The sequence below is a fragment of the Giraffa tippelskirchi genome, chromosome 13 (genome assembly GCF_054371585.1).
Source record: "Giraffa tippelskirchi isolate mGirTip1 chromosome 13, T2T-mGirTip1v1.2.pri, whole genome shotgun sequence".
NCBI lineage: Eukaryota > Metazoa > Chordata > Mammalia > Artiodactyla > Giraffidae > Giraffa > Giraffa tippelskirchi.
The window spans coordinates 106,412,309-106,515,440 of record NC_137287.1 but is presented as its reverse complement, the minus strand read 5'-3'; the positions used below and the strand labels follow the sequence as shown (position 1 = coordinate 106,515,440).

Sequence of the window (103,132 nt, the reverse complement as noted above, 5' to 3'; positions counted from 1 at the left end):
CTTTACATGAAGTCTCTTATCTTACAATGCTCATGCCCTCAAGTTCCAGACATGAATGAAAGAGAAAATAAAGATCCCAAAGGATGCTAGAATGGTAAGATAATATACTGAATCAAAGGAAATGAAATAAGATGGGGGAAAAGTCAAGTTATGCATCAGAATGCATGAAACCAACTATACATGTACAAGAATTGAAATGTGATTTCACAGTATCTGATGGGAAAGAGAACAGTGCGGTAGGTAGCCATGAATTCAGTAGAATCAGTTGAATATAATGCGGGTGCCTAAGTGCAAATACAAGTGTGGGCTTCATTAATAGACATGCACTGTACAAAACCCAAGGGAACTGTGGTTCTTCTCTGTTAGCAGGACTTGGGGAGTGTTGGGATGGTTAGTGTGAGGGAGAAGCAGAGTCAAGGATGAATCCTGTGGTTTTTAGCTTGGGAAACTGAGGGGACGGGTGCCACTCAACAACAATGAAAAGAAAGAACACGCAAGGAGGAACAGATTTAAAGAGTAAGATGATGGGGTCAATTTTGAACATGTCAAGTTTGAAGAAATTTTACGAGGTTGGCTTTAAAATAGCCATTGGAAGAAGAGCAATTCTTCCATGAAATGATATGTAGAAGAAAGGACACATGCATGTGACACACGCAGGTTTGTGAGCTGGGTGGTAGGGAGCTGAGTTTCTTTCTGCTGGCTTCTAATTTTTATTTTCTCTGTGCAGCAGGAGGTGAGGCCAACTGTTTATAGACAGTAGGAAGGGGTCAGAGTCAAGGAGTGTGAAACAAGTTCCTGGTATGGGTTAAATGGTGTCCCTCAAAAAAATATGTTAAATGGGACTTCCCAGTGGTCCAGTGGTTAAGACTGCACACTTCCAACACAGGGAGCTCGAGTCTGATCCCTGGCTGTGGAACTAACATCTCACATGTCATGAGTCAAGACTGAAAAAATTTTAAAATATATGTTAAAGTCCAACCTCCCTGCTCCTAATATGTGAATATAACCTTATCTGGAAAAAGGATCTTCACAGATGTAATCAAGTTAAGACCATCAGGGTGGGCTCTAATCCAATACGACTAGAGTACATATAAGATATGGAGCTTCCCTGGTGGCTCAGTGATAAAAGAATCCTCCTGTGATGCAGGATGTGGATTCTATCCCTGGGTCGGGAAGATCCCCCCGAGGAGGAAATGGCAACCCGCTCCATTATTCTTGCCTGGAAAATCCCGTGGACAGTGGAGCCTGGAGGGCTACAGCCCATATGGGTCACAAGAATTGGACACAACTGAGCAGCTGAGCAGGCACACACGCATTTACAAGATGAGAAGAGTCACAGACAGGAACAGAAGAAGAAAGCCATGTGATGACAGAGGCAGAGATTGGAGTTTTGCAAGCTGTAAACAAAGAAACACCAAGTATCAAGAGTTCCCTGATGGCCTGGTGGTTAGGATTTGGTGCTTTCTCTGCAGAGGCTTAGGTTCATTGGATCCCTAGTTGGAGACCGTCAGGCATGCAGTGCAGTGCAGCCGAAATATAAAAACAAACAACCCCCCCCCAAAAAAAAACCACCAAGGATTTATAGCAATGACCAGCAGCTAGGAAGAGGCAAGGCAAGAAGCCCTAGAGCTTTCAGATAGAATGTGGTCCTGCCAACACCTTGATTTTGGACTTCTACGCTTCAGAACTGGGAGACAATACATTTCCGTTGTTTTAAGCCACCTGGTGTGTGTGTTTGTTTGCTATGGCAGCCTTCGGAATCTAATACGGTGATATTAATAAACAGCAGTTTTGGAGAAGAGAGCAGAATTAAACATAATAAAGGTTGGTATCCATATTTGGTAGTATCAATAGGCTCTTTGCATGGTTTTCTCCAGTAGAACTTTATAATCTAGATGCAGGCATGGAACAAATGGACAATTAGAGGCAGGACGTCTCTCTAGCTGAGGTGGGGAGAAAGACTTTTGAGCAAGGAGTTTACCCTGGCAAGAGACAATTTGGCAATTAAAGTGACAGACTGTATGATGTAAACTAGATGAGAAGAGAGAGGGGAGAAAGTTGACAGACTACTGTGTAAAGAGAAGAGATAAAAAGCCTGGAGGTCTCAGTGGGGTAGAATGACAAATGTACTAGGAATAAATAGTTGCTTAAAGAATAGGATGATGAGAGAAATCCTTGGTGGTACAATGGTTAGAACTCTGTACTTATACTGCAGGGGGCATAGGTTCAATCTCTGGTCAGGGAACTAAGATCCCACAAGCCACATGGCATGGCCAAAAAAATAGTGGTGAGAGAGAAAAATAAAAAATTTCATAATTAATTCTGGTGGTGAAGTTCAGGAATTCGCCATGGCAGTGGGCAGCTGGACACTTCACAGAAATGGATCGTACTCATACAATATCCTTTAGTGACTGACTTCTTTCACTTAGCATAATGTTTTCAAGGGTCATCCATATTGAAGTGTATCAGTAGTTCATTCCTTGTCGTTGCTGAGTAATAATCCATTTTCTGGATACACCACATTTTATTTATCCATTTCATCAATTGAAGGATATTAGGTTGTTTTTGGCTACTTTGAATAATTTTGTGACGAACGAACATAAATATGCAAGTTATCATGTGGACATGTTTTCCACCCCGTCTGTCCTAAGTTGCTTCAGTCGTGTCTGACTCTTTGCAATCCCACGGACTGTAGCACGCCAGGTTCCTCTGTCCATGGGCTTCTCCAATCAAGAATACTGGAGTGGGTTGCCATTTCCCTCTCCAGGGGATCTTCCTGACCCAGGGATTGAACCCAAGTCTCTTATGTCTCCTGCACTGACAGATGGGTTCTTGACCACTAGTGCCACCCATATGTTTTAATTTCTCTTAAATATATGCCCAAGAATGAAAACACTGGGCCAGATGGTAAGTCTATGTTTCTCATTTACAGGAACTGCCAGACTGTTTTCCAAAGCAGCTGTATAGTTTTACAATCCCATGCATGAGTTATCCAGGTTTTCACATCCTTGCCAGTACCTTGTATTACATATCTGCTTGATTATAGCCACTTAGTGCGATGTGAAGTGGTATCTCATTATGTTGTGTGTGTTTCCCTAATGACTAATGATGTTGATCATCTTTTCATTAGCTTATTGACCATTTGTGTATCTTACTTGCAGAAATGTCTGTTCAAATCTTTTACTCATTTTTGACTGGGTGTTTATTTTTTTTATTACTGAGTTGTAGAGCTCTTTGTATAGTCTGGATACAAATCCTTTATCAGATAGGTGATTTACAAACATTTTCTCCTAATTTGTATCTTTTCATTTTCTTGATGGCATCTTTTGCAATGAAAAGTTTAAATTTTCATGTAGTCCAGTTTACCTAGTTTTTCGTTATTTGTGCTTTTGATGTTGTATTTAAGAAGGTTTTACCTAAAACAAAGTCACAAAGACTTACTCTTATGCTTTATTGTTTAGTTTTTACATTTAGATCTATGATTCATTTTGAGTTAATTTTCCATATGGTGTGAGATAGGAATAAAACTTCATCCTTTGGCGCTGTCTTTAAAATTGTTGTGAGTATGTATTATATTTTCACAATTATAATATGCTAAGGACCAAGTTTCACTTCTTTGTATTTCCCATAAAACCAACAAGTAAATTTTTTCTTTGGCAGAAGATTTTAAGAGTGGTTTGGATTTTTTTCTTTCAATTTTAAAGGTAATTATATAGATACAGTACAAAGTCCAAACAAGACAAAAGGATACAGGTGGGAAAAATATGCCTCTCTTCCAGATCTAACATCCTAGTCCCCTAACCCTCTTCCTCAGAATCAGGAACTATAACCACCACTACTAGTTTCTTGTGTATCCTTCCAGTGATTTTCCTGTAGCTATAATAACACACAGAATAGAATCTAAAGTCTTTACCAAAGCCAACAAGGTCCCCCATGATCTGGCTCCTAGGACCATCTTGTCAACCTCATCTCTTACCATACTCTTACTTATACATGTGGCTCCAGCCAATGATAAGCTCCTTTTTTCTTCCTTGGAAACATCAAGCATTCTCTCATGTTGGGACCTTTATACTTGCTGTTCTCTCTGACCAGGATGTTCTTTTACATGGGTCACTCTATCATTTCATTCATATTTTTGATCAAATTCAGTATGGCCTTACTGGATCATTCTATCTAAAATAGCACCCTATTATATTTTGTTCTTACTCTTCTTACCAGTTACCATACCTGACATTATATTTATTTGCTTATTGCTTGTCTTTCTCCACTGAAATATAATCTCCATGAGGGCAGGAACTTTGTTTTATTCTCTTTTGTATCTTCAGAATCTAGATTTGAGCCTGGATCATGGTAAATGCTCAGCACATATATATTTGTAATGTATGATTTAAAAAATATATATATATATTTATTTATTTGGCTGCCCTGGGTGTCCATTGTGGAACAAGAGATCTTTAGTTGTGGCATGTGAGATCAAGTTCCCTGACTAGGGACTGAACCTGGGCCCCCTGCATTGGGATTTCCTTATTTGAGTTCAAAATCTGTGATAAAGCAGCAGACACAATTCTCAACATCAACTACACATTGGCCCGGGAACTGCTAATGAATGTACACTGCAGTGGTGCTTCAAGAAGTTTCGCAAAGGAGATGAGAGACTTGAAGATGAGGAGTGTAGTGGCCAGTCATCGGAAGTTGACAACAACCAGCTAAGAGCATCATTGAAGCTGATCCTCTTAGAACTACATGAGAAATTACCGAAGAACTCAATGTCAACCATTCTATCATTGTTCAGCATTTGAAGCAAATTGGAAAGGTGAAAAAGCACCCTTGGTAAGTGAGTGCTTCATGAGCTGACTGCAAATCAGAAAAATCTTTGTTTTGAAGTGTTGTCTTCTCTCACTCTACGCAACAACAAAGAATCATTTTTTGATCGGATTGTGATGATCAACGAAAAGTGGATTTTATATGACAACTGGTGATGACCAGCTCAGTGGCTGGGCCAAGAAGAAGCTCCAAAGCATTTTCCAAAGCCAAACTTGCACTCCCCCAAAAAAAGTCACGGTCACTGTTTGGTGGTCTGCTGCTGGTCTGATCCACTACAGCTTGCTGAATCCCAGTGAAACCATTACATTTGAGAAGCATGCTCAGCAAATCGATGTGATGTACCAAAAACTGCAATGCCTGCAGCCAGCATTGGTCAACAGAATCGGCCAAATTCTTTTCCATGACAACATCAACTGAACGTCATACAACCAACACTTCAAAAGTTGAACCAATTGTGCTATGAAGTTTTGCCTCATCCACCGTATTCACCTGACCTCTCACGAACTGACTACCACTTCTTCAACTATCTTGACAACTTTTTGCAGGGAAAATGCTTCCATAACCAGCAGGAGGCAGAAAATGCTTTCTAAGAGTTCACTGAATCCCAAGGCACAGATTTTTACGCTACAGGAATAAATAAACTTATTTCTCATTGGGAAAAATTGATTGTAATGGTTCCCACTTTGATTAATAAAGCTGTGTTTGAGTCTAGTTATAATGATTTAAAAATCACGGTCAGAAACCACAATTACGTTTGCCCCAACCTAATATTTTCTAAGGAAACATGTATAAGTATGTGAAAGCAAGCATTAAAAAAAATCTGGAAGGGAATTCAATTTTAGAGAGGGTGGAAAGTTGGGATTCAAGGTGGTGGTAAAAAGGGACTTTAGCTTTATCTGTAATATGCTAATTTTAAGAAAAGAGAGTATAGGTATAAATCTGACTTTTAATTTAAAATTAATAAATTAAAATTTATAAAGCAGAGAGTTACAAACTTCAACTAGATCCTCCATATTCACTGGCCCCTTTTTCTTTCAGTCTCTGTTAAACTTTAAACTTTCTTCTTCTTCTGAACTACAATCTCATACCATCTGCCATCCTTTGAGCAGAAAATTCTCCTGCCAAGAGAAAATAGAAGCCATCAGAAAGGAAGTTAAATATCAGTCTTCTCTATTGTCTTCTACATCTTAGTTCATTAACTCTTGTGTGAATTATTTACTTGATCTTAAACCTGGTGGCTCAGACAGTAAAGAATCTGCCTGCTATGTTGGAGATCCAGGTTCAATCCCTGGGTGGCAAAGATCCCTTGGAGAAGGGAACAATTACCCACTCCAGTATTCTTGCCTGGAGAATTCCATAGTCAAAGGAGCCTGGAGAGCTACAGTCTATGTGGTTACAAAGAGTCAGACACAACTGAGTGACTAACACTTTCACTTTTCAAACCTGTATAGTTTTTGTATCACATTTGCATCTTTAAACTGATTAACAAGAATATTGCTCTTATCGTTTATAATATGTGATGCCACTTGTCCTAACTTCCCTGTAGGAGCACTTTGTTGTTGTTTAGTCACTAAGTCATGTCTGATTCTTTGCGATCCCATGGACTGTAGCATGACAGGCTTCTCTGTCCATGGGATTTCCCAAGCAAGAATACTGGAGTGGGCTGTAATTTCCTTTTCTAGGGATGTTTCTGACCCAGGGATTGAACTGGAGGCTCCTGCACTGGCAGGTGGATTCTTTACCACTGAGCTACCAGTGAAGCCCACAGGAGCACTATACCACTGTTTTCAATTCCAAACACATAAACTGCTCACTTGAGTGGAGAAAGCATATAAAGGGTAATTTCCCACGTTATTCTCTAGTTTAGCTCTTCGTTGTTTCCTTCATAGCACTTACCGCAATTTTAAACTATTTTATTTTTCTCATTGGCTTACTCTTGTGTGCCCGGCCCTCCCACTAAGTCTATGAGCTCCAGGAAGCCAGTATCCACACCTGTTTTAGGTCCAGCACACAGTGAACCGGTCATAGGTCTATAGTCAATGGGTCTATATGTTGACTGAATGAAAAGTAAGGAAGTCCTTCAACATTCTGCCCCTCTGCCCCCCCCCCCATAATCCCAGGAACACCCACACCTTCTCTCCTCTAATGTTCTTGGGGTACAATGAATGCAAGAGGTCTTCTGGCTAAAGCCATTCTCTCTCACTTTCGGAGGAAACGTCTTGCATCCTTGCATCTTCTATATCTTCTTCAACTTTATAATAATTTCCTATCAATACTCAAAGATGCTCCCAACTGCAATCAACCTACCAGAAACCCCTAACGTTCCTTTCTCAGGTTTCAAGTCAGCATGTGATCACCCTCTTCCCCTGAATTTCAGGACTCAGCCGTGTCCTATGACCCTCCTTCTCCTCCGGCTCGTTTCAGGGAGTCTTAAAATGCTGGGATTTCCCCCAAGATCCTGTAATTTTCAACCGCTGGGGATAAGGCGGTAATCCTAATGGGGACAGAGTCTGGGAAAGAGGAACTCCGACAAGGAAGTGCTGAGGAGTGAGGCGGGTTAAGAAGAGAGCTACGAAAATCCCGAGGCAGATGTCACAGAGGACTGGTGTTGTGAAGACGACATGGGTCTCTGTGACGCTCCTGATCGAGACTAGACAGAGTGGGAGGCGCGCGTTCGCGTTCCGACTGTCCGGCCGCGCGCCCGGGCCCTGCCTTTCCGTGCACAGCGGGGAAAGCGCGCGCTCGTGCGCCCAGCGGCCTCTGTGCGCCTGCGCTGCGGTTGCCGGGCACCAGCCCGCGAAAAGACAACCTAGTGGAGGGGTGGCGGCAGCGGGGATTCCGGAAGCCCATCCTTCACCCGGAAATGGTTGTCGAGAAACATGGCGTTGCTGGTGCGAGTCCTTGTGAGTGAAGGAGTAATTATGTGCGGTCGCCCGCCGGATTCCCGGGTTGGAGTTGGAGAGGGCGGGACGGGGACAAGTGGACGGAAGTGCAGGAGCGGAGCTTGTGCGGTAGCGGGGCCGCCTTTCTGTGGGGAAACTGAGGCAGCTTCCCAGTCCCCCGGACCCTCGATTTTTCCGTGCCTTTCTCCTCTTTGGAGAAGGGAGGGGAGTGACTTCAGACCTAAATTTGACGAAACTTGCTTTTCCTTGGTCACCACCTGTGACTCCTTACAGGGAGAGAGGGAGATCCGCATTCTAATTCCTGTTCTGTCACTAATGCACATGGTGACCTTGGGCAAGTCACTTTAGGGCTTCAGAGTCCCTAGGCGCAAAGCGAGGACGTAAATCTGCAGGTTCTTCAAATTCTGAGGTTCTCTGGCTTTATCGGAGGGATCAGTAGATTAATTCTTAACCGTACAGCTAAGTGGAATACTATTATAGGTTGTTGGAGTGAAAGCTACAGGAGAACTTGGGTCGTATCAGTTGTTTTTACTCTGCCTAGCGCAGTTTGTGGCACATCATAGGTGTTAAATAAATATTTGTTGAAGGAATGAATGAAATAAGTTAGGAAGAACTATTATACACTTGACTAATTCACACCCATATGGGAAGCTGCTGCACCTCTTGTGACTCAGTCCTGTCCTTCTAGCGGATTCTTACTTCTAGGAATTAAATAGAACAAAAATTAGGATACAGAGCTTGGTTCCTAGTTATGGAAGGATGGGAGAGTTTATACTTTCAGCAGGTCTTTAAAAAACTGGGTCAAGGGCATTATTTTTTGTAGCAGATCTCTAGTCTTTCCCATTCTGTTGTTTTCCTCTATTTCTTTGCATTCCTGCCTCTAGCTTTCCTTTGAGTTACAATATTAGGGACACTTGTTTCTAATCTTTTTATATGTGGCTTGTATGGACCGCATTTTACTTCTTGTATTTCTTGTCAGCCTAGCAAAGTACAGTGCCCTCTATTGTTGTGTAGTAAATGTTTGAAGAGTAGCTCCTTCAAACAGTGGCTCAGTTGGTAAAGAATCTGCCTGCAATGCAGGAGACCTGTGTTCGATCCCTGGGTCGGGAAGATCCCCTGGAGAAGGAAATGGCACCAACTCCAGTACTCTTGCCTGGAGACTTCCATGGACAGAGGAACCAGGCAGGTTATAGTTTACGGGGTCGCAAAGAGTCAGACAAGACTGTGTGACTTTCACTTTCATAGATAACTTTCCTTCAAACAGAAAGTCACCCACTGAAGTAATTGCTGATGCCAGGGCAGAAATTGATTTGGATCTGAGGACTGCTGAGGAAATGGCAACTAGGATGTCAAAAGTGTTTTTCAGATGGATATTTGTGGGGAGAAAATGAGGATTTTGTTGGGCTGTAAATGTGAAATGAATACCTTGACTCCTTTTGGAAGTTAGTGGCTGCCCCAGCTGAGCATGCCGCTGAGCTTGTGGATGGTTGCAGGTTCATTTCTTTTTGGTAGCATCCATTGAAACCACCTCTCTAACTGCTTCTATTAGTTGAATCTCCCCCTCTCCCCATTTATCTCTTTCTAGTCATCTTTTTAAGTGAAAAACCAAGAGTAGATAAGGAACGTCTCTTTCACGTTATACTGTATACTGTAATTCTTTGAAGTCTTATCATGTGTTAAAATGTAGTATGTAACAAAGCGACTTGGGACTAGAGAGTGACAGTAAACATGAAAGTAGCAGATATTTATTGATCCCTTATGCTGAAGAGGCATTTGGGTTAGGCACGGTGAGGAATTCACAAAAGGAAAATGCACCTGTCTAGGAGTCAGAAGGGCCTTGTTTGAAAGCTTGGCCCCATTACCGACTATGGATATGGCCCTGAGCAAGTCAACTAATTTCTCTGAGCTTCAGGTTTTCTTAAGGGTAAATTTGATAGGGTTGATCAGAGAATCAGTTGTTACAAGTGATACTTCAAATGCTTTTCTTCCCTTTTATTCAGCAACTATTTTGAGTGTTTACTACATCCTGGGAACTCTCCAACGGGCCAAAAATGAAAAACATAGACCTTATTCTCATGCTTATAATCTAATAGAGACAAAAAAGAAAACTACTAGTACAGTTCTTGAAATGCTGTGATAGAAGTCTGAACTAGGTGCTCTGGTAGCAGAGTAGAAAGGCAGCTAACCCACACTGAGGATGAGCATTTTAGATACTTAATTAAATGGGGAATAGAGGAAAGGGCATAGAGCAGAAGCATTAGCTTGTGTTACTGTGCTAGACAGTCAAGGAGCTGTAAGTAAATCTTTGGCTGGACTTAAGGGCCCTTGTGGGGAAATGGCAGGAGAGGAGGCATTACCTTGCATGTCAGTGTTAGGAGTTGGACATTTACCTTAAGGCAGAGGGCAGCCATTGAAATATTTTAAACAAAGGGAGGATTTATTTTTAAAGGTTTTTTTTACGCATTTACTATTTTTTCTTATTTAAAATTTTGAAATTGAGGAATAATTGACGTACAGTAAATCACATTTATTTAATTGTATAATTTGATAAGTTTTGACACAAGTATACACCTGAAAAGTCATAAGCATAATAAAATTAATGAACATATCTGTCACTCCCCCAAATTTCTTTGTGCCTTTTTTCAGTCCTTTTCTTGTATTTGTCTGCCTGTTTCCAACCACCCTTGATCAGGGGGAACACTTTGTTTCTCCTCTCGTTTTTAAATTGAAATTAAAATTTTATTTTGAAAGTACAAAAAAGTAAAGAAAAAAATTCGACATAGTAAACACTCATATATTTACTACTAGATTTTTGTTTTAATAGATCCTTGTAACAGGGATGAATTTAACAGATGGATGAGTCAGAGAGGGCTGAGATTAGAGTCCCCATGGTCAGTGAGAAACTACTTAAGTAATCCTGGAAGAAGTGATAAAGGCCTGTACTAAGGGGGCAGGGACAATGTGGTGAAAGAAAGGATGGTTTCAAGAAATACTGAAGAGAGCGAGTCTGCAGGGCTTGGTGAGAGTTAGAGGTAAAGGATGAAGAAGAGGAAAGAGTCTAACAGTGAGTTCCAGGTCAGCCTAGGATGAGTGAGTTCATAGCAGTGTTCTTCACTGAGAAAATCTAGCTGGAGATTTTTTTTTTCTTTTTTGCAGCTGGAGATTTGGTGTTCAGGAGAGAGAACTGAAATATAGGTTGTAGTTGAAACAAGAAGTTGTGATTTCTCGAGCAATAGTATTGATAACTGATATTTTAATATTTATAGGGTGTTTACTATGTGGTAATTACCTTTAAATACTTTATATATGTGAACTTAACTAAATCCTTACGACAGCCCTTTGAAAAGGTAGGCACTGTTATCTCCTCATTTTGCAGATAAAAGAAATTGAACCACTGAAAGGTAGTATTCCTGGAACATTCTCATTAGTATCACCTTACTTTTTCCTCTTTCTGTCTTTTTGACCAGTTTTTACCCTTCTTCACCAGTGGGTTTGGGAAGGAGGAGTAAACTGAAACACTGCTATTGCTGAGTAGCTCTAGCAGAGGAACTGAACATTTAAGTAGTGCACTGGGACTTTCTTATAGTTCTGTGAGCTGTTCTGGGCATTGGTAATAATTTTTACTTTTCTTTGACAATAGTAGAAATTGCAGAAACCACACTATTTTACATTTATATCTGCAAAGCACCAGGGTTTAAACTTCTCCACATCTTCACTGACATTGTTATTTTCTGTTGTTTTTTTTTTTTTTATCGTTAGTTCAGTTGAGTCACTCAGTCGTGTCCAACTCTTTGCAACCCCATGGACTGCAGGATGCCAGGCTTCCCTGTCCATCACCAACTCCCGGAGCTTGCTTAAACTCATGTCCATCAAGTCTGTGATGCCATCCAACCATCTTATCCTCTGTCGTCCCCTTCTCCTTCTGCCTTCAATCTTTCCCAGCATCAGGGTCTTTTCCAGTGAATCAGTTCTTCAAATCAGGTGGCTAAAATATTGGAGCTTCAGCTTCAGCATCAGTCCTTCCAATGAATATTCAGGATTGATTGCTTTAGGGTGGACTGGTTTGATCTCCTTGCAGTCCAAGGGACTCTCAAGAGTCTTCAACACCACAGTCAAAAGCATCAATTCTTTGATGCTCAGCCTTCTTTATGGTCCACCTCTCACATCCATACATGACTATTGGAAAAACCGTAACTTTGACTATATGGACATTTGTTGGCAATGTAATGTGTCTGATTTTTAATACACTGTCTAGGTTTGTCATAGCTTTTCTTCCAAGGAGCAAGCATCTTTTAATTTCACGGCTGCAGTCACCATCTGCTGTGATTTTGGAGCCAGAGAGAATAAAGTCTCTCGCTGTTTCCATTGTTTCTCCATCTATTTGCCATGGAGTGATGGGACGGGATGTCATGATTTTAGTTTTTGATTGCTGAGTTTTAAGCCAGCTTTTTCACTCTCCTTTTTTTTTTAAATCATAGTGGCCATCATAATGGGTTTGAGATGATACCTCCTTATAGTTTTGATTTGTATTTCTCTAGTTGTTCAAGTTCTGTGCCCATTTTACAAAATAATTAATTAGTTATTTTTGGCTCTTCAGGGTTTTCATTGCTGCACGCGGGTTTTGTCTAGTTGTGGCAGGTGGGGGCTACTCTGTTGCAGAGCATGGGCTTCTTATTGCAGTGGTTTCTCTTGGGGAGCGTGGGCTCTAGGTGCACAGGCTTCAGTAGTTGCGGCACATGGGCTCAGTAGTTGTGGTTCCCAGGTTCTAGAGCACAGGCTTAATAGTTGTGGCACATGGACTTAGATGCTTCAAGGCATGTGGGGTCTTCCTGGATCAGAGATCAAACCCGTGTTCCTGCATTGGCAGGTGGATTCTTTACCACTGAACCACCAGGGAAGCCCTGTGCCCATTTTTTAAATTAGGTTATTTTTTTGTTTTTGAATTGTCTGAATTCTTTATGTTTTTAGTCAGTCCATTATCAGGTATATGATTTGAAAATATTTTCTCCCAGTCCATTGGTTGCCTTTTCACTTTACTGATAGTATTCTTTGATGCACAGAAGCTTTTAATTTTAACGAAGTCCAACTTAACTATTTTTTATTGCCTCTGCTTTTGGTAATATATCTATGAAGTCATTGCCCAATCTAAGGTCATGAAATGTTTCCCTTATGTTTTGCTTTAAGAGTTTCATAGTTTTAGGCCTTATGTTTAGGTCTTAGATCCATTTTGAGTTAATTTTTATATATGATATAAGGTTTTACTGTATTTTTTGTTATTTTCTTAGTGTTTGCTCTGGGAATTACAACTAATATCTTAATTTCTAATAATTAATTTAAATTAAATACCAATGTGATTTCAATAATGTATAAAAATTATGATTCAGTATTGCTTCATTACTTCCCTCCTTCTTTGTGCCATTATTGTCATTCAAATTACATCTTTATACATTGTGTGCCCTTCAGTACAGATTTATAATTATTTTTTTATGCAGTGTCTTTTAAATTAAAAATGAAAGTAAGAAAATTATAGGCAAAATATTTATACTATTTTTAGTATTTATCCAAATATTTATCCAAATATTTACCTTTATTAGTGCAATTTATTTTTTCATGTGGGTTTGAGTTTCTATACTGTCAAAGGTATCATTTCAGCCTGAAGTTCTCCCTTTAGTATTTGTTGCAGGCCAGGTCTGTTGTTGACAGATTCTCTCAGTTTTTGTTTATATAAAAATTCTTAATTTTTCCTTCACATTTGAATGAAAGTTTTGTTGGGTATAGATTTCTTGTTTGACATTCTCCCCTCTACTACTTCCAACATTTTGAGTGTTTCATCCCACTGCCTTTTGGCCCCCATGGTTTTTGAGAAATACAGCTATTAATATTGAGGATCTCATACACCATGAGTCCCTTCTCTTACTGCTTCCAAGATTTATATCTTTCCACAACTTGATTGTGATATTTTAATTTGTGAATCTCTCTGCATTTATCCTATTTGGAGTTAGTTGAGCTTCTTGAATTTATAGATCGTTTTCCATCAAATTTTACATATTTCTGCCAGTATTCACATATTTTTTTCCTGTTCTTTAAATTTCTCTCCTCTCCAGCTGACACGCCCATTATACTTATGTTGGTATGTTTGATGGTATAGGTACATTTGATGGTAAGTCTCTGAGGCTCTGTTAAATTTTCTTAATTTTTTTTCTTTCTGTTTCTCGGGTGGATAATCTCAATCTATTTTTAAGGTCACTGATTCTTTTGCTCAAATCTGCTGTTAAACTTCTCTAGTGACATGTTCATTTTATTTATTGTTTTTTTCAACTCAGGAATTTTTATTTAGCTTTTTGTAAAAATTTCTCTTTATTGATATTCTTTATTTGGTGAGATACTGTTCTTATATTTCATTTTAGTTCTTTAGACATGATTTCCTTTAGATGTTAAATTTTTTAAATAGCTGATTCAAAGTCTCCGTTGAGTTTGTCTAATGTCTAGGCTTCTTCAGGGGAAGGTTCTGTTGATTTTTTTTCCCCTTTGTATGAATCATACTTTTTTGTTTTATTGTATTTCATAAGTTTTTGTTGAAAACTGAACATTTTAAATAATACTATGCGGCAGCTCTGGAGATCAGGACTTTCCCCAGAGTTTGCTGTTAATTTTCTGTTTAGTGACTTCTCTGAATTAATTGTGTCAAGTCTGTATTCTTTGTTGTGTGCTCTCTGCTCTGTTAGCTTAGTGGTCAAGTAATGACTGGATGGAGATTTCCTTAAATTCCTGGAACCAGTGAGTCTTTCAGTATTTGTTGAGGGGCTCTGTGTGCATTTTGGAGCATGCTTTCAATATTTTGCTGGTCATTTGACAGTTCTGCCTTAACCTTCACTTCCTGCTTGTGCAGCGCCTCAGGGTCAACCAGAGATGAGAGCTTTAGGGCAGTCTCAGGTCTTTCCTTTTCTGGGTGTGTGCACAGACCTGAGCATCCACATGGCCTTCAGAGTCCCAGGAGCGTGTCAGAGCTTTTCAAGGCCCTTACGAATATCTCATTCCCTTGATTCTCCTTTAAACTTTTTGGCTAGCCTATTATTTTCCCAAGTATTATGTACTACCTCAGGCAGTCACAAAGTTAAACAGTTGCCTCTATTTTGATGGTTGGATGGCATCATTGACTCAATGAACAGAAGTTTGAGCAAACTCCAGGAGATAGTGAAGGACAGGAAAGCCTGGCATGCTGCAGTCCACGAGGTTGCAAAGAGTAGGACATGACTGAGCGACTAAACAACAACAACAAACAAATCGCTCCTGGGGAAAATGGTTTTCATACTGGGAGAGTTCCTCTTGGATGGATGGAATCTTCCAGGGAACTGCTAGACAGATCAAATAGTTCCAGACATTTGTGAATAAGGTTTGAGGAACTTCAACCCCATTCAGGATTCAACTTTTCTCCACAGAAGACTGGCTCCTTTTAATAAATATTTCTGTTTAGAAGCCAAGTTTGGATGCTGTATGTAGTCATTGCAACTGGGGTTTCATTGCTTCCAGGCTTTATCAGCACTGCTGCTGCTGCTGCTGCTAAGTCGCTTCAGTCGTGTCCTACCCTGTGCGACCCCATAGACGGCAGCCCACCAGGCTCCCCAGTCCCTGGGATTCTCCAGGCAAGAGTACTGGAGTGGGTTGCCATTTCCTTCTCCATTTATCAGTACAGGGGTAGGAAATATATATATGTGTATACATATACATGGGCTTCCCTGGTGGCTCAGTGGTAAAGAACCCACTGACCAATGCATGAGACACAGGTGTGATCCCTGGGTTGGGACGATCCCTTGGAGAAGCAAACGGCAACCCACTCTAGTATTCTTGCCTAGGAAATCCCATGGACAGAACAGCCTGGTGGGATGTGGTCCATGGGATCACAAAAGAGTCAGACTCGGCTTAGCAACTAAACAACAACAACATACATACACATAATACACATACATATTGATTTCTTTATTTATCGCTATATATTAAAAACTCATACCAGTTATTCTAAATACAGCCCAATAGCACAGGGTTTATTCTATCCTTTTGCCTTTTCATATTGGTTAACTCCTTTGTCTGATAGAAACCCGACCCCTCATCCTTAATATATTTACTGATTTGCTCAAATCTTGCATTTGTGAATTCATATACTTGCTAAAATTTATTTGTAACCCAAGTCAATACTTGTGGTGCTTTTGCAATCATTTGTGAACATGTACAGAGGGGTGAAAAACTTGACTGTAACTTGCGTGTTACTAGCTGAGGTGATACTTTGACTTTCTGTTTCACCTCTTATACTGTAAACAGATATCCTTCTCGTAGTCTATTTAGTGACTTTTTTTTTTTTTTTTGCATTTTTGTGCTCTTGTTCCTTATTTGCTTGTGTAAAATGCATCCCATATGTAGTGCTAAAGTGCTGTGTAGTGTTGCTAAGTGCAGGAAGGCTGTGATGTTTCTTATGGAGAAAATTCATATGTTAGAGAAGTTTTATTCAGGAGTGAGTTATAATTCTGTTCACTGTGAGTTCAGTGTTAGTGAACCAACATATTTGACATAATGAATTAACATTTATTAAGTAAGGTGTCTTTAAACCAAAACACACAAAACAAGATCATATGTTGATTGGCTGATGAAAATGTTGTGACCAGAGGCTTGCAGGAACCTAACCCTCTGTTTCTCCTAGGAGCAGTGGTTCAGTGTTTGCTAACTCTGTTTGTGGTCACTTTGTAGAACGTAACTATGGGGAATAGAAGAATCGACTATCTGTCAAGTCTTTTCCATCTCATCAGTGAGCAAAGTAAAATACTGTGTGTCTTTAAAACCACATGAAGAAACAGTCTGTGGGTTGATTATAGTCAGAAAAAGAGCTAATGTGTCAGAATATTTTGAAATACAATGTAAGATCACCTGCAAATTGCTAATGCACAGGAAATGCAAACATAAAACCTACCTTTAAAATTTTGGTTTTGAAATGTTGATGACACAAAAGGATGATAAAACCAGTTCCCACTTATAATGGTGTTATAGTATCCTAAATTAAGGTAATGACTTTAAACCACTGGAAATTTTTTCTGAACTTAGGAGAATTGAAGTTTGCTAATTGTTGTAGACCTAATATATTGGTACCTATAAGAGGATGATCAGTACTTCCACAGATTTGTATATTTATAAATGAAGTGTCAGGAGAGATGGGAAGGGAAAAGGACTTAGTAGAGTCAGTAGAACCAGAATTTGGCATCTAGGTTGAAGCAAATGAGCTCATGGTTTGGGTAGAAGTGAAGAAGAGAGTCTCAGAGGAACTGACTGCACAGGGATTAGCTTGTGTGGAGAGGAGCAGTAATTCTCAAAGCAGGGAATATGAGTCAAGTTTTGGAACTGCTGAGTGGAGAATGCAGGGCAGGATATGTAAATATATTTATTGATGGATCTAGAGGAATCCAGTTGGTAAAGATCAGGTGTTTGACTACAGAGGTACTTGGAGGCACTGCAAGCTTTTGAGAAAGGGAATTCCAGGTTCAAAACAATATTTTAAGAAAATGGTTCTTGCTGCTGTGACAGTTTGCTGGGGAAAGAGGAGTTTCTTACATAATTCAGTAACAATTGTTAATAGCAGTAATGAAGCATTTGTGTGTGTGTTTTACTGTTACTTAAGAGCTTTTACAAGTGGTCCTTGGGATACTTCTGTGAGGTAGCTTTTATTATTACCACTTTAAAAGAAAAATTATTTATTTGGCTGTGTCGGATCTTAGTTATAGCATGCAAGATCTTTCATTCCGCATGTAGGCAGGCTTCTATCTAGTTGCAGCTTGCAGGCTTGCATGGGCTCAGTATTTGTGGCACATGGGCTTAGTTGCCCCGTGGTATTTGGATTCTTAGTTCCCTGACCAGGGATCGAACCAAGTCCCCTGCAGTGCAAGTCAGATTCTTAACCACTGGACCACCAGGGAAGTCCCTATTCTCACTTTTACATAGGGGAAACAGAGGTCCAGAGTGTTGAGTCACAGATTCATGGTCACATAGCTATTTAATGGTAGGCTTGCAATTCAAACACCTCAGTTTCAATTAAGGGTTTGGACAAATTATTGTTATAGGATTAGAGAAGGAAAGGACAGAGCTGATTGTTCCTTTCTTCTAATAAGAAGAAGGATTGGCATGAGACCAAATAGAATCAAATATTAGAGAAAATTTTATTGATGTTGGAAAACATATGATGAAATTCTTCAGAAAATCCAAAAGTTTGCGTTGTTCCTACTTGTAATTTCCTCTTACCCTTTTTTCCCCCTGTGTTTGGGCCTGAATCTGCTGAAGTTTCATCTTACCACATATTTACATTTTTAGGAAAGGAACTGACACTGAATGATCTGGTAAATGTGTCAGCTGTTAGTAAACAAGAAGCCAATAATTGTATCTCATTTGAAAACAGTCCCAACAGGTGAAACCTCTGCTGAAGTAAAATCCTGTTTTTAAGCTTTAATTTTCATTTGAAACATAAGTTGCTGTGATTAGCCTGTTAGAAACAGTTACACAGTTTTAGAAATGAGATACTTTGGAAAGCATCTCTAGATTTAAAATTCTTTTTTTTTTTTTTTTAATAAATCATTTACACAGTTTAGAGACCCATGGAGAGGTCAAGGCTGACTGGTTAAAATTCTTAACCTCTCTCTCCCCGTTACCTACCCCTGGCCCTTCCTGTCTACTCATGAGGAAATGGAGATTCAGCTTCAAGGTAATATTTTATTGAGTTGGACATACTGCAAATTACATTTTTCCTCTTAAAATCCTGAGAGGTGTAGGGATTTTTATTTATTTTATAGAAGAGGCAACAAAGATTCACAGTTCACTGACAGTGGAACTGTGAGTCAAATCAGTGCTTTCTAAGTACAGGACTCTTCCCATAGTATTATGCTGTATTTTAATTGGTTCAAGCCTAGGTCACAGAGTGTTAGAGCTAGGACTTTGGAGATATTTCCTTTACCTTTTCATTCCATAAACGAGCTTGGGTCCAGGAATTGGGCTGCTTGGATTCAAATCTTAATCCTATCATTTATTAACCATATGATCTTAGGAAGTTACTTATCCTATCCTTACTTCCATTTCTTTATCCATATACGTGGGATAGTAACAGTAGTAACATGGATTTGATCCCTGATCCGGGAAGATCCCTGGAGAAGGAAATGGCAACCCACTCCAGTATTCTTGCCTGGGAAATCCCATAGTCAGATGAGCCTGGCACTACAGTTCATGGGGTTGCAAAAGAGTCGGACACAACTCAGAGGCTAAATAGCAACAATAAATATTACTAATGATTGTTAAGAGGAAAATGAGCATCATAGAGGTTTAATTACTTCTAAAGATTATATTAAAGTAGCTGAGTTTAAACTGGAATCTGGATCTTTTACTCCTAGTATTGTAGTTGATGGGGCTTCCCAGGTGGCACAGTGGTGAAGAATCTGCCTGCCAATGCAGGGAACGCAGGTTTGATCCCTGGGTCGAGAAGATCCCCTGGAGTAGGAAATGGCAACTCGTTCCAGTTTTCTTGCCTGGAAAATTCCATAGACAGAGGAGCCTGGCTGGCTACAGTCCATGGGGTTGCAAAGAGCTGAATATGACTGAACAACTGAGCTCTCACACACATGCACACACATTGTAACTGATGCTTGGCAAAGTGTTTTCAGACAGTTTTTATATCCAGTCTTCATTATGGCCCTATCAGGTCTACAAGTTATGTGAGAGAAACCCTTGGATTCCCCAGAGTTGGTTTCTAGAATAGAGATTTCCAGTGCTGTGTACAGCGATGCCATTTATACAATGGATTGCATTTCAGATTCGTAAAATAAAGCATTCTTCTCATTGAGCAAGCTAGAGCTCCTCCTTTCTCCAGTCTAACCTTTCACTTTAGTCCAGAGACCTTTTTGAGGTGAGTTAATGCCAGAGGGGAAAATTGGACCTCACTCATAGCTCTAACAGCCATTTAGTATCCCTTTGTCTTGGAAGTCAAGTTGCCCAAGTGTATTTTCCCACCCTAAAAATTTCAGCCCTAGTTTCTTCATCCTTTTGGGGATAATGGTAATGCCAGCACTGTTTCGTGTAAAGGGATTTTATGAAGAGCAGATAAATCAGTATTTATGAAAAGGAATCACAAACTAAATGATAAGCTAACTGCAAAATGCCTGAAGTAGGTTTCTTTTGTTACTGTTCTGAGAGGAAGCTCATGTCCTACAGTTTGAGTCAGCTCTTAACTAGAATCCTTTTAGTCTGTGGTAGGCAGGGGTGCATTTTATCTTTGGAGAGATGAGCATGGGCAGCCTTGGTCCTGGTCCTGTTTTGGAAGTTCTCCTTTCATTTGCCGTGTTCTAGAAGGATTTCTAGACTTAGATACACTCTTTGCCTTCTACACATGGAGTCTGATATAGATTCCTGACTATGTTTTTCTTTCTCTAGAGGAACCAGATTAGCATCTTCCAGTGGGTTCCAGGATGCAGCCGACTGCTACTTGCGTCTCGTACACAGGGACAGCGGGGCAGGGCTCTGTCTGGTACTTTCCAGGTAAGATTTGTTGTTCCTTTGCTTGCTATGAAAAAACCTTAGTGTTAATGTGCAAATGTCATGTATTTATAGATTAACCAACCAAATTGTGTGATGGAAAAACCTCATGAGACCACTTCTGGGTCTCTGTGGTGCCAGCTCAGGACTGATCCTTACTGTATGGTGTCTAGGGCGTGGCTTCTAAATACCCCAGTGGTGGAACTTAGCCTAGGATACCATGGTACAGTCTGATGATTTTTACTGTTGGGAGTGTTTCCAGATATTCATCTGAGAGTTAACCTTTCTTCAGTTTTCTTCTTGTAGCCACTTTTACCTGGAGTAAGAAAATGTTTCTTTTTTTCCTTTTTATGAACATAAAATTAGAGGAACAATTATTTGAGGCCTTAGTTTACCACTGATCACCTGATCCATTATAATGTAGTTTACTTTGGACCCTCCTTGAGGATTTCTTTTCCTGATTTTTGCTAATTATACAAATAATTCAATAATAAAGGTAATAAAAATCAGCCATGACTTCAAACCTGTAAACATCTGCTGGTCCTTTCCTAGTCTTTGAGTATGTGTGTGTGTACTAATTTTTTCCTTAGGTACCTGAACAAATATCTACAGAATTTTATGTTCTGGTGCTTTTTCACATATTAGAGCAGACATTATTCATGTTTTAGACACATTCCATAATTAATTTTTGAAATGGCTACGTGTTATTCTACTTATTTAGCTTTTATTTATGTTAAAATTATTTCTAATTTTTTTGTCATAGTAGACTTTAATGTGGTTACCATTTTCTTGCTGTATAATTTTTCTTATTTTAAATTATTTATTAAGGATAAACTAGGAGAGTACACCCTAGGTCAAAGGATGTGAGCAATTTTCCTCTCCAAAAAGTTGTTTTAATTTATACTGCCACCAGCAATGTTTATATAACTAGTTTTTCATCATTACTTCCCCTAAATTGTATTTTTTTTTTTTTAATTTATTTATCTTCTGTCTCGGGTCTTAGTTGCATCATGCAGGATCTTCGTTGCTGTGCATAGACCCTCCGGTTGTGGCTTGTGGGCTTAGTTGAGGCATGTGGGATCTTAGTTTCCTGACCAGGGTTCGAACCCACGTCCCCTACATTGAAAGGCAGAACCACTGGACCACCAGGGAAGTCCCTAAATTGGATGTTTTTTAAAAATTTAAACTAATTGGGTAGAAAATGTTGCCTGTTTTGCTTAGCATTTCTTTATCAGGGTTAAACATTTTTCTGTGTTTATCAGTTGTATTCTGGTTTGTAAAAACTGTATGCTTTTATCATTTCTTCATTTATCTACTGGGAATTTATTTTTATTACCAATTTATGTAAATTCCTTTTGTAGCCATTAATCTTTTTCATATTTAATGCAATGAAAATTTATTTTTGATGTATAAATTATATACTATGTAATTTATTTATATAAGCATTACTAACAAAATATGTTAAAATGCAGAGTAATTCCCTTCAATTAGTATATAAGGCTTGCCCTTCTGAGAATGTCTTGTTTGTCCCTGTATTTCCTGGGCTTCTCACTGAGGCTGGCACAGAGGAGGCAATAAATGAGTGAATGAAGAACATGTTTGTGCGGAAGAGGGATCTACTTTAGTCAGGTAGCTATTTCTTTCCAGAAGTTTTTGGGCTGTGTTCTGTTTTTCTCTGTGTATGCATTGAAAAATTATTTATTTATTTTTGGCTGTGCTGGGTCTTCATTGCTGCCTGGGCTTCTATCTAGTTGCAGAGACCAGGGGCTACTCTCCGGTTGTGGCACCTCGGCTTCTCTTAGTTGCGGAGTGCAGGTTCTAGGGCGGGCAACTTCCTTAGTAATGGTGCTGGGGCTCAGTAGTTTTGGCGCATGGGCTTAGTTGCCCTGAGGCATGTGGAATCTTCCTGGACCAGGGACTGAACCTGTGTTCCCTGCATTGGCAGGCAGATTTTTAACCACTGGACCACCAGGGAAGTCCTAGAAAATTTTAATAGAATTTATCCTGTAGCTCTAAGTCATTTGTAAATAATGTGTGCATAGAAGGTGGAAGGGGGAGCTCATCCTATCAGTCTCTGACTTGGGCCTCATTCTTTGAATCAATAAACATTTCTTGGGTATCTAATATGTACCAGGTACTGTATTAGGTTCTCGGACAGCATTATAGCAAGGCATCCATGTAGATAACTTGGAGTTGTTTATCTCATGCTGACAAGATGTCGTTTCAGCCATTGTAAATAAACTGGACATTTTGCCATGTTGACCGTACCTCGCTGGTACATCTTCCCAGTTTTGAGTTCTGGTTGGAAAACTCTGCCTCAGAATGACATCCTCAGGCGCATGTCCGAGAGGGAGGCAGATTTGGCTCAGGATGAGGAAGAACCTTGTGTTAACTAAAATTGTGGTGTAATGGAATGTGTTGGCTATATTTGGCAAAGTAAATTTACTCTTACTGGAAATATTCAAGCAATGATTGGAAGACTGTGTTAGGGGCATGACATAAAAGTATCTTTCATTGGGTGAATGGTAGTATCAGAAGATCTCTAAGGTAATGTCCATTGCTATAATCCTGTTACTATTTTCAAAAGGCTAGGGACTTTGGATTCTCAATTATCTTCTCTAAATAACCTCTCGAAGTTCTATCATACTTTGATGAGTCTACTTTAAAACTTTTTTAAATTTTGAAATAATTTAAAGTTATAAAATGGAGAAGGAAATGGCAACCCACTCCAGTGTTCTTGCCTGGAGAATCCCAGGGACGGGGGAGCCTGGTGGGCTGTCGTCCATGGGGTTGCACAGAGTCGGACATAACTGAAGCGACATAGCAGCAGCAGCAGCAAACTTGTAAAAAAGTGATAAAAATAGTGTTCCCATATATCCTTCATCTAGCTTCCTTTAATGTTAACATCTTATATGACCATAGTGCAGTTATTGGAACCAGGAAGTCAACATTGATGTAATGCTATTAAATAATCTGTATACCTTATTCCAGTTTTTTCCCCCCATCAATTCCTTTTTTGGTTCTCGGTTTGGGTTTGTCTGATATTTTCTTAAAATTAGATTGAGGCTATGCATTTTTGGAAAAAGTGACATTGTTTCCTTCTCATTGTGTCATATCAGGGGATACGTGATGCCAATATGTCTTATTACTGCTGATGTTAACCTTGGTCACTTGGTTATTAATTAAAGTTACTGTTTTCCCCTTTGTAATTAGTATCTTGTGAGAAGATACTTTGAGATGGTACAGATTTCTCATCATACTTTTGCTTATTACTTTTAGCATCCATTGATGGTTCTTTTTTTTAATGGTATGTATGGTAAAATACACATAACAAAGTTACCACCATTTTTAAGTATGCAATTCAGTAGTGTAAAATATAGTCACATTGTTAAACAGTATGTATCTATAGATTTTTCATCTTCCAAAACTGAAAATGTATACCCCGCCTGCCCTTGGCAACCACCTTTCCAGCTTTCTGTTTCTATGATTTTGACGACTTTAATGCTACCTACGGGACTTCCCAGGTGTCACTAGTGGTAAAGAACCCGCCTGCCAATACAAGAGACGTGGGTTCGATCCCTGAGTTGGCCCTAGAGTAGGAAATGACAACCCACTCCAGTATTCTTGCCTGGAAAATTCCATGGACAGAAGAGCCTGGCAGGCTACAGTCCATGGGGTCACGAAAGAGTCAGACATGACTGAGCAACTGAGTACAATGCTACATATGAGTGGAATCATACAGTAATTGTCTTTTTGTTACTTATTTTGCTTGGCATGATGTCTTCAAAGTTCATTTATGTTATAGCATGTGACAAGATTTTTTTCTTTTTTTTTAAAGCTGTATAATATTCCATTGTATTTATTATATATTACAATTTCTTTATCCATTGTTCTGTCAGTGGGCATTTGGGTTGCTTCCACTTCTTGACTATTGTGAAAAATACTTCAGTGAAGATAAGTGTGCAAATATCTCTTCAAACTCCTGCTTTAAATTTTTTTTTTTTTTATATTTAGCTAGAAGTGGTATTGCTGTATCATGTGATAATTCTATTTGTGGTTCTTGACTGCAGTAGTCATTACTGTGGTGTTTGCTTGATGGTCATTTTCTAATTCCATCAATACCTACTCCATTTGTTGACTGGAATTCTACTGTAAGGATGGGCTGTCACTTCCTCTCCATTTATTTGTTTATTCAATTATTTTGTTTGTATCAGTATGAGCTAATGGATATTTATTCTGTGAGTTATAATCTATTCTCATTATTTATTTTGTTGATCAAATTGTCCCATGTTTGGCTGTTGAGAGCTCCTTCAAGTTCTTTTTTACATGCCTTCAGTTTTTGAACACTTCTTTATTTCTTGGGCACCACAAGATGTTCCAGGTTCATGCTGTATTTAATTTGCCCTAGTCCTAGAGTCAACAGTTTCCCTGAGGAGCCCTGGTTCCTCTTATTGGAGAAGAATATTAGGAATATTTAGAAATTAAGATCGGAGTGCTAAGTGTACATTAGCCAATGTTGAACTCTGTTTAGGTTTTTGAAATCAGCTAGGGGAGAGAAGAGAGCTCTGAATATATGTTTTACCCCTTAATGAACTTTACTTCTTTGAGCCTTAGAGTCCTTATTTTTAAAATGGGAAAAAATAGTATCAACTTTGCAAGATTGCTGTGAGATAACAAAAGTAAAACAGCAAGCATACAGGTGCTGGACATATGGGAGATCTTTAGTAAATTGTAACTATGATTTTTGTTGCTATTTATGTTCATGCTCCTTGGGTAAATTTTCTCATCTTGTAAATGGAAACTTGAAAAAAATTTTTTTGTCCTAAAACTACGTTAAGTTGCAGCCTCTCCCTGGGTCTTAGTTTCCTCATCTGTGAAAGGAAAAGGTTGGGCTTAGAAGATCTCTGAGATTCCTTCCAGCTCAAGTGTTGTTATTCTAAGTTACTCCTTAGTTCTTTAATTGCTTTTTCTCCAAGCTAAACAGCCTCAATTCATTTTAACCTTTCCACTAGGAGCTTTTATTCATCTCTTTGATCATTCCTGTGGTTCTTTTCTGGACCTTCTCCAGATTGTCCTTCTATTAAAAAAAAAAAAAAAAACCCACCTAGTTTTTATTGAGTGCTGACTCCATGCCCAGAATGGTGTTGAGCAGTGGGACAGAAAATAAAAGAAGTATAAGATATACTGTGCCCTGGTGGAGCTTATAGTTTTGCTAAAAGGACCAGATATTCAAGAATTGCTGAGTCTTTCTCTCCTTTTCCCTTTTTCCCTCCCTCCCTCCGTTCATTCCTTCCTTCTTTCCCTCCTCTCTTTCTCTACTTCTTTCAGATCAGGAAGGTCTTTTCATTTTTAGAACCTTTTTGGAAGCAAGAAAGAAGAGTGAAATTTTAGCATTTCACTTAATGAGGGGCTGCTTGCATAAGAGTTTGCCATTGGATTTGTCTGGAACAGGTCTTCATATTTGTTTTGTGCATTGAAGTTTACCCATCTCTTTTACATAGATTATTTTATTTGGTTCTAAAACTTACATATGAGATAGGCAGAGCTGGAGCTTCTAACCCTGTTTTTCATCTTCCACTACCCCATGCTTCTCACTGTTGTCTTTTCACTCACCTTCTCTATGCTGCTGTCATCTTAAGGCTTATCCATGATCTCTTTTCTGATGACTCCAGATCTTTTTGATCTCTAAATTTCTTTTTTTTATTGAAGTATAATAAAAATACAAAAAGGCATAAGTCATAAGTATGTGACTCAATGAATTATCCCAAAGTGAACATAACCAGTTCCCGCATCAAGAAATAGAACCCCAGAAGCTCCTTGATCCCCTTCCAGTCTCTATCCCTAACCAAAGTTAAGCAGTCTTCTCTTTGAACACCAGAGTAGTTTTGCCTTTCAGACATATGGTATGTGCTCTCTTATGTTTGTCTGCTTTCATTCAACTTTGTTTTAGAAATTCATCTGTGTTATTCTGTGTCATAGTAGTTTATTCATTCTCATTATTGTATAGTATTTTGTTGTCTGGCTATACCACAATTAATTTTTCCACTTATTTATTGATGGATATTTAGATTGTTTCTGGTTGTGCTTTTATAAATAGGGCTCTTATGAGCATTCTTGTATACATTTTTGTGAGGATATAGATACACATTTCTATTGGGGTATATACTTAGAAATGGAATTGTTGAATCTTACAGAATGTGTATACATTCAGCTTCCTAGGTAGTGCCAAATAATTTTTCAAAGTGATTGTATCATTTTATACTCCCATCAACAGAGGATGAGAGTTCTAGTTGCTCTATATCCTTTCTGATGCTTTGTGTGTGTGTGTGTGTGTGTGTGTGTTTGGTGGGTGGTCTTTAAACATTTTTAAATGTTTAAAAAAAAAGTAAAGTGAGTTTTCTTTCTCTTCACAAGGTTATGAGCTCCTTAGGATAAAGATTGTTTTATCTTAAAACCTGGCACAAAGGCTGGCATATTGTGGGTGTTTAATAAAAGTTGGAGGAAACATGTATGCATGGTATGTGTGTAGATTAAGAAGGATATATAATAAGGGCTTCCCTGGTGGTCCAGTGGATAAAAATCTGCCTGCCAATGCAGAGGATGCAGGTTCAATCCCTTCGATCCCTGGTTGGGGGAGATCCCACAATGCTGAGGGGCAGCTCAGCCCAAGTGCCCCAGCTACTGAACCCAGAGGCCCTAAAGCCTGTGCTTCGCAACAAGAGAAGCCATAGCTATGAGAAGCCTGCGTACTGCAACAAAGAGTAGACCCCCCGTGCAGCAAGGAAGACCCAGTGCAGCCAAAACATAAATAAATAAGTACATCTATGAAGAAGCATATAATAAGTAACTTTACAACAAGTGGCTGGGTTTGTTCATTCAACAAATATTTAAGTGTTTCCTGTGTATAATGCACTGTACTTGATTCTGGTAATACAGGCAGTTCCTACCCTCATGGATATTTTTGATGGTGGTGATAGAAAATAAATATGTGTATAATAAAAATATAATTGTACATTGTAATGAGTACTGTGAATGAAATGAACAGGCTGCTGCTATGATAGAGAATCATGGGATGACAAGAAACTGTTTTAGATACATACAACAGGCAGAGAAGGCCTCTTTGAAAAAGTGACAGTGAGTATTTTGGGGTATTTCCTCTCTCTCTCTCTCTCTTTTTTTTAACAAAAAGTTATTTGATATCTTTTTGGTTTAAACAGGAAAAATTAATGTTTTTAAAGGTCAAGGGAATCTTTTTTAGGGAGCAAGGGCAAGAATGGGTAGTATGTTTAGGTATGGGGAAACTAGATGTTTTCTGGGGAAGAAAAAGATCATGTCATTTAATATAACTTGCCCCAAAGCACAGCTTGTTGAGACTGTTGTTTGTGTTCCTTAAACCTGTTTAAGTGTTTCACATTCTAGTAGGCCATTGCATTGATATATGCAATAAAATATAAGTTGTTCTGTGTTTAGTGTTACACAGCCTTCTTGATACCTATGAATTTAAGTGTAAGTCCTTGGCACTGACCAGAAGAATCCTGACTAATCTTTTTAATATTCTTGTTTGGAAAGAAAAGTAAATAGTAACTCTCCACATTTAGAAATTATATTTTTTCCTTCGTTAGTATTAAAGGAAAAATCATTTTCATTTCAGTGTGTCCCTTCTCTTGGAATAAAACAGAACGGAATCCTCCTACTACTCCTTCCCCACCACTTTATATTGTAAAGAAAATATAACAGTACTGAGAGTTTGGAAACTAGGTTCCTCAACTCGTGCATATTCTACCAGCCTAATGAAATAACTCATTTCTGTGCATTCCATTTTAGACTTGCACATATACATTTGTGTGTCTACCTATAATTTTATACATAAATGTGTTTTCATGTTGCTAAAAATAATAATCTCTCTTGTAAACTGTGGATTTTAGGTGATAATGTTGTGTCAGTGTAGGTTCATCCATTGTAACAAATGTACCACTCTGTTGACAGATGTTGATAGTGGCAGATATTGTAAATGTGTGGGAAGGGGTATGTGGGAGCTGTCTGCACTTTGTATTCATTTTTGGTGTGAGCCTAAAACTGCCTTTAGAAATAAAGCCTATTAAAAATCTGATCATTTGATTTTCCATTGAGGGACTGAACCTTAATTTAGTTAACCACCTCATTTCTCATTGGACTTATTCCCCAGTTTTCACTCTTGTGAATAATGGTATAATGAGGATCACTTGCATGTTATTTTTTTCCATAGGAATTTATTTTCAAAACTATACTTATTGGCCTTGATTATAACATTACCAATGTTGGTAGGATTATGGTGAGGATTCCATAAGGCACTTATGCACAAGGCACATTCATTGTAAGGCACTTACATAGTGCCTGGCACATAATAGTTTTAACTAATGGCTTCCCTGATAGCTCAGTTGGTAAAGAATCTGCCTGCAGTGCAGGAGACCCTGGTTCAATTCCTGGGTCGGAAGTATCTGCTGGAGAAGGGATAGGCTACCCACTCCTATATTCTTGGGCTTCCCTTGTGGCTTAGCTGGTAAAGAATCCGCCTGCAATGTGGGAGACCTGGGTTCAGTCCCTGGGATTGGGAAGATCCCCTGGAGAAGGGAAAGGCCTATCCAGTATTCTGGCCTGGAGAATTCCATGGCCTGTATAGGTCGCGAAGAGTCAGACACGGCTGAGCGACTTCCACTTTCAGTGGCTGTTATATTGCCAAAGTGCTTTCAAATGCAGTGTGAACATAGAAGGAAGACAGTTCTGATCTGGACAATAGTGATGTTGACAATGATGATGAAAACTTCTACTACTTATTGTGTACTTATTTTGTGAAAAATATTTTATATTCTTTTATGTATTCAGATATTCACCAGATGTTTGTTGAGTATGTACCAGATACCATTAGGAACTGGGTTAAGCAAGGTTGGAAAGATTCTATATTTTTTACTTTGAAGTAACTCTGCTTACATTAACCTTCTAAGTGTGTGCTCAGTATTGCTTACATCTATTTTTTTTCTTTTTTTCCTTAAATCTCCCTGGGGCTCCAGATGAGCCAGGCCCTGGCATGTGGTGGATCAGTACAGATTCCTGGAGTAGACACTGAGCTGAGGAGGAAGTATCATACCACAAGTAAGGTGAGACTTAATGAGTTCTTTCTGTGTCTGTAGCATGCTTTCACACAAGTGTTCTTATTTGAAACTCAGCAAAATTGTTACCTGGTTGAGACAAGAAATTGTATTGAATGCAGAAGATGAAGTTAGGGAAGTAAAGTAACTTGCCCAGGGTCACAAGGATGGGAGGAGACAGACCAACTGAATATTGGAACCTAAGGCTTCTGATCTCATGTCTTGTATTTCTTCCATTGTACTCTCTAGCTTGAAAAGCACTTTAGAGAAAAAGTCATAGGTTTGTTTTTTTTTTAATTTTAAAGTAATATTTAACTTCTGGAGAATTTCTTATTAGTTAGATAGCCTGGCTTCATTTAGAGAGGCTTAGCATTAGAAAGGTTTTCCATGGAGTTTATTTGTGAACTATAAAACTTATCTATAGTCATTAATAAAATTTGTTATACTAAGAATACAGGAGTTTAAAAACATGTTTTCAGTGCTTGCTTTGGTTGATTATGTCTATGATTTTGTCTGCTTTCAGATAATATTTTTCTTTCCTTTTCTTATAATGTCAATAAACATAGAACATTCCTCTTCTCAGAATTGTTCTTTGGGAGGTGGGGCGTCAAGATTTCTTTTTTAAAACACTCTTTTCTATAGAACTTTAATGGGGTGGGTATGTCTGCTCTGGAATTTGGAGGACATCGATTAGGGTTCTAGATATGTTTGTACTGAGTGAAGAAGTACCCAGAAAAATGAGAATTAAAAATTCTGGGTGGAAAAAAATCTAAGCAATAAAAAATCCCCTTAGACCTAATGAGAAATAAAAGCATTCTTTTAAGAAATTTTTTTTTGCAACTGATTTTTTATTCCTTCTTTTTTATTAAATAGCTTTCTTCTACCAAGGATTCACCACAGCCTGTTGAGGAGAAGGTTGGTGCTTTCACAAAGATAATAGAAGCCATGGGATTCACAGGACCTCTGAAATACAGTAAATGGGTAAAGTCTAAGTTTTTCTCATTTTTCTTTTTGAGCTTTGTGCTTTATGCCCTTGCAGAAGATTTTTTTTTTTAAAGCTTCTGCTTTGCTTTTTGTGAAATGCATGTATTATTTTGAGAGCTTTAAAACATGTTGTATCCCCTTGTCTCCCATTCTAAGTCAGGTCTATATAGCACGTGCCTCTACTCCCTTAACTTGATTCCTTAGAAGTATCTCAGTAGCAGGCAATCGAATAAGACTGGTCTTTCCAGGTCTTTGCCATATGAATGCTATGTAGATAAGTTCTAAGGAGTTAGATGGGCTAAATGTCCTGATGGGCAGTGTTCTTAAGGAAACATTACTTTCTATGATTCATAAGTGATTTTCTCTAGATCATGGTAGTGATTTTCTTTAAAATTTTGTTAATGAGCATTTTTAAAATTAATCAATTCTGTGATTTATTATTATTCATATTATGGAGGACTGTCATTCCTCATGAGATCTTGGCCTTGTACATTATCTGTTATATAGTACTTGCTACAAATGAATGAATGTCCTCTTTGCATCAGGTGCTACTGCCTCTGGACTTTGATAGAAATGCCTCTAACCAATTAAAGTAATAAAACACAAGTCACTGGATTTTTCTCAGCCCAGTTATCTTCTAGTACTACCGTTTCTTTCTACAATTATGGCAGAAGTACCTTTTAATACTTTTCAAGGTTGCTAGAATGTTGGATAAGCCTAATCAGTTGTAAGTTATAGTCATAAGTCATAATCAAAGCAAAACAATACAAAGCAGTAGAGAAGACTTTTCTAGAAAACACCATATCTTTGCCCAAAATGACTAAATTGTTTCACTTACACCATGTTAACAAGTTGTAGTCAAATTATTATAGAACTTCAATTTTATTGTGGACTCTACTTTTAGTTTTCTCTTAAAATGTCTGGCTGTCTTCCTAACAGTTCTAACTGCAACACATATAGGCTTTTTTCTATACCCTCCCTTTTACATAAATTAAACAGTGATTCCACCAGAATTTTGTCTGTAAGGGGCTTTGAAAAGTATAGAAGATAAGACACATATACTCAGTTATAATAATGTTCTTGAGACCCTAAGGTTATGAAGCGCCTTCTTAATCATTAATGAAATACTATTTATGCTCCTTAAAGTCATCTCTTTTTACATCATAATTCCTTGACAAATGATAATCATTGGTATATTTGGTGATATTAAGCAGGATCTTTTCCTCTATTAAAAAAAAGATTTGCAAAAAAAAATATTTGCAATCATAGCATTTGTATTTAAAAACTTAAGTGTTTTGTTTGAAAGTAAGAAATTAAAAGGGAAATAAGAGCAGAAAGAAAGAAAAGAGAAAAAAATTGACTGTTTTATTAATTTCTTGATGGTTGAGTTCCACTTGGTTACTTCCATATGCTTTGTCTCGTCTGTATTTTTATGATTCCAGAGGGAAAGTTGGCTACCATTTGGAGGATTACTAAATCATCAGGAAAATTTCTTCACTGTTTTAGTTTAAGTTAGTCTCTAATTTTTCTTGGTTCCCTTGTGACCTCAAGTAAGTCTCTAATTGCATTTAAAAAATCTTTTGTGATGTGGCAGTGTCTGTTTCCTGTAACCTTCATTTTTAATTTGTGACATCAAAACATCAAAGTATGACATTCTAGTATAATTTGGGTGGGAAAATGCAGGTACAACTTTCCATTTTGAAAGAGCTTTTTTCAGCAAATGTTGACTCAGAAGTCGATGGCAGACACTTGTATTGGGGTTGCACTGGCAAGAATCTTTGAATTTTGTCTTTTCACATGTCTTTCATTAGGGAGTAAAATGTCTGCTTGTCTCTCCACATCAACAGTGTCAGCCATCTTTCCTCCATCTTTTTATGTAATGTTTTCGTGTGTGGTTCCATTTTTCTTCTAGATGCATATTCAGGAATTTAAATGTGGCTTTTCCTTACCTACTTGACTATCACGAAATAACCATTTTTTTTTCATTATCTTTATGGAACAATATCAGGTAAGATAAGGATAACATTTAACAGAGTTAGCCACATGTCATTGAATAGGCAGTTTGCAGATTAGCATTAAGCCAAAAAGTTATTCCTGTTCTGAAGGACACTGACAAACTGGAATGCATTCAGAAATGGGCAATGAGCCTTGTCAAGCCTTCAGAAACTTGAATGAAGAGTGGTAGAAGGAAATAGGGATGCTTTGCCTGGAAAGAGAAGACTAATGGTTCTTCTCAGGTGTTTGAGGAAGAAATGTAAAAAAAAGGAGAGGGACTTCCCTCATGGTCCAGTGGCTGGGACTCTTTGCTCCAGTGCAGGGGGCCTGGGTTCAATCCCTGGTCAGGGAGCTGGATCCCACATGGCATGACTAGGAATTCAGGTGTCACAACTGAAGATCCCATGTGCCGCAACTAGGATCCAGTGCAGCCAAATACATAAATAAATATACTAAAAAAAAGGAGAGACTTAATCTGAGGTATTCCAGTGTGCAGATCATGTTTAATGAATGTTACACAAAGCAGATTTATGTTCAGTATAACAAAAATCTAACAAGAATTGTCCTCTAGTGGACTAGGTAGCCTCACAAGGTCATTGGGCTTGTTTGAACAGGGGCCCAGATAGTTGACCGTGAATCAAGAATGCTGGAGAGGGAATTCCAGTACAGAAGAGAAAGTTCAAATGACTTCAAAGCCCCTTCCAACTCTCACACAGCTGTGAGTGCAAGCCTTTTACTAGATTCGTTTTTCATCTTGTAGGATGGTACAAACTGCATCAGTTATTGGGAAAGCTGATTTTCATTTCCCAAAGCTGTCTTAGGTGCTTGTGTTTTAGTCAGTTAGACTGATGGAGTTTTCCAAAGTTAGAATGAAATAAACATGAAGTCATCCGAGGACCAGAACAATTTGTATTGACTGGATGGAAATTTAGTCCACCTACTTCCTTAACTTATATTAACACATGAATCTTGAAGAGGTTCTTTTCCCGAGTTGTTATTTCCAGTCCCTGTGTGATGGTCTTAAGGGACTTGCTTTAGAGATTTGTCCAGGAAAATGGCTCACCCAAGTATAAAGGCTTGGCTTTGCTGCAGGAAAAGTGAGGAACTATAAAATGCTCCTCATTGCCACAGTATGAGCACTGTATAAATACACTGGCCAATCTGATGAGGTCTTCATTATTTGTAATGAATGCTTGCTTCATGAACGTGTTGTGGGGAAAAACCTCTTTCTCAAGGAATGATGTGGGGCCCTGCAGGCAAGTGTGCCTTTCCTTAGGCAAAGTGATTAATTTTGAACCAGAAGACTGTATATAAGAATTGGAAGGAAACTGCACATTTAAAAAAAATTTTGACTTAGGCTGTTAGGAATTTTACTTGAAATTTTAACTGTGTTGGGACTTCCCTGGGCATCCATCCACTGGTTAAGACTCTATGCCCCCAATGCAGGGAGCACATGCCACAAGGTGAGGCCTAAAATAAAACAGAAAAATTTTTGAAGTGTCATAATAGTTAAACTAGGCCTTAAGTTCCATGAAAGGAGTTTTTAACTGCTTTGTTTATTGCTGTATTTCCTAGTGTCCAAATCAGTGTTAGGCACTGAGTTAGGTGCTCAATAAATTATTTATTGACTGAAATGAAGAGCTTACAGATGTCCTAAACTCTCTGTTTCAAGGATAATAATAGGCCTGTCAAGGCCAAGTCATTTGGATAATGGTATCATTAGGATATCATTAGTTTGGCAATGGTACAGACCAGTGCTTCTCTAAATGTGTTCTATATAAAGTACTCCCCCAAACTATAGGTGTTAAAAAGTGAAACATGCTGCTTTTTTAGGTTGCTGATATGGTGAATTACACTGATTTGTGAATGTCAAATCAACTTGAAATTCCTGGGATAAATTCCAATTGATCATGATATGTTCTCTTTTTAAAATACTGATGGATTTGATTTGTTAGTATTTTGTTAAGGGGTTTTGGATCTGTGTTCATGAAGACTATGGTTTTACTGTTTTGTTTTCTTCTGATGTCTTTGGTTTTGATACCAGGGTAATGTTGGCTCATAGAATGAGCTAGGATGTGTTCTTTGCTTTTTTTCTGCAAGAGTTTATGTAGATTTGATATCATTTCTTTAAATATTTGATAGAATTCTCTAGTGATGCCCTCAAGCCTGGAGCTTTCTTTGGGGAAGATTTTTGACAACAGATCCAGCTTTTAAAATAGAGGTAGGAAGACTTCCCTGGTGGTCCAGTGGTTAAGACTCCATGCTTCCACTGCAAGGAGCTCAGGGTTCCCTGGTTGGGGAACTAAGATCCCGCATGCTACACGTAGTGGCCAAAAAAAGGAAAAGAGATAGGACTATTCATGTTATTTATTTATTCTCGTGAGCTTTGGTAGCTTGTATCTTTCAGTGAGTTTGTCCACTTCATCTAAAATAATGACATTTATTTACTTAAAGTTGTTCATAATATTATCCTATTATCTTTAGGATATATAGTGATGTTCCCTCTATTCTCTGATTTCCAATATTGGTAACTCATGTCTTCTCTGTTTTTTCTTTCTTTTATTTTTTAAAAAATATGTGTTTATCTATTTATTGGGTCTTAGTTGCAGCACAAAGGATCTCTGATCTTAGTTGCGGCAAGCAGGATCTTCTAGTTGCAGCAGTCAAACTCTTAGTTGCGGATGTGGGATCTAGTGCCCTGGTCAGGGATTGAACCCAGGCCCCCTGCATTGGGAGCTCAGAGTCTTAACTACTAGACCATCAGGGAAGTCCCTGTTTTTTCTTTTTATTCCCCCTAGATTGGTTCTACTAAAGTTTGTCAATTTTATTGATGTTTTCAAAGAACCAGCTTTGGCCTCTATGATTTTCTGTATTATTTTTGTTTTCAGTTCCATTAATTTCTGCTCTTTATGTATCATTCTGCTTGCTTTTAAGTTTAATTTGCTCTTCCCTTTTAGTGTCTCACCAAGAGTTTTGTTTAAATGTGGGCTTCTAACACTGATTTATTGCCCATAAAAATATACCTAATTTCCATTGGTTATATGTTGTTTTGTTTTTCCCCATATGAACTTTAGGCTAAAAACATTGAAAATAAAACATCTCAAATTAGCAAATAAAAAAATCTTAATTGCAATCAAAGACATAATACTTTATTTTATAACAGGTATTTCTGCCCATGAGAAACTGAAACATGAATATTATGTAGTAGTGGATATAGTATATCCTTGGTGACTTTGAACCTTAATAACAAAACTACTCTGCTAAAATTCTAGGTTGGTTTTTCCTCAGTTGCTACATCATTTGCATATATATGTATTTTTAGTCTATGTATATTTGAGTACTTTTCTGTCATTTTAAAGAAAAATAAGCTTCTACAAGCCTTTTATTGATACACTAATTGTATCCTTAAGGAAATATTTTGAAAGTCCTTAGAAATTCTTGTTCCTTTAGCACTGAGTTGGTCTTTAGACCTACAGTTCATAAAAATTTACTTTTCATTTTTAGACTTATTTTTATGAAGGTATAATGTACATACAGTAAAATATACAAATCTTCAGTATACAGCTCATGAATAAATTAAAATCACTCAGATTAAGATTCTATGAGAATTCTTAGTGTTTTGGGGAATAGTAAACAGTTGATCCTTTTACTATATTTTATATTCATTAGAAACTCTTATTTAAAAAGAGTTACTGTGTTTATTGTTGTTGTTCAGTTGCTAAGTTATGTCCAACTCTTTATGACCCCATGGACTGTAGCACATAAGACTCCTCTGTCCTCCACTATCTCCTGGAGTTTGCTCAAATTCATGTCCATTGAGTCAGTAATACTATCTAACTGTCTCATTCTCTGTCGCCCCCTTCTCCTTTTGCCTTCAGTCTTTCCCAGCATCAGGGTCTTTTCCAATGAGTCAGCTCTTTGCATCAAGTGACCAAAGTATTGGAGCTTCAGCAACAGTCCTTCCAATGAATATTCAGTGTTGATTTTCTTTAGGATTGACTGGTTTGATCTTCTTGCTGTCTGAGGAACTCAAGAGTCTTCTCCAGCACCACATTTCTTCAGCGCTCAGCCTTCTTTATGGTCCAACTCTCACACCCATTCTCATATCTTTGACTCTACGGACTTTTGTCAGCAAAGTGATGACTCTGCTTTTTAATATGCTATCTAGGTTTGTTGTAGCTTTCCTTCCAAGGAGCAAGCATCTTTTAATTTCGTGACTGCAGTCACCATCCACAGTGATTTTGGAGCCCAAGAAAATAAAATCTGTCACTGATTCCACTTTTTCCCCGTCTATTTGTCATGAAGTGATAGAACCAGATGCCATGATCTTAGTTATTTTTTGAAAGTTGAGTTTCAAGCTGGCTTTTTCAATCTCATCTTTCACCCTCATCAAGAGGCTGTTTACTTGCTCTTCACTTTCTACCATTACGGTGGTATCATCTGCATATATGAGGTTGTTGATATTTCTTCCAGCAGTCTTGATTCCAGCTGGTGATTCATCCAGCCCAGCATTTCGCATGATATACTCTGCATAGAAGTTAAATAAACAAGGTGACAATATACAGCCTTGATGTACTCCTTTCCCATTGTTGAACCAGTCCATTGTTCCATGTTTGGTTATAACTATTGCTTCTTGCCCTGCATACAGATTTCTCAGGAGACAGGTAAGATAGTCTGGTACTCCCATCTCTTTAAGAATTTTCCACAATTTGTTGTGATCCACACAGTCAGAGGCTTTAGTGTAGTCAGTGAAGCAGAAATAAATGTTTTTCTGGAATTCCCTTGCTTTCTCCATGATCCAACAAATTTATAAACATAGTATTCTGTTCAGTTCAGTTCAGTTCAGTCGCTCAGTCGTGTCCAACTCTTTGCGACCCCATGAATTGCAGCACGCCAGACCTCTCTGTCCATCACCAACTCCCGGAGTCTACCCAAACCCATGTCCATCGAGTCAGTGATGCCATCCAACCATCTCATCCTCTGTCGTCCCCTTCTCCTCCTGCCCCAATCCTACCCAGCATTAGGGTCTTTTCCAATGAGTCAACTCTTCGCATGAGGTGGCCGAAGTATTGGAGTTTCAGCCTCAACATCAGTCCTTCCAATGAACACCCAGGATTGATCTCTTTTAGGATGGATTGATTGTATCTCCTTGCAATCCAAGGGACTCTCAAGAGTCTCCAACACCACAGTTCAAGAGCATCAATTCTGTGGCGCTCAGCTTTCTTCACCGTCCAACTCTCACATCCATACATGACCACTGGAAAAACCATAGCCTTGACTAGACGGACTTTCGTTGGCAAAGTAATGTCTCTGCTTTTCAATATGCTATCTAGGTTGGCCATAACCTTCCTTCCAAAGAGTAAGCGTCTTTTAATTTCATGGCTGCAATCACCATCAACAGTGATTTTGGAGCCCCCCAAAATAAAGTCTGACACGGTTTCCACTGTTTCCCCATCTATTTGCCATGAAGTGATGGGACCAGATGCCATGATCTTAGTTTTCTGAACGTTGAGCTTTAAGCCAACTTTTTCACTCTGTTAGGATCAGCAAACTATAAAACTAGGGAAAATACAGAAAAAAATGACCCCATCTCTTCAGGGAAAAAAATGGCTTATGGAATAGATAATAGTGCTTCTGAGGAAAGATCAAATGATTGAGGGTTTTGTTTGATTTTGGTCAGGAGAATGGGTAATTTTTTTTTTAATATAAAGGGTTTCAGATTATAAAGAATTAATGTGGATGGTTCTGAACTGTGGTTTAGAGGCTCAAATGTGATAAAATGGGTTTGAATTAAAGGGTAGATTTCTTCTAAATATTAGAAAAATGTTTTTGACATTTTGATGCTAAAATCATAAAATCTAGAATTTTGTGAAGTCCGAATGTCTTGTTTTAATAAAAGAAAGCTATCTATATTGTTTAGCTATTTAAATTTGCCTAGAGACAGGTTTGGACCCATCCCTCTAGTTGAAAAAATATAAAATTCTGTGACCTACATCTAACGGTACCAGAACATTCACTTGATCATGTCTTGAGTTTGTTTTATTCTCTTTGTCTAGAAAATTAAGATTGCGGCCCTGCGCATGTATACTAGCTGTGTGGAGAAAACTGACTTTGAGGAATTCTTTCTAAGTAAGTTACTGTTTTTGAGAATTCTGAAAAGGAAAATGAATCTACTGTTCATTTTTATGTTTGTGTCTTGGTCAGATAGTTTTCAAGTTACTAGTGAAATAGTTTTTCTTGCATAGAATATATAATAAAAGCTTCCTATTTTTTTCCTAATAGAATAAACAGAGGCCAAAAGAACCTTATAAATGAGATGTTTTATTTGGGAAAAATAAAGCATTTGGGGAAAAAAAGTAAAAATTTGTCCAGTACTTCAATATTATCATCCCCTTTGTCTACATATGTATGTTTTACATAAGAGTACTCAGCATAAACATACCTTTTTACATTCTGGATGTTTTACTTAGCATTTTTGACATGAACTTTTAGCCAGTGATTCCTCTTTTATTTCTAGTTTATAATTGTTTTAGTTAATCCTGGAATATGCCTCATGATTTTCCTTCTTTCTGTAAAAGGACTGTTGGGTCAAAAGGTACGTATAATTTTATTATTTTTATCCCATTGATAAATTGCTTTCTGACAGTGTTTTACTGGTCTAGATGATCATCACTAGCAGTTGATTATATCAATACAATACTCATTTTGATGCTGTAAACTGTTGTAGTTATAAACAAGTCATGTAAAGCAGATACTTAAAAAGTCATTGGGAAAGTTTAAACTGTTTCCAGTTTCACAGATTTTGAAAGGAAATGTGTGCTGTGCACCTCTTGTGGTAATAGCCATTATCCTCAAAGCCACAAACACTTAACTATATGTTCTTGATATTTTTCATGGACAGCAAATAATTAATATATAATTATGTTAACAACAATGAAGAAAGAGATGCAACTTTGTTTACTATTTTTTAAAATTAGATGCAAGTTGTTTTGTTGATTTTACTTTCAGCAGATTGATATTATATTAGAAACTTAAAATACTATGCTGAGTTTTAATCCTAATTTAGTATCTGCCTTCCATTTCCTGTTTACTCATAGTGAAAAAAGAAAACCTTCCTGCTGCTTTTTCACCTCTAGCAATTTTTTATTTTTGGAGAAATTAGTCTGAAAGGAGAAAATATTCTTTGTCTACCTGATGAAGAAACTATTAATTTTAGAAGTTGGATTTTTCTTAAGTAGTTTTAAGTCTGTATGCTTAAGTATTTTTCTTTAGCTCTTTTTAAAAATTACTCCTAGACATCTATTTAATATTAAATATCTCATAAACTTAAAATTATTTTGAAAGGATGTTTTTACTAGCTATCTTTGTTTAGCTAATCCTTATTAAATATTCTTGAGTTAATATTATAGTATTAAATAATGAGAGTATTATTACATACTTAATGTATCATGTTTCAGTTTATAATCTGTTATAGACTACTTATAAAAATAAAAGTTTATTGAAATGATTATCCATTACCTTTTAATAATTCACACTTACATGCTTTTACGTTTGTTTCCTTTTGGAGTTATAAAACCTTGCAAGACTGGAGGGCTTATATTCTTATTTTAACTTTTGTTTTGTTTTCAGAAACAATTGAAACTTAAAGAGGCTAAGTGATTTACCCAAAGTTGCTTACTAGTCAAGCCTTGATCTATGTCATCTGGCTTAAAATCCAGGAATTTTTCTGCTATAACCTATTGCCTGTGAATGAATATAATTGCAAGATAGAATTATAGTCCATTTTAATATTTTGTGTTTTGTAATTCTTTGTATTTTACAATTTTTAATTGAGAGCTACGTCTGTGATGTGTTCTATTAATTTCATGAACTGCTGTTTATATATTATTAAAATGTGTACACCTCAGTGAGCTTTGTTCTAGCCTTACCCTTTGAATTAGTTATCTAGGGAGACAGTACATTTTTCAGTGATACCACTGTTACTTCAGGTTTTCTGAGACTCTCTGTGAGAATTACCTTTTAGACTTTTATCATGTTCATTTGTATTATGCTCCACTGTGGTCCATCTTTGTCATTTGTGGTTAGATTAAATTTCAGAATCAAACCAAAGTGGTTCCAAATTGTGGCCAGTGAATACAAAGGGAGCAAATCTGAAAAGTACCACTTAGAGGCAGACAAAGAGTATCTATAAAGTAATGAGACTGACTTGCTTGTATCTTGGATTCTAAAGAGTAGGCCAGACAAATTTGGGGTAAAAGAAGAGAATGTGTGTGTGTGTGTGTGTGTGTGTGTGTGTATTGCTTCCCAAGATTACATCTGTAAAGTGGCTATTGCTCCCTTGGATTTTTGGTATTTTAGGGCTTTACTTTTTAGAGTCCTGAGAATTCAGTAGCTTTCTAAAAGGATCGAGAGCCTCAGGTAGTGGTAGGTGTCATTCTCACTCTTCCAACAAAAGTGAGGCCAATTGTATGTCATGAAGGTTGAATTCTTTACTCAGTAAATGTATGCCTATCAGCCTCTCGGACAAGTCCCCATAAAATGCCAAAGCTACAGATACTCTGTCATGTCAGAGCCAAAGTGTTCAGAGGTCTCGATCCAGAGACCTAGATGCTGAGGATTCTGACTGGTGAATACCTTAATAGTCCACCGTTGTTTCCAAGATGTTCTGATGATGTCATTGTGGCATAAATGAGTGTACCCTCTGTGAGCACGCAGTGTTTGCTAACTGGTCTTTTGGAGATCAGTTCCATTATAAAGAGCACTTTTGGGGCAGAGGTGGTCAGCCAGTCAGTAAAGTTTGTGTTTAAAACCACATTGTTGTCTGCAAACTGCTTTGTTTTTAGCCCTAAGAGCCCTCATACCTTGGAGAGGAGACTCTTTAATGAATCAATTTTGAGTTATAAAAGTGAGGTTCTACCTTTATCTCTTTCTGCTACTAATACTCAGCTATCAAATATATCAATTTTGTATAAGTTTATGATGTATTTTTTTAATTTGAAGAAAAAATTGAGATTCGTCATCAATAGATGAAATCTTAATGAGTTTTTTCAAAGATAGTTTAAACACTACTGTTTAAACAATTCACTAAAAAACAATAGTGAATGTGTGCTGTGCTTCGTCGCTCAGTTGTGTCTGACTCCTCGCAACCCCATGGACTGTAGCCCAGCAGGCTCCTCTGTCCACGGGGATTCTCCAGGCAGGAATCCTGGAGTGGGTTGCCATGCCCTCCTCCAGGGGATCTTCCCGACCCAGGGATTGAACCCAGGTTTCCCTCAGTGCAGGCGGATTCCTTAGCAACTGAGCCACCAGGGAAGCCCTGTGAATTCACAAAATTCAAAAAACGATCACAAGTACCTATTAAACGTGAACCACTTTGTTAAATGTTCTACAGGCCTTATCTCATTTATTCCTCACAAAAACCCTCTAAGGTAGGTTCTCTTATTCTCCCATTTTTATAGAGAAGAAAACAGGTACTGACAGGTAACTTTGCCCAGAGTCACATAGCAAGAAAGAAGTGGAGTTAAGGTTTTGAATCAGGATGTCTGACCCCAGTGTACTCATTAAACATGCAACTATGTTAGTACTGCCGCCTCATAACAGTAATGAATTAATTTAATTTTACTCAACTGATGTTGAGGAAGAAAATACCTAGCCTCATGTAACAGTGCACTGAATGTATACTGGAGCTAAGTGTGGTTATGGGAATACCTGTGATCATGGAAAGACCTATAGCAGGTTTTAACTTTGAAGTGTCTAAAGACATTTCATAAAGCTAAAAAATCTGCTGTTCGTTGAGTTGCTTACAAACTTTCAGTGGTCTTTTTTTCAGGACTTTAGCCTGTGCTTTTCTGTTCTGACCCCAGTGGGTACAGGGAGTCAGTCATATGCCAGCTCTTTTCCCATCCTCAGCTCTGAGCTGTCCCCCAGAGGGAAAATTGTGACCCAAGTCCAGTTGCTGGCCTGTCTGTCTGTCTGCGCTTTCCAGCTCAAGAACTGATTCCCTCTTTGAGAAAATTGGAAAGACTCCTCGAGGCTGCTAGAAGCTTTGATGTAGAGGTAGCAATTGAACAGATTGTCCTTTAGAAGCAGCCAAATTTCATTTTCCAGATTGAAAGACAGACTTCCAAGAAAACTTTTCTTTTTAATGTTTTGTTCTAGCATCCAAAAAAGACCCAACTTCAGATCCGGGCTCGAGAGTTTCTCATGGCTATTCTTGTTCTAGGTGGAGGGTGGTTGGCCCACTCTCAGATGGCATGTGTCTTAATAGCTGAATGACTGGCCAGGCCAGCCTTCACCTCCCTCCTGCTGGGCTCCAAGAGGAAGTCCACTTGACAGCTGCTGGGCACCTCCCAGTAAGCTCACCAGAGTATTTTGGTGTCAGTTTGTGACAGACCTGGACTTAAACGCTATCCTAGCCACTAGCTTTTTAATATTGTGGCTGCCCACAAGTTCCTTAGCTCTTTGGAGCCCATTTCCTCATCTCTAGAATGAGGCTTCTAATGCCTTCCTTCAGGGTTAAAGTGAGGATTAAGTGAGATAATATATTGACATGGCTAACAGTGGACTTGGCAGGAAGTTTGAACCCTTAAGTGAATGTTCAGTTTCTGATCCTAATATTAGAGGCCATTAGCAATTAGGCCATAGTATATGGAATCAAGCAGATCTAAATTTGATCCCAGATGTCTGATTTCACAGCTTTGTGACGTTGGGCAGTTGTCACGATCTCTCTAAGTCAGTTTTCTCACCTGTCAGATGGGGATAATATCAATACCTACCTCGTAGGAATGTTGGAAAGATTCATTGAGCTAACGCATATACCTTTCATTAAGTCTGGCACACACATGCTGCTGCTGCTGCTGCTAAGTCGCGTCAGTCGTGTCCGACTCTGTGCGACCCCATAGACGGCAGCCTACCAGGCTCTGCTGTCCCTGGGATTCTCCCAGCAAGAGTACTGGAGTGGGTTGCCATTTCCTTTTCCAATGCATGAAAGTAAAAAGTGAAAGTGAAGTTGCTCAGTCATGTCTGACTCAGCGACCCCATGGACTGCAGCCTATCAGGCTCCTCCGTCCATGGGATTCTCCAGGCAAGAGTACTGGAGTGAGTTGCCATTGCCTTCTCCACTGACACATACATAGTAAGCCCAAAATGAATTATAGCTCTTTATTATTCTTGATGTTGTTAGTGTACCTTGCTCTGGGTTTTCTATCTTAGTGGCCCCTGTTTGTGATCATTTAGTTCATAGTATACTTCATTGTTTGCTGAAGGGCAGAAGATATTACTTTCTTTCTTGAGTCATTAATCCAAGGGACAGAATCAGATTTCCACTGATTTCTTTTTTTATCTTCTTGCTCCACCATTTCTCCCCGTCATATAATAAGGAGGGCATATTCAGTGGGGGACCCTTCACCATGCCAGAGGCATTTCTTAGGGATCCGAGAATTGAGAGCCTTGGATATCTAAGCACTGACCTGATTTTTGGTATCTTAAACCAAGGAGAAGCCCTGCCTGGTTTATCATTCCTGGGGGTGATAAACAGTGTTTTGTTAGATATCATCTGCTTTCTTATTCAACTGCAGTTCCCTAGAGCTCTCCTCCTTTCTCTCAATCATTTATTTTGGTTGCATCATTTAGCATACTCATGTTTGTAGCACATTGCGTTACCTTAAAGAAAGAAAACAGAAAAGGGATACAAGAAGAACTTAATTTCTTGGCAGAGCTCAAGTAAAAAAAAAAAGACTTATACATGGAACTTCCCTAGTGGTCCAGTGGTTAAGAATCCACCTTGCAGTGCAGGGGATGTGGGTTTGAACCCTAGTCGGGGAATGAAGATCCCACATGCCGAGGAGCTTAACTAAGCCCAACTATTGAGCCCTCACACAACTAGAGAGTCTGCCCGCCACAGTGCAAGATCCTGCATGATGCAAGGGAGATCCCATGTGCTGCACCTATGATGCAAGGCAGCCAAATAAATTAACACGTTTTAAAAAAAATACGTTAAAAAAAAAAAGCCTATACTTAAGTGGGGTAGGCAAGTGGTGTCTGCCTAGCTTTCCAAAAGAATTGGAGACCAAGAAGGGAAAATGACATTGACTCATATGAAAGTTAGAAAGAATTACAGAGATTGTCCAGGCCACATGATACAAAGTGAGAAAACTGAGGCTCAGAGAAGTGATTTTCCAAAGGCCACACAGCAGGGTGGTGATGGGGCTGGAACTAGAGGCCTGGCTGTCTGACTACATTCAATGTTCTTTCAACCCATAGGCTTCCCTTGTGGTTCCATTGGCCTTCTCTCTGTGATAGTATAATCAGAGAGCACTGTGACTGCCGTATATTTTGATTGAACAAATCCCTACCAATATTTCAAATAGAGTCCATATTCCTCTTCTAAACCCTCACATATTTATACTTTATTATTATTTTCTAGGGTGTCAGATGCCTGATTCATTCAATTCATGGTTTCTTATAACTCTGCTTCATGTCTGGTAAGTGAGAAATTAAAGTCACCATTTTTTTTTTTTTTTAAACACTGCTGACTTGTTAAGGTATAGCCTTCAGTAGAGCTGATTATATGAAATGGCAGTTGTTCAGGCATTAAAAACTGTTCCTTTCATTTTAATAACTGGTGTCTATGGCACATTTTTTATTAAAGGTCAAAGCATAGTCCCAGAAAGAAACTAATATTTGTAGGAGTTTCTCAAAGAACACCTAATCCAGTGAACAATGCTATCAGTATCTCTAAGAGACCCTATGGGATTGGGTGGAAAGTTCTTTCCCTTGGCTGTTTTAGGAAAGTTCACATTTACGTAAAAGTGGTTTGAATTGTGAGCATCCGTGGTCATTTTCATTGCTGGTCATCAGAAACCTATAACAAATTATAGCACTGACATTTACGCCTGTACTCTAAAATGTGCATACAGGTTAGATTCATGCCAGGTTTGTTGCATGTAAAAATATTTAACACCTTAAACAGTATATTTTTTCTTCAGCTGCAAATTACGTAGCCAAAAAAAATCAATTTTTCATCTAATGTTACACAGTATTAAAGGTCAGAAGGATATAGGAGAGGCGTTGGAAGTGGGGGCTGGGGAATGTATTTATTGAACTGCCAGATCTTGGGAAAGTAAATTCTGGAGAACTAAGTTTACTACTTTGACCATAGTGAGCATCTGAGGAACGTGGGGAATGGTTGCCTTGTCAAAAGGACCCTTGTTTGAAACTGAGCTTTGCATCACAGGACTGACTGCTATATAAAGACTTTTTGGTTTTGATCACCTCTGAAATATTTCTACTGAACTCACATAGTCAGTGAGATTGGCTCAGGGGTCTAAGGTGGCAGTTTATGTTGTTTTTTCCTAAACCGGTAGTTTATTGAGTGTACACTGTGTCCTGGGCAGTCAATAAGCTATGTCAGGAAGCTCCTAGTCTAGTGAGGGAGATAAGACACGCATAATAGTTGGTTATAAATTGGAATGGCCAAGTTCTATAATAAATCTGAGTAAGTAGTGCCTGTGGGATCACAGAGGAGGCAGCAACTCTCAAAACCCTTACTGGGCTTTTGAAATGTGCTGTGTCTTAGTCAGGTAGCTGAGAAAGCAAACTACCTTTGGTCTGAATGGTGAAGGTTAGGAAGAAGTTCGGGGGGAACCTGGATGTACTGAGAGGAAAACTACTTTTTTAAGAGGAAGGCACTGCAGAGGTGGCCCTGGGGAATTACCCACTGCAAAGGTGTGAGGGTTGAGAGGAGGCTAGGCTGTTCCCAGAAGAGCTCAAAGATAATATTCAAAGCCAGTATGAAAGACTCTTTATTGCCCAATAGCCAGAGGTATCAGCATGTTAGAGGGAGTGGATGGCAAAATAAAAAATATAATCCTTGTGACCACATCCCAAGGTCAGTACCTGACTAATAGCAGCTGGGGCAACCTTGTAACTACTTGTAGTTCTTTCAAGTTAGCTATGATTTCCAAATGTGCCTGCTGAGTCTCCCTTGCTGAGATTGGTTTAATTTCTCAGAGGCATGGGGAGTACCATCACCAGGTAAGTAGGGAGAGGGAGGCTTGTCTATACTTGGTCTCTCTTCCATCCTTCCTCCTTGGTTGTCATGATCTGCAGCTTTGGTGAGATGAATCAGTAGCTTTTCAGTTTGAATCAGCAAACTCTGTGTTAAGGACTGGCAGGCACTGGAGAGAAGGATGTGACATGGTGTGCATCTTTAAGAAACAGTTGAGTGGAAAGCAGACCCAGTACAATTGCCTGTAATGGATGACAATGAAAGAAGTGCTGTGCCCAAGGCACACTCAGGTACTGCAAAAGGACACGAAAGTGTGACTGAGTCCAAATTTGGTGGATGGGGGGAATATTGGATAAAGAGTTGCTGTGTGGTAGAGGTGACATGAGATGTACCATGAAGGGTGAGTAGCATTTCTGTCAGAGAAAGGAGGGCACTCTAAGTGGCGGGAGTATTAGGAGCAAGACATAGAACATGTACAAGAACGCGGAGTATTTGAGGGCATCTATGTTTTCTGTAGCATCTAGAAACGTAGTGGAAAAGGGTCACCAGAAAAATAGTTTAGGATCCAGTGTGCTATGATCCTCCAAGAGGAAGTAAGGGATTCACCCCAGGACTGCGGGAAAGCTGTGTTCTTCTAGTCCTGTTCTCTTAGCTTGAAACTCCAGGAGGTTAACTGAGGGATCACCAGGTCCAGCGTTAACCAGGGTCAGTGGACTTGCTGGGGATGGGCAGGGCTCAGATAACCTCCTGTGAGTGGTACTGTGAGGAAGAAGTGGGGAGGCTTAGAAACAGGCATAAAAATAGAAAGAATTCCCCACTTCCTAAAAAGCCCCCCACAAACACTAGAATACTCTTGCTTAAGTTCCCGAGGGTGATGATGAGCCCCAAGAGCCCTGTTGGCTCTTAGAATAGGGACAGGATTTCTCATATCCTGTTAGTTCCCTGGAGGAGGTGTTGATGTCCCCCTTACCCTTTCTGCTTTCTCTAGGTCCCACATTTTTGTGTGTACTGGGATTTAGGACTGGGAACCCTTCAGTTCCCAGACGGCCCTTATCAGTTGTGTTTTCTTGTGAACATGCAGCTGTGGTGACTACGTGTCCTTTGTCTTTGCTGAACAAGGTTAGTATTCACTACAGCTGCTGAAAAAATGCTGACAGAGGTTGCCGTGGGGGCTTTGTAGCATCTCCACATGGACTTAATAAAAGCAGGCTTTCTCCTCTATTCCCTGTCTGGGGTAGTGGTGTTGAGATCCATTCAGGTGCCCACCCCAGAAACCTGGGAGGCCACCTTTTCCCTCATTCCCTCCATCTGGTCAGGCTCCAGTCACTCATCTCAACCTCTTTTGACCATGACCCATAGTAACAAATGTATTTTACCTTGTAGTCCAGAACAAACAGATATATGATGGAAAAATTTTATAAAACTTATCTTTACAGCATCAAATAATCTCCGATATTTTCTATTTCATTTGAATTCATTTAAAACAGAAATGTAAGATATCACCCACTAATTGATTTCACTGAATTACAAGCATCAGTACCTGAAAACAGGTATTTGGACCTCAACTTCCCTCTTCCTGTGCCATAGATCGTCTCAATACAGATTGAATTCTCACACACACACACCCTCCTTAGTATTTTCTGTTGTTCTCAGGATACAGTGTGTTTTCTTAGCATGGCATTCATATTCCACCAAATATACTACCTTTACCACACTCATCTGGTGCCATTCTAGGTACCACTACTACCACACTCCCTCCCCTGCAAGAAAAAATAAATAGAAATGTTTATGTATGATAGAAATATCAAGTCTTCTGCACAAAGCTTTCTTCTGTCTAGAAAGCCCTTCTCCTTCCTTTCCACCTGACAATCTCCTGTTTTTCATTCAATAGCCAACTCAGATATCATCTCTTCTTTGAAGCCTTCCCTTCCCTTCAAAGGCAGAGTTAGTTCCTCTTCTGAGTTCCCTTAGTCTTTTGGACACGTCTATTATAGCACTTACCACGTGACATTTTTAAATTTTATCATATATTATCTATCTTCTTTGTGGATGGTGAATTTATTGAGAGCAAGAATTATTTTTATTATCCTTTTGGAAAGACATGAAAATGAGATACTTTTTTCTTTCAGTCCCATATCTTACTTGAGTTCACATTGGTAAATGTTGATTAAATACTCTATGGCCCGAAATCTCTATGGCAATTGGAAGGGTCCTGGCCACTGCCTGTTGGTCATATGAGAGACAAAGCTGTGCTCCTGCTTAAGTTTCCCTGGGTGGTGAGATGTATGTAGATGGAATTCATCTTAGTGTTCAAAGTATTAATAGATTTGTAGAGGCCCTGATTTTAAAATTTGTCATGAAACGCTGCTAGTACTTCATAGATACAGAAATTTATTTTAGAAAAGGAAATGGGGAATTCTCTGATGGTTCAGTGGTTAGGACTCCAACCTTCCACTGCAGGGGGTCCCAGTGCAATCCCTGGTCAGGGAACTAAGATCCTGCAAGCCAAAAAAAAAAAAAGAAGTGGAACAAATAAAATTAGAATATGCCTAGGATGGAGATGGGGTGGAGAAGAAAATACAGATTGTATTTTTAAAAATTACTGAAGTCAGGTATATCATAAATATAGTAACTATTAGGTCCTTTACAGTATTGTTTTAAAATTTATTTACATATATTATCTCACACATTTTTATAACTACTTTATTCCTATTACATATGAGGGATCAGAGACTTAGAAAAGTTGGAGAGCTTGCCCATAGAACTAGTTAGTACATGGTAGAGAGGAAATTCAAATATGGGTCTGACTAACTCAAAGTGTTAAGTTCCTTTCCTCACTGGTAACTGAAACTATCAAAGTAGCTAATTAAATAATTATTACTGATTAGTACTAGTAATATTTAATATTAATTAATACTATTCATAGGGGCTTCCCCAATAGCTCAGTTGGTAAAGAATCCACCTGCAGTGCAGGAGACCCAGGTTCAATTCGTGGGTTGGGAAGATCCCCTGGAGAAGGGAAAGGCTAACCACTCCAGTATTCTGGCTTAGAGAATTCCATGGACTGTATATTCCATGGGGTCGCAAAGAGTCGGACATGACTGAGCGACTTGACTAATACTATTTATGACTTATTTAAGTATTTGCTTATTCTTTTTTTTAAGACTATTCTTTTATTATTTATTTTAATTTTATTTAATTTTTTGGCTATGTGACATGTGTGATCCTAGTTCCTTAGCCAGGGCTTATACCTGTACTCCCTGCATTGGAAGCGCAGAGTCTTAACCACTGGACCACCAGGGAGGTCCCAGTAGCTGCTTATTCTTAAACATAAATCCATAAAATTATAGCACTTATTTTCTAATTGAACCTACTATATGCAGCAGATTTGTTCCCTGCCCTCATGGGGCTAAGGGTGTGAGAGAGACATGGTAAACAAATCATTAATAAAATAGAACTGGGATGGATGCTGTGGGAGCTGGCAACAGGGCTCTGTGGAAGAAGAGGGATCCAGAATTTAGTTGGAGGTGGGTGGGTCACTCAGGGAGTGCTTTGTTGAAGAGATGGCATTTAAACTGACATCTGAATGAGGAATGGAAGTTAGCAAGTTAAAGAGTGAATGAAAAGGCGTTGCAGGCAGAAGGGCCTCATTGTTTTCTATCATCTTACCAGGAGAGCCCTTTTCACAGATGAGGTTTTATGCTCATCCACAGTGTATGAATACATAAAAGGACTCCTACTCAAGTTGAAGAAGTGGGAATGGTCTGCTCACTTCAGGTGTTCGCCACATGCTCAGTGGTAAGGGACTCTTACATAGTTCCATGGAAACTCAGAGCACAGTTTAAAAACCACAGATCTAGTCCAGCTCCCTCTTTTTACCAATGGGCAGATGATTTTGGCCATTTTAAAGGATTTGTCACAGGCTTCTTTATCAATAATGGAAGATTTGAGACTCAAATCCAGAACTGACTGTGTGAATTCCTCTTTGTGCAACACTATGCTTCCTGTCTGCGTGTCCCCTTTTGGTAGTCATGGGATGGGAGTCTCTTGTCCTGAATTTGAGCTGCACAGCACTGACCACCGACTCTATGAAACTATGTTTCTTAGCACTCATATCTGTGTCCTGGGAGAGTCAACATGTAAACCTGGGAATTGTATAGGGTGCCGGGTACCATGTTTGATAGGATCTGTTTGTTGATAGACATACAGATCTTATGGGAGCTTGGGGCAGTGGGGTAGCCTGGGATAGTCAAGGAGCCTTCTGGGGTCTAAACCTAAAGGACATGGGGTCTTGAGGAATTATTAGGAGAGGAAGGATTAATTGTAAGATGTTCCAAGTGAGAAAGAAAGATGAGAGGATGGTCACTAGAGGGAGAAAACAGGATGAAAAGGGAAAGCATTTTGTTATTTGTTTTTTATTTTAAGATGGGGGAATACTGGAAAATTTTTATAAGCCTAAGGGAAGAAGCCTGTGGGAAAGAAGAGAAAGAAGTAAAGTGTGGAGGTGGAAGGGGTTGGAAAACAGACTAGTTCCAGTCTCAGTCCAGCCAGAGAACTGCCCTGGCAGGCACTCCCGGCCTTTGCAAGAGGGCTCTTTAAAACCATCGCAGCAGTTTTGATGTAGCTGTAGGGCTTTCAAGCTCATGCTGGATTCCAGCAGCTCCAGACCTGCTATATATGGTGAGCCCTGGCCATGTGCACATCCCCTTTCTGCCTCCCCCAGCCAGAGTCGCTCTGTTCAAACACCCACACATGTAGCTTTTTGCCTAAAGGAAAGGCCTAGGCAGCATCATTTTACCAACATTGCATAACCTCCGCACACTGGTACCTGCTACCCAGGAGCTTGTTCTTTACAGTGGATCTGACAGGCAGGCTGCAGGCCAGGTGTAGCTCTTGGAGGAGGTTCTCTGTCAGGTGAGATGGCTTCAGGAAATGCCTCGCCCCACTTGCCTGTTTGCCCACAGACTGTCGTCTGGCCCCCATGCTCCCTGGCCCCCATGCTCCCCGCCTAAAGGGTAGGCTTGGTGGGGAGGGGGTTTAGGAAACCAGGTGGAGATAGCCATGCACACAGCCCCAGGAAAGGGTCAGTGTGCCAGCTCACTAATAAATAAACTCATTCATTAGCACACTGCTAAGGCTTGAGTGTGGCCATGTAAGCCCAGTTTTCTTGGCCTCGACTGGTGGCAGAGTCGGGGAGACAGGCTACGTGAAAGTCCCTTTGGGATTCCTTCCTAGCAGCCAGAATGACAAACCTGCCCAAGTGCCCACTAGTCTTCATTGAATTCAAAATCAGATCCTCTTTGAGCATCTTATAAACTACCATGAGGGAGAAGCAAGGCCAAAACACAACTGGCATTGTCAGGAGGCCCAAACAGAGCAAGCAAGACAGGATGCTGGAGCTGCCAGGACATGGCAGGAGGTCAGCGTCAGGAATAACAAGAATTCTTCCCTCCCAGATTTAGGCAGAGAGGAGGAAAGCGTGGCGAGGAAACTCTCCTTCCTTTGAACTCTACAGACAGCGCTGTTGTCTTCCTCTGGGTCTGAACTCTGGGTCTGATCTAGCAGGAAGGGGCCCTTGGAGCTGTGCTGTCACAGACTGGGGGAGCAATCAGCACTGACGCTGCCCTGGGAGGCACTGTGGCTGGAGGGAGCAACAGGGAGCTCAGGCTTCCCTCCAGCTCCCCTCTCCTCCACTGAGCAACCTTAAGTTACTTCACCTCCTCAGAGTGTCAGTTTTCTTTCCTGTGAGATGGGGACAGTTATACTAGGTACATTGTGAGACAGTGAATGCAAAGGTATCTCTTACGGAGACAAGTCTCAGAGGACTTAATAAATGGTAATAATCATCATTACTATTTGCCATAAGGCAAAATTTACATCTCAGCTCTTTATATTTTGAGACTCACTAGTGAGTGCGGTCTCCCCCGCCACCCTGTCTTTCTGACTTAGTGAACAAACAACAACAACCCATCTTTTAGAGATATTAGAGAACCATCAGACTAGGACTTGAACACTCCTTTTTTTTCCTTTCCTTTACTAGCTGGGTTATTTGCTTTCCTTATATGTAAAAGAGATCAGTATTATTTATGAGGCACTGGAATCACTGAGAGACAAGGATAGTACTATGAAGCTTAAAACCTCAATAATAAATTGTGGGTTTAAGAACATCATCAAACTTGGGAGGGGCACTGGAATTGCTCCTAAACAGAGAGTAGTTTATGCATAGATTAAGTCTTTACTCAGAGTTAGGTACTTTGTAAATACTCATTGAATGAATGATTAAATTATTTAACACAGGAATATAAAGATTACGAGATTGTTTCTTTTTAAAAAGAATTTTTTTTTAAAAAAGAATTTTTTAAAAAGACTATTTTTTAGGGCAGTTTTAGGTTTGAACGGAATACTGTCATTTTTTAAAGTGTCTATTGCATCCTTAAGGGCAATTTTTACTATGTTTTAGCGTTGAAGTCTCCCCTCCCCCTCCTCCCCCAGAACAGCTCTGAAATTATGACATTTAATCAGTAGCAAAATGTAATTTGACCTCTCAACATTTAAGCTTTATTATGAGGAATGTATCCATGATCTAAATTGAAGTAAAGCTGTCCTGATCTTTTATTTAAACCTAGTATTCTCAGTTGTGGAGTAGTTGACTTAATGACTCGAACATTACTATTGTACAGACAGAGCCTATGACATGTGTTGGCCCACGACCATCAAATCTTTTTTTGTTCTTGTTTACCATTTTGAACTTGTTTTACTTATTTTCTTCTTACCTTCCAACATACTTTAACCTCTTTAATCATTCAGGAGGTCCTGATAACTGTATTTTGCGAGGCTGTCTTTTAAGTTGCACTGGGTAGCTGTACCTTCCTTGTTGAACTGCTGTTGTGTTTGTTCTAAATACATTTTTAGGTTCTTTTAGGCTGCCAGGAGTTACTGTTTGCTGTTGTAGGTATGTTTGCCTTAGGTTAGCCAGTCTTTCCACTTCTGGCGTTTTATTTCTAATATGATGCTAGTTTTGAAACTTAAATTATTGCCCTTGTGAGGATTAAATGAAAAACAGAGGAAATGGATTCTGGAAGGTTTGTTCTAATCATTAAAGAGGCAAAAAAACAGTGTAACTCTGGGATCAGATAATCAGGGTTCAGATCTTAGTTTTGACACTTAACTAGTTTTGTAACTCTGGGCATTACTTTTCTCTAAGACTCAGTTTCCTCAACTATTAAGTGGGGACAGAAGAATACCAGTGTCTTATTACAGTTGTTACAAGGATTAAATGAAATAATGTATCTGAATCACTTAGCACAGTGCCTGGCATATGCTTGTGTTAGCTGTTAATTATAGCATTTGTCCATTTTTGCCATTAAAGGATTTTTTTTTTTTGCTTTCTTCCTATTTCTTAGTTATATTAGAATAGGAAAAAATTGCCAGATAAACTGAATTCAGCCTAGATCAGATGTTAGCTTAACAATTGCTGAGTAAATGACTACAGCACTATTATCCTAATGAGTTTCATTGGGATAATTCTAGTGTCTATGGATGAAACATAGAGTTGGAGTTGAGATGTCTTCACCTCTATCCTTCTGTAACAGATTGTTTTTTCAATATAAGAAAAGTATGTATAGAATGCTACCACTATGGAAAATGGAGAGAAAAGGGGAAAGCTACTATTTATGTAAAAAGAGTACATATACACATAAGCTTGTGTGTGTATAGATTACAGCTGGAAGGTTTCTTAAGAAGCTGCTAACTTTGGTTGCCTTAGTTGGAAAGGAACTTGGCGGTTAGGAGATGTGGGTTAGGATCGAACTTATGTTTGTTTGTTTTTAACATGTGCATGTATTATCTATTCAAAACAGTTACTAAACAAAGAAAGGAGTAGGTTGAATGTGTAAGCTTCAAGGTTAAGTGTCCCAAGAATTGACCTTCATCTTGGTCCGGACATTCCAGGCAGCTGACTTGTCTAAGGTGTGGGCCCCAGGCTTCAACTGTGCTTTTTCCTTGAAGAGGGCAAACACAAAAGTTCTTCATAACAAGACAACTTTTCTGTTCTTAACTATCTAGAGAATTTGATTCACAAATTTGGGGCAAAAATAAGTTGAACCTTTAGTTAGCTGAATTTGGTGATGGTGGATGAATGGACAGCCCTGTGGATTAGAATCTTATTTTCCCAGTAGAACTCTTGGTTATCTTCAGCACACTTCCCCTTGATGAGAAGACTGATTGTTTTATTTTTGTAACTATGTGTGCTGAAATTTACTGCAGAACTTTATATTTGATAGTGTTTTCAAATTGTCATCGTCTACTGAACTAGTTAGGTACAGTGTTTTAGGAGTAATTAGAATTTGCCCTTCTTCCATTTACCATGCTTGAATCTATTTTTTAAACTCTTAGTTATCAGCAAAATTAGGTGGAGTTTGCAGCAAACTTTGCTGTTGCTTTCTCTCAAAAGGCAGGTATACACTTGGCTGAAATTTCTACATCAGACTGTTGTGAATACCGTAGTTCTCCTGAAGTAAACATTCTTATCATTTTCCAGGCTTGGAAAGAAAGGATTTCCAGCTGGGAAGAAAGAAAGGGTTAACTTCTGAGAGACTCATCTGTTCTTAAAGCCAAGGTGCTAATCTTACTATGCCCCTTCTTCCTGAAAAACACTCGGTGGCTCTCCTTTGTCTACTTGGTAAAGTCCAGACTGTTAAGCCTGACATTTCAAAGCCCTTCATGACCTTTTGGCATATTTTTCTGTTTCCTATACTTGTCCTTCCACAAAATTTAGGTATTGTTTCCTTACAAGTACTGAGCTTTCCATGGCCCTGTTTTTGCTCATAATGTTCCACCTGCTGGAAATGATATTATTAATCTTTTACCTGTCCAACTTCAGCTCACCTTTCCAAGCCCCAGGTGCAGAGTTTCATTTTCTTTTTTTTTAAACTTTTTATTTTGTATTGAGATATAGCTGATTAACAGTATTACGATAGTTTCAGGTGAACAGCAAAGGAACTCAGCCATACGTATACATATATCCATTCTCCCCCAGCCTCCCCTCCCATTGAGGCTGCCACATAACATTGAGCAGAGTTCCATGTACTGTACAGTAGGTCCTTGTTGGTTATCCATTTTAAATATAGCAGTGTGTACATGTCCATCCCATACTCCCTAACTATCCCTTCCCTCCATCTCTCCCCTCCAGCAACCATAAGTTCCTTCTCTAAGTCTGTGAGTCTCTTTCTGTTTTATAAGTTCATTTGTATCATTTTTTTAGACTCCACATATAAGGAATGTTTCTCTTTCTCTGTCTAACTGAGTTCAGTTAGTATGACAATCTCTAGGTCCATCCATGTTGCTGCAAATGGCACTATTTCTGTCTTTTTAATGGTTGAGAGTAATATTCCATTGTATATATATACACCACATCTTCTTTAACCATTCCTTTGTTGATGGACATTTAGGTTGCTTCCATGTCTTGGCTATTGTAAACAGTGCTGCAATGAACATACGGTGTTTCATTTTCCATGAAGTTTTCTCTGACCCTACTCAGCCAAAAGTAATCCTCTCACAGCCCATGGCACTTTGTGTTCCTTCTGGGACACTTACTAAGTTCTCTCTTAGAGCTCTTGGTCCTTGGAAGCAGGGCTCTTGTTAACCATCACTTTAATCTCCACACAGTAGAAACTCAGTTTATATTCACTGAGTGAATTAAAATGTCAGCCGGCATCTTGAAAGTGTCTTTAATTTGCTTTTCTTTTTCAACCCAGATAACCATTTGGCTGTTATCTGTAAAGGCTATAGAACAAACTGCTCTGGAACAAAAAACACTTCACTCCGTGTTGATATAGTTAGTAAGTTTATGATCTGAGAAAATCTGTGCCTTTTAAACCTCAGAGGGCAGGTGTATTAACAAACTACAGAATTTTCATATAAATGAATTCCATTACCTCACTATTGCTATTGATGAATTGGCCTCTGACAACACGTAAGCATCAAAACACACAGCATCTTTTCAGGTGGAGAGGCTGACATGAGAGATTTGGTTAACTTGGAGAAAAATCTTATGAAAAAAGGACTGTTGAACTTTCCCTGGTTTGTTTCTGTCTTGGAATATACTCTATATCATATAAAGTGGCCACATCTTTTTCCGTGACCTGTTTCTGTTGTCACAAAATGTTATTTTTTAGGCACTTACCAGGGTTCTGAGGTTATGAATTTAGAATCACAGCATCAGCAAATCCCAAGGTCGCAAGGAACTTTAAAGATTATGTAGTCAGCCTTCTGTCAGATAGATAGCCAAGTTGCAAATTCTCTACATTTTGAGGTCATCCATTCTTTTATTTGAATCTTCAGAAACTATCCTGTTGGAAATTTTTACTTCTAGCGTTCTGTGTTGAGTAATTCTTTCTCCCTCTGTGACCCACCCATGGGTTCTGATTCTACCTTTTGGACAGTCTAATCACTTTTCTGTAATATTTAAGGCAACTGTCCTGTTTTTCTCCAGGTGAAATATCTTCTGATCTTTCATTGCTTCCTTTTGTCTCTTAAAATATAATGTTCAAAACTGTAGACATATTCCAAGTGGAGTCTGACCTCTGCTGAACAGAACAAAAATTTCACTTTGTACATGAAGATACTATGTTTGGATTACTGTATCTAAAAATCACATTAATTGCAGGGGGCAACCTTATCCTCTTGACTTCCCTTGAATGTATACTATCATCATAAGCCTGTGAGGCTTTCTCACACCTAGATAGGAGTGACACACCTATCCTGTACCTCTACACCTGTTCTTTTAGGCCCAAGTGCAGGACCTTAGATTTATCCCTATTAGAGTCACCCCATTGAAACAGTCTATTAAGTATTTTTGGTTCATGGTTAGGTCATCTGACATATTTGTCTTCCTGCCCAGCTTCTTGCAATCTACAAATTTGATAAGTTTGTTTTCTCTTCTCCATCTTAGTCATTCATGGAGATGTTGAGGCAGGCCAGGATGGAATCATTCCATTGGACCATACGATTGCTAGTAGGTTTAAATGGGCATTAATTGTGTTTGGAGATAGGATTGTCAGTTTAAGTCAAATAACGCCATAATTGCAGTAGAAATTGTCTTTTAGGTGAGTAGTCTTATTGTAGCTGCTTAGTAACTGTTTAACAAGAGATAATAGAACTACATATGGTCATAAGAGTGAGGTTAGGAACTAGCTTGGAAAATTAGTGACCCTGCTTATATTCTTATATATGATTAACTATAATATTACATTTATTAATTAATAAAACATAATTCTTACATTCTTGGGGTTTCCCTGGTGTCTCAGACGGTAAAGAATCCGCCTGCACTGTGGGAGACCCAGGTTCGATCCCTGGGTCAGGAAGATCCATTGGAGAGGGGCATGGCAACCCACTGCAGTATTCTTGCCTAGAGAATTCCATGGACAGAGGAGCCTGGTGGGCTACAGTCCATGGGGTCGGAAAGAGTTGGACACGACTGAGCGACTGACACTTTCTTTTCTTCTATTCTTACGTAAGGTGTTAAGCAGAGAACATTCTGGACTGATTAGAGGCAGTGTGGTATAGGGGAAAGAGCCCTAAACTTGGCCCTGAGATGTTTTATTCATTTATTTATTCAGCAAATATATATTGAGTGCATACTATACTTAAGCCTTAGATATATAGTGATTTAAAATAAAACCAACCCAGACTTCATGTTTGCCATCAATGGAACTTACATTCAAATAGGGAAACAATTTGATAATTATACAGATGAAATCATAATACTTTCTTTGATCTATATTCTAGACAGGTACTGTCCAACAAAAATATAATACAGGTCACATACTCAATTTAAAAGTTTCTAGTAGCTCCATTTTAAAAAGTGAAAAGAAAAAAATGAAACTAATTTTAATAATGGGTTTTGTTTAACTCAGTATACCTGATAATATTTCAACATGTAAACAATATAAAAAATTTGAGATACTTATATTCTTTTTTCTTGAACTAAATCATTGACATCTTAAACTTATACCACATCTCAGTTTGAACTAGCCTGTTTAAAGTGCTCAGTAGCCATGTGTAGCTAGTGGCCTTCAGATTGGACAGCACAATACTATCCCCACCTTTATAGATTGCTCTATGGTATTGGGAAAATCACTTTCCTTATTTAGAAGTCCTGTTTTCATCAGTAAAATGAAGGATTCAGACTTATCTTTAAACAGCTAAAAGTGGTCCTTTTCATGTATGAGGGAGCAATCTAAGGTGTTGTAAATAATCTATGTCTTCATGAGTGGTACTTACATGGGTGTATATGTAAAAATTCATCAAGCTGTATACTTAAGATACATGTACTTTTCAGTATCCATGTTATCGCTCAATAAAAGGTTTTTTAAAAATCACTTCTAATTATTTTGATCCTGTGCCCTTCAATAAAATTTCTCAGATGAACTGACCTTCAGTGGAAACATGTGACATGAAAAATGCAAACAGCCAGTGACTCTTTTATGTCTTCTTCCCACCCAGGATGTGTCTAGTCCGAATGAAACAGGAAGGCCGGAGTGGGAAATACATGTGTCGTATCATAGTTCATTTTATGTGGGAGGATGTTGAGCAGCGTGGCAGAATCATGGGGGTAAGTGACTACTATGAGATTCTGGTTTTGGAAAACTCCCGTGAGTGATTGCCTGACTTGAGTTGAAGTTCTAGAATGGTCTGATGTCAAGTGGTAATTCAGCTCAACTCACTTTTGCCTCTGTGGATTCTGACAAGCTCCGGATATTTTCTGTGTTTGCACACATTATCACGGTTTGTCGGTATGAGGACATCCTGTGTTCAGAGATGGGATTATTAAAAAGCAAATCATGGTGATAGGAGGAATGGATTTGGTGAATAGATGAAATCAAATAATAATCCAGTTTTAGGATACTGTACCTGTGATACCAGTTCATTGTGTCAGTTCACAATTAGTTTGGATAGAAAGATCCTGACTGGGGGGCCTGCACTGTCCTCAGGAACTTAAAAACAAGCTCCTTGATTGCTGACAACCTAGAATACTTTGGCAAGGTATCTACTGCAAAGGTCCATTAGTATATTTAATAACCTGAGAAAGGAGAACCTATAGTATGTGTATAACATAGAATATGATGACAATAGAAAGCCAGAACCAAAACATTAGAATACAATAGATTATATAAGTACCAGTGTCTTCCTTTGTGTATATTGTGTATATTGTGTATTTTGTGTATCTAGACCATATTTTAGTAGATTGTAGTTCCTGGTTTTTCCCATATCATTGCCTCACAGCTTGGGAGCATCTAAAGCCAAACCATCAGACAGGGTCACAAAATGGGGTGACCTGGTTTCTTTCATTACAGAGGAGAGTTCTGTGGTTTTGTGTGTATGTATTTTATTATATATGGTATCATTCTGTGTGCACTTAATTGCAACTTTCTTTTTTTTTAACTCAACAATGTGTCTTGGAGATCTTTGCATGCAGCAATTTAAGTGGGAGATCTCCCTTTTGTTCACTTTTATCTACTGTAATTATTTTCACACATTTCCTATGTTATTGTCTAATGGTATCATGTGCTTACTCTATGTGTAAAATTGTGGTCTTTGAGACTAAATGATGGAAATGATGGTTTCCTTTGGAGAATTTGGATTGAGGGTACTTTCAGATTCTCATGTCTTTGAAGGAACTGGGTATACAGAAAGCACAGGAGACATGGGTTCACCTTTAGATAGCTTCATTGACACTTATGTGCCTTTCTCTGGGAAAACAGACCATCAGCATTTCTACTCATTCTAAAAAGATGATAGTATATTTCACAGTTTTAGCAGCTGTCATCATCATCATCATCATCATCATAATCCATCCAGGGGGGTCAGTATTCCCCTGTCTTTGTAATGTACTCTTTGCTTCATGTTTCTCACTGCCATGACTTACTGCTGTTTAGCTGCCCAGAGTGGGATCAACAGCCTCTAAGCTATTCATCCTGCTGAGTGTTCCACATTCCTTCAAGTACTTACTGTCCAACTCTGTGGCAGTACACAATGGACATACCGTACTGCTGGCGGTCTCAAATCATCCCTTTTAATGACGACCAGTGATACGCCCCTGGCCAGCCAAAGTCTCTACTGACTGCCATGCAGTTACACAGTAGTTCTGTTAGTCTGTTTTCTTATCACTGTTGACTAAACCCTTCTGGAAGTTGAACCACTGGAACCATGTGGGCCGTAACTTGAATAGCCCCTGTCCCCAACTTGAATAGCCTTATGAGCCATAGGTTGCTGACTCCTAGACCACAGGAACCTTTTGCTCTACCCCACTTCCACCCCCCATTGAATTTCTTTTTGGACCTACATATAAATGGGGCTTCCCTGATGGCTTAGCGGGTTAAGAATCCACCTGCAGTGCCTGAAAAATCCCATGGACAGAGGAGTCACAAAGAGTCAGACATGACTGAACAACTAAGCATGCATGCACACACACATATGTTTATCTCCCATCACAATATTCAGCACTTTGAACCCTCTCCCATGTTACTTTATAATATCCCTTCTGCTTGACTGTATGCTTTATAAAGGCAGGAAACCTATCTTATCCACAGTTTTTTGTTTACACAGTGAACAGTGGTTGAATAAATACTTGTTGAATGAATGAATAAGTTGAAATTTATTCTAAAATTGTTTTAAAGCCAACTTATTTGTTAGATAGATCATACTTGGTTTGTTAGTCTCTGGTTCAGTTGTCTATCAATGCAGTCCTGCAGGAATTAGCCTTTCCTCCCCCCCCCCATTTTATCCAACCATTTTTCTGTTTGAATTGTTCTAGATATTATGCTGTCTTATAGAGAAGTGTGTTAGATCAGCATTTCTCAAACTTTAATGTACCTACAGTTCACCTGGGGATCCTGTTAAAATACAGATTCTAATTCAGTAGGTTTGAGGTGAGGCCCGAGAGTCTCTCTGCATTTCTAAAAATCTTCAAGGTGATGCCAGTAGCGTTGATAGGGCAGGATGGGGAAGGGGCAAGCACACTTTGAATAGCAGGGTTTTAGATGTTCCATAATGGTCCCCAACTGTAGACTGTTAAATTTGTCTTCATGAAGAGAAATGCCAAGCTCCAGTTCAGTTACAAAGACTATAAAAGATGATGATTTAAAAATAGTGCAGACTTGAAAGAATTGGGGAATTACTGTTATTATATTTCCATTATAACTGATTTGCTCCTCCTTTTCCAATGTCATGCTGTAAATAGACACCCTTTATACAGGCAAGAAAATTATACATTAGCCAATTCTAAGTTATGAGTGTGATTGTGTGTATGTAGAGGGGACCTCAGTCTTTGTTGTGTGTACAGCCTAAAGAAATGGGAAGATTAGGCTGAACAAGAATGGCATGTGGCTGGAGAAAAGTAGTAGGCAAAGGGAGCCAGTCTGGCCTGGTTCTGACCCTGGCTGGCAAATCTTTTCTCCTCCCCTTCAGTTTCTTGGCTTAAAAAAAAAACAAAAAAACTTGGGGGGGGTGCGGGTGGCTACATGGTTTCCAAGTTTCTTTTCCAAGCTTTGAAAATCCATGATGTGAAGGTGGTAATTTGCAAATCTATTTTTGTGTTATTTGGCATCTTTAAGAAAACTCATATAAAAAGTAGAATTTATAAGACTGATCGATGTAGTGGTGATTTTTCTTCTGCCAAAGAATTCTTAGAGCCATTACATTACTTGAGTGGACTGGTGTAGGGAAGATTGAGAATGTGAATTAATGACACATTAGAAATTTGGGTCAAGAAATCCTTTGAATTAGAGTTCCAGTCTCATTTGGTGGGAAAATTTTCACTTTCCAAAAATTTGCTTTTTACCAGCTGTTTAGGAGCCCAACTATTGTGAAAAATAAGGCAGCCTCATATATCATCAGTGAAGCTGGTATAAAAAGCAAGTGTTAAATTTGAGGTTACAAAAATCACATCAATAATTTAGAGAGTTCTCACTTTAAAAAAAAACATTATTTGGGATTTAAACATATAAATTAGCTGTGGAAATAAAGTTCATTATATCACCTCATCTGGTCTTGTTTTATTTCATTAACTGGTTCTTAAAAACCTTTGTGAGCTGAGTTGCAGCTGAAGAGGTTGGAGACCATTTTTCCTTGGGCCCTTGCCTCACTCCTGAGTGTTGGTAAGAGTAGGGAACTAAGACTTGACACAGCTGTAAAAACAGACAGCGCCTTTGGCCTCAGCACTTTCTCCTGGTGCAGGCAGATTTCAGATGTAAATTTCACTTTCTGCCTCTCCTACTAATGAAGTAAGTTTCTTTTGCTGGGTTTGCAGCCAGGTGTGTCCAGTCTTGTGGCTAACCGGGGCGCTTTACTTAATTTTTCCATTTGTGACATTTCAACCAAACTTAAAAAACAAACATAAAAATTAGCTCAAGGCAGTGGCTCAAAGTGTTAATGGTAACCTTAGGCTGGCTAAACGACTTCCTCTCAGTTCTGCCCTGCCAGACATCTCCACCTTGTGGCTTACAATGAGCAGGTTTAAGCTTTCCAAACGGTGGAGACAAGGTGGAGGAGGTGGGGATGGGCTTTAGTTAACTAGTTGCACATTTGTCTCTATCAGCGGTCCCTGGCATGACAGTTGCCTCAGCAGCATTTCTTGCTGAGAACAAGAAACCTTGCTGAGGACAGTTGCCTCAGGTGATTTCTTGCTAGCAGCCTTCTGGGATCAGGATGAACCTCCTGTCACCACAGTCTCCTGCTGCTCGCTCTAGCAGAGCCGCTTGATGGGGGATGGTGTAGAGGGCCTAGAAGGAGGTAGAGGAGCTGTGGGCTGAACTGGACTCCTTTGTAAAATTCTACTTTGCTTTTCAGAACCAGCATTTTGCTTTGCAAGGCCCTCTGTGATCATACTCCAGACTACCTTTCCAAACTCATTTCCCCTAGCTCTTCTTGAGCCTTAAATATGAGAAACCTCTAGCACGTGTGCCTGGCACATAGTAAGCACGCAGTGAACATCACATTCCATCGTTGCCGCACATACTTTTTCACTGCAGCCAAGCTGAATGTCTTGCTCTTCCTGTGTTTTGCCTTTGCTCACGTGGTATGAGTATACTAGATTGCCCTAACATGCCAGCCTCAATTCCTCCACATCCCTCTACTTCAAATTGGAAGCCAATCCTGGTTTCCCCTAGCTGTAAGTACCTTTTTAATTTACCTATACCCTTCATTGGAAAAGACCCTGATGCTGGGAAAGGTTGAGGGCAGGAAGAGAAGGGAGTGACTGAGGATGAGATGGTTGGATGGCATCACCGACTCAATGGACATGGATTTGAGCAGACTCCAGGAGATGGTGAAGGATAGGGAAGCTTGGCGTGCTGCAGCCCATGGCATCGCAAAGAGTCAGACACGATTGAACAACAACATACCCTTCTTCTGGCTCTTAAAACTGCTTCTGTTTTGCATCACTGTCATTCATGTATATTGACCACCTTCTGGGTGAATTCTTGGGGGGTGGGACCACATGTATCCCTTTGTACTCGCCAAAGTATACTCTCATTGCTCCTTGGGTGAATGTATGCCTTCTTCTAATGAAAGAAGACGGTTCTGAAAGCCCATTATAAGTGTTGGAAAAAGTGGAGTGAGGAGGTATCCTTTTTATTCTGAGAATATTTATTTACTCTTAAATGTGGGAAGAAAAAGAAATGAGAAATTACCTCCATTCTCAGTTTTCTTTTTTCTTTGTTTATGGTTTCTCAGTCTTCTAGTGGAATTATTTGATTGAAAAATAAAAACAATTTATACACAAAGTACTTTATGTTTCTAAACTAGCAAAGGCTTTGAGTCTATAAAAGGTAGTAGAATTACTTACACTTTAGTTTTTCTGGAAATTTCCTTCCAAGTCTCTATATTTCCATTGCCATGTCCTTCCTCCCCCCACAAAAATCTTCATTCAAACTCCTCTGTTTTACCATGAGGTAAAAATTTTGCTATACTTTGCATTTCTAGGTCAGAGTTAAAGCTCACTGCCAAAGGTATTGTTTAAAAGACAAGGACCACTTTAAGGATATAGTTTTTTGTGGCCAATAATATGAATGGTTGAGTGTAAATACAGAGCCGTCCCCTGGGCTCAAAGCCTTTAAAATAAGAATACATGTTTGTTTTCCAGTATCAATCTTTCTTTTGAATGTTTTTTAAATGTCCTGAGCAGTTGGAATGGATACTTAGTTATTAGGGGAGGGAAGGCTAAATTCTTAGAAAGCAGAGCAATTCTATTTTGGAATTGGCTCATGAGTTTAAGCAGGGACCAACTGAAGATGTACCTCTAGTGGATAAGTTCCTTTCTCAACACAGGTTTCTTATCCTTAGGCCTTAATAGGTAGCAAGAGTGCATAGAGTATATACTTCAGCTGTGTTTTTTAACATTTATTTGGCCTCGTTGGATCTTGGTTGTAGCACATGGGATCTAGTTCCCTGACCAGCGGTTGAAACCAAGACCCCTGTATTGGGAGTGCAGGGTCTTAGCCACTGGACCACCAGGGGCATCCCTTTAGGTAGTTTTCTAACTGATTGGTCGCCTGGGTGTATACACCCAGGATGCTTGTCTGATGGCCCAGGTACCTGACCTTCTAAGTGACATACTGGATTCACTCCACTTCGGGGAGGGTCCTTGAAAGAAGTTATAACCCTTTGTATTTGAAATGATAGATGGTGAGTTTCCCGAGGTCTAATTCCTACTTGTTTGTCTTTGTATTTCTACAGTGCCTCAATGGAGCTTTATCTTTAGTAGGCATTCAGTAAGTGTTTCTTGACTAAATAAATAATATCTACTCTTTTGTCTTCAGTTTACCTCCTGAAATTTCTGTAGAAGAAAAGTGACCTAATTCCATTTTTCAAAGCCCTGGCTAACTCAGTGCACTGACTGAGTCCTGCGTTTCCCCAATACCTTCTTAAGTACTCCTCATGCTAAGTACTCCCAATTCAGCTTATCATTTCAGAACCGTTGACCTCTCCAACCCATCACTTTTTTTTTTTTTTGCCTCCACTGTCTTTTGTACCATAGTTATAAAACTGCTTAGAGCCGTGTTTGTCAGGCACAGCTAAAGCCATTTTCCATACCTCTCTTTCAGGGGTCGCTAATGGCTGTGTGTTAGTTGGACTTCCCTGGTAGCTCAGCTGATAGAGAATCTGCCTGCAATGCAGGAGACCCTGGTTGGATTCCTGGGTCAGGAAGATCCCCTGGAGAAGGGAATGGCTACCCACTCCAGTATTCTGGCCTGGAGAATTCCATGGAGAGGAGCCTGGCAGTCTGCCTGTTCTTCTTGTGTTTGTTGTCTCACTTCTGATGTCATCACCACCAATCCAGTCCCCTAAGCTAGAATTCCAGAGAAGGCAATGGCACCCCACTCCAGTACTTTTGCCTGGAAACTCCCATGGACAGAGGAGCCTGGTAGGCTGCAGTCCATGGGGTCGCTAAGAGTTAGACATGACTGAGCGACTTCACTTTCACTTTTCACTTTGACAGGTTGGAGAAGGAAATGGCAATCCACTCCAGTATTCTTGCCTGGAGAATCCCAGGGATGGGGGAGCCTGGTGGGCTGCTGTCTATGGGGTTGCATAGAGTCGGACGTGACTGAAGTGACTTAGCAGCAGCAGCAGCAGCAAGCTAGAATTCTTAGAGTTGTCCTCAACTCCTGCCTCATCCTCTGCATCCAGTTGTCTTCTCACTTTTCCGCCGAAAATACCTCTGGATTTTATCCTCTGTTCTGTTGTTTCTCGTCAGTCCTCACCATCTCTTCTTTATGGGGCATGGCCTCCTATCTATCAGTAGTTCCTGGACTTTCCTCCTCTCATGAACCCTGCCATCATATAAGCTGCCAGAGATGTTTCTAAATCCCACATCTGATCATATCCCTCCTCTGTCTAGAAATCTCTGAGGGGCAAAATTCAGACTTCTTAGCAGTGGCATATAGAACCCTTTGCAGTTATATTGGAGGATGTTCTTGTTCTTAGAAGATGCCTGCTGAAGTATTTAGGGGTGAAATGTATTGATATCTTCAAATGATTTAGCAAAAGAAGAAAGGGTATGTGTGTATAGATAAAGGTCAAGCAAATGTCACAGAATAGTAAAAACTGTGAATCTCAAGTTCATGCAAGTTTTTGTTGTATTGCTCTTACACCTTAACAAAAATAAGTTTGAAGGTTTTCAAAGGGAAAAATTGGGGGAGGGGTCTTCACATTCTGTCTCTAGCCCACTCTTTCTAGTTTAATTTCCAACAAACTTCTACATGCAAATAGTCATGATTGAGCGTGTACACAAACACGCTGAAACACACGTTCTACTCATGCCGTAGTTTCACTGGTGCTGTAATATTCTGTGTTCCTTTGTGCCTTCATTCACACACTTCCCTCTGTCTGAAGTGGTTGTAACCCTGTCTCCTCTGCTCATGGCCCTCAAAGACACAGCTGGATAGTACCTCTTCCAAGAAGCTTTTCCCAGCAACCCCCAGTAATACTAGTATACTTGCCACTCCCTTGTCTGTATTCCTCCAGCACTTTGCACAAACTTCTGAGATAGGGCTTGTCACTGTTATACTATATATGGGTTTGTGTAGGTCACACCCATTATATGGAATGAGGATCCCAGGATCCCTAGTGCCTAACACAGAGTGCCTAACGTAGTTACCCTTCAGATACTTGTTGGGTGTATGAGCTTGCTTCTATTATTAATCCCTGGCCACTACTATCTCCCAAATACTGACTTAAAGATCGCTGATTGTACCTGGATTCCGTTTCTCTGATCCATCCCCCCCCCCACCAAAGGTTCATGTTTCACTCTCTGCCCAGCCTCATGGATTCTCTGGCTCTCTCATCATTTATATTTTTAATCCACTTTGTAGGATAGATGAACCTTAGAACATTTGACTTGGAGCCTCAGAGATTCTCTTGGTCTGAAGGTGTTCAGGTGTGGGTATTTTGGAAAACTTCTCCAGAAGATTTCTGATGCCCATATCAGGTTAAGGACTATAGATTTGTTCCCACCCTCTCACTTCTGTGGTGAGGAAATGAAGTTCCAAAGAAGTTCATTGATTTGCCCAAGGTCACGCAGCTAGCAGACAGCAAAATGAGGATCGAAACTAAGGTATGCTGATTCCCAGTCCAGTGTCTGCCTTGCTATACAATGACACCTCTAGGGGGGTCAGGGGGAGGTGGAAATCAACTTCATGGGAGGGTCCTTCTCTCCTGTCTTATCACCAAAGACTTCTAAAGACCAAGAGGACAGCTTTCTTTGAATCTAGAAGTGTTCTGTTTCTCCAGTGCAGTTGCACGCCTGAGGCCCCTTTATTCAGAATTTCTAATCCAATACAGCAGAGGTTTCCTACTCCACAGGACTGATAGAGATTTAAGGGAGAAAAAAAAAAAATGAGAATGCGAACAATGTTCTGAATTTGTTTCTTTTTCCAGCCTTTAGAGCCTGAATGTCTCCACATCGTCTGAATTTGCCTTAGTTGATTTTACAATTATTTTTCAGAGACTTCTTGGTTCTTTCTTTCTTTCTTTTTTTTTTTTTTAAGACTAGAGGAACACCGTGCTTGGAGAGGCTTGGCTGGGAGACTAACAAAGGCAGTATTATACTGTGCACGGCAGAGCCAATAAATGAATTCAGGAGACACCTAGATGTGTTTCTAGAGGAGGGCATGAGGGGGAGGGGTCTGGTGCAAAGGCAGAAAGGTGGGATTAAGATAAATTAAAATGGGGCCAGCATGTTGGATCAGGGGACAGCCTCTTCCTGTTCCCACCATCACTTAAGATTTTTCATTCTGCTTCATTTGAAAGTTAAAAGTAGTATTGACCATGTAGCCTCATACTCTCCTGTTCCCCACTGTCCTGTTTAGGAAAAGAACTTAGTCTAAAGGCTATTTCAGCCTGATAACAGCTATATTTATTACTGGAGTGTTACATCTACGGGACATTCCTAGGGAAACTTAGACTGTTAAAACTGGAAAAGAACCTTGAAATAATCTAATCCAGGGATTCTCAAAGTGGCCTCCAGACCGGCAGCCTCAACACCACTTAGGAACTTGTTATAAATGCATGTTTAGGGCTCCACTCTGGATCTGCTGAGCCAGACACTCTGGAGGCAGGGCCCAGCAACCTGTATTTTAAACTTTTAATTTTGTATTGGGCTATAGCGGATTAACAATGTTGTGATAGTTTCGGGTGAACGGTGAAGGGACTCGACCATACATATACATGTATCTGTTCTCCTCTAAACTCCCCTCCAGGCTGCCACATAACATTGAGCCGAGTTCCCTGTGCTATACAGTAGGATCTTGTTGGTTATCCATTTTAAATATAGCAGTGTGTACATGTCCATCCCAAACTCCCTAATCCCTTTCCTCCATCCTTCTCCCTGCCCTCCCCCCCGCACCCCCTGCCCCTGCCCAGCAACCATAAGTTCATTCTCTAAGTATGTGAACCTCTAAGCAATCAATATTTTAACAAACCCTCCAGTCTTAGAGCTACTGCTCAAGTCTGATCCTGTCATTTAAGTGGTAGAGAAACTGGCTCTGGGAGAGCTGAGTAAGCTTGAGTTAGAAACCAGCTGAAGAACAGAACTCAGGTCTCCTGATGGCCAGCTCTTACTCCTCTCCCTGTGAAGAGGAGCAGGATCTGGGCATGGACTAGTGACATGTGAAAGTTGAGGGTTTCAGCTAACGCAGAAAGAGTTCCCCAGTAGTAATAGCTAATGTTTACTGAGCACTTTCTCTTGGCTGTGCATTTTTTAAGCACCATTTCAGTTTATGTTTACAGCAGTCTTAGCTATGAGATCCTATCCTCATTTTACAGATGAAGAAACTAAGGATCAGAGAAGTTAGCATTAATATGTTAGTTCCCTGTAGCTGCTGTAAGAACTTAGCACAGATTGGTGGCTTAAAACAGTAGAGCTTTGTTCTCTCATAGTTCTAGAGGCTAGAAATCATTTTCAGTAGGCTGAAATCAAGACCTCACAGGGCTGTGCTCAAGGGAAGAATCTGTTCTTTGCCCCTTTCAGCCTTTTGGTAACTGCTGGCACTCCTTGGCTTGTGGCCACTTCACTCTGATCTCTGCCTCTGCGGTCACGTTGCATTCTTCTCTGCTGTCTGGGTTTAAGCACCCTCTTCCTCTCTCTCATAAAGGAGCATGTGATTGCAGTTAGGCCCACCTAGATAATCCAGGCTGGTCTTCCCATCTGAAGACCCTTAATTTAATCACAGCTGCAAAGTCCTTTTTTGCCATATAAAGTAACATTCACAGGTTCTAGGAATCAAGATGTAGCTATCTTTTAGGAGACCAGTATTCAGCCTACTGGTTAGGTAACTTAACCAGACTTACACAGTAAATATAAGAGCCTAGATTGGAACCCAAGCCTGCCAGACTCTAGAGCCCATGCTCTTAATCATTACTCTGTACTGCCTGAAAAGGTCACTGCTAAAAACTATGGTTCTAGCATTAGCTTTAGATTTGTTTTAATGTTTCCTTCTTCCCCAAACTTGCATAATATTACTTGTCACATAACTCTGCACCTCTGTGTCCTTAAGCAGCTCTGGTCCTGACTCCTTCAGTTAAATTACTAGAGGGCAGACCTTGTATTCCTCCCCACGGCCCCACCTCCCATTAAAAAAAATGGAGATATAGTAATAATTCATATATCATAAAGTTCACCATTTTGAATGTGTTTTTTAGTAAATTCACAATGTTATGCAACCATCACCACTGTCTAATTCCAGGACATTTTCATCACTTCAAAAAGAAACCCTGTGCCTTTTAGCAGTTACTCCCCTTTTTCTCAGCCCTTGGCAGCCACTGCTTTCTGTCTCTATGGACTGACTTATTCTGGGCATTCCATATAAATGGAATCATATAATATGTGGTCTTTTGTGTCAAGTTTCTTTTACTTAGCATAATGTTTCATGGTTCATCCATGTTGTAGCATGTTTCAATACTTCATTAATTTTTATGGATAATCTATTGTATGGATAGGATATACCACATTTTATTATCCATTCATCAGTTGATTGACATTTGGGCTATTCCCACTTTTGGCTTATTTGAATAATGCTGCTGTGAACATTCATGTACAAGTCTTTATCTGAACATACGTTTTCAGTTCACTTGGGTATATACCTAAGAGTGGAATTGCTGGGTAATACGGTATGCTATGTTTAGCTTTTTGAGCAACTCAGGTATTGTATTTCATATCAAGTTATTTGAATTCCTAGAGTGACATTGTACATTTGTTCATAATGAAGTAATATTCTCATAATCTGTGATCTTAATAATATTTCTCATCTAATTGCCAAATAAATATTTATACCTACAGTTTTTGACAGTAAAGAGAAAGGATGATGTGGTATAATGGAAGGAGTTCTGGCCTGCCCAGCTATTCTCTGGGTGAGCTTGAGTACGTCAGATCACCTCACCTCTCTGGGGAGGAGAGCTAGATGATTTCTAAATTCTCTTCCAGACTTAACATTTGCAACTCTGTGAAAGTCTGAAAAGCTAGCCTTGTGTTAAATCCCAGAGCTTATGTTCTGTTTTTTTAGCAGTTCATCATTCTCTGTCTGATTTCTGTTCCCAGACACAAACAAAGTTTTACCCATCCATCCATCCATTTTATTGTGGTCTGCTAGCTTCCAGGTACTGTGCTAGGCACTGGAGATACAAAGATGACAAAGATATTGTCCCTGACTCCCCAGTCTAATAGGAGAAGACAAACATATAAACAGGTGATTACATGTTAAGAGATGATGATATTTTAAAATTGCTCTGCCCAGAGTAGAAAAGTTTGGGTAGATGACATTTGCATTGTATTTTTTCAGATGAGTGTTTGCTAGACAAGAACATTTTGGTTAGAGCAGTGGTATAGGTAGAGGCAGAGTGGTGTGAGAGGACAAGAGCATGTTTGCCTTTGTTAGATGGCTTTTTTCCTTCTTTTCCTGTAGTGGTGAAAACAGACTGTTCAGACTAGCTCCGTTTTGAGATCCTTCTATGTGTCCAGTATCCACAGACTCATCAACTCATAGGCCTGCAGAAGAACATATTTTGTCTAAGTCCTGGCCACCTATAGGTCTTCTTACGTTTTTTCTAAGAGCACTTCAGACTCAATTTCTGAGTCAGGAGATTCACTGAGTGGGTAAGGAACTTTGATCAAGATTTGGGTTTTCTCCATCATACCAGCTTAGTTTGCTCTTGAAAATGCCCTTTCATCCCCCTAAGGGTTTTAGCTACATAAAAATATTAGGAGCATAAAATTTTACAATATGATCAGCATAGCACAAAGTAAATTTCTAACCTTTGACTAGAAACATATATATGGAAGGCTTTGTGTCTTAAGCTGCCCCCTTCCCAGCCTCCTAGCCTTCAGGAGAGGTCATTGTACAGCTCTTTCCATGGTCACTGTTCTCTTCCTTTTTACTGGAGGGCAAAACTAGGGCAGAGAAATAATTTTTATTCACTTCTGAAAGGTTACAGTAATAAAGAAACTCTTGTTAACATCAGAGAACGTTGCAGCCAAGAGTTTTCACAGTCTGGCATTGTTTATTTTACATGTAATTTGGAACCTTCTGCACTCTTAAAATATTGGCACAAAAATGTTTTAACTGTTGAAGTACTTCACTGCATGCAGCGGTGGTGTGGCGTCAGAGCGGCAGCTGGACTCTGGAGAGCCGTTTGCCCCGTTCCTGTTGGAAAGAGAAATGGTGTAAGCATACTTATACGTGTGGAGATACACATTCACTTGTGTGTATATATGAGCCTCTCTGCATTGAGAATTAAGAACTTTCTCTGCCCTGATGAACTTCTGTGCCTCCCTTTATTTAACAATGAGAAGGGTGTAACAATCCTGCTTTCCTGTTGCCGTGGCTGCCAGAAAGTATAGCACTTCCCTTATTTGGATATTTTGATATAATTGTTCATTATCCCCTTTCTCTCACACACACTTTGTTACTTAACTCTTTTCTTTTATCCATCAAAGGATTTTTGTTGTTGTTGTTGTTGTTGTCTTGTTAGGTTGAAATTAAGATTTGAAAATAACTGCAGAAGGATCCCACATAGGAGATGGGAAGACTTCTAGGCTGGTGACTTGGGCTTCCTGAGTTCCAGGTCCAACTTTGCTCCCAGAGTTTGGAGGACCTTCTTCTTCCCCCATCTGCTTCGTGTCCTGGGGGCTTAAAATAGAGCTATATATTAGCCTGGCCCTTGCTAAGACCCAGGGGTTCCTCAGGGCTGGTGATGCTCTTTGTAACCTGTCTGGACTGGGGACAGTAGCCTGCTGTCCCATAAGCTTTTCTTCCTCCAAATCTGACACCTTGTTCCTTGGCCTCCACATTGGAGCCTGGGCAGAAGAGGCAGAGGTTACCCCCACCCCGTGAGCTCTGCCGAGCTGTCTCCATGCCAGGCCCTTCTCCAGGGACCTCCAGCAGGGGGCTCCTTCTCCTGTAGGAGTTCCACTCCAGCTCCGAGAAAAGGATGCTCCGCTGGCATGGGTACCACAACCACCATGCCCTGCTCCCACAGGCTGTAGACTTTCTGTCACAGCCAGCCAGGGATCCCTCACTCTCTAACCCAGATCAGCTTTCAGTGCCCACCAACAGAAGACGAAGTGCTCAGGACCTTGCAGTCCTTCTTGATTCAGTGAGCTCTTTTCCCTTTTGGAAAACACTGCCTTTGGCTTCTTGACCCACAAGAGCAGTCCCTATGATGGAGAATCCAGAGGAGTACATGCACGTGCAATTTCGGGCAGAGGAAACAGGCCTTTTCCTAACAACCTAGTGAGGGCCCCTGTGTCCTGCTCTCCACCTCTAAGGTATGGGCACTTTGTGCTTAACTGTCCAGAAGCCATTTTCCCAAGCAGTTACCTCCCATCACGTGGGCTTTGGAGCCAGACAGACCTGGGTGCTAATTCCTGCTCAGCCGTAGCGTGGCCTTGAGACCCTGGGAAAGTCTCTTTACCTCTCATTTCTTTCTCTGTACGCCACACAGTGTGTGATTTAAACAATATGATCTGGTAAAGACTTGGCACAGTACTTGGCACATTTTAATCACTTGATAGGATATAGGCACTGTGTTCGGACCTTTTCTATAGCACCTGGCATGGACTGCCTTATTTCATGAGGATTTGTGTACATACCTGTCACGCTCCACTGGATTCTGATTGCTGGAGGATAGAGATTGTATCTTTTATCTTTGTATCACATGTTTGCCTGGCTTGGGTCATGGGCATAGCAGACACTCAGTCACTGCTAGCTGAATCTATTTAGGATGACTTGAACAGACAGGGCCGGCATGATTGTTTTAGTTTCTCCTTCTGAACCTGGGTAAATAGTAACCCCTTATTTTGGAGCCTTTGAGGACAATTTAAAACAATATGTGTGAAGTGTTTGGAGTCCTTTGAAAGGAAGGTACTGGGGAAATTAATGGTGTTTTTGCTATTCTTGGGAAAGCCCTTTGTGGTTCCCAGCGAATAAATTACTTGGAGTGAGTTTTCTAACACCTCCTATTCTGCTCTGTTCACTGAGGCTTTTTAAAAATAATAATAATAATAACTGTCTGCTGTAATGCTTTTTTGCTGTGACTTATAAAGATATATAATTTTGGTTTTGGACTTTTGACCCCTTTCTGCTCCCAGGGGAGAAATTTCTATCAGAATAATAAAAGGTGTAAACTGTGTGCGTTGCCCTTTTTCTGGGCCTGGGGTAGTTCAGCCTCTGGGGTTAAGAATCAGCAGGCTTGTGGTTTGTACCTGGTTACAGGGCAAGTAGGAGACCATTCCCATTAAGAGCTCAGTGGTATTCTAAGTGTCTCCCCCACTCCCATTCCTTTGTATCCTGTGCCCTTTTGCTAAAATTCTTCAGTTTTCACATGAACTCTGTTTTGGGGGGATTGTGAGCACATTTGTTTATGGCTGTACCTCTTCTAGAAGATGTTTATCATCTGCTCTACTTTAGGTCCCCAGCTGAGTTGCCTGGCAGAGAGGATCCTCAAACAGGATGGGAGAGGGGAAAAACCATTCACTAGTCTTGGAGCTAGAAGAGCAAGGAACTAAACTTGGTTCTACCATTTAGTTAGCAGGTGCAGAACTTGGACCAGGATATTTCTTTTTTTTTTTTAAATACTTATTTTATTTACTTATTTGGTTGCACTAGGTCTTCTTTGCAATATGCAGGATATTGGTTGTGGCATGTAAACTCTTAGTTGTGGTGTGTGGGATCTAGCTCCCTAACCAAGGATCGAACCTGGGCCCATTGCATGGAGAGTGCAGAGTCATTAGCCGCCGAACCACCAAGAAGAGTCCCTGGACCAAATCGTTTCTAAAGATCTTTCCAGCTTGGGGGGAAAAAATCTGTGAGATAAGACTTTTCCAACCCAGGGGAGAATTTACAATTCCCGTGTGTTCGCTAAGCCTCTCTTGCCGTGTAACCCTGGAAGAACTGGCCCTGTTTAACAGCCTCAGCTCAAAGGCTCATGAGAGACCAGTGTGGTTTGAGAACAAATGTGGGTTTCAGATATGCTAGAGTTGTCTGGTCTGAAGCAGTGGGTAAATGTGGATGTCAGAAGAATCCCACTTGGCAATGACCACCACCCCCCACCCCCCGCCAGGAACTGTGTAAAGGAAGTCCAGACTGTTCTGGCTGGGGGCAGGAAGCCCCAGTCAGGGCTAGCCCTAGCTGATCAGAATTGGAAAGCAGTCAGTGATTATATTTTGTGCAGGTTCAGGGACTGGCAGTCTCCCAGATGCTTGACAACCACAGGGATAATCCTAATTCAGCGTTTTCCAATTGAGGATACTTAGTCCTGGCTGGGAAAATGGCTTGTTCAATGTCACATATTAGTAGCAGGGCAGAGATTAAAACTCACTGCTGATTCACTCGGTTGCTCTTTTCATTATATCATTCTGTCACCTTTGCCATCATCCTGCTACCTTTACCATCCCTAGAACTACCATACATACACTCCATTTTTGTCTTCCTATCTTAGAGACCTCATGGGTTATTCTTTTAAGGGCAGTGTTCCTATGTCCAGTGCAGTGCCTCACACGTAAAAGGCCTTTAACAGATGTTAGTGGATGAGTGAATGAACTTACCCAAGTCTTCCTAACTCATTAACTGACTCTAAATTGTTAATGGATGCTAATACAATAGTGTTTTACTGGTTCCCAGGGGCTTTCTGTACTCGTGTCTTCTGGAGGAGTGGTGGCAGTAGCACTGGGGAGGGAGCTCTTGGGTCAGGCAAGTTGATGGTGCCCCTCACTCCATGTCTTTCCACAGAGTAGGTGGCCATCTGCTCTTTTCTCCTGTGAGTTTAACCCTTCACTGGGCACTGCCAGAGGGCACTGGCTCTGCTAAGATGGGGGTACCTATGTGAGAACAGTTCTGGAAGCCAAGAGGTCAGACCCAGGATACATGAGAGCTATACATTGATTGCAGTTGCCCTAGATGTGCTGTGAATATTTCTGGATCCTTTGGTGAGACAGCTAGTAGTATAATACTCCTCTTCTTGGTTGCTTCCCTGAAGTGCTGGCTGAATGGTCCTGTGGGGTTGGTTAGAGCTGAACGGGCCCAGCTGGAAACCAGGGACTTCTTTCTCCATGTTGATTGCAATCTATTGATCTGATTTTGAATGTTCGCGATATGTGCCATAACCGTGACATCTGCTCAAAGGAGCAGGAAGAACTACAAGGAGTGCTTCTTTAAAACAACCACTAGCCGGACTTCAGTTGCCTTACACTCACCTAAATTCGCTGTCGGCGGCTTCACTGGTTTCCCCACCTCTCGACTCTCTTCATCTTAGATCCATCCTGCAAATCATTTAACAGCCTAGTTCATCTTTCTAAACACTACTTATGTCAAATACTCATCACACAGCAACACCCAGTGGCTCCACAGTGCCTGCTAGATGTGCACCGTACCCCTCAACCTGTCTTCAGGCTCCTTGTGATTCATCATCATTTTTCTGTCTTTCCTGCCTGCCCCGCTTTTCTTCCAGTCTCTTCCTGTCTTCTCCTGAAATCTTTCCTAACTCATCCAGATTTACATTTGTGTCTTATTCTACCAGTGTGATTATAAATTTCTTTTCCTTTCTTTTTTAAGTTTACTTATTTGTTTTTGGCTGCACTGGGTCTTCATTGTTGTGTGGGCTTCTCATTGGTGTGGCTTCTTTCGTTGTAGAGCATGGGTTCTAGGCTGTGTAGGGCTCCAGTAGTTGTGGCCCATGGGCTTAATTGCTCTGGGGCACGTGGGATCTTCCTGGACCAGGGAAGACCCGTGTCCCCTACATCGACAGGCGGATTCTTAACCACTGGACCACCTGGGAAGCCCTATAAATTTTTTAAGTACAAGGATCACGGGCATCCTTGAGTAACCTCCTTAGTGCCCAGCACAGAGCATGGCCCATTGTAAGTACACAGGAAATGCGTCTTGATTTGATTTAATTTAACAAGTACTTTTGTTGCATGGTAAGGGGCTTCAAGGGGAAGAAAAGAATGAAGTAAAGATAATCCTTTTAAAAGCTGACATGGGTATTGAGATATCTGTGCTAGGTAAAGTATATTCTGAATAACATTTTCCTGATTTATTTTCCTCAGCTACTCCCCTGACCCCTTCTCATCTGGCAGGGTTGTTGCAGAGCAGAGTGATACACATGGAGGCCTGAGGATTCCCATTCTCCCTTCCTACAGTGCCCAGATCCTCTGCACCATCAGGTGTTCTCTCAGTGCCTGCTCTGTGTTGGGACCACATGGCCTTATCTTCCAACAATTTACAGTGGAGCTTCCATCAAACATCCCTGGTTCTGTCCTTGAGTAGTTCTTCACATCAGTGCTGGCCAGCTGTTAGCAACAGCATGCTCCCACCCCATCCCCATATCTGTACACCACACACAGACACTTCTCATCTTAGGGATCTTGAATGACAGGATTGGAGTAATAGCACTAAATTACTGTCTAGCATCCTGTGTGTTTTATTGTGCTTATTGTGAGCCCTCCTCCCTTCCTAGAATGTAAGCTCCAGGAGTTCAGAAATCGTGTCTCATTTATTGCTGTTGCCTCTACTCCTAGAACAGTGCTTGAAACGTGGTTAGCAAAAATATATACTTATTGAATGATGAAGGTATTGTTGAATTTTTTTTCCCTTGAGGTCCAGCAACATTATTAATTTGTATGGCTCTTTTACGGATTGTTTTCACATAGTATTCATTTATCCACTCATTGATTTATTCACTCATTCATTTATTTGGTCTTTAACCACATGCTAATACCTAAATGCTGTTGGTAGAGAGTATATTATAGAGAAACGATCTTACAGGGTTTACAATCTAGTCTCTGCGAAGAAAGAAATGAAGTTGAATCTTTCGTAGGTTAATTTCCAAACTCAATAGATGAACAAGTAAGATAGAGTTCACCTGGTTTTTGTTTCATTATGTTTTGTTTTTGCCACAGACTTTACCTAGAGAAGCTGGCCCAGGGCAGGGTTGAGCCTGCTGACAGGATGGCACAGGAAACGAGGCAGCCCCCGGTGCCAAAGGGAGGGACAGAGACTGTCAGGCCCTGGGCTCATGTGGTGGAGTGGGTCGGGTTTGTCACCTCCTTTCCAAGGCAGTGTCACGGAGGTTAAGAGCACTTGGGCTCAGGTCCTACCCCTGCTATGTGTCCCTGGGCAAGGTCTTAATCTGTGTGCCTCAGTTTTCTCTCTGTAAAACAGGAGTAGCTGTGTTACCTGCCTCACCTCCCAGCACTGTGGAAGGTGAACGAGCCCCGACGTGGGAGACTCTCCGAACAGTGCCTGGGACTGAGATAGGTGTTTGATGCTATAAACTTTATTACTTAACTGTTAAGCATTTTTTTTTTCTCATGCAATAATCTAAAAAGAAAAAAGAAAGGCAATTTTGCAGAGTTTGAATGGAAAAATAGAGACTCAGAGATCTGTCTTTCCAAGTCACCAGGAGGGAAATGGAGCTCCTTGGGCCCAGAATTTACTTAGACTTCAGAGCATTTCTTAGGTTTGAGTGGGGCTTGAATACTAGAGAGAGAGCATCTCTTTAACAGATAATAGCATTCCAGCATTTGTCTTTCCTTTATAAAATGCCTATCCTTTTAAGAATGTTGTATGGGAAAAAGAGGAAAAAAGAATTACCTTAAGAGATGGGATTGCAGAGCTTATAGGCTAAGTGTCCTTCCATTGTCGGGGGGGTATTTGGACGTCATTCCTTGCCTCACCCTTGGATTCCTCATTACTTGAGCAGGATTAATCATATCACTCCTCCTCAGAATCCAGGCTCAGCCATTCCCAGGATACTCCTACAGGGTTCTATAAGCTACCAGCTGAATGGCACATCTGTTTTGAGTCTTAAAAAATGTTGGACTAGGAGTCAGAACACCTTGTTTCTGTGAACATCTTGAGCGTTTATGAGCTGAGCGATAAGTAGGCGAGTCATCTGACCTCTCTGAGCCTTTGTTTCCTCATCTCTACAGCAGGGAACAACTTTCTCAGATTACCATAGAGTCAGTATTTCGGAAGTTGTATGGTGCTGAACAGTAAGCAGGAAGGAAAAAACAGTGACAGACAAGCATTCTGTGATCCAAACAGAACAATGGAAATGGCCCCTTTACTGTTTGGGGCTGTGGACTTTGGTCTGACTTCCTCTGCCCTGCTTGGGTCACCGGTTAACATGTATGATTCAGTTAATTAGGGTTGCCCGTCTCTTTCGCTCCCCATTCCTTCAGAGAAGGAGAATTCATGACTGTGATTAAAGGGCTAGGAATCTCAATATCAGGAAGGGACTAGATTTTGGATCTTCTGAAAAACCATTGTGGTCCAGGTGACCTGATGTCTGTCTTGGAGTCGCTGAGTGGGAAAGGACTCTGGCTGGGGCCTGTGAGCTCAGTGTTGCCTCTAGGTCCTCTATTTGTTTAGATCCTCAGCACCCGGGGCAAGTGAAGAATGTCCAGGCTCTATTAGCAAAGAGCTCTTGAACTTTTAAAGTATCCATTTTCAGCTGTTTGGCTTGTATGTCTATGCACTTGAGATGGCCAGCATTGATGGGGAATAAGCATCCTCTAGTTTTCCACTGTCCCCAGTCTGCCTAAATTTAATAGAAAAACATTAAAAAAGATAAGTTGTGCCTGCAGCTTTTCTGCACTTACGAATGCAGTCATGAGGTCCAGGGAGCAATTGGGAGCCTGCAAGTGTCTCTGGAAACCTCCATGTGTCCATATCTTCTTGCTGACTAAAATCAGACCTCATGGCTGCGGGTAGAATGCAGAGAACTCAGAGGAATGACAGTCACTGACACACAGTGAACAGATCAGTGGGAGGAAGGAGCCTGGGCTCCTCGGCCCCGGTGTGCTATACCGCTGCTCCATCGGAGACGCCTGCAGGCTCGAGCTAAATACACATCTTGCTCGTATTACATATTACATCTTGTCCAAGTAAGATTTTCCATTACCACAACATAAGAGACGTTGAGGGCACCGTGATTGCTAAAACCCTACAAGACTGGTTGTCTGTGCTTAGTGTCGCCAGGGTCAGCAAGTCATCAGCCTAGGACTGCATGTAATGGTTGCATTCTTTTTCTCAGCTGGCACTCAGTGAGGTCTGATTCTGTGCAAGTCTCACCTTCTGTTCCACATTCACTTGATAATCAAATCCTGTTAATCTTGTTGGACTTTTTCCTCTTTATTCCTTTCTGTCACTTATATTAATTCAGTTTCTTACCAACTTTCACCTGAGCCATTGCAGCAGCCTGCTGGTATTCCTGCCTCCAATTCTTCCGCCAGGTATATGGTTTGTACTTGCCAGGTTACTTCTCAAAAACAAATCTATGCAGGGGCTTCCCTGGTGGTCCAGTGGTTAGGAATCTGCCTGCCAGCGCAAGGGACACTGTTTCGATCCCTGGTGCAGGAAGATCTCACATGCCTTGCGTGCCACAAGTACTGAGCCCACAAGCTGCCGCTACTGAAGCCTGACCACCTAGAGCCGATGGTCCGCAAGAAGGGAAGCCACTGCAATGAGGAGTAGCCCCCAACCCCCGCAGCTAGAGAAAGCCCGCGCATAGCAACAAAGACGAAGTACAGCCAAAAATAAAAATAAATTAATTAAAAAACAAAAAGAACAACAAGGAAACCCCAATCTATCCAATAGCACAGGGAATTATATTCAATATCTTGTAATAACATAAGATGGAAAAAGAATCCGAAAAAGAATTAAATATAATTATCCATATTTATATATGTATGAGTCACTTTGCTGTACACCTGAAACTAACACAGCTTTGTAAATCAACTATACTTCGATAAAATAACAATGACAACAGATCTCTCCATGCAGCTTCCCTGTGCTTAGAACTCATCTTTGTCTTTTCTTCATGTGGCTTTCAGGGCCATTTACAGTCAGACATAAGCTGCCTTTCCAGCTCTGCCTTCTTCTTCCCATCATGAGCTCTTTGTTATGGATTTCCCTCTGAGGTTGCTGTAATTGTGCAGCTCTCTGTGACTTTACACATGCTATTCTTTCTGTCTGAAAAGTACAGATCCCTCGTCACCCTTTAATACCCAATGTAATAAATACCACTGCATCTCTGAAGCCTTTGAGCCCCCAGACTCACCATTGCCATTTTTAACCTACGGTATGCTGTTCCAGTCATTTGTTGTCACAGATCTTTCACATGAAATTACGAATTTCTTGAGGACAGGTACTGGGTTTTATTCATCTTTTACACCCAGCATGCCTAAAAATATGGTAGGCACTCAATATATACTTATCAAACGTGTTGAAGGCAATGAAGAATTCTGCATTCAGACAGCTTATGGTCTAGTAAGGAATATAAATTGCTTCATGACACTAGAGCTCAGAATCAAGAAATACCATGAGAGGTTTTAATAAATACATATACATGGTTAAGTCACAGATTGAAATACTTGTGTGGGAAGAACCACTTGTAATTGGAATTATCTTTTATTGTGGTGAAATACATGTGTTATTTATCATTTTAACCACTCATAGGTATACAATTCATTGGCATTAGATACTGTCACAATGTTGGGTAACCGTCACTGTCTATCTAGCCCCCACATTTCTTCATCATTCCCAGTAAAAACTCCATGCCCATTAAATAACTCCCCCATTTCCACTCTGCCCAGGTCATGGTAATCTCTGTTCTACTTTCTGTCTCTATGAATTCGCCGTCTTGGGTACCTCCTATGGGAGAATGGTACATTATTTGTCCTTCTGTGTCTGACTTATTTCACTAGGCATAATGTTTTCAAGGTTCATCCATATTATAGCATATATCAAAATTTTACTCCTTTTTATGGCTGAATAATATTCCATTGTAGGTATATACCCTTTTTGTCTATCCATTCATCTGTTGATAAATACTTTGTTTCCATCTGTTGGCTGGTGTAAATAATGTTGATATGAACATTGGTATACAAGTATCTGTTGCAGTCTCAACTTTCAGTTCTTTTGGATATATAGTTAGGAGTGAAATTACTGAGTCATAGAGTAGTTCTGTTTAACCTTTTGAGAAATCACCAAACTATTTTCTATAGCAGCTGTACCATTCCCACCAGTAATGCATGAAAGTTCAAATTTTCCTGCATCCTCATCAATACTTGTTATTTTTCTTTTTAAAAGAATTATAGCCATCCTAATAGGTGTAAATGGAATTATCCTTTGTTTATGCTTTAGATAATTGTCTTGATAACTGGTTTTAACTTGCTTATTGGCCATTAGTGACCACTGAAAAATTAACAGTTTTCACTTTCCAAATCTTGTATTTAATGACAGAAAACCAATGCGTTAGCGCGTGTTTACAGAGCATAAGTCCTTTCTTCAATTTGGAAATACAAGCAGAAAAGCACCTCTTAGAAAGTTTCCAAATTACTCTTCCATAGTACTTGTGATAGAGCAGGTAGGCATCAAAGGTCTGTTAATGTTTAATCTATTCACATCACAGAGTTAATTGGCTATTATCTTGTTAGCATGAGAAGGAAAAACTTCAGTCACCCACTTGATGTTTTCTTATCCTGGTAACCACAAAATTCTTTCTCTGAATTTCAATCACAAACTCCTTTTTACTTCAAACTGCTTGTGTATGCATTTTGATTCCAAATCTAGAATGCTAGCAGATGGTAGTAATAGAACTAGAAGTGGTCTTGAAACTTGTTTCAGTGGAAGAGATTGCTTTGAAAGAGGTATGGAGTTTCAGAGGTGATGTGAAAACAGACTAAAAGAACAGGAGCTGGACGTCCTCAGGCTAGAGTAGAATTGTGTTTGGAAACCATGAAAACAGCAGCAGCATGTATCAAAGTTGTTCAACGCCTTCCCAAATCTTTGTACTCAGGAAATTATCCTAAAATTGATAAAGTGCCTGGGTGTCAATAATCAAAGAGGTAATCATGACAGGAAATACTATATTGATTCATTTTACAGACATGTGATGAGCAGTGTGGCCATCTTTGCCCTCAGGGAGCTTGCAGTCTAATGCAGTGGATGGGTGGGTGGGGGGGCAACTTGTAAACAGATTATTAAAATAATACAGTAAGTCTTCCTGATAAAAATATTAACAGAAAACAGTGATTTTTTTCTATAAAGTGGGGACAGTAAACACCCCCTTTTAGGATTATTGTGAAGATTAAAGAAATAACGCATACAAAGTTTTTAATACAGTTGCTGGCACATGGCAAGCATTCAGCAAATGTTAGCTAATGTTATTATTATGGAGAGGTTTTATTGAGTTGATGAATGACAATATATCCATTGATTGCAAGCAACAGAGACCACAGCTAATTTAAACAAACAAAGGATTATTGGGGGCTAACTAGGGCTGACAGGATGGAAAGGACAGTTTAACGACAGGCCTCAGGTAGGAAAGATACAAGGGAGCTCAGGGATCCTAGTGTTAGCGATAGGAAGTTAGTATCCTCTTTGGGGTGATCCAGCTTTAGCTGTCATTTTATCTTTGGATGTTTCTAGTCAGAAACAACCGTCTGATTAAATTGCTTAGATTCTGGGCCCATCTCTGTCTGTGATGAGAAAACAAAATTCTAGGATCAGCAGCCTACTAGCTCACGGAGTGGGAGAGAGTAGGAAGGCCCCAGGGAAGGGATATAGAAAAAATGAGTGATGTTCATTCAGGTAGTATCAGATACTTCCAAGATCTGCTGATCCATTGAGGCTGATGATATAAGCCATGAGGCCAACCCATGGAACAGCCTCTTGAGTATTTCTGTTGGCCATAGAATCGACTGTCCTGCCTTGTGACCGGTGCCAACCCAGTGTGATCATTCCTATCTGACATTCTTCATTGAAATTTATCTGGTTTCCTCATGTTTATTCTTAAGTACTGTAGCTAAAACAACAGACTCAACTATTACAATAATAGAGGAAGGAAAACTTTTGGAGCTTTGTAGACTGCATTTCTTTTGATATATTCAGTTATGATTATCCCTATCACATTTCTCAGCTCATGATCAGGAATTTGCTCTGGGTCTTAATTATGACTCCATAGTCAGACCTTCCTTCATCCTGTTATTTTGTCCTAGATGTGCTACTGTGCATTTGACCTCGTTGAGTCTCGTCTTGTTTCTGAGATGATTTTTCAACACTTCAGAGTCATTTCCATTTTACTTTTGTTTTCCAAAGTACTGAAATTAGCAATTGGAGCTTTTTGCTTATGTGATTCTCCATTTCCGATGTGACTCATCAGTTACAGAAAGGTGTGACAACTGGAGAGAAGATGCTAGATTTAGATACCAGCTGTCTGAGATAAAAGTTCCAGCCCTGACTGCTAACACACAAGCAGGGTGTGACTTTGGGGCAAGTTACTTAACATCTTTGAGCTTCTGTTTCCTTGTTTATAGATTCAGGACAACAATCAGGCTATGAGATCTTGGAGGGCAAGGTTATTATGGTTGTGAGGCGCAAATAAGATCATACACATGAAAACATTGTCAAATCAAATGTGATGTATGTTCATCATTGCTGCCTCCACTACCATAATTATGAGCAGTACAGAGAGGGCCCCCCCCACCCCGCCGAATTGTTTCCTTTAGGATGTTGTGCTATCAGTGCTGTTGTTAAAAGAGCCACTCTTTGGAGCCAGTGTTGATACCTCTATCAGTATGCATGAGACGTGTTAAGAAACTTCAGAAATTTAGAGATTATGGCTATCTCACTCTTACCTTGTATGTCTTGACATGGAAGAAAATTAACTTGGCATGATAGTTTTATCTTCCCAGGACCTTACTGTATCTCATCAGCTTCTTTTCAGGGTGATTGTGGATGTGTTTGAATGCTTTGTCAAGAGAGTAAATGACTGTAACTTCCACAGACAGCCATCTCTTGCTTTGCTGTTTTCCAAGCCTGAAGAAAAGGCTCCTGTACTTTGTAACCATTCAGAATTTAATATTGAGAAATTAACAGTTTTGGTTTTTAGAACATTATCAAGCTATACAGATCTTGAATATTCACATCCCAAGCAGTAAAACTGGGACTTTCAAAACATACAAATAAATAATAAGGAAAAATATTTTTAAAGGCATTTCAATGTAGCAAGCTTCTCTTGTGCATTAAACATTTGAAATGATTTATTAAGATGAGATGTAAGGATTATCTCATGCCATATTTAGGTTGGTTTTTCATCACAACTGGCACATGCTATACTCAAATGTTCACATTTTCTTTAAAAAAAAGAAAAGAAATTGTCCATCTTTTATTATTTTTCCTTTTCTTTCTTCTTGGTATTAACACAGTTTTCTCTGGCCCTACCAAATGCAAACACACACAGAGTTGTATTTGTTGGGTTTTGTGATCGTTGCTAAAAGATCTTCAGTAGATCTTTTATTCATAATGCAAATGAGTTACATGCACACGTGTATTTGGTCTCTCCATGTGTCTTTCTGTTTTCACTGTTTCTGTGTATTTCACATAATATTGCACAGTGAACTCATTTCTAACATTAGATAGACTAGCTGATGTTCAGTGCACATTAGCCTATTGCCACACAATGACTATAGCCCATGGTGTTGACATTGCAAAGTGTTGCTGATGTCATTACTAATCCCTAGAAAGACAACTAAAACCTGACTTGCCATCCTTTGTGCTTGCTGCATTATAGCCTTACATTGAATTTGATATATTATTTATGCTTCAGTCAGCAATTCTAGGCATGCTTTATCATTCTTTCATTCTAATAAATTCTTATTAGCCTGCTACTGTTAGCAGCTTTGCCTCAGTAGCCTTAACATTTATTATTACCTTCATGCTCATCAGTTCTTGTGTTGCCCTTGCTAACTTTCTTTCATTCTCTTCTCCTGAACCATAATTATACCTTTCCCCCCAGCTTACCCAGGAATGGGGATTAGCTTTTACTGGAGATGTCTGATGTATTAATATTAGTAATTGGCCACTGATCACACATCTGGTAGCCCACCCCTAGCTACTTTTGTAACTGGAAATATCTGAGTTGTTTTTACCCATGACCATAGTGGCACTAGTGGTAAAGAACTTGCTTGCCAGTGCAGGAGACACAAGAGACATGGGATTTATCCCTGGAGCAAGAAGATCCTCTGGAAGAGGATTTAAAATGGCAAACCCACTCCAGTATTCTTGCTTGAAAAATTCAGTGGACAAGAGGAGCCCAGCTACACTCCATCATGGAGTTGCAGAGTCAGACACAACTAAATGACTGAGCATACACACAACACGCTCACATAGTAGCTTTTAGCCCTGCCTCTACTGATAACCTAAGTTGTAGGGCACATGGAAGGGCAGCCACATTATTTATGGTGTTTGTTCCAACATAGATAAGCATTGAAGTCAAACTGCTCTGTATTCTATTCCTGACCCACTATTTCCTAGCTGTATAACCTTAACCTTCCCAGATAACAGGTTCCTCTTCTCTGAAGTGGGGATAGTTAATAGCACCTATCTCAGTCACTGGGAAAGATTTAGTGAGCTTATGTGTATGAAACTCTTATCGTGGCTCTTGGCACATGGTAAACAGTGAATTATGGGGACTGTTTCTGAGCTACTTTTGTGGCACCTGTAAACTGGGGGGAGAGGAAGCTTTTTAGAAGACATCATTTATAAGCTAAGACTTAGAAGATAAGAAGGAGTTAGCATCCCTGTGGACAAAGAAAGGAGGATTCCTGGCAGCAGTATGCTTGAGACCCAGGAGAGAACATGACATGTTTGTGGAAATTGTACATCGTTTACTCTGACGGAGGGCGAGATAGAAGTACAGAGACAGGAGGAGGTGAGGCAGGAAAGACGACCAAGAACAGATCACTAGGAACCTTAACAGGGCTCACGGAAGAGTTTCAACTGGATCTTCCATCAGTCCCTCCATCATCAGTTCCTCTGTTAAGCAGCCACATAAATGTCTTAAGAGCAGCGACAGGGAAAAGGGGAAAGAGGGCAGCGAACTGGCCTCAGACGAACTGGCATCTCTTTAAAGCAAATATTCCTCCTTGAGAATACTACATTAATTAAGCATGTGCCTGGCAAGATTCATTATTGCTTTACTTGTGTTCCCTGTTGGTTGTCTCATTCATTAATCTGCTGATTAGTAACCCTGAACTCTTGTCCCCCACCCCCCACCGCCATTTTTGCATCGCCTTTTTAATATACTGCGCTATTCCCCCGGGACGTAAACTCCAGGACCCGTCCCTGGCCTGCTCATGTTTGTTTTCTTTGCCCCTTGTGCCTGCCTCTGCTGTAACATTTGTAGTATGTGTTAAGTAATCCTTAAGGTAACATTTTTATTATGTCATAAAAAGTGCATGGCAAATATATTATAACTCATGGACTTTGTTTAAAAATGAACGGATAATTTATTGAGTGTGTTACATGAGCCTCGCTCCCCTCCCCATTTCAGCTGAGACTTGCTGCTTATTTAGCCTAGCCTCCTATCGAGTGCTCCCACCCTGTGACATGCTAGGAAAGCAGACCCATGGTTGGCTAGAAGTGACATCATAGTTTATGTACTCAATAAAAATTTAATTAAGTCATTACAGGAATTGCAGTCATCATTTAACCCTCTGATTTCTTCTGTTTCGTTTATTATTAAACATTCAGTAATAGCAGTCACCAAATCCTGATGGCTTATAAAATATCTGCATGAATTTTAATAGCTTAAATAAATGGGAAAATATGAGTAACTGATATAAAAGGAACCTTTTCCTTGTGGTGGTGCTATATGTATGGGTTTTTATAAAAAAGCAAAGCATGGAAAGGAGAAGAGTTTATTAAGAGAACAACCCAGCATTAGCTGGGGAGAGTTTCTCATCTGATTTGTCTATGTATTCATGGGCAGGGTGCTCCATATGGAATTATCGGGCGGTGAGGACACAGAACCTGCACACCAGCAGACAAAAGCTTAAGTGAGGGAATAAGATCCCAGCAGAGGTTCTGTGTGTTGTCTGTGCTCAGTCGCTCAGTCATGTCTGACTCTCTGTGACCCCGTGGACTGTAGCCCGCCAGGCTCCTCTCTCCATGGAATTCTCCAGGCAAGAATAGTGGAGTGGGTTGCTATTTCCTTCTCCAGGGAATCTTCCCGACCCAGGAATTGAACCCACATCTCCTGCATCGGCAGGTAGATTCTTCACTGCTGAGCCACCTGGGAAGCCTCAACAGAGGTTCACTAGAGGGAATATCCAGCCTCCTTGGGCTGCTGGGCTGGTTAGAAGGGCCCTGCAGGGCAAGTCCAATAGTTCAGGAAGCTGCTGTCACTTATCCTCACCTGTTGCCTGCAGATCATGTGTCTGCATTGATGGAGCTTCCACTCTCTTCCAGGAAGGGCCCTTTTCATGATCTAATTCTGCTTCAGTGATGATATCTAAAAACCATTCCTAGCTGTGGCAGCTTGCCACCTCTCAGCTGGAGGTGAGGGGAGAGGCAGCTTATAGGTCACCAGAGTTAGAACAGAGAACTAGGAGGTTGAGGATCCTTGCTTATAAGGAATTGGACTCCTCCTCTCCATTCCTCCTGGGCAATAGCTGGCCAGAACTCAGGTGCATCCCAAGAGAAGAGAGGATGCTGCTGCTGCTGCTGCTAAGTCGCTTCAGTCGTGTCTGACTCTGTGCGACCCCATAGACGGCAGCCCACCAGGCTCCGCCATCCCTGGGATTCTCCAGGCAAGAATACTGGAGTGGATTGCCATTTCCTTCTCCAGTGTGTGAAAGTGAAAAGTGAAAGTGAAGTCGCTCAGTCGTTTCCGACTCTTAGCGACCCCATGGACTGTAGCCTACCAGGCTCCTCCGTCCATGGGATTTTCCAGGCAAGAGTACTGGAGTGGGGTGCCATTGCCTTCTCCGAGAGGAGAGGATGTCTGAATGTAAATGAGCCTCATTGGAAAGCAGGAATTGAAATTTGCAGGTTAATGTGTTGGTGATCTCTGGAAATGCCCTGCGGATGGTGAAATAGGGAAAGCATCCATCCAGAAATCAGTTCTAATCTTGGCTCTGAGACTAAGTTGATGTGGGACTTGGGGGGCAAAGTCCCTTCCCCTTTGGGGTCTCAGTTCACCATTTCCTCAAAGGGATGAGCAAGGTGACGTCTGAGGGCCCTTCCAGCTCTGAGGCTGACTGGTTTGATGTAGCACACAAGCCAGCTCTGCTGAGCAGGTTCAATGAATGTTTACCTCGGACAGTTGCTGCCTTTGTGCTCGACATCTCTGACATCATCCCTTTGTGGCCCTGATTCTTTTTTTTTTCTTTTAAAGATTTTTTTGATATTGGCCATTTTAAAAGTCTTTATTGACTTTGTTACAACATTGGCTTCTGTTTTATGTTTTGGTTTCTGGCTGCAAGGCTTGTGGGATCTTAGCTCTCCAACCAGGGATCAAACCCGCACCCCCTGCATTGGAAGGCAAAGTCTTAACCACTGGACCCTCAGGGATGTCCCACTCTGGTTCTTCTTGCAGTTAGGAGAACGACTCATACAGGAGGAGGGAGAGGAGCCCCTCAGTAGGAGGATGGGTTGTAGTCCCACTGTCTCCTTGCAGAAGGAAGTAACTCGAGCTCTGGCCTGTTTCTTGACTCTACCTTAGCCCATACTGGAAGATGGCACAGTAAGAAGTTCGGCAGTTCTGAAATTTCTGAAACACGGAAGGTACTCAGGAGCAATAAACGGAAGCAGACAGAAGGATGTGACTGGATAGAACACACTCTGTGTGGCACTCAGGCCTTGTAAGGATTCAGTCCTCAGCATGCCAGCCCTAAACCCTGCTCTGGCCAGGCACTAGCCTAGGCATCAGGGGTGCTGAGATTCATCAGACGGAGTTCCTTATGGCCTTTGAGCTACTCGCAAACTGGTGGGACAGGTTCGTGCCCTAGGGGACAGCTGCTGTGTCCCCAGGAGAAGTGTGGACAGAGAGCTCTGGGAACACAAAGGACGGATGGCTGTTTTGGCCTGGGGTGAAGGTGGGGTGGGAAAGGTCATGGATTGCACCACTGGCTGCATCCAGTCTCACATTTTCCAGTCTTGAGTCTCACAATTCTCTCTCTCTCTCTTTTTGAAAATCGTCCATGACTATAAAGTATTGGAGCTGGTTTTAGTTTTATATAAACAAACCAGAAGGTATTACTCATAATTCCTTGCATTTGCAGAGCACTTTGCAGCTTACCAAGGCTTTCAGCATACATCGTGGAATAAATGAATGAGTGAACAGATGAATGAAGTACATGCTAATTCATTTGCTCTACAAACCAGTCCTCTGTGTAGGGCATTTCAAAGACAAGGACATAGACATAGGTTACTAGACTTGCCCAAGATCGCATCCTAGGTATACAGCAGAATTATGACTTGAACCCAGGTTTTCTGACTAAATCCAGATCCTTTCAGTACTCCTTTCTGCCCTTCTTCAGAGACCAGTGATAAACCACAGGATGAAATCATTCAGTATTTGATTTATGACCCAAAGTAAAATCATCTTCCCGGAGGCAGGAACCTGATGGAATGTCAGGCACATGGACTGGGGATTCAGACTGACCTGGATACTTCATCACTACTTTGCTGTGGGACCTAGAGCACCTCACCTATCTGAGTCTCATTTTTATGTGTCTATAAAAGCATGATTATAGCATATCTACCTCTCTGAGCTCCAGTGACAGAAGAGATGATGTCCATAAAGCACCTGGCCCATAACAGGTGCTCAGTAAATGGAGATGATGGTGGGCAACAGTCATGGTTGTTAAGCACAAACCTTATTCTCCATATAAAGTTCCAGATGACTCTGGGTTGTTTCTGAAACTTGTCAGTTTAAGTAGTCAATGAGTCCTTTCTATGTATTAGTTTGACACCAGGGTTTCTCCTGGGATGCCAGAGAGGAATGAAACATGGACCCCTTTCCTTAAGCATATTCCTGGAGGTCAGGTTTCCCAGAGTCAAAGTTTCATCCAGTTGAAGAGGTTTCGTGAACTGCACTCTAGGTTCCGCAGGCTCACCTGGCTGTTCTCTGAGAGGAGTTCTACGTGAGGCTCCACAGTCTCACTCACAATGGGTTTCTGGAACAGTCCATTCACATTAACAGTCTCACCAGCTCAGCCCATCCTGTTCTCCCCTCCTCTTCACAGCCTCAGGGGCTCACCTTTCTCCTCAGCATCTCACTCACAGCCCAGCCTCTCTTCCTCCTCTTCCCACCTCTGACCACTTCGTTTGTGCTTTCACTGCAGCAGACTGCTTTCTCTTCCTGCCCATTCACCCTCCCTCATTTTCTTTCCTGCCCCTGCACCTTGTACAGCTTATTCCCTGTGTCTGGAATGTCCTCTTTCCTACCCCCCAGCTCTCTCTCGTCAGACTCCTCTTCCTCTGAGGTCCAGTTAAACATTGCCTCCTTAGAGAACTTCCCAGCAGCACCCCCGCCCCCCACCCCAAGCAGAGACCATTTGTACTAAAATCTACTTATCAGTCCCTACTTGGGGGATAGAATTGGAGGTAACATGTTGCAGTGTGATAATTTTTTTTTATTAATACAGGTCTGTTTTTACTAGACAATGTGCTTCTCCAGTCAAGAAGCTGTTTCTTTTTGTTTGTGTTCATAAGATCCAGCACAGAGCCTGACACATAGTTGGGGCTTAGTTCATAAAACTGAATACTGCTTTGTATAATTCAGGACCAAAGTCTAAAAGAAGTTGTCAAATTGGGCAGAATCCTGACAGACCGGGGAAATAGGAGGATGGGGCGGGAGTTTGACCTGTTAGGGGCCCTCTTTCTCTGTTCTGCTGTCCGTGTCAGTCAGGAGCCAAAAATCATACTTTATGGTTTTTTTTCCTTTCTTTTATACTTTCATTTTTGCCGTTTTGTTTCTGTAGGTTAATTCCTATATCCTGAAGAAGAACATGATGCTTATGACAAATAATTTCTATGCTGCAATCTTAGGATATGATGAGGTAAGATGATTTACCAAGCCTTAGACAGAACAGTGACCTCCCCCAACAAAGGCTGTTGACGAGAACTTCTGAAAGAAGCTTCAGGGGCCATTGTCACTACCTGCCATTATTTTATTGTTTTACTATTTCCTTACCTTCACTGACTCAGCAACCAGAATGAGTGTGCCAGTAGTTTGCCTAGTCCTTGAGAAAGAAAGCACTACGTCGTATGGTCAGATTATTCAATTAGCCGGCGTTTATTGAGTGCCTGTGGGGTGCTGGATGGAGGGACAGAGGCAGATCGGTCAATATCTCAGCCCCAGATGCTCGAGAGAGAGGAAGGCACGTCCACATCAGCAGCATGGTCTGCCAGACAACTCAGACACTTTTGGGGACTTCAATTATAAAAGCAATACACACACATTTAAAAATTCATGAAACTCTGCATAAATCGTTGAAATAGAAAATAGAAGGCCCCTTTTCTCGCCTGCCCAGCTCCCTGCCCCAGAGGAAAACCTTGTTAATAGTTTATTGGGTGTCCTTACAGCTGTTACCTGTGTATACACAAGCACCTATGGATTTGTTTTCTTTATGCAAATTAAAGTTATACTACATGCACCATTCTGCAACTTGCTTTTTTTTTCTGAGCAATGTACCTTGGATGTCCTACCTAACGACATTTAGATCTGTCTCATTTTTTATTGCAAAATTTACATAACATAAAATTTACCATTTTAAAGTGTACATTTTAGTGGCATTGAGTACATTCATGTTGTTGAGCAGCCATGACCACCAGGCATCTCCAGGACTTTCTCTGATCTTCCCAAATTGAAACTCTGTGCCCAGTAAATAGTAAATACTATTCTCCTATTCTCCGCTCCTCCCAGCCCCTGGGCCACTAGTCTACTTCCAGGGTCCTCCAGGGCCAGAGTTCCTTGGCTTCCTGTCAGTTACTCTAGACCTAGGCATCTCAGTTTCTGGAAGGATGCTGTTTTTTGTGTCGTGAGGGAAAACAAGTTGATATCCTAGTATACTGTGGGAAAATTGTTATGCAAACTAATTTTTGCCTTCTAGGCACCCATTTTTTTCCCCTGCTTCCTCCCTCAGACCAGTCTCCCATTTGTCTTCAACTTATGAGCATTGTGGTGGGAAGAGGGCTGAAGTGGGGTTCGCTGATTTATTCAGACATTTGTATCGTGCTCCTTCTCTGTGCCGCTACCATGTCCTGACTCGAGCTGGTCAGCGCCATCCTGTGACCTCACATCAACCACCAGTTCGCTCGAGAACCTCTGAGCGTACTTATCTTCCCAGCCAGGGTAACAGTTTCTTCCTGGCATACAGTTTCCACCTGGTCATCAGAGCCAGGTGTGGGAAAAAAACTTGACAGTCTGGAACAGTCACGTTGTTACCATTGTTAATCTGAGTTCTGAGTCATTCTTTTCCACCTAGTTGATTATGGACTTGCCCCTTCCCAGCCATCTCACCCATCGCCGAGGCTGCCTGTCTGTGGCAGGCCCTGGCTCCTGGGGCTTTTGCTGTCCTGTGCTCTGGGCTCATTTTCTAAGTCCTCATAATACTTGCTCCCACTCCTGTTCCCTCTCGTGTAGCACATATGAGTTGCTGCCAGCAGCACTCCGGCATGTGCCCAGGGCACTTCAGACACAGGCAGGCTGTTGTGTTAGCAAATAGCTTGGAGAACGGAGATGTGCCCGAGCTTGTTCTTGGCTCCTGTCCCCATCTGCCGGAAGAAATTGGTTTTCCCGACTCAGCCATTGTGCCAGGACAGTCTCTTAAGCTGTGGAATTGTGGGGGGGTTTAGCAGGGGGCATTTGAGACAGGTGAACGGTTTTTCCTTCAAATTGTCCATACCCCCTACTGGACATGGCCCTTCCTGGCAGCAGACCTAAAGCCAAACCTCAGGTACCGCAGTGCCCCAGGGGCCTGACCACAGCAGGACATCGAATAAGTGATCCTGGCTCTGTGTAATGTCCTTACCACTTACAGAGCCTTTCATGACCATTATCTCTTAATTCTCACAACTCAGTGGCACAGGTGTTACTTTGATCATTCAGGTTATGAGAAACCAGGGCTCAGGAAGGGCTAGTGGCTTTCCAGAGGGCACACAGCTGCCAAGTGACAGAGCTGCCATTTGAATTCAGGTGGTCCGATCTCCAGATCCCACTGTTTCAGTTCTATTCACAGCTGCACGCCAAAGCCTAATCTTCGTATCACACTTCACAAAACGCCTTTATGTTCTCTCTTATAATTCAAAGATGCTGTAAGCAGGGCAGGAATTTTAGTCTCTGTTTAACAGATGGGAAGGTTGAGACTTGGGTTTAGTAAATTGCCCACCATCTCTGAGCTGGGGACCGACAGGGCCAGGACATGATCCGGCCTTCTAGCTGACTTCCAAGGCCCAGTCAGCACTTCCTCTGGTTCCACATGCTGCCTTGGCACCTGGACAGAGCAACTTCTCAGGGCCTGTCCCTCAGTCACCCTTGCCCAGGAAGCAGGACCCTCCCCCCTCCTTCCTCAGAGCTCCAAGCTAGAACATGGCCCTAGTCCATGATGCAGGCCTCTGTGATATTTGGGCTTCCCAACAGCACGCTCTCTCTGCTGAGCCAGGACAGCTGATGGTAGGCACACACAGGTTCTGAGCACTACCCTGTGGCCCGTGGCAGTCCTGCCGGACAGCCTGTTCCTCTGCTTTGGCGGAGGCCGGGCCACCCCAGAGATGGGTGACAGTGAGGCCGAGGTGCGGGCTCCCGTCCCCAAAGACCTGACTACTGTGCAGATGTCTGTCCCTGGACCAGGAGAGGAGAACACTCAAACTCTGTTCTTAGGAGGAAGTCTACACTCACAATACGCTGAGCCCATTCTTTGCGGACGGCACTAGAACTGCTGCTGCTCCCGTCGCTCCTCTCTGGTGTTGGCTGGGCCTGGGCAATGCTGTAGGCAGCTGTGGCCTAGGAGGGTCCATCAGACACGACCCCATCTCTGCTTCCACCTTTTATCCAGTCACTCGGCCCCTCTGGGTCCCACATTGTTCCTCTGTATCAAATGAAGGGGTCAGACCACGTGCTAAGACCCCGTCCAGCTCTGCCATGTAGTTGCCCTATTTCTGTGTCATGTCCTCTGAGCCGATCCTAGGGTTGCTCACATGTTCACGATATCCCCAGCTTTTGTCTCCTGGCTCTCTGCCATTTGCCTCAAAAGACCAGTTGTGCTGTGTGTTCCAGGGGATCCTTTCAGATGACCGTGGGCTGGCGGCTGCCCTCTGGAGAACCTTCTTCAACCAGAAATGCGAAGACCCTCGACAGCTTGAATTGTTGGTAGAGTATGTGAGGAAACAGGTGAGCAGCCCCTCCCCTCCCCTGCAGAGTCTCCCGGACAGCAGGTCCTTCCTGAGGTCTGTGGGTTCTGGACTTCAGAGGGTCATGAGAGGTTGAGTTCCCAGACTCTAGTCTGAGGGAATCCTGACCAAATCATGTCAGCAGCGGGCACGGACAAAGAGCACCTTCTGGGAGACACCGAGTTTTTCGAGGCAGAAGCCCGATGTGTCTCTCTTTGCCTGGCAAAGCAACGAAGCTCTCCTTTTCTACTTCACTGACCCCCTCCCCAGAAAAAAAAGAGCCCCTTCTTTGGCTCCAGTCATGAGCTAGGTCAGGGGGCGGGGAGTAGGAACAGAAGAACAAGGGCCCCGAGGGGTCTGCTGCTTTCATAAACCTGAAGTCATTATTCACTGCACACTCAGCTGTCTGTTGTGTGCCCAGTGCTATGCTGGATCCTGGGCGCACACAGTCCGCTTGTAAGGTCACAGCACAGGGTGCAGAGCAGCTCCCCTGTGTACCCACTTTGAACCCCTGGCTTCTAGCAAGATTGGGCTCCAGGCAGCATCCCATGATCCTCTCGCCACTGGGTGCTGCTACCTGTCATCAAGCAGGGTTCCCCCACTTCATCCCTCACTCCTCTGGCTGCCCAGGGCTCCCAAACCTTCCAAGAGAGAGCTCCCAAGTGACGACTGCTTAACTACACAGTTTTCCTTGAGCCCAGGGAGAATTTACTCCTGTTCTCTCTGCCCCCTAATCCTGTATTGATGAGAAATCCATATGCTAGAGACAAGGGAGCTGAGTGGCAGGGAAGAGGCACATGTAGGCTTTTCCAGGGTCGCCCAGTGAGTCAGGCTGCACAGCTGGGTGATTCATGCAGCCGCTAGAGGCTCAGCTGCTCCAGACAGCTCATCAGCTCAGCCTGTCCCATGAGTCACACCTTTGCTTTGTGGGCCTGGCCCCTGGACCTGAAGGGGCCTCACCTCACAGTCTTTCCCTTATTCACCTGTGTCCACGGCCTTCAAGCCTCCAACAGCCAGGAAAGGGAATGCCAGGCTCTGGCTCCAAGGAGAAGACAGGGCCAGAAGGCCCAGCTGGGTGATTACTGGAAAAACTACATACTAGGGCTCTTCAGACCCAAAGGGTAGAGAACCCCAGAAGCCAGGACTTCTGTTTGACCGTTCTTCAAATCTGCCAGAGCGGGAAGAAGGCACTGTGGCCAGAGGACCCCACCCACAGAGAACTCTGAGGCTCACACTGTTGACTGGACCCGCCCTCAGACAGGAGCAGCAATTGGCAAAGCAAACGCTATGTTTTCTGAGAGACCAGCCCAACTTTTCCATTGGCTGCGGTGGGCTTGTGCCAGGGGCCACAACAAGGGCACAGCTGGGACCTCTCTGAGAGCCCTGAAGGAAGGGACTGCCACACCAGTACCTCTGTAAGGAGTGGCTTAGTGCCCGGATGAGAGGCAGGCAATAAGAAAACACTGAGGGAGCTCTTAGGCAAGCAGTGAGCTTTGATGGGGACCCAGTTCTGTCAGCAAACCTTTTGAGCACCTATTGTGCCACCCACTCTGTTGAGAAAGCAGAAATTAGTAAGTCCCAGTCCTGCCCTCAAGGATCCAGCTCATGATTTGACGAGGAAGCCAGTCAGGCACAAGGCTCCCCTGGAATAAGTCAGTCTGTGATGTATGCAGGCAGGAAAAGAGTGCTGTGGAAGGCTGAAGAAAGGAGGGACCAACTCTGAGTGAGTGAATCAGGGAAGACTAGGAGGCTGGCTGGTCCTGGCCGTGATGCCAGTTGGTCTGGTAGATCACCCGAGACCCATCAGAGGTTAAATTGAGAGTTTCTACCCAGGAGATGGGCAAAGTGGTGGCATTAAGGACAGAGTGGAGTAATTGAAAAGAAGAGTGGGTTTTAGGGAAGATAACAGTGTTAGTTGATCTCTTGCCCTGGAAGACAGCAGAGCATATCTGGAGTTGTGGAAATCCAGGCCCGAGGTATATGTGAGAGACGGGGTGAACACGAGGCTCTGAAGGCTAAAAACAAAGCAGCAGGAGTGAACGGTTTCTTGGGATAGGGAGTTGGATCCGAGGCCCAAGGTGAGGCCTCCTGACTCCTGCCACCTCTCCTTGCCCCCCAGTTGCCTTCTGACCGCCCCCAGTGGAACCTCATCTTTCTGAATCCAGTGCTGACTCCTGCCCTGATCCAGACAGCTCTCGCCCTGGAGTTAGCCTGTCTCCTGTAAAGCATTTCTCCTCTCCTTACTAGCAGGAGCTTGGGAATCCTCCCAGAGGAGGCCTCTATTGCCTAAGGCCTGGCCACTCGTTAGAGCCCCTCCCTGCAGCTTCACCTGTTCTCTGTCAGTGTCCCATCTCCACATTGTCCAGGGGGATAAACCCCCTGAGCCATCCTAGAGGAGTGAAGCTGGGACCCACTAACCCTGGGGTCAGAGCCTACTAGAGGAGAGTAGAAGCATCCTTTTTTTTTAAGTTCCAGTAACTAGCAGTTACTGACTTCCCTGGTGGCTCAGCGGTAAAGAATCTGCCTGCCAGTGCAGGAGATTTGGGTTCAATCCCTGGGTCGAGAAGATCCTCTGGAGGAGGAAATGGCAACCCACTCTAGTATTCTTGCCTGGGAAATCCCACGGACAGGGGAGCCTGGCGGGTACAGTCCATGGGGTCATGAAAGAGACACAACTTAGCAACTAAACAACAAACTAGCAGTGTGCTTATTAAGACCTGTGGGGTACGCATCACTATTTATGTGTCTCTTTCTCAGACAAGGGAACTTAAATTAACAAACACATACACAAACACACCAAGAATCTGTCTCCCCCAGCACACACTCCATGGAAAGTTCCTGCCGTTCAGAAAGTCAGTGCTTGTGTGTCAGACATGTGTCCATTCAGAAGTACAGCAAGGAATTCCCTAAGGCCTGAGAAAGCTTCCTTAATGACTTGTTTCTTCAAACCCCCTTAAATGAAATAATCTGGGAGATCAGAGACCTCTCCCCGTCCCTGGGCTTGGGAGCTGGGATGGTCAGAAGCCCCTCCTGCCCCCACTCTGTCCTCTCCTTTGGGAGGCTCATTCCTTCAACCACCTCACGCGCCACCTCACATCTGTCCTACTCTTGTGACTTTCTTGTCTGGTTGCAGATACAGTACCTGGACTCCATGAACGGTGAGGATCTGCTTCTGACAGGGGAGGTGAGCTGGCGCCCTCTAGTGGAGAAGAATCCTCAGAGCATCCTGAAGCCTCATTCCCCAACTTATAACGACGAGGGTCTTTGATGGGCTGGTCCCTCCGAACAGCTGGCCAGCTAGCTTTGAGGAACTGCCAGAAGAGAGGTGCCTGTTTGGCTCAGGATCCTGCAGGAAGTGGCCTGAACTGACCTTTGAACAGCATCTGTCAAATACCTGGCCCCATTTGTGTTGCTTTTCCTCTTAGTACTCCCAGGAGTCTGATCGGGTGGGGTACAGTGCTGGGAGAACCCTTAGCCCTTCTAAGGTGTCCTCTCCCTCAAGAGAATCCCTGAGCAGGAGCTCCCTGCACACGCTCCCCAAGTGCCCTCCAGAAACCTTGTGATTGACCACAGAAGGGAAAGGGGGTAGGTTTGATAGGGGACAACTGCCTCCCCCCAAGGACCCACCGTGGCCTAGAAGCAGTGAGTAATGCTGCTGAATCAGGCTGGGTAACCACACGCTGTCCTCCAGCTTTGAGCTGTGGGCTTGAGTTGGCCATTAAAAGACACAGAGACGTCTCTCTGCCACAGCTCTTCTTTATTCCCGGGTCTTTTAGAAACACACCTGAGGTGGAGGAGGCCATGAGTTGAAAAGCACTGCCCAGCTCAGTTAGAGACAGGAACAGGAGAGGTTCGGGTGGAGTGGGGTCTCTGCTGCTGCTTCTGTCTCCAGTTCACAGAGATGTCACTGTGCTGGCCAAGGCATCTCCTGCCGACCCCATCCTCAGGGACCCAGGAGGCCTGTCTGGCCAGGGGTGTTGTCACATCCTGAGGCCTCAAGACAGTTCCCTTTGTCACACACGCCCCCACTGGACTGGGGTAGAGTCATGCTGTCTTTTCTCCCTTGGCTCCCCTTACATGAGATACTGAGGGGAAGAGAACGCTTCCTGGTTTCATCGCACCACCCCAGGACCCCGCTCGTGCTCAGCCTTCCACCCCCTTCCCAGCTTCCAGAGCATGTGCTGCAGAGCCACCATGGTCTGAGCCCCTGAGGACTAGTCTCCTCCTCCCCCTGAGTGTGGGTCATCTTTCAGGGGATTTTCTTTAAATTGAAGATGGGGGTGGAGAACCATATCGCCCCTCCCTTCCCCCCCCATCAAACTTCCTTCATTTAACTTGCTATAAAATGAGTCATATAAAGAAACTCTATATGGATGAGGTATATCCCACTTCTGTGAAAACATTACAAATCAAACGGCCTTCTCTGAGTTTATTTAAGATGCTTTTGTTGCACGCAGAGCTCGAGAGTGAAGCCTCCTCTGTGTGTGTGAGATAATAACACCTTGTAACTCATTACAGCTGGGCACTATTTACATAAACCAGAGCCGAGCCAGGCAGGAATTTGCTGATTAATTTATTTTTAATGGAGTGAAGTATACCATGCACCAAAATAAACTTTACTGTGTGTACCTAACTGCTCCTGGAATGGATGGAAAAATTAATGGAACAGATTTTGGCTCCCAACTCTACACATTAATTTATATATAAAAGTTATTTGAGCCTTAACCCATTTGTTGCCCAGGGCAGCTCCCTAACCACAGAGCCCAGCCCACAGCCCCAGTTCAGCTACCGGGCTTGCTTTAGAATCATGGAATCTCTGATTTGGAAGGAACATTAGTGGTCATTTAGTCCAGCCCTGGTCCACAACTGGACTCCCTTTCTCAGCATCCCTGTTGGCCTGTGTCCATACAGGCCCTCCAGCAGCAGATAGTCTCTACCTGCAGGGCCAAGTCCTGTATCCACAAGATGAGTAATCATTAAACACTGCAACTTGTAATTCAGAGCCATGTTGCAAAAAACCAGGTTGATCTGTCATGTCTGTGATGTTTCCAAAGCCCGCACTTCCTGGCCATGGGCATCTTGGAGGCTGCCAGGCTCTTATTTTTGTGAGTCTCTAGCCCATTTCTTCTCTGAGCAAACTGAACCACTTGGGGCTACCCCGTATGTTTTCTCTACCTGGAATCCTCTCCCCTCTTCTGTCTGTAGATATCCCACATATCCCCAAATGCCACCTCTCCTGTCCAACCCAGGCAGTATCCTCCAGTGGAGCTATTTTTTTACATACCCGCCGTCCACCATGCACCATGAGCCCCTTGAGAGGGGGCACTGGTGTTTGGATCAGTTCCCTTTGTTTCTCCAGCGTCCAGCAGCATGCCTGGACCTTAGTAGGCATCAGGGTGATCTTTGATAAATGAAAAAAGGAATGAATGACTAAATCACCAATCATGAGCCCAACAAGAGCCCCTTTCTGGACTGTTCTCAGTCTATACTACAGTTCAGCTTATTGTAACAGTTCAGTATGAAGTGCCTCCCTTGGCCTTCAAATAAGAATGAAAGTCAAACATTCTTTCTATAGCTAAATGCTTTTCTATTGCAAACTGTTATACAGAACAAGTGAGAGATGTGGTTTCTTGCCATCAGGGATATTGCTCTCTAGGAATAATTTTGTCTTTTATTTGTATTATGTATACTTCCAGCCTTTGGTTGGGAAAATCCCCTGAAGAAGGGAATGGCAACCCATTCCAGTGTTCTTGCTTAGAGAATTCCATGGACAGAAGAGCCTGGTGGGCTACAGTCTGTGGGGTCATAAAGAGTCAGACACGACTGACTGACTTAACACTTTTGCATACTTCCCGAAAAGATAACAGCAGATTAAGAGATAACAGGTGTAAAAACTGCAAAACAGTTAAAGTTTAAAAGAGAAGATGCAAGTATTGGGAGGGAAAATAATCATGTTATCATGACTTTTGGTGCAGTCCAGTTGTCTCAAGCAGACCTGTTAAATAGGTATTGTTCTCCTCCGGGTCCTTCTTTACGCAAGAGAGGGGACTTGGCTCAGAGAGGCCTGGAAACTACCCAGCCCTCATCTTCAGCCCCAGGGCCCTTGCTCTCTTCCCACCCAACACTGCCTCCCGCAGGTCAGTGAAGAAACCTGCAATTGAGGATAAAACCTTGCTCTGGGGCTTCCTGGTGGTCCAGTGATTAAGAATCCGCCTGCCAATGGAGGAGACAGGGGTTTGATCCCTGATCCGTGAAGTTCCCATATGCGGTGGGCAACTTAAGCCTGTGTGTCACAACTACCGAGCCTATGTTCTAGAGTCCAGTCCATGTTCTGCAATAAGAGGAGCCACCTCAGTGAGAAGCCCAGGTACCGCCAACAATGAGTAACCCCTATTCGCTGCAACCAGAGAGAGTCTGCGTGCAGCAGTGAAGACCAAGCACAACCAAAAATAAGTTAATTTAAAAAGAAACAAAAAACCTTGGTCTGGGCTCCGTAGAAGCCAACAGCAGAAATGAGGCCGGCTGAAGGTTGTATAGTTCCCACTGTCACATAAAAGGAATTACGCTTACTCATCAGAAGAAACAAATGTCTTCCTTAATCTCAGAGAACAATGTAGGGTTTTTAAATGAGAAACCCTGAACAGTGTAGCAAATAGTACCCCTAAGCTTTCAGTATTGCCTAAAATTTAAAAAATTGCAAGTATTGCTTTCTTACATCAAGCTGTGATTAAAGCCCAGCCCACCCTTCAGCCAGTATTTTTCGTGTTTCTGTTCTACACCAGACGCTGCTTGGTATTTTCACTTAGTATCTCACTTAATCCTCAGTGACAATTCTGTGAGGTAAGTATTACCTATAAGCTCGTCTTAACTGTTGAGGAGGACTGCAGCTTGGGGAGATCCAAATTTATCCTGCATGTGGACTCAGGCAGTTCTGACACTCAAGTGCAATGCTTTTAGTTCTAGAAAAGGAATATGACATGGGGAAAGGGTCAATTGTGCCCTGTTAAAAAGTGAAAGGAAACCTAGAGTAGTATTCCAGCCTCATGGGCTTCTGTGGGCATATTAACAGGAAAAGTCAGTGTGGGGTTCAGGCTCCAAAGTCAGAAAAGCCTTGAAGGGAGTTGGGATGTAAAGGATGGGCAAGGTTTAGGTAGGTGGAAAGGAAAACGAAGAGAGGATCTGCGGCACAAAGCTGGAAACTTTCAGACTGAGTGGACCAACTGAGTTGGTTGTTAAGGAAAGAAAAGGTTGCAGAGATCCAAGTGGGGCCACGAATCAAAGCCTGGTAACTGCATCAGGACTATGACCTTGTGGGAGTGAGGATGCACAGCGGTGTCAGGGTGGGCGAACATAGTCAGCAAGGATTCTGGCCATCTAGGCTTGAGGGCCTGGGTGCAATGGTAGAAATTTAAAGGAGTTCAAACCCCAAAGATGCACAGAATAAAATTGTCAGGACTTCATGCCTCACTGAACTGGAGCCTGAAGAGCCATCCAGAGCTCTCCTGGGAGCGGGGAGATGGCAATGTCTGGCAGAAGAGGGCAACTTGAAGAATCCTCTTTGTCTTGTGGGTTTTTTTTCAAGTGCTAATTACATTAACCTATGAGACAGGCCAGGGAGGTCTACTGAGGAAAATCCCTTACAGAGTGAAGCTAACAGCCTCGGTGTCTTCTGAGCCCCACCGCACTGCTTTGGTGCAACTGTTAGCAGGGGAACTGGGCTGCGGAAGATGCCACAGGAGGGCAAGGGCATAGGGTAGGCTTGGATCTCATGGTGAGGGTGGTTAAGGCCTCAGTGCCAAGGACTTCGGCCTTGTCTTGGGTATAGAAGGGACACTTGAAATTATGAAACTGGATGTGTTCCCAGAAATGAGATGTGGAGGGTAGACCAAGGCCTGGGGTGGGCGTGGGAGAAAACATTCACAGTGATGTGGTAGGGTGGGGGCTGTGGTAGGAAGAGCAGGAACTAGTGTGGCAGGTGAAGCCTGCCGTGGGGCTGTGGGGGGTTGA

At 41.3% G+C, this 103,132-nt stretch overlaps 1 protein-coding gene and 1 long non-coding RNA gene across 3 annotated transcripts; one reads left to right on the top strand and one right to left on the bottom strand.

The window, feature by feature from the left end:
- Positions 1–5,750: 5,750 nt before the first annotated feature.
- LOC145533152 (uncharacterized) lies at positions 5,751–7,590 on the bottom strand. Its single transcript, XR_014073892.1, has 2 exons — positions 7,132–7,590; positions 5,751–5,942 (listed from the first exon to the last, which is right to left on the bottom strand). It is a non-coding gene; the product is annotated as an uncharacterized LOC145533152 (long non-coding RNA).
- A 103-nt stretch (positions 7,591–7,693) lies between these two features.
- On the top strand, positions 7,694–99,758 carry UQCC1 (ubiquinol-cytochrome c reductase complex assembly factor 1). 2 transcript variants are annotated; one of them, XM_081559932.1, is made up of 10 exons: positions 7,694–7,727; positions 20,178–20,282; positions 29,327–29,413; positions 30,278–30,385; positions 38,440–38,512; positions 44,808–44,865; positions 58,896–59,004; positions 91,717–91,794; positions 95,013–95,126; positions 98,259–99,758. In XM_081559932.1, exons 1-10 carry the CDS (start codon positions 7,704–7,706, stop codon positions 98,391–98,393), a joined length of 891 nt encoding a protein of 296 aa, XP_081416058.1. In that variant the 5' UTR covers positions 7,694–7,703; the 3' UTR covers positions 98,394–99,758. The 2 variants fall into 2 exon arrangements, with proteins under 2 accessions (XP_081416058.1, XP_081416057.1); XM_081559931.1 differs by having other exon boundaries at positions 20,178–20,291.
- The last annotated feature ends 3,374 nt before the right edge of the window (positions 99,759–103,132 follow it).

Excerpts from the sequence above, each read along its gene's own strand:
- UQCC1 (XM_081559931.1), top strand. The coding sequence starts at position 7,704 with ATGGCGTTGCTGGTGCGAGTCCTT. Across the intron at positions 20,292-29,326 it reads GTACTTTCCAGGTAAGATTT|ATGAGCCAGGCCCTGGCATG; the intron begins GTTGTTCCTTTG and ends CTGGGGCTCCAG. Across the intron at positions 38,513-44,807 it reads CTTTGAGGAATTCTTTCTAA|GGTGTCAGATGCCTGATTCA; the intron begins GTAAGTTACTGT and ends ATTATTTTCTAG.